The 144,179-nt window shown below is 44.8% G+C and overlaps 1 protein-coding gene and 1 pseudogene across 1 annotated transcript; one reads left to right on the top strand and one right to left on the bottom strand.

The window, feature by feature from the left end:
• Window positions 1–39,864: 39,864 nt before the first annotated feature.
• LOC115457759 lies at window positions 39,865–47,270 on the top strand (annotated as a pseudogene).
• Window positions 47,271–58,713: 11,443 nt separating this feature from the next.
• On the bottom strand, window positions 58,714–140,052 carry CHD3 (chromodomain helicase DNA binding protein 3). Its single transcript, XM_030187095.1, has 40 exons — window positions 139,785–140,052; window positions 136,426–136,547; window positions 129,035–129,211; window positions 128,625–128,749; window positions 126,631–126,875; window positions 126,398–126,528; window positions 126,049–126,181; window positions 125,449–125,666; window positions 125,067–125,300; window positions 124,357–124,560; window positions 123,687–123,898; window positions 118,962–119,093; window positions 117,956–118,055; window positions 117,648–117,839; window positions 117,141–117,341; window positions 114,721–114,858; window positions 112,978–113,099; window positions 109,078–109,251; window positions 108,804–108,945; window positions 108,313–108,444; window positions 101,682–101,799; window positions 94,918–95,042; window positions 91,180–91,411; window positions 90,883–91,049; window positions 90,537–90,714; window positions 85,803–85,868; window positions 82,657–82,742; window positions 72,639–72,772; window positions 70,854–70,998; window positions 70,568–70,733; window positions 70,074–70,195; window positions 69,213–69,366; window positions 68,677–68,781; window positions 68,443–68,586; window positions 67,194–67,302; window positions 66,704–66,836; window positions 65,795–65,990; window positions 64,183–64,346; window positions 63,867–63,993; window positions 58,714–59,100 (listed from the first exon to the last, which is right to left on the bottom strand). Exons 1-40 carry the CDS (start codon window positions 140,050–140,052, stop codon window positions 58,994–58,996), a joined length of 6,180 nt encoding a protein of 2,059 aa, XP_030042955.1. The 3' UTR covers window positions 58,714–58,993.
• Between the last annotated feature and the right edge of the window lie 4,127 nt (window positions 140,053–144,179).

The following is a 144,179-nucleotide window of genomic DNA, read 5'->3' as shown; positions in this document are numbered from 1 at the left end:
AAACGGCCTTTTTACTAGTGTGTATATATATATATATATATATATACATATATAATATATATATATTATACATATATACACACACACACACTCACACACACACATATATTGTGTTGACATGGTACGTTGTATACTAGTGCCGTGAATATTTGCATGCTGTTTTTCAATCCTGATCTACACATGCCCCTGAAAACACCTCACAGGTAATAGACAGAGATATAGACCTATTTAGGCCCCAATAAGGCAACTACTTAGAGCCTAGTCTTTAACAGAAAGTAGACTCCTACTACAGACCTAGATTACTACAAAAAAATGCACATAAAATTATAGCAGCCTACCTAGACTCTGCCCACGTGTATGCGACCTATGGAAGCCTACATGCATTTTTAGTTCACCTAGGTGAGGGCAAATTGCAGCCAGTCAATTAGCCTGAATAAATTGCTATTTACCTAGGTAAATGGCTTGAAAATTCTCTCCCATAGAAGGAGCAATTTCCAGCGAGTGATCACGTTTGTACTACTTGCAGCTGGGAGATATCCTTAAGCACAGTGACTAATGCAAAGGGCAAGGAAGGAAGATGTCCAGAGCTACAGCAGTAGGGATGGTCAAGACTATGGAGCCATTTTACTAGGAGCGTAGGCGTCTACGCACATCCAACGTGCAACAATTTGGAACTACCGCCCAGCTACAGCGAGCCCCAGGCGGTACTTCCATTTTTCACAAACGGCAGAAAAAATTTTTTATTTTCTGTGTGGCGCTAACCGGCAGTGTATGCATGCTGACAATTACCGCCAGGTTAATGCGTGAGACCGCTAAGGTCAATGGGTGGCGGTAAGGTCTCAGGCCCAAAATGGATGCTCATCAATTTTTATTTTCCGTACATCCATTTTCAGCCCCCCCCCCCCCAAAAGGCCCTTTTTGCAGGCACGTTGAAAAAATGGACCTGCGCGCATCGAATACACGCGCCTACAACAGCACAAGCCATTTTCACTGCACCTTAGTAAAAGGGACCCCTGTATGACTGACAACTGATAGATATCCTTAACTTGATCCAGGTAACTAGAAGCTGGCTAGACTAAGGAGTCCTTTCTCGGTGAGATTTGCTAAGGCTATGCTTTGGTAGTTTACACATTCACTTACGGCGGATCTGATTGGAAATCTCCTCCAGGGGACAGAGGACACACTGAAAGCAGCAGATGGGTTTTCCTTCCAAAGCCACTTTCCTGTAGCCTGGGGACAACTGCGGCTGCACACTGAGAGTGGGATCTGAGCACATAAACGATAATAGTCAGCCTAGGTTCTACCCATGTTATGCCTGGAACTCGTGTCTAAAGGAGGAGAGGGGGGGAGGGAGAGAAGAGGGGTGGGCTTTGATCTCGGAGGAGAGGGAGGGCTCGAACTCAGAGGAGAGGGAGGAGGGCCTGGAATTCACATGAGAGGGGGAGGGAGGAGGCCAAGCTGGAACTCCGAGGAAAACCTTGCTAGCGCCGTTTTGTTTGTGTGAGAAACGGGCCTTTTTTACTAGTAAATGATATTAGTCAGCCTAGGTTCCACCCATGTTATGCCCACCTTCAAGCTATGTGGCAAGCTATGGCTTATCCCCTGGATTCGATAAAGGATGCCTATATTTTAAATTTGCACATGATTGGGTGTTGCATGCTCAACTAAATTTGGGGTCCATTTACTAAGCTGCGGTAAAAAGTGGTCTGCGGTAGTGTAGGCGTGTGTATTGAGCGTATGCTGGGCCCAATGTTCACCGCATCTGTAAAAAAAGGCTTTAAAGGGCATGGGGTAAAACTGAAACCAGTGCGCATCCAAGACACGGCCTGAGCCCTAATGCCACCCATTGATCTAGCGGTAAGGGGCTCACGTGCTACACGCGCTATGACCAGTCGGCAATGCACCAACTGCCAATCACCTCCGGAAAACGACACGCATGGGAGGAAATAAATCATCCAGGCATTATGGGCGTGCGTCAAATCTAAAATGACCACCAGGGGGCACGTTAGCCTATCTGTGTCTTGTTTAGGGCATGTGCTGTACACCGTAGAGCCTAACTTGCCTTTGTAAAAGGGTCCCTTAGCAAGCCATTAGCTACCAATAATTGAGTGCTAACAATCAATTATTGTAATTAATTGGCACTAATTTGAAGTTGTACAATTCTGTAAGAACTATGCCTACATCTTCTCGCTTGCAACCAAAAGGAGGTTGGACATGGTAGGGGCATTGGCAGTCAAGGGCATTGCAACAGTTGGGTATATGTAGATAATAAACACAGTTATGCACCCTGGAGTAGAGTCAAAGGGGCAAAGGCCATAAATCGTGAGGCCCAGGAACTTATGATGTGATATGATATCCTCACCGGGCAAACAGGCCTGGAGAGGAGGAAGCATAAACAAACATGGGAATGTGGTTAGCAGGTGAGAGAAACCAGATGGCTTTGAAAGAAGACTGGATGATCCTGGGTAAATGGGAAGGGGGTCATGGGTGGTTCGGGCAGATTGTGGATGTGGTTGGTATGGTTACACAGTATTTATAGACTAAGAGGGTTCCACATGTAAATATAGGTGGGGAGACATTTGCATCAATTTTCGTTGGACATGGACATGACTACATTTGCGCGCAACCCCCAGGACTTAAGCACTATTTATAATCGCACCTAACTTTAATATGGCTTATAGAATAGCACTTAGCAGGTTTTTCTGGCACCTATTTTTAGGCATAATTTATAAAATTCACTCCTTATCCCCTGGATTCTATATAGTGCGTTAGATTTAGGCGCCACAATTGGCATGGATTCTATAACATTGTCAGAATTTGCTATGGCTATCATAGACAGTTGGCAGTCACAATGTGGCCATGTGGCAATTGATGTGGCCATTTCACGACCTGTTGTGAAAAGTAGAGTTGATCAGGGCTTGTAATCAGACCAACCCTATTTAGTATTTAAATAATACTAAGTGTTTACAGCAACTTTTTAAAGTTCTTTTATATTTTATCATTTTACATTTTTAGCATGAATGTTTATGCCTTGTTATGTATTAAAAATTAAATAAAAGAGATTGGGCAAAAAAAGATGAAGATCATACCATAACTTGGTACCTGCTGAGGACTTCACACAAGGATTCCTTGAGAGGAAATCATACTTCATGGTGTGATATATGACCATCCTGCTTATTTTCGAAGGAGAAGGCCGGCAATCTTCCGACACAAATCAGGAGATGGCCGGCCTTCTCCTAAAGCCGGCCAAATGGTATAATCGAAAGCTGATTTTGGCCGGCTTCAACTGCTTCAGTCGGCAAGGCAGACCAAAGTTAAAGGTGTGTTTGGCAGGGTACGGAAGGGGGGATGGGGGGCGTGTTTACAAGATGGCTGGCTTGGGCCGATAATGGAAAAAAGAAGGCTGGCTCTGACGAGCACTTCGCCGGCTTCACTTGGTCCATTTATTTTTAGGACCAAGTCTCAAAAAAGTGCCCCAAATGACCAGATGACCACCGAGGGAATCGGGTATGACCTCCCCGTTCTCCCCAGTGGTCACCATCCCCTTACCACCCTAAAAAAAAAAAAAATTTGCCAGCCTCTAATGTCATAACCCAGCTCATGACAGCAGTATGCAGGTCCTGAAGGCAGTTTTTAGTGGGTGCAGTGCACTCAGGTAGGCGGACCCAGCCCATCCCCCTGACCTGTTACACTTGTGGTGGTAAATGGGAGCCCTCCAATCCCCCCCCAAAACCCACTGTACCCACATCTAGGTGCCCCCCTTTACCCTTTAAGGGCTATGGTAGTGGTGTACAGTTGTGGGGAGTTTTAGGGGGGTTTGGGGGGCTCAGCACCCACCCAAGGTAAGGGAGCTATGCACCTGGGATCAATTTGTGAAGTCCACTGCAGTGCCCCCTACAGTGCCTGGTTGGTGTCCTGGCATGTCAGGAGGACCACTGCACTATAAATGCTGGATTTGGCCGGGTTTGAGATGGCCGCCATTAGTTTCCATTATCAGCAAAAACCAATGGCGTCAATCTCTAATGCCGGCCATCTCTAAGGCCGGCCCAAATGTTGAGGCCCCGACTGTATTATTAAAACGAAAGATGGCCGACCATCTTGTTTCGATAATACGGTCGGGTATGCCGCTTTCCGGGGCCGGCCTTATAGATGGCCGGCCCTGTTCGATTATGCCCCTCCATATAGCTCAATATGAACATTTTCTACAGTGTGGCTTATTTCTGCTACAAAATTATTGATCTCAGACAATACAACGGTGAATAAATATGTTCATACTGTACCTCTGTGGTCCCTGTCGTCCACAGGATGGCACTGATATTGAGGACGAGGTTCTGTCCTGGAGGAGCATTAGAGTCATAACTGCCCACCTTCACATGCCTGATGGTGCCCTTAGGACTCAGCTGCCAGTTTACAATCTCGTACCTAGCTGGAGGGTTACCTTTGCTATCAAAAAATACCTCCTCTCCAATTTTATTCTGAAAGTGCACATTCTTAACATAATGAAGAACCTAAAGGAAGAAAGAGAGGATACTGATGATTTTTTCTTTGATAATGTGACTTGACCTTCCAAATGGATTGAAACTCTCCAGTTACCGCAGTGGCATAAATTGATAGAACATAAACTGATCACCGCATCTCAAAAAAGATATAGTGGAATTAGAAAGATACAGAGAAGGATGTCGAAAATAATAAAGGGGATGGGATGGTGGGGAAGGAAGGTGCTTAGGTCTCTTCAGCTTAAAGAATAGATGGCTGAGGGGAGATATGATAGATGTCTATAAAATAATGAGTGGAGTGGAATGGGTAGATGTGAGTCGCTTGTTTATTCTTTCCAAAAATACTAGGACTAGGGGGCATGCAATGAAACTACAAAGTCGTAAATTTAAAATGAATCAGAGAAAATTTCTTCACTCAACGTGTAATTAAACTCTGGAATTCATTGCCAGAGAATGTAGTAAAAGCAGTTAGCTTAGCGGGGTTTTAAAAAGGTTTGGCTAGCTTCCTAAAAGAAAAGTCCATAAGCCATTATTAAAATGGACTTGGGGAAAATCCACTGCTTATTTCTAAGATAAGCAGCATAAAATGTATTGTACTTTTTTGGGATCTTGCCAGGTAATTGTACCTGGATTGGCCACTGTTGGAAACAGGATGCTGGGCTTGATGGTCCTCGGTCTGTCCCAGTATGGCAATACTTATTATGTTCTTATGTTAACAGACCATGGAAGTGTTTACAATTGACAAGATCATCTTCCACACAGAAGCTGTTCAGAGGAATTTAAAACACAGAGATTTCATCAACTTTCCCCTCTTTATTCCATCCACCGCCAACACAGGGACTTCTATTCCACGAGTCCCAACGGCATTTTCTGACAGCGCACAACCAATTATAAAAGTGGGATGTACGATGTCTTAGTAAGCTTTCTTAAGTGTGTGGATTATTTATTTATTTGTGGATAAGTATCCCACCATAGACTTTTACTATTTTAAATTCAGATTCTATGGCAGCATTGTTGTCATTTTAAAGTTCTGCAGCTCTTCTCTAATGTATCCAATCTCCTGCAGACTGTAGAACAGAGATTCTCCAGCTATTCCAATTTCCGATTACTATTCCCATTCCATTACTGTAGAAAGTCCAGGTAACATGCAATTTTAGGGACATATCTAAGGATAGGGGGCCAGATATTCAAAAGACTTATGCTTCTAACTTTGAGAGATATGTTGCTAGGTTGGTCTTTGAAAATTTACTTGGATTGATTGCTTAAATTTATACTTCAAATTTCACTAACCAGGTCAATATTGAGCCAGCGATATAGTCAGTGTTTCTGTAAACACTGTCCGCCATCAGATGCATTAGACCTGGACATTTAGGGGTCCTTTTATAAAGCGTTGGTAAGGCCATCACGGACTTACGCATGCTAACTCATAACTACGGATGGACCCAATGCGGTCACCGACGATAATCCCACCTTGAATGTGCACCATTTCAGGTGTGCTGGAGAAAAATTCTTTTTACAATTCTGCGCTAACCCAGCAGTGATCGGCCATCGCCTCGTGTTGCCCAGTTACTGCTGGGTTACCATGGGAGCCCTTACCGCCACATCAATGGGTAGTTGTAAGTGCTTCCCCCATGCATGGCCTTGCGGTAAGAATAATATTACCGCGTGGCCATTTTTTTAGGGGCTTTTTTACCTGCTGGGGTAAAAAGGTCCCTGTCACGTGGGAAAATGGCCACTGCCGCTACTGTGGGGTCCTTTTTCCTACAGCCTAGTAAAATGAACCCTTAGTACAAAGGGGCACAGAATGTTGAGTATTAGAAAGGGATGGAAACAAACACGCGGATGTTATAATGCCGTTGTATCACTCCGTGGTGAGACCGCACCTCGAGTATTGTGTTCAGTTCTGGTCACCGCACCTCAAAAACGATATAAAGGAATTGGAGAAGGTGCAGAGACTATCGGGCCTAGGGTTCGCATAAAGCAGCCCATTTCTTTTTCTAGAAGAGCAGACAAATATAGCATAATGCTAGTGTTGCAAAATACCTTCTGCCAAAGTTGAATAGATTGAGTGTTCGATAGAGTAAGACTGTAATTTCAATTTAGACGTTTTGATCTAGACCTGTTTGTGATTGTGAACCTAGGGGGGAATGACTTGGCTCTGATGAACGGCATCCTTCTGTTGAAAACTATGCAACAGGACCTGTTACAGGTGGCATGCTTATGGCCACAGTTGAGGGTGGCCTGGTCTGCTATCATACCGCGCAGAGTGTGGCGAGGGGAGAGGTCCCATGCGGCCGTCGAACAGACTAGGAAGAAGCTTAACAAGTGGATGGCCAAGTTTATAATCAATCTGAAGGGTCATGTCATTGCCCACCCCAGCATCACAGAATCCTGCGAGGGGCTGTATAGGCCAGATGGAGTTCATTTATCGGACATCGGGCTGGATATCTTTAACTCTGACTTCCAGGACTATATTGAAGCCACAAATGTGCGGGACAGGCGCTAGAGCCCCAAGGCCAAGTATGTCCAGCAATAATTTTGACTTCCAGCAATCCTGACACTGTTCAGTCACAAAAAGGTGCCCTAAATGACCACTGGAGGGATTAGGTCACTGACCTCCCCCCCACCCCCCCAAAGATGCTAATGAAATAGTATATACCAGCCTCTATGGCAGCTTCAGATGTTATGGCCAGTCCTATTAGAGCAGCAAGTAGGTCCCTGGAGTAGCCTAGTGGTCAGTGTAGTGCACTGTAGAGATGGGGACCCAGGTCCATATCCCATTCTAAATGTTACACTTGTGGTGGAAAGTGTGAGCCCTCCAAAAGCCTACTGTACCCACATATAGGTGACACCTGCACACATAAGGGCTATTATAATGGTGTACAGTTGGGTATAGAAGGTTTGGTGGTTTTGGAGGGCCTCCCATACAATATAAGGGGGTAACAGTGAGATGTGTACCTGGGAGCTTTTATGTGAAGTCCACTGCAGTGCCCCCATAGGGTGTCCCACCGCTGTTCTGGGATGTCTGTGTGGCCAGTTTACTAAGATGCTGCCCCCACCCCCCCAGATGTTCCAATAGATGAAAATGGTCACAAAAGTAAGCTGCACTGAGCACAGAATGTCTAGGAAATGGTCATTTTTGAAACAAAAAGATAGACTTTTTTTCTGGTTCGAATATTGCCATGTGTGCCACTCGATTTGTGGACGTTTTCAGCAAAACATTCAGAGTCAAATTTAGACAGTGTATCGAAAATGCCCCGTCACGCCAACTAAAACCCATAGTTAGTCCATTAAACCTTGCGAAAAATCCATTCCATTGTGTGCAGTGGATTGTGGATGCATATCCAATCTCTGGGTATTCATTGTACAATTCTAATCAAAATCAACGCTAGTTTCTTACTTGCCAGGATGGAAACTCATGAATACTGGCACAAGAGCCATGTGGAAAGGGACCTCTCCCTTGTTGACAGGAGCTCAGAACCCTGCAGAGCATGTGCAATAGCATAAATCGCATTGTAAATGATGTAAGTTGTCCTGAAGTCTACTTCAGCAGTATAGATATCCTGGAGGTTGCCTGTCTTCTCACTTCCTGTGCACAACTTAGTTCTGTTATCCCAGGACTTTAAGAGGATTTCCGGCACTGGGCCACTTGCAGCCATAAGCCTCTTGCCAGAACATTTGCATAAAAATATCCTCTGGGAAGCTGGCAGGGTGAAGCTCATTGAGGACTCTTTAAAACCCAGCAACTCTTTGCTTTGTACTGCAGCCCAATTGGTGCCTGAGATCACTGTTATTTCTTCTGGGGAAAGAAGAGGCGATGTAGACCAAGCCTCGCTGGCTATCCAAACCTTCCCAATCACATGTGCCTCACCACCTCAGTCCATCAGAAAAGATCAAGTCGAGATAGTACAGAAAACAACTACAGCAACTGCAGTTGAGTTTTGATTGCCTGGACAATATTCAATAATTCTTGTTGGGAAGGTTGTTGGAATCATCTCAGAGAAGGCAATGCAAGCTCCAGTTTTGACTATCTCCTGTTTTATAATCTGTATCCCCTGCTGTCCATAGTCTGTATCTGTGCCACAAGTCCTACCCAGGTCCAAGCAAAGTAAGTGACTAGCTGTGGCCAGACCCTGGGACTGAAGTTGTCACGGGGGATGGCCGAAGAAAGATGGAAACTGGATCCGGTCGCTAGGAAGGAATTTCGTGGCAAAATAGCTGATCTGTTAAGAAATGATCGTTGGGTTTCATAAGTCTTCACAGAATAGGAACTTGTTTTCACAGTAGTAAACAAATTAAATTATTGAGGTTCAATTAACGCTGCAACTTCCCCAAAAATGCTTATCCATGTCAATGATAGCAGTGGTTCAGCAGTTCAATGTCTGACTTTGAGAAAATCATTTCTATAATGCGGTATTACACCACTGGCTGTGGGGCAATGATCCCCATGGTTCAATATTATACTGATTAGCTGGGGGGTGAAGGATCCCATGGTTCGAGTATTTCACTGGCTATGGGGTGATTGATTTTCACAAGGCTTCATGATGATAGACATTGTAATAAAGTATATACTCATAGTCACTGTTATACATTCCATAAATGGTTAATCTTCATTTGTTTAAAACTCAAAGTTTTACACTTTTCTAAAAACAAACATCACTCATAAGGAACTCATTTTCCTCCCATCGGCAATCAAGTTAACGCTTACCTGAGGGTAGCGATATAGACCCAGTAACCGTGCCATGAGGATGGAGCGTGTTGAACTGGATTCGCCAATGAGAGCAGCGAGTGGCTGGTTGTCTCGGCAGCAGTAGTTCAGAATGGGCTCTCCTCTCCCTGACAGTATCCACAGGGTCCCCTCCAGTGTCCGCTGTAGTGCAACACAGGAGTCATAAATCCAAAACCCCAGGGTGACATTGGGCAAGAGATCTGGGTCCCTGTTAATCTCCTCAATAGCAAAAACCATACTCTGCATCCACTGGTAGAACTGAAAATGTAATCTGAACAGACAAAAGACATCATCACCCGTTTAATTCCTACAGAGTGGAAAGCTTTCAGGATGTAAATTCTCTGCTGAAGCTCATTTAGTTTAAAAAAAAATCTTAATTTAGGTTTACCTGCACCACAAAAACAGGATACAGTGGTCAGGCAACATTCTTTCATTTTAGTTGGTATCAAGAGTTAGTTGAATTTATTAGATAGAGGTCTACAAAATATTGAGTGGTGTAGAATGGGTAAATGTAAATCCATGTTTTACTCTTTTAAAAAGTACAAATACTAGAGAACACTCAAGGATGTTATATGGTACTATTTTTGAAACAAATAGGAGGAAATATTTTTTACTCAACGAATAGTTAAGCTCTGGAACTCATTGCCAGAGGATGTGGTATCAGTGGTTAGTGTACTTGGATTAGAAAAGGCTTTGACAAGTTCCTGGAGGAAAAGTCCATAGTCTGCTATTGAGACTAATTTCCATCAGGAGCTGGGGTTAATCTAAGCTCAGACAGTTATAAGTAGCTCCTGGCATTGTAGAAAATTTAGACTCTGTTCAAAAAACTGATGGAACTTGCAGAGACACGGAGTCAAAATTTTCTGACCAGTTGACCCTGATGCAGCTTAATGAAATGTTGGCCACCGTTGATCATGGTCTGATTTATGATTAAGCTGGAAGAGAGAGGCTTGATAGCTAAGTATTCAGAGCTGTTTTTTGAGAAGTTTTTGTCTGTTTGAATTTCACAGTTTCACAGTTTGCAGTTAGATTTATCAGGGAGGTTTTTTTTTTTGCCAATGAAGAAACCCTGCTCTTTCAGCTATTAGCTGGAAGCTTCTTGAGGCTTTTTCCTCCCTGCCTATAATTAATCTCATTGCCTACAAATAAGTATTTAAAGAATCTTCTTTATTTATATGGTTAGACATTTTTTGGATTCTTTTTCCCTATTTATTTTAAAGTTTCTAATGCCAGGAGCTACTTACAACTGTCTGAGCTTAGATTAACCCCAGCTCCTGGTGGAAATTTTTTTTTTAAAACAGGAGAAGCTCATTCAATAGACAACAACATACAGAAATCCATTTATATTTTACAAAAAATCTTACTTGTGACAGATAATCGTTGCAGGTTTTCCCTGAAGGAGGTCTCAGGGTAGACCTTTTCAAGATGGGCTTGGAAGATGCCCCCAATCAAAATATCACCAGTTCTCGAGAATCCGGTGGCTTGGGATCTGGGGAGGTGGCACGGTGGTGCCATCCTCTGAGACACCGACGTTGGCAGCAGGCAGCACGTGAAGAGACAGAGCAGCCCTTTCTGGCACAGGAGAACACACATCGCTCTTTTTAGCAGAAGAGTCCCAACGACCTGGAGGAACCTTCCATCCACTGATGAACATGAAGTCTTTCTGACAACTTCTCAGACACTGCCATAGATTAAGCAATATTTAACTGCAGCAGTCGCAAAGAAGGAATAAAACAGTAGTGCCAGATCTCACTGTTTATTAAGTATACTGAAAATCAAGTTCTGTGGCCATTAATACAAAACCTTACGGTACAAATGGACCATCCTGTGAGGTACAGTGAGATATTATCTGAGAACTAAAAAGTCATATGAGGAAAGATTTTCTTATTTTCATCTTAAACCTTACATCCTTCTCTGTCCTCTCCAAGCCTAGAATTTGCTCTGACTTGATACGCTCTGATTGCTGAATTTAAATGATGCTTTTGGTATTTCTCTCTCCAAAAGGATTTATCCTCTGTGGATCAGCCAGTTATGATAATGGCTCATTCCATAATTAAAAAAGTCTAGTTGTAGGGAGAGCTATTCTCCCCAGATACTTAACTAAATAATATGCTGATGGGAGAAGAAGAGAGGATCTGAGACTTCAACTGAACTGTTAACACATGCACACAAAAAAAATGAGTTGCGCATTAGTCTGTAGACTTTTAGCATTCTGATGAAAGTGTTTCGCCAAACCATTATGGATTTCCCTCTCATCTAGAATAGGTAGCCAGAGGGGGACCAAAGAAGGGGAGATTTGATCAAATGAAAATATGAACTGATTATAAAGTACAATCAGTGAATTATTCACGTGGTTGCAATTTCTTTATCCCAATGGGGTGCCAAACTGCAGGAGATAAAAACTTAGATCTTCCTAAATGAAAATTTCCCTACTGAATTCTTAAAATTCAAGGTCCTAATTTCACAGGGCTCCTAAATATAGGATCTTAAAACATAGATGGACAGAGGAGTTAGGTGGGGGGGGGGGGGGGAAAAACTGGGGAGAAGGCCAAAACTAAGGATACAGGCAGTTTTCCTAGGTTCCATCCTTGTGCGTAGACCAGTGATCCCTCATAACCTATCATCACCTCTTTCTAGAGACTAAGGGGCAAACCTATAACTTGGCAGTTCAATTTAGGTGCAACAATGGGGCATACTTGGCACCAAGTTTTTACAGGCACTTAGCATGCCTAAACTGTTATAGCATACTAGCATAAAGCCACTGTGGTGTGCCGAAATCTAGGTTTACCCACTTACGGGTCAATGGGTGGTGTAAGTTGGTGTACCTAAGTGCACCATGCAACAAGTGGAACTGATAGTATTCTATAAGCTTGGTGACATGCCATGGTCTACCTATGATTCACCCATGTGTACATCCCCTATGAGTTGCACACTAAACAACTTGCACACATCAGTATAGAATATCACCCGGACATTATGCGTGTAAATGCTAATTAGTGGTGCTTATCACACATGTAAGGATTAGTATTCTATAACATGCGCGCTATTGGCAACGAACTTTAGGCAACCATTTTGAGCCATTGCATGGAGGATATTACATAGAAAAGTGTAGGCTGATAAAGACCATATGGCCTATCCAGTCTGACCACCATGTTATCTACTCTCCCTATCATTCCCTTAGAGATCCTATGTACTTCTCCAAGCTCTCTTGAATTCATCTCCACCACTTCCACCGGGAAGCTATTCCACAAATTCACCACCCTTTCCTTGAAGAAGTATTATGCCAGGTTACTTCAGAGTCTATCCCTTTCACCTCCATCCTATTCCCCTCATTCCAGAGCTTCCTTTCAATTGAAAGAGACTCACCTCCTGTGTACTTGCACCACATAGATTTTAAAGGTCACTATCATATCTTCCCTTCCGCCTTTCTTCCAAGTATACATATTGAGATCTTTAAATCTGTCCCCATATGTTTGATGACAATGACCACTCAATGAAATTGCATGGAAATACTTTTAAAACAAATAGGAGTAAATAGTCTTTCATTGAAAGAATAGTTAAGCTCTGGAACTCATTGTCAAAGGATGTGGTAATGGTGGTTAGCGTATCTGGGTTTTAAAAAAAGGTTTGGACAAGTTCCTGAAGGAAAAGTCCATAGTCTGGTATTGAAATGGAATGGGGAAGCTACTGCTTGCCCTGGGATTGGTAGTATGGAATGGTATCTGCCAGGTACTTTTGACCAAGATACTGGGCTAGACGGACTATTGGTCTGACCCACTATGGCTGTTATGTTCTTATGACCATTGTAGTAGTCACCCTCTGGACTGACTCCATTGTTTATATCTTTTTGAAGGTGCGGTCTCCAGAATTCTACACAATATTCTAAATGAGATCTCACCAGAGTCTTAAATAGGGGCATCATCACCTCCTTTTCCTTACTGGCAATTCCTCTCCCTATGCACCCAAGCATCCTTCTAGCTTTCACGTTGCCTTTTCTACCTGTTTGGCCACCATAAGATCATCACATATGATCACACCCAAGTCCTGCTCAATTTTTGTGCACAAAGGTTCTTCACTTCCTAAACTGTGCCATTCCCCTGGGTTTTTGCAGCCCAAATATATGACCCTGAATTTTTTAGCATTAAATCTTAGCTGCCAAATTCCAAACCATTCCTCTTCACTAAATCCTTCCTTATGTTATCTACACCATCAGGGGTGTCTACCCTATTGCAGATTGTAGCATCATCCGCAAAAAGGCAAACCCTACCAGACAGTCCCTCAGCAATATCACTTAGAAAAATGTGAAAAAGAACCGTCCCAAGAGCCAAACCTTGTGGCACTCCACTGGTAACATCCATTTATCACTACCCTCTTTCGCCTTCCACTCAACCAGTTCCTAATCCAGTCAGTCACTTTAGAGCCCATACCGAGGGCACTCAGTTTTATTTATAGTCATTATGCAGAACTGGGTCAAAGGCTTTGCTAAAATCTAAGTATACCACATCTAATGCCCTACCTTGATTAAACTATCTGGTCACCCAGTCAAAGAAATTAATTTGTCTGACAAGACCTGCCTCTGGAGAAACCATGTTGCCTCAGGTCCTGTAATCCACTGGATTCCAAAAGCTTTACTATTCTCTGATTTAAAAGCATTTCCATTCATTTTCTGACCGCAGAAGTCAGACTTACCGGCCTGTAGTTCTCAAACTCTTCCTTACCTCTGCTTTGGTGGAGAGAGACCACATCTGCTCTTTTCCAGTCCTCTGGGACCACCTGACTGTAACGAAGCTTTGAAAAGGTCAGCCAGCAAATTCTGTGCAGTTTAGAGTATATGGAAACATTAGTTGACTACTGGTCAGTTGGTTCATATAACATATTGAGGATGTTGTTTTTTCAAATTCAATTTTTTAAATTTCTTTTTATTGCACTAGCACAGTTAGGTGCAGTAAGAGCCTGTTGACGGTGTGCTGGTATTAATGACTGTTCTAATAATACACTCATCTGAGTGAAGCATTGAAGCCATTGCATACAATTGGTCTTAAGGTTACGTTGATTAATCTCATGCATATTCATTGTGATAACCCTGAAAACCTGACTGGTTAAGTGTGCCTTCAGAGAGGGTTCAGGTTCAGATTTATATATACTGCCAATCAAACAAATGATCTAAGCGGTTAGAATAAAATAAGTGAAAGGGAGAGACATAGTCAAGGACAGGGATAACACAACAGACCACAATAGGAGAGCTATGTTGTCAATATATGTACATGAGACCAAGGAGGAGGAAAAGCACAGTGGAATTGAGGTAAAAATACAAAGTTGCAGCCAGTGATGGTGAGACAGGCTAAGAGAGGGACAGACCATAAGCAAGCCAGTGGGAAGGCCTGGGAATAGAGCAGCAACTTGAATTTATCAAAGGAGGACTCTGTTCTAAATATATAAGAAGAGGTTATTACAAAGGGTCAGAGCAAGTAGTGATATAGATTCTCTGAGACAGATCTAGGACGTCACCCACATTACCCTCAATCACCTATAGTTTTGTCATTCAGCACCATCATGCGAATCCAGAGAATTATGACACTTTTTTTCCTCCTCTAAGTTATCTGGATAATTATCCAAATAGCAGCGAATATCACTAATCTCCAGATAAATCCAGGCTCTGGCCTCAAACCTTCCCAGTGATATCCGGATAACACGGAAGGATTTCCAAAGGTGTTAATCCACAAACAAACCTTTTCCATAGACGGAAGGTGGTAGAATTAGAGGACATGAATTGAGCTTGAAGGAGGGCAGACTCATGAATAATGTAGGAAGTATTTTCTTCATGGAGAGGGTGGTAGATACTTATAATGTCCTCCCTATGGGAGGTGGTGGAAATGAAAATGGTAATGGAATCCAAAACTGTGTGAGATAAACACAAAAGGACTCTGTTTAGAAGGAATGGATCCACAGTAGCTTAGAAGAGATTGGGTGGCAACACCAGTAACGGGAAGTAAAGCCAGTGTTTGGCAGACTTCTATGGTCTGTGCCCTGAAAATGGCAAGGACAAATCAAGGTCTGGTATACAGTATAATATAAAGTATCACATACAATGAGTTTCTTTTGTTGGGCAGACTGGATGGACAGTATTTGCCATCATCTACTATGTACTATGTAATTATTATCCAGATAATACCATTGAAAAACCATGGATGCCCCTTCTCAACACTACTTATCCAGATAGCAAGTGTGCTTCCTTAATTGACTTTAAATATTAGGCCCATATTTCCTATATTAAAAGACTGAAGTGAACTTTCCAGTGTTCTGAGCTCCTGAGTCAATAAGAAGGAAAGAAGCTCTCCAGGGTCCTGAAGGACATAAGTAAATGACTGTCCGTGGGACCTTATACACCTGTGAATCATAAGAGGGAAAGGGAATGGGGACAGTGAGCTCTCCAGGGTCCTGAAAGGCATAAGTAAATGACAGTAAGTCAATGATAGAATAGCAAGGGGAGATAGTGAGCTCTCCAGGGTCCTGAAGGACATAGTAACTCACTGTCCAAGGGACTTTGTACACCAATGACACAATAAGACGGAAAGGGAATGGGGAACAGTGAGCTCTCCAGGGTGCTGAGGGACATAAGAAATTGACAGTAAGTCAATGATAGTCTTTCTCAGTGAGTTACAGCTAAAGGAGTGTTGTGAAATCCACTAGATGCTTGAAGTGCTGCTATGGCTCAGTTACTAGTTACTGTGAGCCATCCATAGTAAGCATAGTATCTCTGTAGTAAGATGAGTTGCCTTCCTGTAATATAATGGTGTTTAGGATAGCGAGCTGATATGCAATGAAGGCCAAAGATTTGGGTCTTATTAGCCAGGTTTAACCTGGTTCTCTCTGTATAGATCTTTGGACTCAATTTTTGTTGCTGGGTGCATGGGTGCCAGGGGGAAGGAGAGAGACCTGGATGTCTGTGCTGTGAGGGTAGGATAAGGAGAGAGCCTTCTAGAGTTTTCTCTCCCCATCCCTCAACTTTCACTGCCTTCCCTATGCTCTCCCCTAACCCAGCAAAGCCCACAAACACACACCATCTATCTTTCTTCCAACACCCCCATCCATAACAACACAAAACACCATCACCTTTCTCCAGCCCCCCTGCCACCAATCACACACACACACACACTACACACAGTCACAGCCACAGACAGGATCCAAAGGTACTGCAGGTAAGGAAGTGGTTCTGTTTGCATCCCTTTAATGCCAGCCCTGGCCTTCAACAATCTCATTTGCTGATTAGTGATCTGTCCTATCTTTTCTATGAACTACCTTTTCCTTAGATTCAGCTTCAGGTCCTACCGTTGGGTCTTGGCGATGATCTTTGCCATCAAGCAGATTAACAAAGCCCCATCCTTCTGCCAAACATCACCCTGGGATTCCACATCCTTGACACCTGCAATGCCTTTGAAAGGGCTCTCTTAGGGGCACCCTGAGGCTGATATCCAGACCCAGAGACCCCATACTGAACTACAAGTGCCAGAATTCTATCAGCAGGCTGGGAGCGGTCATCGGAGACTCAGGATCAACCCAGTCTGTGCCCATGGCCTGGCTTCTGGGACTCTACCACACCCCACAGGTAATGAGCTTGCAAAAAAGATCATTCGGCAATAGAACGAAGTGGGAGAGGAGGTATGACATGGGCTATGTTCCTTCCCTCAACTCAAGATATTCTGTCACTGCTCCTTGAAGTGCTGCATCCAATGTCACCAACCCCCTCCCACCCTCAAAAAAACAACTTTTAAAACTTTTATGCCAGCCTCAAATGTCATACTCAGGTAGGTCCATTGCAGCAGTATATAGGTCCCTGGAGCAGTTTTAGTGGGTGCAGTGGACTTCAGGTAGGCGGACCCAGGCCCATCCCCCCCCCCACCTGTTACACTTGTGGTGGAAAATGGGAGCCCTTCAAAACCCACTGTACCCACATGTAGGTGCCCCCCTTCACCCATTAGGGCTATGGTAGTGGTGTATAGTTGTGGGGAGTGGGTTTTGGGGGCTCAGCACCCAAGGTAAGGGAGCTATGCACCTGGGAACTATTTTAATTTTTTTTTTTACTTTTTAGAAGTGCCCCATGGGGTGCCCGGTTGGTGTCCTGGCATGGTAGGGGGACCAGTGCACTATGAATTCTGGCCCCTCCCACGATCAAATGCCTTGGATTTGGGGGTTTGAGATGGCCAACTTTGGTTTCCATTATGGGCAAAAACCGAGGCCGGCCATCTCTGACATTTGGGCGGCCCCAACTGTATTATCGAAAAAAAAAAAGATGGCCAGCCATCTTTTTTGAAAATACGGTTGGCTCCGCCCCTTCGCGGTGCCGGCCCCGGAGATGGCCAGCCATGGAGATGGGTGTCCCGTTCGAAAATACCCCTCTATAAATACTATAAATCATTGCTCTAGGACTGTACAGTTCTGTGTACACTGATGGATCTTATATAAACCATAATTGCTGCTCTGAAACTTTACCGCTGCCAGTGGTTTATAGATAATAACCACTGCAATTAAATGAAATGCTCTGTGTACTGTGATAGATATTTATAAATAACTAGTAAAAAAAAGGCCCGTTTCTGACACAAATGAAACGGGCGCTAGCAAAGTTTCCTCGGAGTGTGTATGTTTGAGAGAGTGTGAGTGAGAGAGAGAGTGAATGTGCAAGTGTGTGTGTGTGACAGAAAGAGAGTGTGACTGGGTGCAAGTGTGTCTGTGAAGAAAGACTGTGTCTGAGAATGAGTGTGTGTGCCGGGGCCCCCTCCCTCCCTCCCTTCCCCCTCCCGTTCAGGGTCATCCGTCCGTCCCTCGGTTCAGGGTCACCCCCTCCTGAGTTTCAGGGTCCCCCCTCCGAGTTTCAGGCTAGTTGGGCTCAGGAACCTTGGCCACTCACCCGTGTTGGGCTTTGGAGTTGCTGTCAGCTGCACTATTCATCCGTTGCCTCTGTCTCCATGGAGTGTGTGTGGTGCTCTTTTTTTTTCTCTGCGATGCAGCGGTGCCAGGCTTCTCTGTGCCCCCGTGGCTAGGGCCAGCTTGTGTAGTGTGGCAGTGGCTTGTGCGGGGGGCCTGGGCTCTGCCCTCTGCCTACGTCCGGGATCCTCCCGCCTCCTCCGCCGCCGGCTCCTGCCCGTTGTCCGCACCCCTCGCCTCGGCTGCTGCAGAGCCAAGTACAGAGCAGGGCCGACTCTGGCTCTAAATCCGGGTGGATGCACCGCGGCCTCCGCCATCTGGGCACTTGTCTTCTGTCGCGCTCCCGCTGTCCCAGTACCGGCCTCGCTCGGTTTCCGTCTCACTCGCACTTTCTCTCGTCCCTCCTCCCTCAATTCCAGGATCATCGTCCCTCCCTTCCTCTTTCCCTCTCTTCCAGTTACAGGCCCCTTTCTGTTTCTCATTGAAGCTCCGCCTCCGCCCCTGTGCCCTGCCCCTTTCGCCCCTCATCCTCCAGCTCTGACGTCAGCCTGATCTACGGAGCCTAGCAGACCAAGGAGCCACGGTCTGAGGCAGCAAGATTAGAACTTTGGAGGTGAGAATTATTATATAGGATAATTACTGCACCCTGGTTGTACAGCGCTGTGTACTTTATAATAATAATCAGTGTACCATGCCCATACATTGTTGTATACACTGAGGCACCATTGTAATCATTTTTGTCTTGTGACTTTTTATATGAAGGTGGCATTTTTAAATAATAGTACAGAATACTAAAGTCAATCATTTAAGGGGTCTTTTAACTAAGCTGCAGTAATGTTTTAACGTGCGCTAAACGCTACAGAAGCCATAGGAATAAATGAGCGTCTCTAGCGTTTAGTGCATGCTTATTTTTAGCACGTGCCAAAAACTCTACCGCAGATTAGTAGATTAGTATTGTCCTCACAATACAACACAAACAAAACCAATACCATAAACACCCCAGACTATACACTTTCGGTCTCAGACAGCCTGAAAATACTGGGAGTCACAATTGACCGAAATCTCACACTCGAAGACCATGCGAAAAATACAGCAAAGAAAATGTTCTACTCAATGTGGAAACTAAAAAGAATTAAACCTTTCTTCCCAAGGGAAGTATTCCGCAGCCTAGTACAATCAATGGTGCTAAGTCATCTTGACTATTGCAATGCCATTTATGCCGGATGCAAAGAGCAAATCATGAAGAAGCTTCAAACTGCGCAAAACACAGCAGCCAGACTTATATTTGTGAAAGTGAAATACAAAAGCGCCAAACCCCTAAGAGAAAAACTACTCTGGCTCCCACTAAAAGAGCGAATTGCATTCAAAGTCTGCACCCTGGTCCACAAAATCATCTACGGGGAAGCCCCGTCCTACATGTCAGATCTTATAGACTTGCCTACTAGGAATGCAAAAAGATCATCACACACATTCCTCAATCTCCACTATCCTAACTGTAAAGGGCTAAAATAAATCCACATAAGCGACCAGTTTCTCATACATCTGCACCCAGCTATGGAACGCACTACCGAAGACCATAAAAACAACGCAAGACCTAACTACTTTCCGAAGGCTACTGAAAACAGATCTGTTCAAGAAGGCATACCATAAACATCCATCTTAAACAACTAACTAATAACATTACACACGATGTATACAAAACCAAACTCCTATCACATGACTGATTAACTTATTGGCTATGAATAATCAAGTACCACCACTGTTAAACCTTATACGAATAGGATCTCAATATAATCGATGACCTAATGTATGTACAATCCAATTTGTACTCAGGAATCTTCATGCAATACCATAATGTATTTTCTCTATCATGTATGTATGCACACGGTATATATATACCAAGATCTGTCCCATATATGTTATATTCCATGTGCGTTACCATGTATGATGCACCTTATCGCAATTTTACCATTTGTAATTCTGTTACCCGGAAATGGCAACCGCCATTACGGTAAATGTAAGCCACATTGAGCCTACAAATTGGTGGGAAAATGTGGGATACAAATGCTACAAATAAATCCTATATAATAAAAAGCACCCTCAACGTTCTGAAGCTTACTCCGTGGCTTCAGTGAAGGGTTTGAAGCTTCTGAAGCTCAGGCTCCATCTCTGTCTGCTCTGCCCTCACGTCAAAATGTCATGACGTCGAGGGCGGGTAACAAACACACACCAAGCCACTCTCGTGCCCACAACAAATGACCATCTGTCTGCTCCGCCTCGCGTCAAAACGTCACGACGTCGAGGGCGGGTAATGAGCTATACGTCATTAAAGAATCGCGCTCCCCAACTCGCGTGAACACAGGCGCTCGTGCCTTTAACTCCACTCGCATAACAACACAAAACGCGCCTGTGTCTCGCTACAAAAAAAACGCCAATCGAGTGGAGCCCAGAACAAGCGCGCCTGCGCACCGGCTATGATCACCAGACAATTCGCTAATGCACAGCAGCAGCTGTCATTTTACCACAGTGGAGCAGAAAAACGGATGGGATTATTTCAGTGCACCAAAAGTTGATCATGGTGAGTGTCCACACTCTCCCACATAGACGCTGCTACACTGTCTCCCCCCCCCCCCCCCCCCCCCCCCCCCCCCCCCCCCCCCCCCCCCCCCCCCCCCCCCCCCCCCCCCCCCCCCCCCCCCACACACACAATCAACACAAACTCTGACAACCTCCCCACATAAACACACACACCCCCACCGACATCATAAAAGAAGTATCCAAAGGAAAAACAGCATCTGGCTGCAAACACAGACATTCATTCCTTCAACCACCAAACAAACCCCTTCCTACAAGCATCATACAAACACTGTGCCATGGAGAAACACACTCACTCAGACACACAACTACCCCCAACCACCCCACAACAGCAGACACAAACTCTGCCACGCTGTCTCTCACTTACACCCACACACTCCCCCACCCCACCCCAAAAAAACACAAGCTCTACCATGGAAAACCAACTTCTCTCACTCACACCCACAAACACAACCAAACTACACCACCCCAACCCACACTACAACATACACACACGCTGCCATGGAGAGACAGCATCTCTCACACTCACACACACACACCACACACACTCTCGGTCTCACACACACTCTTTGTCTCATACACTGTCGCACTCACAGACACTCTATCGCAACATACTCTCTCACACTCACTTGACTCACGCACTCGCACACACACTCATTCAAACAAACACAATCTCATTCTCACACACACACTCACACCCAGACTCACTCTCTCTCTTTCATACAGACACTCTCACACACACTCGGCAAGAAATAATCATGAAGCACGCGTGCACACAACATCCTATTTGTAGGATGTAGTATTTCGTAACTTCCTTATACTACATCCTACAAATACAAAAAAAAAAAAAACCACTACAAAAACACAAAACTTAAAAATGAAATTGCACTTAAAGCACAAATTACAATTATTAATTACCAACACAACACAATTATAATAAAAAACTATTACAACACATTCATGGCAGAAAACAAATACCATGCTAGCGCCCGTTTCATTTGTTTCAGAAACGGGCCTTTTGTACTAGTAAATAAATAATAGAAGGCCTCAGGTACCGTGTTTCCCCGAAAATAAGACACTGTCTTATATTAAGATTTGCCCCCAAAAATGCACTAGGCCTTATTTTCAGGGGCTGTCTTATTTTTCAGGGAAACATCGGGGTTGGATCGCCTGCCCTCCGTCGCTCCCGGAACTAACCTTAAACGCCTCCTTTCACCTTCGCAGCAAGCAGCAGCAGGGCAGGCCACTCCTTCCTTCCATGTCCCGCCCGCGCCTGACGTAACGTCCGCGAGGGCGGGGCACGGAAGGAAGGAGAGGTCTGCCCTGCTGCTGCTTGCTGCGAAGGTGAAAGGAGGGTTTAAGGTTAGTTCTGGGAGCGACGGAGGGGGGTGGGGGGGGGGGGCCAGCGACCTCGGGTGGGGGGCGGCCTTGTCCAGCTCTCGGTGGCCCTGCTTTCAAACAAAAATTTGCTAGGTCTTACTTTCAGGGAAGGCCTTTTATCTACCAATTCAGGAAAACCTCTACTAGGTCTTATTTTCGGGGGATGTCTTACTTTCAGGGAAACAGGGTAGCATGTCTGCTCTAAATATCTGCTTCACTGCTGTTTATTGCCACTAGAGGTCAGCGTAAGATGAGGAATAAGACTAAAACAGTCCTGCATTCTGCTGGGGGTGACGAACCCTGTCACCAGTTTGTTTAAAAACATTTATATAAACTTTTCTTGGCAAAGCCATTCAGGATGGTGTGTACAGGTCATCTAAAAATTAAAAACATTAACAAATAAATAATAACTCTCCTCTCTACGATTTCCTAATGTGTCTGTACACACGAACCTTATTCTGCCACAACATTACTGTGTATTTGTTCATACCGGAATTGGCGAACGCCTTTACGGTACTATGTAAGCCACATTGAGCCTACAAGTAGGTGGGAAAATGTGGGACACAAATCTAACAAATACAATAAATAAATACAGACTAATTCTGAACACTCTAAACAGTTCCAATTTAAAGCTTTTTTTCTAGGAAACAAATAATATTTCAAAGCCATTCCAGTGGTCTGTATCTACCGGTCCTAAAGCCTTTTTTTCCTCCATATCTTTTTCTGTAATACAGATTTATCAGGAAACTTCCACAGGTTCTTCTGAGAGAAGCATAATACAGACCTGGGAGTGTACACCTTTATCCAGGGACATAACTGTGGTCCCTTAAATTTTAAAATTTCAAGGGGTCCTTTTACTAAGGCGCATTGAAAAATGACTTGTGGTAGTGTAGGCGCAGGTTTTGGGCACGTCCCGATCCATTTTTCAGCACACTTGTAAAAAAAAAAAAAAAAAAGGCCTTTTTTTTTTCATTTCTGCCGAAAAATCAAAATTGCCGCACGTCCATTTTGGGTCTGAGACCTTACCACCAGCAATTGACCTAGCGGTAAAGACTCATGCAGTAACCAGGCGGTGATGACCTACGTGCGTCAAGTGCCACTTGGCGCGCATCCGATATGCGCATCCAAAATAAAAATTATGTATCGGATGCGCAACAAAAATTAAATTACCGCAAGAGCTGTGCGGTAGCTCCATTTTGGCGTGCGTTTGGGTGCATGTAGATGCTTATGCGGCTTTGTAAAAGGGCATCTTAGGGTTCTGTTTACTAAAAATTAGCATGCGCTACGTAGACACCCATAGGAAACACTAACACGCCTCTAAAGCGGCTTAGTAAACGGGCCCTAAATATATAAAAGCAAAATCTTTAAAATCCCCTGCTCCCTCATTAGCACGCAGCTATGGAATGCATTACCAATCGCCGTGAAATGAATGCGTGACCTAACTCACTTTCGGAGATCATTGAAAACTTACCTGTTCAACAAAGCATATCATAACGATCCATCCTAATTACCAGACAACGAAACTCAAGCCTGAACTGAATAAAGCCTAACTCTCTCCACTTGACTACCAAACCCTACTCTACCACAAATGAACTTTAATGCAATACCACTCTTCTCTTATTCCGATTATGAACTCTTTATACTGACTGCTTAATCTACTATGTCAATCATGATCTTTAATGTAATACCACCTGTTTCTCTCACTCTGAAATGGCGATCGCCATGACGGAACAATGTAAGGCACATTTAGCCTGCAAATAGGGATACAAATGCAACAAATATAAATAAATAAATAAGCAACCGATGTAGTTGAGACAAAAACTGAGTTGCACTAGATCTCTTACTTTTGGTTAAAAATTAAGCTATTGTATTCTGTGCTATTTGGAACTTTAACATTAAATTTTTCAGAAAGACATAAGTACATCAGTAATGCTGCACTGGGAAAAGACCAAGGGGCCTTCGAGCCCAGCATCCTGTCCCCGACAGCGGCCAATCCAGGCCAAGGTCACCTGGCGAGTTTCCCAAACGTACAACATTCTATACATGTTATTCCTGGAATTGTGGATTTTTCTCAAGTCCATTTAGTAGTGGTTTATGGACTTGGCCTTTAGGAAACAGTCTAACCCTTTTTTAAACTCTGCTAAGCTAACCGCCTTCACCATGTTCTCCGGCAATGAATTCCAGAGTTTAATTACGCGTTGGGTGAAGGAAACATTTCTCCGATTTTTTTTAAATTTACTACACTGTAGTTTCATCGCATGCCCCCTAGTCCTAGTATTTTTGGAAAGCGTGAACAGACGCTTCACATCCACCTGTTCCACTCCACTCATTATTTTATATACATACCTCTATCATGTCTCCCCTCAGCCGTCTCTTCTCCAAGCTGAAATGCCCTAGCCTCCTTAGTCTTACAGGGAAGTCGTCCCATCCCCACTATCATTTTAGTCACCCTTCGCAGCACTTGTTCCATTTGAGCACCTAAAGTTAGATGCCTATTATAGAATTAGGTGGATAATGCATTACAGTAATCCAAAGAACAATAATAACTGCCTGAACCACTGCTCTAAACAGCTCTGCATCAAAATATGGCCTTAGTTAACTCACAAGATTATCTATGGGGAGGCCCCTGCCTCCATGGAAGATTTGAAAGATCTACCATCCAGAAATGCTTCCTTGACAGCTCGATCATACCTCAACTTACACTACCCAAGCTATAAATCTGTTCGATATAAATTGCTTTTCCTCATCCTTCTCCTATGTCAGCCCAAAGTCTTGGAACAGTCTACCAAGGTCCTTAAAAGAGATTGCCGACCATCAAATTTTCAAGAAATCCTTAAAAACATTTTTGTTTGAGAAGGCTTATCCCAACTACATCACTCAGTCCACGCCTTCTTCCTCTTGACTGAACCTGTTTCAAACAGTTATTCAGTCAATACCCTCATTGATATGTAACTTTATGTAATTTTGTAAGCCGCATTGTGCCCGCTTTTGTGGGAAAATATGGGGTATAAATGTACTATTAATTAATTAATTGCCTGATAAAAATATTTGTCTGATACTTGTGCTACCTGTCTCTGTCTTATCTCGGAGTGTCCAACCTCAGCCCTCACTAGGTCGGTTTTCCAGGATTTCCCCAGTGAACATGCATACGCAAATAGATTTCATGCATGTTCATTAGAGAAATCCTGAAAACCCTACTGGATTGTGGCTCTTGAAGACCAAAGTTGGACAACCCTGGTCCAATACCATCTTGAGAACATAATAATAGCCCTACCAGGTCAGACCAATGGTCCCATCTAGCCCACTATTGTATAATTGTTTGGCAGCCCAGGCCTGAGACTTTGGTTCAGGTTCTAAAATGATATAAAAACTTACAGGCCTTTAGCCATAATTTGAACTCTGAAGTTCCAGCAAGATCCTGCGCTATTGGGACACACGATGCAGCAAAATGAGAGAGGAGCTAGGGTGCAAAAACCTCAAAAACAGGACACAGATGGCTTCACAGGAAACAAAGGCCAGGTGTAAGGGAATTGCAAGTTTGTGGTTAAAGCTAAGATTTGAAGCTATTCATTAGCATAGCCAATCAGTGTAAACCATGACATAACATAGATCCTATCAGATGTGCTTACTGTCATATTACCAGTATCCTGTATGAACATATATAAAAGTAAGGGTACTTCCTGCTTCAAGACAGAGAGAGGGGTGGTCACTCTCTCTCTGGGAAACCAATACATTGCGTCAGAATTGGCAAATTACCCAATTGCTTTCCCATGAATACCTTTGAGTGATAAAATATATCACATAAGACTAAAACCCAGATAACACCTGTTTGCAACTGGGGAATTATATTCCTATAACCAATTGAATGGTACTTCTCATGACAAATAGTGTTCTGTAAATTGTGTCCGCAGACTAATGGCTAATTGTAATTATACTGATGCCTAAGAAATAAAAGATACTTTCTATACTCTTAATTATATTTAGTATGTGTTCTTGGCTACTTATGAGCTAGTACACAGCTCTGGTAAGTAAGGAGTTCAGATATACGAGGTGAATGTATTAAAAGCAGCCTTAGGGAGTTTCCTGTGCTCGAGATACCTCCATTTGGTCTGGGGGGTGTCTCCGGGACTGGAAATAACCTAGAATTATTCACTATCCTGCTTCCAGCAGTGACCAATCCAGGTCACAAGTACCTGACAGAAACCCAAATAATTCTAAGATTCACGCTACCAATCCTAGGGCAACGGAAAAATTCAAAAAATATCGTAGTCTCTGGTAACATCTACAAGCAAAAATATAAACCAGGACCTTAGCCACCAAATATAAACTCAAGTCTCAGCTATCACCAATGCATCGTTTCACCTGTAAATGGAGAACAATTCCTTCCTCAGACTCAAGTCTCCTGTCAACTTCTGAGGAAGGAATTGTTCTCCTTTTCTTGCCTTAACCCTTGTCCCTGAAGCAAGCAATTGAAACCTGCAGAGTCCAGCGGTTTTCAGGGGAAGGCGTTGTTGAATGTGTTTAGAAGAATTCTAAGGAGACTGATAAGTACTCGGCTTTTCACCTAGCACATTTGTTTCAAAGATTTAAAGTTTGTAGCACTGTGGTGTTGGGAAGCCGAAAAAACAACAGAAAGAAAAAAAGTCTTCCGCAAACACTTTGGGGAGACCCGATGAAAGAAATGCTATACCACTTCATAGCAGCATTATTGACTGCATGAGAAGTGGAGAAATATCTGAGGGTTCCCTTTATACTTAATATGATGTGTACATTACATTATGTGTACCATACAGGTGAAACGATGCATTGGTGATAGCTGAGACTTGAGTTTTATATTTGGTGGCTAAGGTACCAATCCTAGGGCAAGCAGCGGCTTCTCCATGTCTATCTCAATAACAGACTATGAGTCTTTCCTCTAGGAACTTGTCCAAATGTTTTTTTTAAACCCAGATACGCTAACTGCTGTTACCACATCCTCCGGCAATGCGTTCCACAGCTTAACTATTCTTTGAGTTAAAAAAAAATATTTGCTCCTATTTATTTTAAAAGTATTTCCATGTCCTTTTTGAAAGAGTGAAAAATCAATTCACTTTTACCTATTCTACACCTCTCATATCGCTCCTAAGACCCTAAGAAAGGGTACATGATGTAAACATCCTTCCCTACTAAAAGCTGAAGAAGAAGGTTTACCCACTCATTTCCCCCTCATCTGTCTCTTTTCCAAGCTGAAGAGCCCTAACCTCTTTAGCTTTTCCTCATAGAGAGGAGTTCCATCCCCTTTTATCATTTTGGTCGCTCTTCTTTGAGCCTTTTCTAATTCCGCTATATCTTTTTTTGAGATACGGCGACCAGAACTGAACGCAAAACTCAAGGTGAGGCCGCGCCATGGAGCGATACGGAGGCATTATTGTATTTTTGGTCAAATTCACCATCCCTTTCTTATTTACGCCCTGCGTCTTTGTAGCTGGTATTCTATAAAGATGCACTCATAAATTTTATGTGTGGATCTGAAAAGGGGGCGTGACCATGGGAGGGGCATGGGCGGGATCAGAGGCATTCCTAGAATTTGTGAACAGTGTTATAGAATAAGGCACATCTAATTTAGGCATGAGGGAATTATACCAGGGTTTCAGTTGGTGAAAATCCTCACATCTAACACTGGCCGCGGATCCTGGCGTTAAGGGCTATTCTATAACTGGCACCAAGATCCGAGTGCCGTTATATAATAATGTGGAGTGCTCACTTTTTTGGTGCCCAAATTTGGATGCTATCTATAGAATTTAGTCCTTAGCATTGTAAAGGGGTCTGCTTCCTCCGCTCTGGGGGGGCCGGCAGCCCGGTTAGGCTCACAGGTTTCCAGCAAAGAACCAGACTGCCATATGGACTTAAGACTAAAGTGCTTTATTCTCAATTCAGTTCCACTCTCAAAATTGAAATGCAGTTCACAAACAGGGTTCAGGCCGGGTTCACAATTCCAGCCAACATTCAGTTCCTTAACAGTTCAGGCCCACTTCCTTTGCACTACCTTCCCCTCTCCCTCAGAAGGGCTCAGTCAAAGTTCAGCCTGCTGTTCTATACATCACAATAATTCAACCCTTTCACAAACAGTTTCTTCAAAGGAAACCACTATTTAATGCCCCTGTCCTCTTCACAGCACCCAGGAGGACCCTGTACCAAACGGCTGGCAGCTTTCCTCCTACCTCACAGCACCACACCCCTGTCGCCTCTCACACTGCCTTCATGTGCTGGACAGGGCTACATTTACATTCTCACACTCCATGGCAGCTTACTTCCCCCCCCCCCCCCCCCCAGGGAAGCTCCAGTGGCAGGCCCTTTCTGTCCTTCACCTACTCCATGACAGCTTCTCTCTCAATCAGTTTCCTCTCCCTGGTGGCTGGGAGCCACCCAGAAATCTCCCCCTCTCACAGCTGGCGAGAATTATATCCGGCGATGCAGCTAAGGGACTGAGCTTCACCTCCCCTTCTCCCTCTAGAGGGGAAGGGAATAACTGGCTCCCCTAGTACTGAGCCACTGCCCCTCTGCTGGGGTTGGAAATCCGTTCCACCCTTTTGGGGCTACCCTCCTCTCTCCTGCTTGCAAGGGCTTCTGGGAACCGTAGTTCAGGGATTAGCTGCTTCTCTGTGGGGCCCCGAGTGCTAGCTTTGTCATAGCATATGGAAAATAGACTATCACAAAATGCGTTAAAGCATTTGCAGTATTTTGCCAGTTAACCAGTTTTTTTTTTAGAGGGGGCTTGTCATAGGTGGAGAATGAAGTATTAATCAGCTAGTGCGTTCACATTAGTGCACGCTGTCTAACACTGAGTTAATGCGGGTGCGCTTACAACCTCCTAAATGGGAAAAATCAGTGAAGGATCTGAAAATTAAAAAAAAAAAAAATGAAAAATACCTAAATACTGCTACATTTGAATCTGGGTTTAGGGTACAGGAAAGTCCTGCATTAAGACATGCTAAGCCCAGCTTTTAACAACCTGTCGTAAAAGGGCCCCTTGGATTTTAGAATGTTAGATGTAATTGCATTTCCAAATCCAAGCTCGAGGTGAGCTATTCATTTGAGATAAATTCTCAGCTCTCCTGCCCTCTACCCTCCCCCCCAACCCTCCATCCAAAGCCAGTAATCTCCAGTACTGGGGAAAGGAAACTAAAGCCAGAGAATGATACTCAACCTTCAGCTTTTGGATCTTTGTGTCCGTTTCTCCAGAAATGAAACTTGAAAGTCAGCTTATCTGTTTCTCTCTCATTTGCTAAAGAACAAATGCCAAATGCATGCAACACAGAGGTTCATCCTGCCAGTCACCTGTCAAAAAAAGAACTGTAGAAATTCAGCCTGAGCATTTTGCCAGAAGTGCTTGGCAAGGAAATGGGACTCTTGGTTAACATTTTGCTAAGAGCTAATATTTATTATTATTTATTGCATTTGTATCCCGCACTTTCCCACTAAAAGTAGGTTCAATGCGGCTTACACAGTAATAGGTAATACAGAATTTATTTTAGATAAGGTAGAAATGAAGTATAACATAGTAATAGTATGGATGGGTAGGTAGAGATAGGCGATAGAGAAGGGGGTAAGGTGGGAGATAAAGTCTGGGTCAATGTCGTCGCGTCTCTTCGCGGTGTATGTTAGGTAGATGGGTTCATAAGATTAATCTGGGTCTTTTGGGTAGGCTTGCTTGAATAAATGGGGTTTTTAGTGCTTTCCTGAAAGGTAGATGGTCTTAGATTGCTCGGATAGGTCTAGGGAGTGCGTTCCAGAGTTGGCTGCCCAGGAAGGAGAAATTGGATCCATAATAAGTGTCATGACTCTTGGGGCTTGGTACTAAGAAGCCCCAATATCATGGAGCATAACCCTGGCGCAGCAATCACCTGAAGTCTCTATTATTTTATTAAGTCTCTTTTATTGAATAAATCACAGATAATTTACTCACAGATAGATGTTCATGATACAGAGACGTCTTAATCTGGAGGCTGTGGGAGGTGGAGATCTGAAGAGAGTAGTTGTATTGCAGGGGAGGGGAAAGTAGTTGAACAGGTAGAAATAGTCCAAAGCTGGGTGACTGCAATGTGCAATATCTCATTTGGAAGAAGATATTTACAGGGTAAAAAATCCAGGTTCGTTACAGGGAGTGCGAGGGCTTAGACGTTACAGGGATTTTCAGCAGGACAGAGCTGTCTGGAGCGAGATGGTGTTGGCTCCATGCCCTGGCTATAATGGAGGAAGAAGCCCCTCGTGGCTGAAAGGACAAAGAAGTGTTGGGGCTTCACACAGGGAGGAGCAGATAGAGACCAATGGGGACAGAGCCTGCTATCGGATAGCAAGGGGTAGTCCTAGAGATAGGAGGGAAAGGTCATACCTGGCTGACCTCTGTGGACAGAATAGTAAGACTGAGCAGGAAGACAAAAGAGCCAAGCTTGGCAGAGAGAGAGGGAGAGAGAGAAGGTCTGAGCAGCCTTACAACCAGTGATAGCAGTTCTTACACAGCCAAACAAGTGTGATTGCATGCCTGTGAACTACATTACCCACAGTGCATTGCTCATGTATTTTTCCAGTGGGGAAACTGCAGCAATGATAGTCCTTGGGACTGAGAATAACAGTAAAGGCATTACACACATTTTAGGATCACGTTATAAACTAGTGCGAGGCTGTCGGAGGACAGAACAATAAGTTTTGTACTTGAGACCTTTACAGTTGGGGTAGTGCAGGTTGAGGTAATTTCGCAAAGATACAGACATGTTTCTTGCTGGGAGGTCAGCCAGATTTATCATATATATATATATACACATCCCATCCCTATAGCAGGCCTTCCCAAAACTGTCCTAGGAGTGCCACAATCTATTAGGTTTTCAGGATATCCACTGTGAACATGAATCACATTCATTAGAATTTGTCTTATGCATTTTCCCAGCACATGACATGAAAACTCAGCTAGCTTTGGAGCCATCAGGGCAGGTTTGGAAATCCAGTCCTGTATCATTATCTCCATTGCAAAAAGCAGCAGCTCTGAACGGTCTGTGGCAGTGTCATGCACACTGAAGCGCCATGTGGGAGGGGAAAAACAAGTTCAGTTCTCAAACCTGGTTTCTGATCCTCAAGCTGGCCAGGGTTGGGACTGCTCGCAGGGGGAGAAGCATACACTGCTCCTTGTAGGGAGGAGGAAGTCTCTGTTATTGCTCAACAGTGCCACCTAGTGATTGGACTTGACCCACATCAGCCTAGTTCGGTGATTCTCAGCCCAGCGCTTAGGACATATCTAGCCAATCAGGCTTTCAGGATACCCACAATAAATATGCATGAGATAAATTTGCATACATAGAGGTAGTGCATGAACCCCTGACCCAGTTCCAAAGGGAGCCACAGTTTGCAGCACCTGACCCTAGGCCAGTGATTCCCAAACCTGGTTCTGGAGGCATCCCAGCCGGTCAGATTTTCAGGATATCCACAATGAATATTAATGAGAGAGACTTGCATGTAGTGAAGGCAGCGCATGCAACTATCTCTCATGAATATTCATTGTGGATATCCTGAAAACCTGACCGGCTGGGGTGCTCCAGGACCAGGTTTGGGAATCACTGACCTAGGATCATCACTGCAATGATTGGTCTAGAACAATGTTTCCCCAAGTCGGTCCTGGAGTACCTCTTGCCAGTCGGATTTTCAGGATATCCACAATGAATATGCCTGAGATTGATTTGCATGCACTGCCTCTATTGTATGCAAATCTCTTTCATGCATATTCATTCTGGATATTCTGAAAAGCTGACCCGACTATGGGTGTCCCAAAGACTGGGTTGATAAGTGATGGGGGGAGGGGGGGAGGGAGGGAAGAAATAAATAGCAAGAAGAACCCAAGAAGTTCTGGATGAAGGCTTATGGCACTGTAGTCCAATATACAAAACTAGTTCTGACTGAGCTGAGAGGCCAAAAGGTTCAAGAGGAACTGCTAGGCTAAAAAAAAAAAAAAAAACCTTTACCAACCTCAAGAGCTTTGAGGGGGAGACAGAAAAGGGAAGAAACATTTAAGAGGGTGGTGCCACTAAAGAGGAGGGGAAGGGAGAATTTATTATTTCCCAGTGACCATGACAGCAGGCAAAATGTTTTGTGTCTCCTGGTGCTGTTTACCTTGGGGGTGTGGAGAATGGTGAGCAGGGTGACTCAGCGTTAGAAAGATTCGCAAGAAGGAAAGCAATTTGTCTATGCAGTGCAAAATGTCTCATTACCACAGCACAATAAGTTTGGGGTTATTTGTTCATCTCGGGCAAAACAAAAAAAGTCACAGAAAGAAACCTATGTGGGTCACACACACGAGTGTGTGTGTTTGTGCGATCTACAGAACCACAGTGCAAAATGGTGGAGATGGAAGGGACCTCTTTTTAGATTAAGCGTGGTGTATTAAATTAAATAACTGTAAATGTGACTCTATCCCCTGCTTCCTACACAACCTGCAGTAAAATAGACCTTAGCATGTCTTTCCTGCATGCTGAAGGCAATTTTATCACAGACGTAAAAGCCCTAATTTTCTTTTTTTTTAAATTAATGGCCATGTGCAAATATTGGTTAACACGTTTTGTTCTTTTGACAGCGCAGTTGCCGTGAACTACTACCAGTTTTGCACTGGACACACACGGTTGTAACTCTGAAAAGATCGATTTTTATCTATTGACCCACTGGAGCATAGCAGATGACAACTCATTAATACCAAAGCCCCTGACACAGGCAGGCTACCAAAACACAGACCGTGTTGGGTCTTTTCATTAACAAAACAACAAAAGTAGAGGCTGACAAATGTACAATAGGGAGATAATATCAAAGAGCAGTTTATTCAGAATATGATATTATCTCCCTATTGGTTTGTACATTTGGAGGAAAGAAGAAACGGGTGATACGATACAGACGTTCAAATATTTGAAAGGTATTAATCTGCAAACGAACCTTTTCCGGAGATGGGAAGGCGCAGAACTAGAGGACATGAAATGAGGTTGAAGGGGGGCAGACTGAAGAAAAATGTCAGGAAGTATTTTTTCACGGAGAGAGTGGTGGATGCTTGGAATGCCCTGCCGTGGGAGGTGGTGGAGATGAAAACGGTAACGGAATTCAAGCATGCGTGGGATAAACATAAAGGAATCCTGCTCAGAAGGAATGGATCCTCAGAAGATTAGCCGAGATTGGGAGGCAGAGCCGGTGGGGGGAGGCGGGGCTAGTGGGCAGCTTATATGGTCTGTGCCCTGACAATGGCAGATAAATCAAGGTAAGGTATACACAAAAAGTAGCACACGTGAAATTATTGTTGGGCAGACTGGATGGATGGACTGTGCAGGTCTTTTTCTGCCGTCATCTACTATGTTACTATGTATCAAAGGACCCGACACGGTCCATGTTTTGGCGCCAGAGCACCTGCCTCAGGGGTCACAAACAACTTTCTCTGAAAAGAAGCCGATTGGCTTGGATAAATGCTTTTTGTACGCACGTCGTTATATAACAGTTTAATCCATAGAGAACAAAAAAAAAAAAAAAAACAGCAACCCGATCAGCAAACAAGACCTCGATGCTAACCCATTCTTGAAGGCCCTTTATTTCCTGCTGGTTTATTTTAACAAATTACCACAGGGTCATTACTGCCTTTTAAGAGCTCCTGTATTATCCGTGCATTAACCCGTTAGCTTGTGGTAATGCAGATGCACTTAACTGGTTAGCAGAATAATGCCCACCCTCTGCCCAACACGCCCCCCTGAAAATAATTAAGAAAAAGTTTTTCAGTGCACACACGTTCCCAGAAGCGTAGCCAGGTTGTGACGCCAAGGGCAGCAGAGAGCAGACTGCGTAGATGCGCACTACATAGGCGTGATGGACTGCTGAAAACTAGGCGCCGGCGGAAATCCGTTTGGGGGAGGATTGCTCCCCTGGCGGACCCACCTAGCTACGCCTCTGCGCATTCCATAACTACCGCGTGGTACAGTAGCCCATTTTTTTGTTGGGTTTGTTTGAGTGGAGGAGTGGCCTAGTGGTTAGAGCAGCGGTCTTGCAATCCAGAGGTGGCCTCCATTGCCCTCCTGGGATAGAGAAATATCCAGAGTACCTGAATGTAACTCACCTTGAGCTACTACTGAAAAAGGTGTGAGCGAAATCTTCTAAATAAATAAGATTCTGGAATCTTAAAGAGTGACAAGATTCCATGCAGAATCTCAAAGAGTAGCGACATTCCATATAGAACCCCAAAGAATAGCAAGATTCCGGATGGAGGAGTGGCCTAGTGGTTAGAGTACTGGTCTTGCAATCCAGAGGTGGCCTCCATTGCCTCAGGTACAAACATAGATTGTGAGCCTGTAATGGAAGTGAATTTTAAAGATTGTTTTCCAACCCTGTCTTGAACGACTAGTGCACTCGGGGTCTGTATTAGAAGTAATTCTGTTTAAACATGATTAAGTCTTACCATAAAGGATTGCTTTTCAATCCTGCTTTTGTCCGATAATGAACTCTGAAGTCTTGCCTTTGACAAAAAGTAACTTTTCTTTTAAATACAAAAACAACAGGCTGGAATGTTCTTGAAGCCAGCTTGTGCAGGGGGGGGGGGAGGGTGGAATGCAGGATGTGCTTGAGGTTCAGGAGGAAAACCACCTGGCCAGTGTTTTTTGTTGTCTGAAACCGAGAGCATGTGACTGCATCTTCCTGTTCATTCTGGTAATTTTCCTCTGCTCTGAACTCTCTATAAAGGAGGTCATGCTGCAGCGAGAGTTTTGAGGTCATCTGCAAGCAGATGTGCTGTGCAGAAGTAGAGATCAATTGATCCGTTCCTGTGTTCAGGCTTCAAGCTCTCGCTGGATCTGGCTTCCCCAGCTGATGATAAGAGCCAGAAATTCTTGACCAGTGATGTATATATATATATATATATATATATATATACTTGTTTTATAGCTTTCTTTTAGTTACATGGTTTAATTAGTGTGTATAGCTCCTAATTTGACTCAATCAGCGTGTATATTTCTTAATCATTGAATAAAGACTGAAGCAATAATGATTTATACACTCTCCATTTGAAGTACTAATAAAGAGTTTCATTTACCCAATATGAATTCAAAAGAATCTGTAGTGTTTCATACTTCGAGCAGTCTGTGGTAATTAAGCGAGCAGGCTGCAATACAGAGGCAAAACAGAGCCCTCCTGGGACAGAGAAATATCCAGAGTACCTGAATGTAACTCACCTTGAGCTACTACTGAAAAAGGTGTGAGCAAAATCTAAATAAATAAATAAGATTCTGGAATCCTAAAGAGTGACAAGATTCCATGCAGAATCTCAAAGAGTAGCAAGATTCTGGAGTGGAGGAGTGGCCTAGTGGTTAGAGCACAATCCAGAGGTGGCCAGTTCAAATCCCACTGCTGCTCCTTGTGAGCTTGGGCAAGTCAGTTAACCTTCCATTGCCTCAGGTACAAGCTTAGATTGTAAGCCCTCTTGGATAGAGAAATATCCAGAGTACCTGAATGTAACTCACCTTGAGCTACTACTGAAAAAGGTGTGAATAAAATCTAAATAAAAATAATAAAAAAAAATAACACAGCTTAGTAAAAGGGGCCCCAAGGCACATTTCATTCATTTTCGTTTCATTCATGAATTGGATTTCTATAACTACCTTGATGAAGAGATCACCCAAAGCCCGGTGTACCAGTAGGTACAGTTAACAATAAATGCAATAAATGAGGTAACTTGAGAACAGCAAATTGAAACCTAATAATAGGACCTAACATGAAAACAGGAAGAAAAATATACACATCTGATACCACAGAGATTTCAGAATGCCCTGGCTGCTACAAACCACATGACAGCAATTAAAGGGCCCCTTTTACCCAACCCTGCAGTAAACAGCATCCTTGCACTGGTCATTCCCGTTGTCCTGAGCCCATTTTTACTGCAGGGGTAAAATGGCCAATTTTCCCACTTTTCTGTATAATGGTCATTTGCTAATTTTCCCATTAGCAGCTGGTCATTATCACCATGACACCCTACAGACACCCGTTATGTAGGTAGTAAGGGCTCACCATGCTAAGCACACGCCAGGTCCCTTGGTCTTTTCCCAGTGTGGCATTACTTATGTACTATGGAAAGAACACAAAGAGGCATATTTTCAAAGCACTTAGCCTTCCAACGTTTCCATAGAAACCTATGGAACTTTGGAAGGCTAAGTGCTTTGAAACTATGCCTCAAAAGGTCCCACTGGCGTAGACAAAGTAAAAAAAAAAGAAAACGAGTGGGAACTGGATCAAGACATTCAAAACTGACTCAATACTCCAAATGAAAGTATAGGCATTCAGTTTAAATAACACCTATAATTTCAATTTCGAGTCTATTTTTTTTTAAGAACTTGATCCAGTTTCCACTTCTCATTTTTTTGACTGGGTGTAAGTGTGTACATACATATATTTGTTTCGTTATTAATCACCGTTTATGAAGACATCCACTCAAAGGCAATGTATAGTTTGACATAACATTTACAATTCTGTCAACAGCTTAACAACAGTAAATGACCAAATACAGTGCAATCCACTTAAGTGCAAGGGTCTGGGGATCAAAGAAATACATGCAGTTAACTGGAGCGTGCATTTAACTGTTGTGACCCAAAGAAGCTTGAATAAACATATGTACAGTATACAGTCTCCGTTAACTAACGTTAGGCTTACTTGAAGTAATCAGTCATAGTCCTCTGTACACTCTTGTGTCTGTGAGTTCCATAGACTACGTCTGCCAGACGGTAAAAACTGTCATAGCACTGACATTCAGTGGCCTCCAGATAGGCCCGCACGGTGTTGAGACTCTCCAGCGCTCTTGCAAAAGTGACAGGAGGTGTTGAATTTCGTCAGCATGTGCCTCGCTGCTCAATTTCATCATCTGTTTCATCATCAGCCGTTGCCTGCATGTAGGCGCATATCTCGACAGCAGTGCTGTCGTCAGCTGTTTGTAGATCGTAATTAACAGCTAGGTAGATGATGAAACTCCTCTTCAGTAACACAGGCTGGGATGTCAATAGCCTGTTCATCTGATGCGTTTGCAACAGCTGCATCTGTTTCGTCCCTCTCCACATCCCTAACAAAGCTTGCCCGCTTGTAGCAGTTCACAATGGTTGCCTGTGTAACGATTCCAGGCTTCTTTCTGCATATGTAGGGAATCCAACAGTGATAGATTATGAGCCAGTTCAACAACACGTTTATCCTTGCCAGTCTGGTCATCCATAATGCTCATCAGACGACATAGCACAAGAGCCCAATAATGATGTTTGAAATTGGCTATTATGCCCTGATCCATAGGTTGGATCAGAGAGGTAGTGTTTGGTGGCAGGAAGACCACCTTGAAGTTAGACAGCCTGACATCACTGTGTACAGCACAATTATCACAAAGCAACAAAATCTGATGTTTTTGTGCCCACATTCTAGTGTCCAACTTCTTTAGCCACTGCTTCCAAATTTCCCCAGTCATCCATGAATTTTGCGTTAGCCTCATATGACACAGGAAGTGCTTAACATTCTTGATGCAACGGGGCTGTTGCTCTTTCCAATGACGAGTGGTTCCAACTTCTCACTCCCATCCATATTGCAGCAAAGGAGGATTGTCAGTCGGTCCTTCCTTCGACGTTTTATCTCCTGTAGTTTCGGCTTGTTTGAATGCAAGTGTTCCATCAGGAATCGCTCGCCAGTAGAGACCGTTTTCGTCAGCATTGAAAATGTCACAAAGTGCAAACTCGTTCAAGATGGTAGGAAGAACTGAAACAACCCAATTTTCAGCACCAAAGTCATCAGCGTCTTGTTTCTTACCATGCTGTTTCTTGAATTTGATGTTCCTCTCCTTCCATCCTTCCAACCATCCAACAGTGGCTTTGAATTCAGTTAGTCCAAGACTTTCAGCTAGCTGATTAGCTTTCTCCATAAGCAGTGGACCACTGTCTGCTCCTGACTTGAGAAAACCACCGAAGAAGAGCATCTTCTACCTCCTCAGCTTTTTCCCGCCCATTTTCATTTCCGTTGTGGATTTGTATTGTTTTGCCAGTCTTCCAGAAGCTGGTCTTTCTGCTTCAAGATATGTGAAATTTGACTGGGATTGACACCATATTCCTTAGCAATAGATGCTTGACTATGATTGTTTTCTAATTTTTTAAGAACTTCTATTCGTTCAGCCAGTGTTAAAGTCTTACAGTTGCGCGACGACGACGACCCCAGTGTACACTCTTAACAACATTCTTTCACTTATTCTGCCTGTGGCAGTTAAAAGGGCGGTAAATTTGAAATCTCTTTGGTTTTCATGTGCCAATCGGCTTCCATATTCCATGCGCGCGCTTATGCGGAGTCTTTCCTGCAGAGGAGCGGTCTTAAACCAGGCATATAAGCGAAACCTTGCACATATCAGTGGTGCGCTAAACCGAAGTTTGTCCCCATAGAAATTGATGGCGCCAACAAAACGGGACCGAAGTACGGCATGCAGTTAAACAGAGCATGCGCTTATCCGACGTGCACTTAAATGGAGTGCACTGTATAAACATAAATACAATCAATGAAGTAAACCTGGAGATAGCAAATTGAATCCTAGTAATAGGAGTAACATGATACAATATCAGAACTATGTATTTATTTATTGGGATTTATTAATGGCCTTTATGAAAAGATTCACACAAGGCGGTGTACAGCAGGTACAGTTTAACTTAAAACTTACAATTTTGTTAACAGAATAATAATTGTAAAATAACCAAGAATAAACATAAATAGAATAATGAGGTAAACTTGAAAACACTAAATTGAAACCTAATAGAACTACAGTGAAACCGTATCGAAAATATACATATTCAACCGCATTAAACATTTAACACTGCAAAAGAATCATATTTTAAGGATTTTCTAAAACTACAGTGAAACAGTATAAAAAATATACACATTTAACTGCAATACTTTAAATACAAAACAACTTACGCATCCAGTTTCTCCTACATAAGCACACAACTGTAGAACGCATTACCAAAAGCCTTGAAAACGACGTACGACCAACTAAACTTCCGGAAATCACTAAAACCAACCAGTTTAAAAAGGCATACCCTACCGATCCGACTTAAATGTCTAATCTCTGCAACACAACCAAACTAAAGCACGTACTGGACATAACACAACTCTTCCGTTCTCCGATTCCTAATGTGGCTGTGCCACATGAACTTGATCTTACACATCACCCCGTAATTGTTCACACCGGAGCCTGCAAAGGCCTCTCCAGTACTATGTAAGCCACATTAAGCCTACAAACAGGTGGGGAAAATGTGGGATACAAATGTAACAAATAAATAAACAAACATTAACACTGTAAAAGAATCCCATTTTTATGGATTTTCTAGAACTACAGTGAAACTACCAAAAATATACACATTTAACTCTGCAATAAACATTTTAACACTGTAAAGAATCATATTTTTAAGGGATTTTTTTTTTTCAGTGCCTCATCTTTTACATGTCTCATCTCTTTTAGAGCTTAGGGTGGCAAACACAGCCAGCAGGGTTTAGGCATTTGTGTGTACATGAGTCACACGGGCAAGAAAATCAATGGCCATGAACTCAAGACAGAGGACAGGAGAAGAAAGGCATCAGTCACAAACAGAGGAGAAAGAGAGCCCGGCCCGGGCTTCTACCAGTGCAGAAAGGAAACCGAAACCTGCATTGCAGGGCTTTTGGTGTGAATCAGGGTTTGGGCGGGGATCAGCAGAGGCCCTGAAAAGGGAAAGAGAGGCTGGAGACGAGGATGGGTTGGAGGGTGATTCAGAGAAAGTAGGAAAGGCATGGCCCAGAAAAAAAACTGAAAAGGGCGTCTGATACCCTCCCTCTGAAGCTTAGGGGGGTGAGGGGGGAGACAGAGGAAATTAAAGCAAGAGATCAGGCCTAGCACAGACACCCTGGATACATCATTTTCAGCCAAGTAACAGAGAAAATAATCAGCCATTCTGCTAACTCTCAGGCGAACATTTCCTAAAGAGGGAGAAACAGGAAGCTTCTCATTGCCTTGGTGGCTGACGTCGGTGCTGTTTGCTGTCACGAGTCGGCAGGAGTTCGAGGGCTGCACTGGGGTAAGTGTTTCAAATCAAGCCCAGAAGACTGATTTTAAAAAGAGGCCGGATAGGAAGGGGCTTCTTGCTAAACTTATTTAGAGGGGAGAGCAGGAAGGGTCCCAGCACTTTGTTTAAAAGCTGTGTGGAGGGAACAGAGACGTCTTTCTTTCTCCACTCCTGGGACTTTAGCAAAGGACTTTGCCATGAACGTGGAAAAAGTCCTCCCAGCTAGTTTGTGGGAGCCTTGCATGCCTGTTTCGTTAAGGAAGGCAAATTAATTCAGTCAAGGGAGCAGGGGAATGTGGCAAACTATTTTTATAATCGTTGCATTAAACAGGGTGTTGATTGCTCTCCAGTGACAGGGTTTGTTGGGGGAAAGGTCTAAACTTTAAGACGTGCAAATATATATTTTATTCTGATGTGGTGGGATATGTTTGAGAAAAGAAATTCAGCTTGAGGCCTAAAGGTGATGAGTTTGCAAAAAGCAATGGCACAATATTGGTAATATTTAAACTTTTACAGTGCAGTTGCTTTAATTTAATTAATTTGATTTTAAACACATTTATAGTAACATAGTAGATAACGGCAGATAAATATCTGTACAGGTCATGGGAAGGGGGGATTTGCACGCTTGTGCTTACAGAGATTTGTGTTAAAGGTTAATATTTGGTTTCAGATGAGGTTCCTTTGGTAAATGAAGATATCACATTTTGTGAGTTAGGTTGCTTTTCAGGGTGCTGTTGTTGTGGAAATGAAGGCTGTATGACATCCCAAAGCAACTCTGTCACTTGAAACTGTTTTCCAAGAGATGAATTGAACCCAGCCCTCCTGCCCCAGGGCTAGAGAATTAGCTTCTGATTTTCCCTGAATTGATACATTTGGCTACTGCAAAGGGAAAAGAGAATGCAAAGTTTGGGCTGCATTCTGTCTTTGTAACATCCAGTGTTCTTATTAAGTGCAATTCACGAAGTGCTTTCAGTCAGGGCCCCTAACGGGCAAGGAGGAATGAAACACATCCTGACCTAAACTTCCATTTTCACTTTGCAGTAAAAGAAAAATATGTGTGGGGTAGGGGGGGGGGGGGGAGAATGATTAAATCAGAATCATGAGCCTCACTGACATTGCTTTCCCGGAACGTCAGGACTGCACAGGTCCCTCTAGGGTTCAATTTCTTTCCAAGCTGATGTGATCGTATCTGACTGTTTACCTCAACTTCTCTTTTCAGGAGCCCTTGCCTCGTTTTGGAGTCAAGAACCTTGCCTTCTATGGCCCGCAGCAATGGCACCGCAGCACCGATCTCATGCGCAAACCACTGCCAGAGTCACTGTTTGCAAACATCTACGAAGTGTGGCTCCTCTCCGGCGCTGCCACCAGACACGGTGCTGCCGGCACCGACCACGGACTGGGCCCCCGATTCCCCTCGGTGCAAGAGGAACCCACGATGTCAAAGAGCTGCTGAAGCAGTCCATGGACCTGGCCACAGTGGTGCCCTGTAAGGTGGCCACGCAGAGGAGGGACACCGTAGAGACAGTGGACAGAGCCCTGCAGGAGGTGGAAATGGTGGCGCAGACAGATGGAGAAGCCACTCTACCAGAACAGACAGATGAGAGTCCACTATCAGCCACATACTGGAACTTGTGGCCCAGCTGGAGTATCACACTCACCCTGCGGAAGGTGTCGACATCTGCCCAGACTTCCTGCGTGGCCGCTGCTTCCCAGGGACATCAGGCCACGGGCATCACACTTCCTGCCCTATCACTGGCAGCTGTGGCACCAAGGCAGCCACTGCTGGAGAATGTGGAGGCTGATGTTCAGGAGATTCTGGAAAGAGTTTACAGTGATCCAGCCAGGACCCAAGTCCAGGCTGAGCACCGGTAAGTGCTGGCTTTTCCTCAAAGGTGGCGAAAAGTAACTCTGAAGCAAAAAAGTTTAATAGGGACTCGGCCCCTGGTATCCTGAATGCATCATTTGTATTTGGCCAATAAATATTCAGTACAGCTCTAGTGGGGACAAACATATGGCCTTTCCAGCAAATTCAGAGGCAAAAGCTTAGTCAAGTTGTCTTTGTCTCTGCTGCTCGTTTGGACCCTTTAAAAAAACTAGTCCAGAGTATCTTATTGGTCTGCTCTCATTTCCGGCTAACAATCGAATTTCCAAAGCCAAAGATCCCAATCTTGTTTTATCCATCCTTTCTGGAGCGAGGTTTAAGAACATTTGGAAGACTTTGTTTTGTTATCAGGCAGTTCATATTTGGTTATCCCTACCTTTACACGTACGAGGCCTCTCCTTTGGATTAATCTGATTCTTCCATTACGTTCATTCCCACTATTCCAGGACAAGTGGGTAGTTAGGTGTGCGTTCAGATATCACAAATGTCAATGAGTTCTAATTAACATCAATAATTGATTGTTGGCACCAGGGGCATAGCCAGACTTCGGCAGGAGGGGGGTCCAGGGCCCGAGGTGAGGGGGCACATTTTAGCCCCAGCGCCACCACTGCTGCCACCAACTTTGACCCCCCCCCTCCCACCGTCGCCTACCTTTGCTGGCGGGGGACCCCAACCCCCGCCAGCCAAGGTCCTCTTCTTCCCACGCAGGGCTTCATTCAGCAAGGCTTCGTTCTGCGAGTCTGATGTCCTGCACGTACAACATGCGGGACGTCAGAACAGAAGGAAGCCTTTTGCGGGAAGAAGAGGATCTCGGCTGGCGGGGTGTTGGGGTCCCCCGCCAGCAAAGGCAGGCGACGGGGGGAGGTTGAGAGGATCGTCGGCAGGGGGGTCCTGGCCAAATCTACGGGGGCCCAGGCCCCCGTGGCCCCACATAGCTACGCCACTGGTCTACAATGAAAGCACTGCTTGGATATCTGGAAAGTATTGTCTATGGAGTCCCTGAAACTCTAGTATAGTTATGCATTTCCTTAGGCCTATAAAACTAAGGCACTGTTTTAGTGTTTACTCTCGGTTTCTAGTGATATTCACTTTGCCTAGGAGCCAAAACCGGGTGAACTGTTCTCTGTGGCATAAAAGCCATCAGCAAACAAGGCAGGGTCAACTGATGTCAGACCTATGTTTGATTAAACTGGACACATGCTGAGCTTTGTTTGCCATGTCATCTCTGCAGGAGTAGTTAAACATTTTGAATCATCATTAAATAAAAGTGGATATGAGCTAGAAACATCACAGGGCATCATCGCTGAGGTCTTGATTGCCTGAGGTTGCAGTTTGTTATAATGAGTTTCCCTCTCCTGTCTGTCTCTTAGGGGCCTGCGTTTCGTCATTGACTTGCAGTCCATGTCAGTCTGGGGCAGCGAAGTCTTCAAACATGTGCGGCGGCTGAGCACATCAGTCTCCTCCAATGTCTGTTTCTATACTACATACAAGTACTACTACCTCCTGGAGAGCGGCTGGCAGGAATATTCCTCGGTATGGAAGCCTTTTCTCCCGGTAGAAAGAATTCTTGATGGGATGACCATTGTAGGAGGGGGGAGCATTCAGCGAGGTGCCTGGGTGACTCCTTCACTGGAGGAGCCACTTCATCTTCCTGTGCCTCGGTTCCGATGCCTGGTACCTGCAGGAATCGGAGTACAAACATCCCTGCTGCAGGTAAAGGCCAGGGCGAACTTGTTCACGGAGCCGCTGCAGCAGGAGATAAAGCACAGAAGTTAATGAAAAAAAAAGTCCAGAGAATTCACGACAATGAAGTAGACTCCTGCAGACAAAGAGGAGATAAGATGCAATGTATACAAAGTGGCAGTGCATTAATGAACTCCGAAAGGAAGCTCGCTTTGGTACACTGCAGGTATATAAGGGTGAGCTGCAGCAGTAAATTTGAGGGACTGAGATCGTGCTTCACATGCCCATGCTTTGGAGTGAGGTTCAGTACCGTCATGGTTTGAGCAAAATAAACAGAAATCTGCTTTTCAGGAGGGTGTCGCTGTAAAATAATATTTTAATAGAAAATGTAGGGGGGGGGGGAAAGCTTAGTTCAGCTACTACTACTACGTAACATTTCTAGAGCGCTACTAGGGTTACGCAGCGCTGTACAATTTAACAAAGAAGGACGGTCCCTGCTCAGATGAGCTTACAATCTAAAGGACAAAATGTCAAGTTGGTGTAGTCTAGATTTCTGAGTATAGGTGTGGTGGTTAGGTGCCAAAGGCGACATTGAAGAGGTGGGCTTTGAGCAGTGATTTGAAGATGGGCAGGGAGGGGGGCTTGGGGTATGTGCTCAGGGAGTTTGTTCCACGCTAGCTGCCATAATTCTTATCATCGGCCTAAAAAAAAAAAAAACCTTAAGCACAGAAATTGATCAAAAGGAGAATAAACAGTGAAAATCCACCCCATGCAGTCACTTAAATCGTGCACCAGGAAAAAACAAAACAAAACACTTACCTGTTCTGATTCTTCCACCCCAACTTGAAATCCACTAATAGCGAAACTCCAGGAACAGTCCCAGGTCAGCTCCACCAACTGAACAATACAATTTATCCCATTTGGAAATGTTGCCTCCCCCCCCCCCCCCCCCCCCAGAAACACATACATTGAGCACCTACAGTGAAGTTGTGGAGTAGACACATGAGACCAGCAGTGGCAGAGCAGAGACCAGGTGGCTATCGCTCACAGGAAGTGACCACACACACTCATGTGACCATATGATTCCGTCTCTGATCTATGCACCTTTCTTCCTCCCGTAGGTCCTTCTCCGAGCGTATCACAGAGGCCCTGCAGGCGGAGCCACCAGGTGCGATGTAGCACGCTGCAGTACCAGTACCTGCTGGACCTGAGAGCGGTGGTAACCAGCAGAATCTGAGCACCAGTACCAAGAGAGCTATTCGCTGCCGGCCCACGTTCCAGTCCCCTGTTCTGATGCTGCCCCAACTCATGGTAACAAGACAGGCATCTTTCTGGTCCATTCAGAAGTGTCCCCCCCCCCCCCTCTTGCCCCTAGCAGCAGATCAGCTTACCAGCCAGCTGAGACATGTTCACACAGTGCAAACAAGACAGTTGTGCTGTGGTGATAAGGACCTTCCAACTCAAGGGTGCGTGTTCGCCAGAGGTGGAAAAACAAAACAATGGGGCACACATAATGGAACAAACCTACCACAACATGATCCGTTATAGTGGACTGTAAGCAGGGAGTATTTGTAATATCACACAAAAGCTTGCAAAAATATTAAAACATGAAGGGGGGCAGAAATCTCAGCATCCAAAAGCTCTCATAGAGTTCATGTGTTTTCCATGGATTAGTGCAAGCCTAAGTCTCCTGTTCTCATTTCTATATCAAAATACTTGCCGGGGGAAGGGGGGGAAGCCGGACCTGTTGAGGCTAGTCCTTGCCCCAAAATCTCCACCTCATACCTCTTGCAGTAGTCCAACTTAATTATAATAGCTTATTTGGCAATAGCTAAAACAATTTTCCTCGTAAAGTTCAATCCTTATTGGAATCAAAATTAATTGAAAATGAGCTTTCCCAGCATTCAACTCCTTCCACTCTTGATGTCTCCTAGCAAGGACCCTTGTTTTGCTTGTAGTCTCCCCATTTTGGGCATTTTTCAGGCTATACAGACATCGGGTTAATGCCAAGTAGGCCTTGCACCTTACAAGTGGCTGCTACATGCTTGTTGTGATTACTAGCTGCAAGGCGTCTTGTAGCTGGTAGATGAGGTGGAGTAGATAGATCAGGGCTCTAATGCCTTTTTCCTTCTTTCCTGCCTTGGCTTAGGACCCTGTCTGGATCGCAGTTCTGCACTTTCTCCCCAAGTCCAGCTACTGGCCGCTCTGGCCTTGGCCCACAGTATCCGGAGACCTGGAAGCCAATAGACCCTGCCCTAGACTTCTCCCAGGAATCCATGGGCCCACAGGAGCGAGCGTACCGTCTGATCTACAGTCTCTTCCACAAAACCATGCCTGAGAGCAAGTACATTATTGACGGCATCAGCCGGGTGCAGAACCTCTTTATGTGGGACAAGTACAAACGGTAAGGAATTGTATACCCCCCCGCTCCCCCAATCTGTACGTGCTAACCTGTAAAACTGGCAGGGCCTGGAAACGGTGGAGGAGAAAGCATAGGGGATGAACGCAAGAGACCGGACGGATTCTGTGCCTTTCGTTTGAAACACCCTTTTAACCTTTTCTACCGTCTCTTTGCCTGCAGAAAGAGAGAGCACATGTCCCGGAGAATGACGGATCAAGAAAAGAACCAGAACGAGCGGCACCTTTTCCATGAACCTCACCCCAGGCCATTGATGCTATCTGCAAGCACAACTTTGATCCCCGTTTGTCAGGCAAGCATTGCCGCCCTGTACGGCCAGGGTAGCTACTTGCCAGAAAGGCTAGCTTACTCCCATCGCTATGCTCCCTGCTCCACTGGGCTTCACCACTACGTCTTCCTCTCGAAGGTGCTGGGTGGGGAAGTCAACCCTGGGCAACCGTGCCTTCCGACGCCCGCCAGCCTTGGTTTCACAAGATGCTGCCAGTGACCTCTATGACTCGTGTGTGGACAGCCCAGAGGACCCACAGATCTATGTAATTTTTGATAGTGACCAGTGCTTACCCCTTACTTCATTATCAAGTACAAGGAGATTACTGGTACTGTGAAATTGGACTAACTGATAAGTCAAGGCCCTTGGTCTTTCATTGGAGTGTGATACCGAATCTGGAATACAAAGTTCAGCCTGCGTTCTTGAGCGTGAGAGAATTTTTTTTTTATTATTATTTATAATCTGATCAAAGGAGCCTCATCCCATAAGGAAGCCTATGTATATGAAAGGTCGTATTTGGCATGGGAGTTTGATCTCTTGGTCATTGTGGAGGAAGTTTTTAAAAGGTCGATCTGGTATGAAGATGAATTCCATTCATATTACTAATGCAGGTTGTTGTATCTTGCATGTAAGGTCCAATCATTTGAATCTTGGTGTCTTGGACAGGGAACTCTTCCCCCATGTTAGCCAAGTCCTGTAAGATCTTCAGCAGGGATTGAGTTCCCTGGGCTGCCCATGAAATTATCTGCAGTCAGAAGTAGAGAAAGACACGGGGACAGGGGAACCCGCAGTAACCGCGGGATGGGGACCGGGGCAGAGCTTGCAGGGAAGGGGACAGATCCCACGGAGATGGGGCGGGGATGGGTCCTGGGCCCATGGGGATGGGGGCAGACTTTGTCCCTTGTCATTTTCTGCTTTGTCTGCACCACACAAACATACAGTCCAGTTCATTAACAGGCTTCAATGATATTTTGATTTTTTGGAAAAAACAAGCAAACATGCTAGCGACAACTAGCAAAATTTGCACGGGATGCTGTATATCCTGCTCCCAGCACATCTTCTAAGGAGGCACCTTCTATTGCAGGAAGGACTGTGGAAGACAGGAGAGCTAGGCTGAATCCTGAGATTGTGGATGACTTCTTATTCATCCACACACTTAATAAAAAGATTAAATATAAAATCATAATTGTTCGAGGCTCAGGGGAGATATGATCGAGGCCTACAAAATCCTGAGTGGAGTAGAATGGGCAAAAGTGAATCAATTTTTCCATACTTTCAAAAAGTACAAAGACAAGGGAGCACTCATTGAAATTACATGGAAATACTTTTAAAACAAATAGGAAGAAATATTTTTTCACTCAAGGAATAGTTAAGCTTTGGAACTCGCTGCCAGAGGATGTGGTAACAGCGGTTAGCGTGTCTGGGTGTAAAAAAAAAGGTTTGGATAAGTTCCTGGAGGAAAAGTCCATAGTCTGTTGTTGAGGACATGGAAGACACCATTGCCCTGGCATTGGTAGCATGGAATGTTGCTACTCTTTGGGGTTCCGGAATCTTGATATTCTTTGGGGTTCTGGAATCTTGTTAATATTTGGGATTCCGGAATCTTGGTACTCTTTGGGGTTCTGGAATGTTGCTACTATTTAGGATTCTGTCAGGTACTTGTGACCTGGATTGGCCACTGTTAGAAGCAGGATACTGGACAAACCCAGTATGACACGTTTTTATGTTCAGTGTTGTAGCGCAAATCCTAATTAGTGCCTATGTCAATAATTAACAGCTCATTAACTAATTCGTTTGCGCCAGTTTAGGCCTTCCATTCAGGCTTAAACTAACCGTAGAAGTTGTTTAGTGGCTAATACTGCTGGTAAACAGAGGGGGTTTTTACATAGGCACGCTGGTGTTTTAGCGCGCGTTAAAAATAGGCACACGCTAAAGACGCCAATGTATTCCTAAGGGCATCTTTAGCATTTAGCACATGCCTGTTTTTAACGTGCGCTAAAAACGCCAGCGTGTCTACTTAAAAGACCCCCAGAATTCTTAAGCCAGCCTTCCCGTTTATGGCTAGTAGCAGGCCACTCAGACAGATTGCCAGCTGGATACTGTTAGTATAACTCTGCTGTGTTATTTTAAAAATTATACAAACTTGATTTGAATATCATCAGCCTGTGTATTTCTTTTTCTGTACATTATATAATTGCAGGGTCAATATTCAGGCATGTTTTAAGCGGGCAAGAGCTGCTTAGACTACACACGGCCTCCCAGCCACCAGTATTTAACAGCAGTGAACGGGGTAGTACTGCTGAATGGTGGCTCCGAGTGCCGTGGCACTGCCTCAAATTTAACCACGTCTCTCCCTTCCCCGTTTCAAGAACTTCACTGGCATCCAGTGGAAAAAAAATCTCCTTTTCAAGTTACGTACATTTAAAGCTCACAGGACTGGTTTGCCCCGAGTACTTATCAAATTTCACTATTCCACATTCCCCTGCCCACCTGCTTCGCTCTATAAATGAACATTGTTTAGTTCTTGCAAGCCCAGTTAGAATTTACTCGCTAACACGCTTTCTATTTCCAGGCATCTTTTCACTGGAATTCTCTTCCACTTTCCATCTGCTCTGAATCATCTTTAAAAAAAAAAAAAAAATTTAAGAAAGCTTTAAAAACTTGGCTATTTGAGCAGATATTAAATTCAGATAAGAGGTGGGGGGTATATTGTATTGGCTGCCCACTAGTTCCCTTTCCCCTTGCAGTGAGCCGGAGTGAAGAGGAAACTCCCTTTTTTTATATACTAACCTTGAAAGGCACTGAAATAAGTCCCTAAATAACATTTATTTATTTAGATTTTGCTCACACCTTTTTCAGTAGTAGCTCAAAGGGAGTTACATTCAGGTACACTGGATATTTCTCTGTCCCAGGAGAGCTCACAATCTAAGTTTGTACCTGAGGCAATGGAGGGTTAAGTGACCTGCCCAAAACCACAAGCAGCAGCAGTGGGATTTGAACTAGCCACTTCTGGATTGCAAGACCGGTGCTCAAACCACTAGGCCACTCCTCCACTCCATTGGATTGTTTTGGGGTGGCAGTGCGTAGGGCTGGCCACAGTGTACTATTTTTTTTCTCCTGTGGTAGATGTGTGTGGCTGTGTCCGTGGAACACTGCAAGAGAGGTGGCTGCCCCAGCTCTGGTGGCAAAGATAAGAAGAGCCCAGAGCTGGATAGTCTTCTGTTGCTAATTTTTGTTTTTTGTAAAGAGCAGAAAGGTAGTGTGGGAACTTTACAGTGCTAAGGCATGTTTGGGCTAGATGCTGTTGGACTGTATAAATGCTTAAGAAGAAGCCATGTGGGAGACCTTTTAAGACTTGAGTACTGCCGGGTGAATCTGCTCCAGAAAGCAATGCCTTTTTGTTGGAACATTAATGCACTGCCAGGGGCAGTGAGAAGCTACAGGACTGTGTTGGTGGAAGGTAGAGCTGGGAAAGGGGCCTACGGAGGCGAATTGTTGGAAGCCTCAGGATAGGACACTGCAGAGCTAACTTAACTGTTTCATGAGAACACTCTGTTTTATTATGGGACACTGCAATAAAATTTATGTTGAGCACTGAGAAAAGTGACTTCTTCATACTTGTGTCAGGGGGAGATTAGGTGGAGGAGCCAAGGGGCGCACCACAATATTTACCTTCAAGTGCGGTGGTTTCCTTTATTTTGGCTGTCCCAGCCCACGGGCCCTGTCTTAAAAGCGTTACATAAATGCCGTGTGCCTTTTAGCATTCAGCTGAAACCCTTCCCTATTTGGGCTATGGCCCAGGTCAGTCTGACATGCATGTATAGAAATTACTCCTTCCCTCTGCACTGGCTGCCAGGGTCAGGACATACCTTGGCACTTCTCTTCTGCATTCCTCACAAACAGCCATGCCAACAATTAGAGGAGCAGAGAGACTGGGAGGAGGAACAGCAATGTACCAGCCTTCATTGTTGGAGTTTATAAATAAACTGGTTCAATCAGGGAAAACCGTAATAAAAAAATATTGAACTTTATATATATATATACATATTCTTTTATTGCCAAATGTTGAGATAGTACCATTTTCTCTCTCTCCTCTTGTACTTTCATTAACACTGGGGGGTTCATTTCTGTATACAAAGGAGAGAAGCCTAACGTTAGGCAAATAAGTTCACGATTTGGTAACATAACAGTGAGGCATTTAAAATAAGAAGGTGTCTGTTAAGCAATAGAGAATGAGGAGGCAGTTCTTTCAGAAACTACTTCCGGACAAACAGTTTCTAGAGAGGAGACTTGTCACAGAAGGAAGTAGACTAAGGTATTTTACAGCATGAAACAAAAGGTTTACGACTATACCCCGGGTACAAAAGAAAGTACCTGCATGTAATGTGCTGCAGTGGGAATCAAACCCAACACCCAAGTTCTCAGTCCACTTGTACTGACCATTAGGCTATGCCTCCACTCAAGCTGTTCTGCAGATGATCTTTTCAGTCCCTGCATTTTGCTGAAGCGTATGGTTGCAAATAAAGACTGCAAAAAGAGCATGAAATATACAGTTTGCTAACAAGATGGCAAACACAGACTGTGGGGACCTATGAAAAATCTTACAATTTAAACAAATGAGGCCTCAGAACTCAAAGAGCAATGGTCTGATGAAACATGTCAGTCTATCCCGAAGGGAGTCCCAGATATTGGCCCCACTAAATTATCTCCAGAAAAAAAGAGCAACAACAACAAAAAACTCTCCAAACATAGAAAAAAAGATGCTAAATAAAAAGCCAGAGAAAAATAGTCAACCCCCCCCCAGAGTTTGTGTTAGTCATCAAAAACAAAAAATATCCACATCAAATCCTCAAAAGTTCCAACAAACACTACTGGTAGTTGAACCTTTTCCGGAGATGCGAAGGCGGTAGAACGAGAGGACATGAAATGAGATTGAAGGGGGGCAGACTTAAGAAACATGTCAGGAAGTATTTTTTCACAGAGAGAGTAGTGGATGCTTGGAATGCCCTCCCGCGGGAGGTGGTGGACATGAAAACGGTAACGGAATTCAAACATGCGTGGGATAAACATAAAGGAATCCTGTTCAGAAGGAATGGATCCTCAGGAGCTTAGCCGAGATTGGGTGGCAGAGCCGGAGGCGGGGATGATGCTGGGCAGACTTATACGGTCTGTGCCAGAGCCGGTGGTGGGAGGCAGGACTGGTGGTTGGGAGGTGGGGATAGTGTTGGGCAGACATACGGTCTGTGCCCTGAAAATGGCAGATACAAATCAAGGTCAGGTCAGGTATACACAAAAAGTAGCACATATGAGTTTATCTTGTTGGGCAGACTGGATGGACCATGCAGGTCTTTTTCTGCCGTCATCTACTATGTTACTATATCAAAATAAAGTCCCACAAGTACTTAGCTTGACTGAAGAGGTATCCTTTCCCAATACCAGATCCTCAAATTGCTACTATTCCAGTGCATAAAGGAACTTTCTTCAAGTGCTGCAAAACACAAATTCCAGCTATCCAAAACCCCGAAAGCCACTTGTTTCGTGAACCTGATACTTGAGGAGGTGCAACCAGAGCTTAAAAGATTGTCCAAAATGGCCGCCGGCTTTTATACCAAACACTCACAGGAAGAGCCAATCACAGACATGCCAATTCTTAAGGTAGTATATATACTGTTCAATAGAAAGCTTTCCACTCCACAGCCGTATTCAAAACCCATAGGTTCAACAGTATTAAGAGAAAAGATCCAGCACTGTTCTTGCTGTCCGATACGCGTCTAAAAACATATTTTTTTATTTTTGGGCGCACATAACAGACGCGCGACAAGTAGCATTTGGTCATTACCGCCCAGATTCTTTACTGCTAGGTCAATGGCTGGCGGTAAGGTCTCCGACCCAAAATGGACGTGCAGCAATTTAGATTTTGCCACACATCCATTTTCAGCAAAAAAAAAAAAAAAAAAGGGGGCTTTTTTTACAGGCGCGCTAAAAAAATGGATCAGCGCGCCTAAAATCCGCAAGCCATTTGTCAGCACGCCTTTATAAAACGACCCCTCAAAGAGCTGTATTCAAGACCTCAACGGTTAATGTAATCATTGGAATACACACAATGCTACGATCCCCAAAAAATTAAGTTATATAGAGACTTGTGCCTGGAGGAAAACCATAAAATTGGTTTGTGATGAAGGAAAAACGGCCTCAAAGAGCTCCAGGATACAAGATCTCTGTAGAGCTAACCGGATCTGTATTTTTTAAGCCAGTTCGTCGAGTCTGTGTACAGCTGATTCACTGCTCACTATATCAGTAGTGTTTTGTCTTCCTGCCCCAAGCCAGAGTGGTTTGTGTACAGAGGTATTGCAGAGATTAATAGCAAAGTGTAGTTTACAGGCAACACTCAAAGACTAATAGTAAAGTGTATTTTGTGGGCAATACTCAATTCAGGAAGGTTTTTTTTTTTACGGCCAATGATGAGAGGATCATACAGATCTGGTTAGCTCTATAGAGATCTTGTATCCTGGAGCTCTTTGAGGCCGTTTTTCCTTCATCAGAAACCAATTTTATGGTTTTCCGCCAGGCACAAGTCTCTATATAACTTAATTTTGGGGGGATCCTAGCATTGTGTGTATTCTAGCGATTTGTGGATCCCAATCCCCTTCTTAGATCAGTATAATGAAATCACTGACCAGAAAAAAAAAACCCCTTCCGTCCAAAGTGCGCAAAACATATTACTAAATTGTTTATGTGAACTGTGCTGAGTGACTGGCAATATACTAATAAATGAATAAAGCTGTCTGGTACTTACCCTTGGCTCCAAAATTCCCGACGGACATCTGTTTCGCCGTTGTTTTCTCAAGGGATTAAAGCTTGGAAGAGTAACTGCTCATGCCTGTCCGTCGGGATTTTTGAAGCCAAGGGTTTATTCATTTATTAGTATATTGCCAGTCACTCAGCATAGTTCACATAAACAATTTAGTAATATTTTTTGTGCACTTTGGACGGAAGGGGTTTTTTCTGGTCAATGATTACATTGACCACTGAGGTCTTGAATACAGCTCTTTAAACCTGAATGACTGGAGCGTTGAGACCTTTTCCCCCCATTCTTGTCCTGCACATTAATTCATGCATTTATATGGTGACCAACTGGTCCTTCTACTGTTGATTCTGTTGCTTCTATATTGGATTGATATTTAAGCCTTGAAGTTTGATACAATATAACAAAACGTATAGCATCTAATAACCCTGCATACAGCTTCATTAAACTCCTTAATAAAACACCTCCTTTAATGAAATGCCTCCTCAAACAAAAAAGTGAAGACACTTACCTGTAGCAGGTATTCTCCAAGGATAGCAGGCCATTCATTCTCACATGTGGTGACGTCATCCACATCACCCGGTGCAGAGCATTAAAAGATAAATATAGCTTTAAGAGCATGTGCAGCATCCCCACTGCGCATACGTAAGTACCTTCCTGGGGAAACTCTCTCAGAAGCAAAAAAAAAAAAACAAAAACAAACAATCTGCGAGACCCAGGTTGCTGCAAGGTACCAACCCAGCACAGAAGTTTGTTTGTTTTTTAAATCTTGGGCAGTCCCCACAGGCTATCAAGCCTGACTGCCACGGTACAGCAGAAGCACCACTAAGTAGGGAGGTGAGAGAAAGGGTTGGAGGGACCCGACCACCCAGGTTTGGCACCCCTGAGGCACAGGAGACTCCTGTGAGCCTCCGCCTCCATCCAGCAAAAGGGTCAGCACTGAGATAAAGGGCACAAAGATCCCTTTTTTTTGTTTTGTTTTTAACTTCAGTCTAAAACCTAAAAACCAGACTGGGACTGCACAGATGTACCACCTCTATTTGCTGGAAACTGAGAACAGACTGACTCTAGAGGGGACTGCACAGGTTACTTAAAAGTCAGTGGTTCTCTGTCTCCACCTGCTGGTAGAGGTGCATAACCTATTTGTCTGTGCAGGCCTGAAAGGATGCTTTAGAACTGTAATTTATGTTTTAGTGTAGTGAGCAGAAGGGGCCTAGAAGAGTGTCTCCGAGCTCAGAAATTAAGTAGCCCGGATCTGTGAGGCCATATCCACACATTCCCTCAGTTGTTGCTGCCAAAATAATCATGGTTGGATCTGAAGGCTGGAAGTGGATGTGGAATCTTATAGTTCTGGTAAAGCAACACCTCTAGGTAGGTCTTACACTGGCGTTCCAAAAGGTATCACAGCCTGTGTAACGTGTATACATCAAACACACACACAAAAACTCACACAAAACACGGAGGGGCTTCTTGGGTAGCTGTATATATTTTCTTGTTTTCTTTTTTTAATTACAATCACAGCACAGTCCCCTTCATTTTGTATTTTCATGTTTGGTGGCCAAGACAAAAAAAAAAAGTTAAAAAAACAAACAAACAAATTTTCAATCAATGGCGAAATAGGAAATTTGCAACCCCCCCCCCCCCCCCAGAAGCCCCAAACCCATTCACAAAACAGAAGTGATAAGGACAACTAGTTCCAAAACAAAGCATAATTTATATGTACAACATAAAAAATGAAAACAAGAGGGAAAACAAAATATGCTTTGGATTAAAGTTAACTTTTTTTCCTGACAATTTGTAAAGATGGGAAAGGAGTGCAGCAGTGTGTCCTTAAGGTGGTGTCATGGGGCGCCTGGCCCCCTCTCCCCATGTTCTTACCACAACTGCTAGTGCTACATAAATCCAGTAGGACTTACTCACTGCAACAGGCCCTGCCACATCTAGAAACAAACACAACTGAAGAGCACCACGGAAATGAAAAATCATGGACCGTGATTACAGTGGCCAGAAAGTCAGGTATGTCAGCTCCTTCCTCTTTGTCCCTTTACTGACAGCAGGTCAGTTACCTTACACATGGAGGAGGACAGATTCCACTCCTCATCTCAGTTACCTAAGTCGTTGTGAAGTGTTGTTCTGTGACTCATAGGCCAATCTTTTGATAGAAATGTTTGCAAATTTCCCTGTACTGGCAGGCTTTAAAAGTCAGGTGTGCACAGATTGAGAAATTTGGCTCACCTTCGTCAGTTTTTGTTCTGTTTGTTCTCACCACCAGTCCAGAATCCGTGAGGTATTTTCCATCTCACCATAGGTGACAGACCAATAAAATCTCATGAGACTTCCCACAGCAGTACCTTAGGGCTTGATGTTCTCTCTCCCATGTTCCCCCAGACCAGTGACGTAGCTACAAGGGGCCTGGCCCCCCCAATTGGCTCTGGGGCCCCCGGTTTGGCTGGTAGGGGTTCCCCAACCCCCCGCCAGCTACAGTGTTTCTCGCGCTGGTCTCACACTGCCTGGCACCCCGTTCTGTTTTCAGTCGCTGAGCACGCTCGTTTTAATGAAGCTGAGCATCCACAGCGACTGAAAACAGAACGGGGCGCCAGGCAATGTGAGACCGGTGCAGGCCAAATGCTTTAGCTGGCGGGGTCCAGGTCCCCCGCCAGCCAAGGTACCTTCGTAGTGGCAGTGGGGTGGGAGTGGCACCGAGAGGGGGGGGGGGTAGAAGCAGCGGCAGGAGGGCGGCAGCAGGCAGCGGTTGGAAGTGGCGGCAGGAGGGTGGTGGCCCCAAATGTGCCCCCCCCTCCCGTCGAGGACTGGCTATGCCCCTGCCCCAGACAGAATACTTCCACAGCATCACAGTATGAAAAATGAGCAGAAAATCATTCAGGCCAATAGGCAGAACCAATTATGCATTCAGCAGCAGCCAATGAACATATAATTGGCCTATCTATATATATTTTTAAAGTTATATAGACTGTATTGGGCCATTTAATTCACTAAATATAGTAGTCTGATGCTATCCATATAACTGCGAGCTGAATTTGAGGCAAAGAGAGGGGGCAGGCCAAAACATTATCTAGGATAGAAGCAATGTTCAGTCACTAAACAGATGATTTATACATTTAGTTAGCCCTGTTCGATAGCAAGCCTAAATGGATGATACTGGCTTGATCACTGCGTTATCCGTATATTTAGTGCCACAACCTATACCCAAGATTGGATCTGCCATACCCTGGTTTGGGGATGCTACAGAAGCAACATTCATAACCCTCGGCCATGGCAAGACCCCTGGTCATCATCCACAATACAGGGCTCCGAATGGAGCTCTGACACATGGCTCCCATCCTCTTGACTGTCACTGCAAAGACCACACACTATATATAAATAAGAAAATCTTATTACAAAATAAAGGAATGTTTCCTGGTAATTGTGAATAAACGATCATGGATGATGTTGGAAGAAACAGGAGAAAGAAGCAACTACAGAGCCCCCCCCCCCCCCCCCCCCCAAAAAAAAAAAAAAAAAAAAATCTGCAAACACAATTTTAACCCAGCTGGAAGAGAAACACTTTGCGGCTGAAAAACTTTACATCTGCAGCAAAAAAAAAAAAAAAAAAAAAATCAATAAAAAGAGCATGGTTGGATTTTCAAAAAACTATGATTCTGTGCCCATGTAAGATTTAAGTATCCTCTTAACACGTTCAGAGTGCTAATATTTTAATATTTTTCCTTAACGTTCTTAGAATCAGAGCATACAGCTGGCAGTACAATCTCTTGGTTAAGACGAAAACTCAAAATTAACTTTGGGAATAAAAATTAAGAACAGTCCTTATTTCCACTTTTGATGGGGGGGGGGGGGGGGGGGGGGGGGAGAATCCTGAAGGACCAGCAGAGAATAAAACAGAAGTTTAATCTCACACTTCTTCCTGAACACGAGGGCAATTTTCAAAACTGCTCTTCTAGATGCAAAGTCTACTGGTACTTTGTACCCATGGACCCCATTACCCATGTGTGGGGGGTGGGGGGGGTGGACAGGAGCAATTCTTAAACTGCATTTTTACATGGATAAAGCTTTTGAATATTGTCCCCATAAACAGTAAGGCCTATTATTGTAACAATTATTTATTTCAATTATTAAGGAAAGGGGAGGTGTGGTCAATAGAAAGAAATTGCGTGTCAAAGCTTCCATAAGCCATTTCTCCCAAGAATGGGACGGTTTCTGTGGTGTTCTTAGGACTGGCACAGATACATAGCTTTCAACCCCCCAGAGATGCTGTATTGGGCCATAATGGCTGAATAAGCTCAATCACAAGATGCAGCTACAGGAAGTCTCAAGTGATCTCAAGCTTCATTGACCTGCCACCTGCAGAGGGTTCCAGACTGACAGCAAAACTAGTAGCCATTTCCCAAATCTGGCTGGATCCTCCATGCTAAAATCCCGGACCCACACATCCCCTTTTAGAAACATAAACCCCTTAAAAACTTGGTTTGCAACCACAAAATTTTTTTTTTAAACACATACGGTATTTAACATTAAAATCTTTTCTCTGCAACCTTGAAGAAAAAATAAAAAAAAAAAGTGTTTAAAACACTGAAAAGACCTCTCGTGAGGTGCATATTCTTTTCTTATGGCTGGGTAACAGTGTACCCTCTCCCATCTCAGGTATCTGTGTACATGCCTGAGAACTTTTTGGGCAGGGAACACTGCTTCTGTTCTGTATGGCGGAACAGCAGGCCCTTAAGTCACCTGCCATGGCCTCTAGGAGGAGGAAATGTGGGCAGAGAGCACTTAAGACAAACATGTTTAGGCTCAATTCCACTGTGTTCCTGGCAGAGATCCCAGAGGGACTACCTTGCCCAGTCTGCAGAGATGCAAAATGTTGCATACTGATAGCTCTCAAAAGCCCTGATGTTCAATGGAATCTCACCAGGGGAATCTACATGGATAACCACTCATCTTATTTTCAGTTTAACAAAGTATGAACATTACCCAAGAACCAATAAAGCCTGTCACATGTACTCGCCCCAAAGCCGTCAGGGTTACAGGGCAGCTTCTGCTTTCCAGGTGTAAAAATTATTTTTCCAGAGCAAGGATTTTCAAAAGCATACCAGATCAGTGAGATGCCCCACCCTCTACGTCCTGTTCTGCGTAATGGGCTGAGAGCTATGAGCTGTGCTCCTCCTGTCTGCCATGTCACACTGGACAACACTCTGAAGGAATGAATGTAGCCCAAACTTCTGCAGCGCCCCCCCCCCCCCCCCCCGAGCTTCACAGTGATGTTGGGGACGTGTGAATAAAAGTAATAGTCACCCTGCATACTTGGAGCAGGTGAAAGCTGGGAGTGACAGAGCAGCAGCATATACAGACAGCACCCCAAGGGGTCTTTATAACACAGGAATATCAGCACAGGGTGGAAATGCTTCACTGTTCTCCACAGGCCTCCAGGTATTAAAAAAAAAGAACTGTAAAGCATCTTCATGTCTTGAAGTGGGGATGCAGCGGCCACCAGCGGACTCCTTAACCAAGGACACAGACGCTTCTTCCGAGGACTCAAAAAAAACAAAAAAGGGTGACCATGTCTTCAAAAACACTGTAAAGCAGCTGAACAGCAAGTGTGTGGGGGTGGGGGATATACCTCCTTTAACCCCCAGAAACCCCTGTGAAGGCCCTTTAGAAATTCAGGGCTGTGATAAGAGGTGGGAATGGAAGGGGAGTGAGAGCAGCAAGAGGCCTGTTAATCGTCTATACAGATGACTTCCCCACTTTTCCCTTCTTTCTTCTCTAGGCTGTCGGCAGTAGCTTCCTTCTCTTTCTTCACCATTACAGGGGGCCCGTTGGCAGCTGGAGAGAAAGAGAAAAGTGAGTGAAGTGAGGAAGGAGAGGAGGCCAGGGCAAATGAATGCTTGCTTTATTTCAAAAGATCTCACTGCAGCTGGAAGATGGGAGACTTCAGAGGCATATTTTCAAAGCATTTAGACTTAACAAAGTTACACAGAAGGGCACAATCGAAAGGGACGCCCAAGTTTTGTTGAGGACGCCCTCACAAAACGTCCCGATGGAGGGGTGGGGAAACCAGTATTATCGAAACAAGATGGACGTCCATTTTTCGTTTCGATAATACGGTCGGGGACGCCCAAATCTTGAAATTTAGGTCATCCTTAGAGATGGTCGTCCCTAGACTTGGTCATGTCTGATTTTCTGTGATAATGGAAACTAAGGACGCCCATCTTAGAAACAACCAAATGCAAGCCCTTTGGTCGTGGGAGGAGCCAGCATTTGTAGTGCACTGGTCCCCCTGACATGCCAGGACACCAAGCGGGCATCCTTGGGGGCACTGTAGTGGACTTCATAAATTGCTCCCAGGAACATAGCTCCCTTACCTTGTGTGCTGAGTCCCCCAAAACCCACTAACCCCAACTGTACACCACTACCATAGCCCTTACGGGTGAAGGGGGGCACCTAGATGTGGGTACAGTGGGTTTGTGGTGGGTTTTGGAGGGCTCGCTGTTTCCTCCACAAACGTAACAGGTAGGGGGAGGATGGACCTCACTAGTTAGTCCCATCTTTAGATCATTTATAAATATGTTAAAAAGCAGTGTTCCCAACACAGACCCCTGTGGAACCCCACTCTCTACCCTTCTCCATTGGGAATACTGACCATTTAACCCTACTCTCTGTTTTCTATCCTTTAACCAGATTTTAATGCACAATAGAACACTACCTCCTATCCCATGACTTTCCAGTTTCCTCTGGAGTCTTTCATGAGGTACTTTGTCAAATGCCTTTTGAAAATCTAGATACACAATATTGACTGGCTCACCTTTATCCACGTTTGCTCACCCCTTCAAAGAAATGTAGTAGATTGGTGAGTCAAGATTTTCCTTCACTAAATCCATGTTGACTCCGTCTCATTAATCCATGCTTTTGAATATGCTCTGTAATTTTGTTATTTATAATAGTCTCTATCATTTTGCTCGGCACCAACGTGAGGCTCACCAGTCTGTAATTTCCCAGATCACCTCTGAAACCCTTTTTAAAAATCGGCATTACATTGGCCACCCTCCAATCTTCCAGTACCATGCTTGATTTTAAAGATAAATTACGTATTACTAACAATAGTTCTGCAAGTTCATTTTTCAATTCTATCAATACTCTGGGATGTATACCATCCGGTCCTGGCAATTTGCTACTCTTCAATTTATCAAATTGCCCCATTACATCTTCCAGGTTTACAGAGATTTGATTCAGTTTCTCTGACTCGTCAGCACTGAATACCATTTCTGGCATCGGTATCTCTCCCACATATTCCTTGGTGAAGACCGAAGCAAAGAATTCATTTAATCTCTCCGCTATGGCTTTGTATTCCTTGAGTTCCCCTTTTACCCCTCGGTCATCTAGCCAGAGAAAACAAAGATCCTGATGCAGCTGGATGGTCTGTTGGGCCCTGAGGCTGTTAAATGGCAGTTGTACTCCATGCTTGATTAGCCAGAGACTGCTCCTCACTGTCAGTCGGCTCTGACAAAATGTGGCCCATTCACGCGTTCTCCTGCATCAAACTGCACACTGGCCATGCTGGAAAGCCCGAAAACTCCAGCACATTCAGATGCTACACCGAATCCGAAGATTTGCTATCACCAACCGTTTCCTCTGTGTCCAGTGGGATTCCCAGTTGCTGGCGGGTGCCACAGCGAGAACACTGCTTAACTGCCACTGCGGGAGTCGCCATTCACCCTATCACCAGCACAGCACAACATGTCCCAAGTGGTGAGTCAGGATACCTCCCCTGAACCAAGTAGAACTTGCAGCCCTCCAAGCGGTTCCCAGTCAAATTTTAGGGGCAGGGATCTGAAGACCCCCAGATATGACTCTGCAGACTCAAGCCACTCTCACAAAGCTCAACTGGGGACTAGCTGACCAACTGGACCAGGATCAAAGCACTCAGAACCAGAGGCTGAAAAAAGTGTGTCCATCCACCTACTGGAGATAGAGATAGCACCCAGCCCCTCAGAACTTTCTATCTCCGCCTGCTGGTTGATGGACAAAACTATCCCACAGGTTCTGGAATAGTGGGAAGCAACGTAATGTCAGGAAGAATTAGATCTTACCTGCTAATTTCCTTTCCTGGAGTCCATCTAGACCAGTCCAGACACATGGTAGTTGTCATTCTCCAGCAGATGGTAAGTAAGGTAAGCCTGTGCAGTCTGAAACTGGTTTGTTGGCTACAGGAGCTTAGGTGGAGCTTCCCTCCTGTTAATTTAAGGGGGGGGGGGGGGGGGGGGGGGGGGAAACAAAGGCAAAGGAGACAGTGGCAAAAGGACTAGAATTGACTGGGGCTGCTGCCACCTCCCAGAACCAACTTTGGGCCGAGAATAGAGAGAAAGGCAGGGGGAGGGACCTGGCAACACCAAGTTTAACGCCCCAGAGCTGTTAGATTAGCCCCAGTCAATTCTAATCCTCTTGCCACTCTTCCTTTGTCTATGATTTTTCTTTTTTGTACTTTTTCTTAAGTTAACAGAAGGAAGCTGCACAGGCCTATCTCACTTACCATCTGCTGGAGACTGAGAACTACCCTGCATCTGGACTGGTCTGGAGAAACAAAGAAAAACATAATTCAGACATTAGGTACAGTGGGGGAAATAAGTATTTGATCCCTTGCTGATTTTGTAAGTTTGCCCACTGACAAAGACATGAGCAGCCCATAATTGAAGGGTAGGTTATTGGTAACAGTGAGAGATAGCACATCACAAATTAAATCCGGAAAATCACATTGTGGAAAGTATATGAATTTATTTGCATTCTGCAGAGGGAAATAAGTATTTGATCCCTCTGGCAAACAAGACCTAATACTTGGTGGCAAAACCCTTGTTGGCAAGCACAGCGGTCAGACGTCTTCTGTAGTTGATGATGAGGTTTGCACACATGTCAGGAGGAATTTTGGTCCACTCCTCTTTGCAGATCATCTCTAAATCATTAAGAGTTCTGGGCTGTCGCTTGGCAACTCGCAGCTTCAGCTCCCTCCATAAGTTTTCAATGGGATTAAGGTCTGGTGACTGGCTAGGCCACTCCATGACCCTAATGTGCTTCTTCCTGAGCCACTCCTTTGTTGCCTTGGCTGTATGTTTTGGGTCATTGTCGTGCTGGAAGACCCAGCCACGACTCATTTTTAAGGCCCTGGCGGAGGGAAGGAGGTTGTCACTCAGAATTGTACGGTACATGGCCCCATCCATTCTCCCATTGATGCGGTGAAGTAGTCCTGTGCCCTTAGCAGAGAAACACCCCCAAAACATAACATTTCCGCCTCCATGCTTGATAGTGGGGACGGTGTTCTTTGGGTCATAGGCAGCATTTCTCTTCCTCCAAACACGGCGAGTTGAGTTCATGCCAAAGAGCTCAATTTTTGTCTCATCTGACCACAGCACCTTCTCCCAATCACTCTCGGCATCATCCAGGTGTTCACTGGCAAACTTCAGACGGGCCGTCACATGTGCCTTCCGGAGCAGGGGGACCTTGCGGGCACTGCAGGATTGCAATCCGTTATGTCGTAATGTGTTACCAATGGTTTTCGTGGTGACAGTGGTCCCAGCTGCCTTGAGATCATTGACAAGTTCCCCCCTTGTAGTTGTAGGCTGATTTCTAACCTTCCTCATGATCAAGGATACCCCACGAGGTGAGATTTTGCGTGGAGCCCCAGATCTTTGTCGATTGACAGTCATTTTGTACTTCTTCCATTTTCTTACTATGGCACCAACAGTTGTCTCCTTCTCGCCCAGCGTCTTACTGATGGTTTTGTAGCCCATTCCAGCCTTGTGTAGGTGTATGATCTTGTCCCTGACATCCTTAGACAGCTCCTTGCTCTTGGCCATTTTGTAGAGGTTAGAGTCTGACTGATTCACTGAGTCTGTGGACAGGTGTCTTTCATACAGGTGACCATTGCCGACAGCTGTCTGTCATGCAGGTAACGAGTTGATTTGGAGCATCTACCTGGTCTGTAGGGGCCAGATCTCTTACTGGTTGGTGGGGGATCAAATACTTATTTCCCTCTGCAGAATGCAAATAAATTCATATACTTTCCACAATGTGATTTTCCGGATTTAATTTGTGATGTGCTATCTCTCACTGTTACCAATAACCTACCCTTCAATTATGGGCTGCTCATGTCTTTGTCAGTGGGCAAACTTACAAAATCAGCAAGGGATCAAATACTTATTTCCCCCACTGTATAGGAAATGAAATGTCAGTTCAAAAGGAGGCTCCGCTGAGTCATAATTGATATAATATCCCAACACCTGTAAAACTTCAGAGGATGACGAGAAAGAATTAGTGCCTGTCATGTATCACCTGCAACATCATCTCCCTCTACTGACCACTGTTAAGATTTGCTCCTAGTGGATCTGACTCAGGAAGAACTTCTTAAGATTTTAGGATCTCACCCAGTTGCAACTGCAAATTACACGTACTATGGTTCATGCTTGCCGGGGATAAACCCCATTCTAAGTCTAATTTCACATATGGAAACTCTTATAACGCCCTTTAAAAGAAAGAAATTCTATGCTACAGGTAAATAAAACAACTGGAAGTTCTTTACTCCCAACGTTGGATGTGCTGACCTGTGATAAAGGACCCAACAGGCATCTGGCTATAGTTGTGTCCGACAGATGGATTTGTCCCCAGCTGTGCGGAACTGAAAGAGCCTGTGAAGGTCGGAGGTGTGGTGTACGGGCCAGGAGGAAAAGCCTGTGAGAGAAAAGCATCGTATCAGTGTTGACACTAGAGGTGAACATCATGACCTAAGAGATATCAACATAGACAACAGGCACAGACTAATTATTTTAACGCTAGCTCCAAAGAGGCATTTCATGCCCTGGTTATTTGTTGCTCTCTGTAAAATAGCAGCAACCCCCCTTCTGGAGCTTAAGGCATTACCGGAGTAGGCTGGGCTTCACTTCCTTTGTTGGCCAGGCGGCTGAGGATGCTACGTTCAGACATCTGCAGGCGAGCAGCAATGGGAGGGATGCGGGACAGCGTTGCAGGTAGACGGGTCACATCTGCCTTCATGTCACTTAACAACTCCTCCAACTGGTTCAGCACTGGAGAAAGAGGGATGCCAAGAAGAAAAGAGACAGATTGGTCAACTGTGACATTCGGTAGATGATAAGGCCTGGCTGGCTCATTTTCGAAAGAGATGGACGTCCAAAAAGCGACATAAATCGGCACTTGGACATCCACCTCCAAGAGACGTCCAAATCGGTATGATCAAAACCCGATTTTGGATGTCTTTATCGGAAGTCCGTCGCAAGGACGTCCAAATCTCAAGTGGGTGTACCGGAGGCGTGGTCAAGGCAGGACTTGGGCGTTCCTAAGACTTGGACGTCTTTGAGTCATAATGGAAAAAAGCAAAGACGTCCAGCACTAAAACCCGGACCTGTTTTTATTACAAATAAGGCACAAAAAGGTGCCCGAAATGACCAGATGACCACTGGAGGGAATCGAGGATGACCTCCTGTTACTCCGCCAGTGGTCACTAACCCCCCTCCCACCCTCAAAAAAACACGATTAAAAATATTACTTGCCAGCCTCAGATGTCATACTCAGGTCCATGACAGAGCATGCAGGTCCCTGGAGCAGTTTTAGTGGGTGCAGTGCACTTCAGACAGGCGGACCCAGGCCCATACCCCCTCTACCTGTTACACTTCTGGAGGAAACAGCGAGCCCTCCAAAACCTACCAGAAACCCTCTGTACCAATATATAGGTGCCCCCCCTTCACCTGTGAGGGCTATGGTAGTGGTGTACAGTTGGGGATAGTGGGTTTGGGGGGGGGGATTTGGGGGGGCTCAACACACAAGGTAAGGGTGCTGTGTACCTGGGAGCATTTTATGAAGTCCACTGCAGCGCCCTCCAGGGTGCCCAACTGCTGTCCTGGCATGTCGGGGGGGACCAGTCTACTAAAAATGCTGGCTTCTCCCACATCCAAATGGCTTGAATTTGGACATTTTAGACTTGGACGTCTTTGCACTCGAAAAATCGCCGAAAATCAAAGACGTCCAAATCCAAGGACGTCCTTGGTATTTTTCAAAACCAAAGATGGACGTCCACCTTTTTTCGAAAATGACCTTTTTCCCCGCCTTCGAATTTGGATGTTTTACAAAATTCCAACTTAGACGTTTCTTTTGAAAATGCCCCTCTTAGTACACTGCCACAAAGTCACTCTCACTAAAGGAGAGCTATGTAAGCACTCTTGGGATGCAGAGGTCCCCTTGTCCCTCACTGCACTCTCACCACACTGAAAATAGCCGATTAAATCCTGCAAAACAACATGATTGTAAGGCACCACATTGGGATTGTCTCCCCTGCCCCCTGAGCTCAACTTTTGCTGCACCTTGTTAGCAGGACACTTTCCCCCTGCTCTCTCCTCCCTCAGCTCCCTTTTGCAGCATTGTGCTAGTTTGATTTTCTCTTCCCTGTGCAGTAGTACTGCATTGGTGGGCATCACTGGATTAGAGGGGACTCCCCCCCCCCCAAATCCCCTTTTCTTACCCTTGTGCAGTACTGCATTGGCAGGCTTGTTGCCAGCAAGGGATTCCTTAGACAGGTGCTGGTGGCTCTCTGCAAGGCACTCTACCTCAGCAAAGCGAGTGTTAAGTGCCATGGCTGGGTGGGTGGGGTCCTGGGTCATATTGAGGTATGCCGCCCTTCTCAGTTGCTCTTCGATCACCAGTGCCTGTTCTAGGAGCTGTGGGGAAGGGTGGACAAAGAAAAAAAGGGAAGCAGGGAACATAACCTCCAATTTCCTGATTGTTCTGTTCATAAAACACAGCAATCGGCATGATGTGCAACACGGCGTTGTATGAAGTCCAAAAGTAACTAGAATGCGTTCTCTACCACCGGACGCCTCCACTTCTCTTTTCCTTTCACTCACTCATGTCCCTACTTTCACCGGTGTCTTGTCCACTGCTTCTTTAACATTCTCTGCCTCCCTTCACTCTCCTTTGCTCTCTGCCTTTCTTGCACATTTTCTGTCTCTCTCAAAGTATGTTAAGTGCATGCTATGCTCCTTTTATGCGCTGTTTTTATGTGCAAAGGCTTATAAAATGTTCACTTTCGAGGATGAACCAATTGTCAGGCAACCAACTTACCTAGGTTAAGTGGCTTTGGAAATGTGTCTTATTACTTGAAATCAACTAAATGTAATCAGGCAAAAGATGCTTTAATGCACCCAACAAATATTTAGACATTTTAATTTAGTTTAATTATAACATTTGCAGCCCACTTAGCCCCAAAGATTCAAGATAGGTTACATCGGCATTCTTACCTACATTCACATATAAAATGCAAATGCGTGACTAAGGGAATACAGAGGACTTATCCTCATGCAAAGTATTCCAGAAAGCTTTCATCTCGGAATACCTTCTGCATAGCTCCTCTGACATTTTTCTATCTGCTTACCTTGAATCTCCTGGCCAGAAACTTGTTCTTCATCTCCAGGAAGTTGCCCTTGTTGGCTTCAGTTTTGAAGGGCTCATTTATGATGGCAAACTGGTTATCGTTCTGGATGTCTTGCCAGCGAGCGTAGCCGTGACTAAACCATGCATTAAGGATGATGTACCATGGTGACTCCACATGCCCAAGCAGGCCATAAAATGATAACAGAATGGAGGGGGGGGGGGGGGGGGGGGGGGGGAGAGAGATTGGCACATCCATGCCCTGCAGGTAGCTTAACAGTTAGTGCAGTGGGCTGAGAACCTGGGGAACTGGGTTCAGTTCCCACTGTGGTTATTGTGATCCTGGGCAAGTCACTTAACTGTCCATAGCCACAGGTACCAAAATCTTAGATTACGAGTCCATTACCTGCACATAATAAACGAAAACCACTTTGGTTGTACCACAGAAAGGCGGTATATCAAATCCATGACCCTTTACCCCCTTTAAAGGATACTGCACAATGCCGGCCAGCAGCCAGTAGTCGTGCCGGCGATGCCAGATGTCATTCAGCTTGCCAGAGGTAGTAGCGGCACGCTCTTCATTCTGCCACAGTGTGTGCAGTTCTGTGGGAAGGAAGAAGGCTGAAGCATCAGTACCCACTCTCCCTGCTCACATGGGACTGTCAACACTGGATCATTCATCTTAATATCGAGATGAATGATCCAGTGTGAAAAGATGTAAAAAAAAAAAAAAAACAGAAGATGGGCTGCAGAATGCCTAACTGATAACAATAAAGCTGGAACTACCTTTTACCTCACTGCTATATATCTTAGTTTGATCCATGGGATCCCTGGTTTCCACAGCGTAAGGTAAGATGTTTACTTCCCCTTGGTGGTAGAGGCACTGCTCCTGGCCCTTATCCATCTATCAGCCCCTCCAGGGCCGCTGAGAGGGGGGACAAAATACCCCGGGGCCTCCAAGGGATCTCACCCGCCCTCGGCCCCTCCTCTAAGGTTGCTGAGCCGCAGTCCCCCCCCGCACCCCCCTCCATCCGCCACCGGGCCGGGCCCCCTGCATTGAAATCATGGCAGTGGAGTGGCCTAGTGGTTAGGGTGGTGGACTTTGGTCCTGGGGAACTGAGTTCGATCCCCGCCACAGGCAGCGCCTTGTGACTCTGGGCAAGTCACTTAACCCTCCATTGCCCGCCGCATTGAGCCTGCCATGAATGGGAAAGCGCGGGGTACAAATGTAACAAAAATAAATAAATAAATCATCACAGCTCCTCAACTGCCACCTCCGTGACTGAAAGCGCGGCAGCGGCAGATCGGATTCGCCTCCCTTCGGGCCTTCCCTCCCTGTGTCCCGCCCTTATCTGATGTAACTTCCGCCAGGGCGGGACACAGGGAGGGAAGGCCCGAAGGGAGGCGAATCCGATCTGCCGCTGCCGCGCTTTCAGTCACGGAGCGAGGTGAGGTGCTGTGATGATTTCAATGCAGGGGGCCCGGTCTGGTGGCGGACGGAAGGAGGCGGGTGGGGACTGCAGCACGGCGGGGCGATGACAACGACCTTGGGGATGGGGGTGGGGCCCCGGGCCCGGCCCAGTCTCTCGGCGTCCCTGAGCCCCTCTCAATGCTTCCCGTGTGGCAGAGTTTGTGGCTCTTTCCCGTCAGTTCCCTTCCTGCCTCTCCTCGCTCTCACCTGTGCATCTCATCCCTGTATGACACAGGAACCCTACTCTCTACGGTACCACTCCTGGCTCTTACCTGTGAAGCCTCCATCTGCGATGTTGAACATGAAGCGTGATTTCTCCACTTTACTCTCCTCTTTCTTTCCATTGCCTCTTCCCTCCTCTTTTACACTGCCTGGTTTGGACTCCTTCCCAGACTCTTTCTCCATTTTCAGGTCATCTGATCCATAAACAGACACAAAGAGAATAAGAATCTCCGGCTAGCAACTGAAAATAAGACCACAGAAAGAACAGCAATCACAGGTCTCACCTTTCTTTATCTCGGGCACTTCTCCCTCCTGCTTCTCCTTCAGTTCTTCACTCTCTGTTAACGTCTTTTCAGGCTTCTCTAAAGTAGATTTCTCCGGTTCTGACACACAGAAGGATGAACGTACTTGGCATGAGTCAGGAATTATACATGTCTCAGATCTGAATAGGGATGCATAAAGTTCTGCTACCACTTTAACAATGGCATTCCAAGGGTTGTTCCTCAGGAAAGTGGAGGTACGCGGACATCACTTGTCTTAGGTCACAGTCATTCAAGAAGTCTTAACCACTTACCTCATGCTCAAAAGCTTAGGTTAAAAGGTTGTCTATGAGAAAGAACGTCTTTGACTAACTCCACCTCTGTTCCACAGGGCACTAAACAATTACCTCCTTCCCTCCCCCATTGCCCCTTCAGGCTTGGGCTAACTCTAACCACCCAAGGTACTAAGAATGTTGTTTTTTTTCTCCTTCCCTTCACCTTTTCCAAGCACTGAACTGACCCTCCACCGCTTTCCACATGAAGCCCTGTCACACTAGTACCTTGCTTTTCTTCTTGGACAGATGGCTCCGCCTCTGGCTCCTTCTGCTGTGATTCCTGGTCTTCTGAAAGAGGCTTTTCCACTGTCTCTCCCTCTCCATCCCCCTTCTCACAGGGGGATGGGGTGATGGTGGCCAGCTCTTCAGAAATGGAAGTCTAGAGGAAACCAAGGAGTGAAGAAAGAACAGAGAGGGGTATCACATTTATAAAACGAGTAAATGGGGAAAAGAAAAGGAATTCATCATCCCCCTAGGCCAGACGTATGGGTTTATGCTCTTCTACCGGCAGATGGAGACAGAGAGCCACTGGTTTGATATCACCACCCTATAAGGGTCCTGTGCAGCCCACAGTTAACTAGTATTTTTCAGTCTCCAGCATGGTTAAGAATAGGGTGATTTCATCAAACCAGTAGTTCTCAGTCTCAATAAACCCATGGATCTAGACTGGACTATAGGGACATAAAGGAAGAAAATTAGGCAGTGCGAGCTACTGAAGGTCCAACCCTAAAGAAATCAGGCAAGAGAAAAAGGGAGGGGCTGTGCATTAACCAAAAGAAAGAAGTACGCAAGGCAAACACCTCTTTCCAAAAGTACTAGGACTAGGGAGCACGCAATGAAGCTACTAAGTAGTAAATGTAAAACAAATCGGAGAAAATATTTCTTCAATCAACATGTAATTAAACTTTGGAATTTGTTGCCAGAGAATGTGGTAAAAGCTGTTAGCTTAGCAAGGTTTTAAAAAAGGTTTGGATAATTTCCTAAAATAAAAGTCCATAAGCCATGTCACCACTAGGACGGTTGGAAGAAACGAATGGAGTTACATAGAGAGTATGAAGCAGAGTCCCACACCATGCACATACATACCTCTGTCCCAGCTGTGTCGCCGTTCTTGCCATCTTGGTCCTGTATCTCTTCCTTGACTTCTGCCTCCTCCCTGTCAGCAACAGCTCCCATGCTGTCTCCTCTATCACTGGGTGCAGGCGTGGCTAAACCAAAAGACAAAAATACATGGATTCATCAGAAGGGTTTTTCCAAAGTAAACGGGTTCCCAAGTACAGAAGAGAAAAATAGGAATGGTCCACTGGGGCAAGAGACTTGATTCCATGTCTGGTTAAACTTTTCTACCTTCAACATTACTGATGAGGGATGGGTGGAAAAGAAGTAAGGTAAGAGGACTTGCATGAAATATTAAAAAGGCAAAACACAGATATAATCTATATAATAGATGATTTCACCAAGGCCCTCTTGACAGGGATAGAAGTGTTGTGCCTTGGCAACGTAAGATATCTGCTTTTACCAGATTTGGAAATGCAAAGGGAGTTGCTGAGAAGGATGGAAGAAGACATGCTTGTCCTGACCTGGTTTGGAAGTGCATGGGGTACTGGTGCAGCTTGGTTCGGGAGTGGTTGTTGATGTTTTAATAGTAGGCGAAGATGCTCTGGAAGACCTCTTTGAATCAGCGCTGGGGTCAGGCATGAGCTCTGGCATACTCCAGCGTCCATTAATGTGTTCAAATTCTTGCACCTGCCAGAGAAGCATAAGAGGCCTCACAGCACATCCCAAAGCCTGTGTCCTTTAACTGCTCCTGTGATCTAGTAGCCCAATGTCCTACACAAAATGCAACTGCAGCCACTGCTTCATTACCTTTTTCTTCACAAGAGACATGACTCCAATGCGTGTCAGGACCTGCTGGCGGGACAGCCCTTCTCGGGGCACCCCATCCGCAAAGGTGTCTGAGCCATCTGCCCCAGGCTCACATAAGTGTCGCATGAAGAGAGAAACATAAGCCCTGCACAGAGAGGAGAATGATCTGAGACTGCACCATTAGAAAAGGGATTCACAATCTCAAAATGATGTAAGAATGCCAGGAATTATTAGGAAAGGAATGGAGAATAAAACAAAGAATGTCACAATGCCTCTGTATCACTCCATAGTAAGACCACAACTCTGGTCACTGCATCTCAAAAAAGATATAGTGGAACTGGAAAAGGAACAGAGGAGGACAAACAAAATGATGAATGAGATGGAAGAACTCTCATATCAGGAATGGCTAAAGAGGTTAGGGCTCTTCTGCTTGGAGAAGAGACAGCTGAAGGCAGATATGAAAGAGGTCTACAAAATCCTGAAGAGAGTGGAATGGGTAAATGTGAACTGATTATTTCCTCTTTCAAAAAGTACAAAGACTAGGGGACACACCATGAAGTTACATTGTGGCACATTTAAAACAAATAAGAGAAAAGTTTTTTTTTCACTTAACTTATATTTAAGCTCTAGAACTCATTGCCACAGCAAGCAGTAAAAGCAGTTTAATGAGACCCTGTGAGCAGTTATATGATATAACCTGTGAGCAGCTATATTTCCTGAATTCCCCAGATACTACCCACGTAGTAAACAAATGTTTAGATTATTTTATAATTGATCCATATTCAGTTATCTGTTATTGCTTCCTGATTTCACCTTTTTTCTGTTCAATGTTCAAGTTCTGTGACAATAAACACTATTATTGACTCTGCTGTCCTGAACTAAAAATCCTGGTTTGTGCTTTTGGGTCTATGGGGGCTTTCTAGGAACTGTGGGACCCCTGGAGTGTGGCCCCAGTGTCCTAGAGATCACCGTGGAATAACCTGAGAGTGGGAGACTAGCCCAGAGGCAAGCGGGACCCAGTTGGTGGGAGGAGGGTGGTAGTATAGAGCATGTGCCCAGGTACAGGCGGGCCTGAGCAGTGCTGGGGACAGACCCTCCAGGTGGCCGCAGGGTTAACCCCTTGCGGGTGCCGGGTATTTCATGACAAAAATGAAAAAAAAAAAAAAAAAAAGTAATACCACCTTTTTATTGGACAAACCACATTTTTGAATAGCTTTCAGACGTTAAACCCTCTTTCTCATGTCAGTTCAGTCTGATGAAGGGGGTTTTAATTTCCAAAAGCTAATCAAAATGTATTAAGTTGGTCCAATAAGTCACATTTTTCTTTTTATATATATTTTTTTACTTACTAACCTTTAAAGTGGACTAACATAGCAACCAGGCTACTTACTACAAGAAAGAACATAGTTTCTCTGGGAAACAAGCATCCTACTGGCATAACACACAGGACTGCTGCAATAAGGGTACCATCAGACCTGTTTTCTCATCTTAACCTGCCAAATTTGTACATCTGTGTCCCCTCAGAAACTGTGCTGTGCACTGTGACAGGACAGCCACGGCTCAAGCAGCCTGTCATTGCCATCCACAGCTCCACACAGTGGGTTAGTGTCTGTCTGAATGAGGGAAAGCAGTTTGGTCTTCTTTGTGCCCTCCAGGAAAGCAGACGGCAGCAGGTATCTCAGGTGAGTAAGAAATTCATCACTTGGCATCAGCAGCAGACCTGGCAATGGGGCGGGAATCTAGTTTCAGGAAGTTCTTAACACACAGGGGGGTAGGACCACTCACTTGAACTCTTTTTCTGTCTTGCCACGCAAGTCTCGCACCAGCCACTGGGAAGTAAAGGCATCCTGGGGAGGCATTCCCCACCTCATTACAGCATTCAGGAAAGCCTTCCGCTGACGGGTGTTGAAGCCCAAAACCTGACAGCCAAAAACAGAAAAGGAATCAACTCGCCTTCCTTCTGTATCCTTAATACAATATAACCTGCCCCTCTTCCTCCTGATAATGTGGGGTACAGTTTCAATCGCCCCTGTAAATAGAGGGCCACATTACAACAGCCTGCAAGGTATAGGGGGTCAGTCACTGTGAATCCTTAGGCTTATTTCTGAGTTCTGACAGAAAATGCAGGCCCAAGCCTTTGCTCATCAGAAGAAACCAATGCCCATTAACAGGTCAACCTTGAACATAAAAAGAAACGAGCATTTTGCTTTCATATAAGATAAAGACATCTGAGTTAAAAGACACAAACTCCATCAATATGAGTCATAAGAAGAAACGAGGGAGGAAAATGAGAAAAGCCAGATGTGCAAAAACAATTAAAGCAATTCTGCTGTGCTGTGCCATCTACAGAGTAATTGTCTGCCCAAGTTTATTTCAACTAATCAGCTATATGAGCTTATATCCAATAGGTCAGAGGTCTCCAAATCCAATCGTCAAAGGATGCAGACTAGTTTGGTTTTCAGGATTTCCACACAAAGTAGGCTGAGGTGTATTTGCATACAGTGGAAGCAGTACATGCAAATAATGAATATGCATGATATTTGTTACATTTGATAGATGTGACAAAACAGTGAGATTTCAAGCCTGTGAACCGTAAATGTCTTATGAAGTGTATTTCTCTTACTTGGCCAGCAGATGGTGTTTGTTTTGTGTTTTAAAGTTGTTGCAGAAAAGACTATTTTCTTTTTCAGTTTAAGCTTGTGAAAAGAAAATTTGCAGTACCACTGGCCAGATACTTTCAAAAGTTGGTGCCTTGGGCTCTGATTGACCCGAGAGTTCAAATCTAGTCAGGAGGTACTGGATTTTCCCCAGTCTCAGCTAGGGAGAGCAGAGGGTGAAATCTCTGCCCTGAGACACTGTTCAAGACTTGCGAGCAGTTAATTTCCTAAAACTCCCCAGGTGCTACCCAGGTAGCAACAAAGTGTTTAGACAGTTTAATGTTGATCATTGTTTCAGTTACCTGTTATTGCTTGTTGATTTTCATTTTTTTTCCTCAGTTCACTGTTCTACTTTTACTTTTTTTATGATAATAAACCAATCACTTATTAGCTCTGTTTGTTCTGGACTGATTAAGAATCCTGGTGGTTTATGTCTTGGGTCTAAGGGTGCTTTCTAGGAACTGTGGGACCCCTGGGAGTGGGACATTGTGAGCTGTGACATTATCAGCCTGGGCATAAGCAAAGAAGATGCAATCTGCTAACCAACTGGATAAAGTGTATTTATCAATGGCTGCCCCCTTCCTGCTTGAGTCAAAAGAAACAAACAGCTGGGTGGATTGCCTATGGGTTTTGGTCCACTCCAGATGGAAGGCCAAGGTATGCAGTGATCTTTCACCAGGATGGGTATGAGGTTTTGGGGAAAAAATGTTGGTAAAACACTTGACTGATTAATGTAGAAATCCAACACCACCTTTGGAAGGAACTTAGGACGCATGCAGACAGCCACTCTATTATGATAGAACTACCAAGACCTGAAGCTCACTGACTCTGCACACTGAAGTGACCACCACCAGAAAAAGAACCTTCCAGGTCAAAAACTTCAGGTGGCAAGTGTCAAGCAGCTCAAAAGGAGCTTTCATCAGTTGGGGGAGGATGACATTATAAGTACATAAGTATTGCCATACTGGGACAGACCAAAAGGTCCATCAAGCCCAGCATCCTGTTTCCAACAGTGGCCAATCAGGTTACAAGTATCTGGCAAGATCCCAAAACAGTACAATACATATTATTCTGCTTATCATAGAAATAAGCAATGGATTCTTCCCAAGTCCATTTTAATAATGGCTTATGGACTTTTCTTTCATGACACTGGGGGAGGTTTGACAGAGGCTTAGTCAAGAACCAACCTCTCATGAATCGGACAACTAGAGGCTGTATAAAGATGGGCTTGCCTTCTACATGGTAAGTGCGAACTGCATGCACTAAGATGAAACCTTACATACTTGGTCTTGAGACCAGACTCAGAAAGGCGGAGAAGGTATTCAAACAGTTTTTGTAAAGGGGGAAAAAAAGGATCTAAGGCCTTGCCCTCACACCAGATGGTAAGGCTCTTTCGTTTAAAATGATATGACCTCTTTGTGGAATCTTTTCTGGAAGTAAGCAGGACCCTGGAGACCCCCTCATGTAGTTCAAGAAATGCCAACTCTATGCTCTCAGAATGCATGAAGGCCAGGGATTGGAGACTGGGATGCAAGAGAGATCCCTCTTTCTGAGTGATGAGGGTCAGAAAGTAGTCCAGTCTCCATGGTTCTTTGGAGACCAACTCCAGAAGTAGAAGGAACCATATCTGCCTCGGCCAAAAGGGTACAATGAAGATCATAGTTCAGTTCCCCAGTCCTGTTTGATTTCAGCAAAGTCTTTCCCACAAAAGGTATTGAAGGATACACATACAGAAGACCCCTTCCCCAATCATGGATGAAGACGTCCTATGCTAGTCTGCTGTATGTCCTGAGCCTGGAGCAAAACTCAAGAACTTTGCTATTGAGGTGAGTGTCAACAAGCAGGGAGGCATGGGTTTGTACCTTTTGTGTGAGAAGACGGTCAGCATGTGGTGTTGGGCCTCTGCTCTACTCAGAGCCACATACCTGGCTGAAAAAGACAACAGCCTGGCAGACGGACTGAGCAGGATAATGCAACCACAGAAATGGTCTCTAAACATCAGTATTGCCTGGCAGATCCTCCAAGCCTGCCAGGCAGTACTGATGTTTAGAAACCATTTCTGTGTGGTTGCATTATCCTGCTCAGTCCGTCTGCCAGGTTGTTGTCTTTTTCCGCCAGGTATGTGGCTCAGAGTAAAGCAGAGGCCCAACACCACATGCTGACCGTCTTCTCACACAAAAGGTACAAACCCATGCCTCCATGCTTGTTGACATAATACATTGAAACCTAATTGTCTGTTTCAACAAGAATTGTTTGGTTCAACAATCTCTGAAAGCCTTTAAAGCATTCCAAATGGCTCGTAACTCAAGGAGATGTATGTGAAGGAACGTCAACTGAATGGACCAGTGACCCAGAGTGTGAAGCCCATTAAAATGGGCTCCCCAGCCATGGTTGGATGCATCCGTTATAAACATCTTGTGTGGAGAAGGAATTTGGAATGGAAGTCCTAAGGTCAGATTGGACCGAACAGTCCATCGCAAGAACAAGTGACAGATTCAAGATCCACTAGGTTTCTCAAAGCCTGACACCACTGGGAAGCTAGGGTCCACTGAACCTATCTTAAATGGAGACGTGCCATGAGTATCACATGCACTGTGGAGGCCATGTGGTCTAACAACCTCAACATCTGCCGAGCTGAAGCCTGCTGGTTCTGCCAGACCTGTACGGCAACGCACTAATGCCTCAGTTCTGGGTTCAGGGAGGAAGGGCCAAGGCTTGAACCATGTCTAGCAGAGCTCCTATGAACTCCAACTGTTGAGTGGGAAGGAGATGGGACTTTTGGGTAGTTTATGACAAACCCTGGGAGCTCCAACACCCGAATGGTTTTCTGATTGGAATCCTGAGCTCCTCTTTGGATGTGCTCTTGACCAGCCAACTGTCTACATAGGAAAACACATGCATGCACCCCCCCCCCCCCAGTTTGTGTAAACATGCTGCAACTACAGCAAGACATTTGGTAAAGACTTGGTGAGCGGACGCAAGGCCATAAGGCAGGGCGTGATACTAACGGTGTTTTCCTATTCAAAATCTGTGATACTTCCTGTGACTGGGAAGTACCTATATGTGGGTGTAAGCATCTTTTAAGTCCAAAGAGACCTGGTAAACCTTTCTCCCAAAAGACTCTAAGGTTCTAGCATCTCATCCCGGGGGCACTGAAGCATGGGTTTTAGAGCTCTTAGCCTTTTATGAGTGGATTTGACCACCACAGAGAGTAGTGGGTTAACTGCTGCTTTTCAAAACCAGGAGCCTTCTGGACTTTGTACACAGAGTCCACCATTTGCGGGACTGGCTTCAGAGTGAGAGTAGTCTCCCAATATTTTGTCTGTGCTTGCTATAAGATGCCATGCATGGACACTGTCATGGCCTCCTTAGCAGGATCCTCATAGTTAAGGACATCCAAAATTTCAGCCCTGGGATTGTCCTTAACTTCCAAATCAAATGGAATGTCCTTAACCATTTCCCTCAAAACAATGACAAAGGAGAGCTCCTCTGGGGGGAAACTTTCTTCTTTCCTGAGGTGGGGAGGGGGTCTGATGGTAAACCAAGGGAGCCCTCCTCCGAGACATCCTATGGTTCCACTTCAGACACCCAGGAACGGTCTCAGTCAGACTTAGCAAAGTACTCCTCCTGAGGAGGCCGAGTCTGTGTCTGCTTCAGGCGACTACATCGACATCTGGACTCTGTGGTATCTGAATGACAGAGCTGCCAAGGGGGCCCAATTTTTGGGAGGGAGCTTTTAGGACATGCCTCCAGTCCTGCCCACTCCACTTTTTTTGACTTCACAGAAGTGCAATTGAATACGCTGAGCTGTTTTTCCTGCATCGCCAGTGGATTACAATTGTAGCAGAAGCCTTGCTTTCATTCTCTTTGAGCTTAATATTCGTATATTTATATATCACAAGACTCCTGAAGAAGGCATCTGTAGCGCCGAAACATGGCTGTGTTGAGTCGAGTGTATATTTAAATAAAGAGATTGTTCCTAACCTACGGCGCCTACTAGTGTTGTTCAAGAGCCTACTCCTCCTACTCCCCCTTTCCTCAGATTCTACTTTTCGTAGGAATTTGTGTACCTCCACCCTTGTGGTGGTTTGGCTTGCTTGTCCCTGAGCTTTTTTTCCTGCATCGGCAGTGACTCCTGAAGAAGACGTCTGTAGCGCCGAAACACGGCTGTGTTGAGTCGAGTGTATATTTAAATAAAGAGATTGTTCCTAATCTACGTCGCCTACTAGTGTTGTTCAAAAGCCTACTCCTCCTACTCCCCCTTTCCTCAGATTCTACTTTTCGTAGGAATTTGTGTACCCTCACCCTTGTGGTGGTTTGGCTTGCTTGTCCCTGAGCTTTTTTTCCTGCATCGGCAGTGACTCCTGAAGAAGGCGTCTGTAGCGCCGAAACACGGCTGTGTTGAGTCGAGTGTATATCCCTAGAACGCATGACGTTAAAAATATACATATTAACGTCATGGGGGCCTTTTAAGGCCCCCATGCACATAATGTAGAAAAACACACTTAAATAACTTTCACAAGTTTATTTCAAAATTGCTCAATAAAATATGAATAGTGGACAACATTTTAATTATAATTTTTCACAGAAAATACCAAAAAATCTTTTTTTTCCCAAATTTCACGCAAAGACATGAAAACACACAAAAATGCATAGAAATTTATAGCAAACTAGCTGCAGCTACATTTTTATTCTAACTTTCTTTTCTATTATATTAGTCTTCCAAACAATTCTGACATATTATTTTTTCAGAAGAGTGTTCTTTGCAAACAGTTTCCTTACAAGTGGAACAATATCGCTCAGTTTTCCTCTCTATGTTTCTTGGACACATAAAACAACGCTTTCGTTTTCTTTCTCCTGGCTCTGGAGTAATCTGAAACTGTACGCCACACCGTTTCATTGCTTCTTTAGTTTTCTTTGGCAAGCATTTCAAGTCGCTTCGCTCTATCATGTGAGGTATTACAAGTTCATGACAAAGGTCCTTCAAGAATAAGCGTCTCCTGTCCTTCCTCTGTGCATGAAATTCAGGATGAGTTTCTGTATAAATAATGAATGAATTTAGGGCTGCTACATCAAGCATATTTGAAAATAGTACTACAGGCCATCGTTTTGTTTGCCTCTTACACGAATATTCTCCCACCATCTCATCCATTTTATCTACACCTCCTTTTGTTGCATTGTAATGCAGGATGATTTCTGGTTTCAATTTTTGGTTATTGCTGTCAACACTGCAATCGTGATGCATGGTACTGAGTAAAATTACAGATTTCTCCTTCTTTGCCTTGTAAGATACCAAAGTCGCTTTGTTATTGAATCCAAAGACACTCTCATAAAGTGCTCGCTGACGATTGTGTTTGAGTGCTGCTGGAATTTCTCGTCTGTTTTGCTTTATAGTACCAACAAGTGTAATAGCTTTTGCAAGCAGAAAATTGCCTAGTTCAACATTGGTGAAATAATTGTCCATGGTGATGTTTCTACCTGAATTGAATATTGGAACAGCAAGAGTTTTGACTATTTCAGACCACAGATCCTTCTGTACTGGTGCACCAACCTCTTTGCCACAGTAGATTACGCCATTTATGCCATAATAATTTGCAGAATCACACATCCAGAAGATTTTTATACTGTACTTGGCTGGCTTGCTGGGCATGTATTGTATGAATTTGCAGCGTCCTCTGAACGGTACAAGTTGCTCATCTACAGTAACATTAGTACTAGGATTGTAAAGTTTTGTGCAATTTTTGATAAATATGTTCCAGATATAACTGATAGGGGCTAATTTGTCTGTTTCAAACCTCGCTGCACGAGTTCGCTTATCATCAAAGCGAATGATCCTTCTAATTTCCTCATATCTGCCCACTGACATTGTCGCCTTATAGTGTGGATCAGAAAGTGGGTCCAGAAATAATTCTCGTATTGGGACATCATACGATTTTTGACTCCCTGCCAGCAGGAAAAGTCCAATATATGCATAAAGTTCCTCTTTTGAGATATTTTTCCAGGACTTATTTTTTGCTGAAGCGATACGTCTTCCTTCTAGGTTTGAACATAATAGGACCTCTTCTGCAATATTGTCAGAAAAATAAGTACAGAATACATCTTTAGGGGTAAAGTAACTGGGACTTCCCACAGCTCCTTGAGCCTGTCTCACAATATTGTGTATTGGAGTACGTCCGACTAATGTAGGATTACTGTTCCAAAAAACATTCGTTTTGGATGTTCTACTTATCACTTCTTGAGGATCCACTAGATTCACTTCTTCATCATCAGAAGAATCACTGGATGAGGATGTTTGATTAGCTGGTGGCAGATATTCTTCATCATCGCTTTGAAACATAATCGCTTCAATCTCTTGGTCAGTCAGACACTTGGAGGAAGACTGTGCCATTGCTGACTAGATGTTAGAAAATGAAACAGATTTCCTCTCAACAGCTTATCTTATCACAGGTCCTTCAGCAATTAGCTCACAGTGTATACTGTCCTCAGTGTTCAGAGGACCTGAGGTGATGTCATGGCCTTATCACTCCCTCCAAAAATCACATGATATCCTCACATGTTATTATCCACACCCTGGCCCCTCCACAAGCATTACTGAGTACAAATAAAGTAACTTGAGACACAAACACTTCTGAGAACATGATAAAAACAGCGGGGGCCTAAAAGGCCCCCAATTCGTACAGATGTAGTTTTCACCAAACAAGCATTGTTACACCATAATGCCTATGAAAAAAAATTATATGAACAACTGGATATTATCAACAATGACATACTTGAGTAATACCTTGAGTTTCAAAATTCTAACTAAAGTAATTTTGCAGATAATAGCAAAAATGTAAGCATGGGGGCCTAAAAGGCCCCCAATATGCGTTCTAGGGATATTTAAATAAAGAGATTGTTCCTAATCTACGTCGCCTACTAGTGTTGTTCAAGAGCCTACTCCTCCTACTCCCCCTTTCCTCAGATTCTACTTTTCGTAGGAATTTGTGTACCTCCACCCTCGTGGTGGTTTGGCTTGCCTGTCCATTCCCTGGAACACCTCAGTTCCTCAGCCTTTCTTCAATTTTTTGTGGCACCAATAAGCCATATTCACCTCCATCAGCAGCAAGAGATGCCTTAATAAAATGTCATCTCTGGACCAGTCTCGTGATAAGAGCTATGAGATTTTGCAGCTCTTACTGTGAGACTTGTCCTGTGGTAGCAGGAGACGCTGTCAAAAGTGGGGGAGCAGAGATACCAAGGGTGGCCCATCCCAAAGCTGGAGATTTGCCACCACTATGTTGGAGATTTCAGGCCAATAAGTGAGTTTTTTTTCTTTTCATGGGCCCCGGTCACGTCTTACATCAGATCTGGACGTTATACATTCCAAAAACTGACATTCTAATCAATAAACAGAAATTAAAATAATTATTTCTACCTTTGCTGTCTGTCATTTTATTTTTCTAATTGTGTTGTCCCAGTCTCTGGTTTCTGCTTTTTTCTTAACTCTCTTGCCATGGTCTTCTTGTCCATTTTGACTTTTTTTTTTCTCTCCATGACGACCACCCATCTTTCCTCTACGTTCCTATCCACCCTGTCCAGCATCTCCCTTGTATCCCTGCCCCTATCCTCCACCATGTTCAGCATCTCCAGTCTCTCTGTCCCTATTCCTGTCCTATCCAGCACTGCCAATCTGTATCCCTGTCCCCCCCATCACCCTCTGTGCCTATGCACCCTCCCCCATCAAGCATCATTCCTCTGTGCACCCTTATCCTTCCCCATTTCGAGCATCGCCCATGTCCCTTCTCTATACCCCTCATTTTTCCCAAATTCTCCCGCACCACCCCCTTCCAGGACCGGCATGTCTGTATCTCTCTCCCCCCCACCCCCACCCCCACCCCCAAAGCAGCATATCTCCATCTTTCTTCTTTCCCTCCCACTGGGGCCAGCATGTTTATTTATTTATTTATTTATTTATTTGCAGCATTTGTATCCCCCATTTTCCCACACATTAGCAGGCTCAATGTGGCTTACAAGTTGCCATATTTGGGAGCTCCAATATGGCCAATGTTAAACAAATACAATCAGGGTAAAGGGATGGCAGGGGCAAATGGGAACAATAAATGGCAAAGATATAAGAAATAACAGTGCAGAGGTAAATTTCCCTCTCTCTTCCCTCCTGTCCCTTCCCACTCTCCAAAACCCTGGAACCAGCATGCCTCCCTCCCTTTCTTCCCTCCTGCCCCTCCCCCCCCCAACCCCAGAGCCAGCTTGTCTCTCACTCTCTTCCTTCCCTTCTGTCTTCCCAATCCCAACCCAGGGAACAGCATGTATTCTCTCTTCCCTCCCTCCCACCCAACTCTCTGGGAGTTCAGCAACTATTGATCTTTCCTCCCTTCCTCTTGGAATCCAATAAATATCCATATCTCTTCTCTCTCTCCTGTTCCCCTCCTTCTGTGGGTCCAGTATGTCCCCTGCAGATCCCAGCATCATTGCCCCCCCCCCCAGTCCAATAATCTCTCACTTTCTCTGCTCTGCACTGGTCCAGTCATCTCACTCCCTCCCCCCTCAAAGTTTGCTTTAGATCAATGGCGGTGCCAGCACTCCACCTGGGCTATTTCCAATCCTGCCCCCCAAAAAACAGGAAGTCGTGTCAGAGGGGCAGTACCTGGCAGAGGAAGGCACCGTGGGCCAGCTGGGCACTGCCACTGCGGGCAATCTAAGGTAAGCTTGGAGGGTGCAAGATTAGAGGAAGTGAGAGATGGCCGGATCGGGGGGGGAGACAGAACAGAGGGAGTGAAGAATGCCAGATTGCAGAAGGAGGGATGGGAGATAGAGGAAAACAAGAGGTTTCCTGCCCTCACAGTCTGCCAATTCCTGAAGGGCACTTGAGGCTGCTAAACGGCAGTTCTTTGGCTCCACAGCAGGAGTGCAGGAGCTGATTTCACAAAAGCGGGAGTCTCCCACTAAATGCAGGACACTTGGGCAGTCTGCAGGGAAAAGAACGGATCTTGCAGACAGATTCAGGGATTTACAATTGACAGCCCCTTACTTCCCTGCCAGCTCCTGCTCCCCTAAGGCACAGAACACAAATTTAGAAGCTGGGTGGGGAAGGGGGGAAAAAAGAAAGAGAAAGTGGGGTGCCAGCCAGGCAGAGGGCCGTACCCTACCTCAATGTTACCCCCAACTCGTGCCAAGAGAGGTGGGAGGGGCTTGTCCTTCTCATTCCGCAACTGGCGTCTGGACTGCCTGCGACCTGTCAATACACACAAACAAGAAAAGGTGAGTGGTACTGCCTGGATGATAAGGAGGCGCAGTAGATGTCCAGGAGATAAGTTATTGTTGTGTACTGCAAAGGGGTGCAATTCTCTCTTCTAGTGATTCAGACCCTGTTTCTGGGATCTGGGTTGGAGAGTACTGTGATATAGGGCTAAAGATATTTTGACGGATGTAAACACTGACCCTATACGGGGATCACAGTGCTAACTGGGCAGGAAAACTGTTATCTTAAGAGAGACATCTTGGTGAATTTCTACTTTCATTGTGAATAATGTGAGCTCAAATACTTCTTTGGCAGTGTTTTATGATAAGTCATTTGGTTTCTATCTTTTTTTAATGCTTCATTTTCAATGGAGAAATTAGGTCTTAGCTGATCATTTTCTTTCCATTTGTCCTTCCCACTATTCCAGAATCTGTGGGGATAGTTGTGTTCATCAACCAGCAGGTGGAGATAAAGAACTGAAAACTGAGCAGACATATCTCTCTTGGCATCCAGTCCAGCTCCTCAGTATTTATGTAGATAAAAACACAACATCCTTAAACAACTCACTAAGCCTAACACTAACCATACAAGCAAACATGTGTGGACCTCTCTCATCTCTGGACAATTTGTAGAAAACAAGAGATATGCAGGAAGCACCATGCAAGGTGACAGTAGTTATCTGACCCATTACTTCGCACTGACTAAACATCTCAGAAACCTTGGGGGTGGGCCTCTGGAATAGTGGGAAAGACTAATAGCAAGAAAATTATCAGGTAAGACCTAAATTTTCCTTCCATTACGTAGCTCCCCACTGTTCCAGAACCTGTAGGATGTTCAAAAGCAATCCCTAGAGTGAGAGGGATCCTGGCACCGCCACACCGAGGACCGAAGCCCCAGTACTGGCTTCCGAGTGTGCTGCAACATCCACCCTCTTGGCAAAGGTATACAGCGTCGACCACGTCGTCGCCTTGCAAATATCCGCCAGAGACAGTAATCTCATAGAATTAGCCTACAAGGCCTGAGGAGCCTGCTTCCCGCAAACAATTAAGTTGATGCGATACTCTCCTTCAGCCATCTAGCAACTGTGGACTTGGAAGCCATAAGGCTAAGCCTCTATTTACTAAAAATCACAAACAGTCTGTCATTCTGCAAAACCCATTCATGACTTCCAGATAACAAATGAGGACTCTACGCACATCAAGAAGTTTCCAGAAAGAATATTGAGCCCCTTAGCCCTCTCTGCAAAAAGAAGAAAGCTCCACAGATTGGTTGAGATGAAATGCTAATACCACTTTCAGAAGGAAGGAACTGCGTCCAAGGAAGATGAAGGTCGTACTTCTGGGACACCGGAGACCAGCTACTGAGAACAGATTCCTGTAATGGCTGGATATGAGCCCTTGCCCGTGAGACCATTTCCATCGCCACCATCATTAACCCCAGAACCTGGGCCTGCTTTGACTTAGAAGATGAAGCTGTTGAACCAGCTTCGACCTCTTGTGCTCCGTGAGGAACAACCTCTCCCATGCTGTGTCGAACAGAACACCCAGATACTCCAGCATCTGCGATGGAGTTAGTCCGCTCTTCTCAAAACTGATCGCCCAACCCAGTGACTGCAGAAGATGGACAACTTTGTCCGTCACCACCACATTGTACAAACAGGATGATGCACAAATGAGCCACTGATTGAGATACAGGTGAACTCCGATTCACTGGTGCAGAGGGAATGTAGAAATCTCTGATGTAGCGGCCATATGCAAGTATGCCTCCTTGAGAGTGAGGGTGGTGAGAAATTCTCCCACTTAAACTGAGGCTATGACTACTCTTAGTGTCTTCCATGCAAAAGCAGGACACTCAGAGGAGGCGGTTTAGACCTTTGAGATCTAAGACCAGATGAAAAGGGCCTTCCTTCTTTGGGACAATGAAGCAGACGGAATATCTGCCTTGTCCCTGTTCAGCCTGGGAAACTGGAACAATGGCCCAGAGTACCGACAAGGAATATATGGTAGCCTGAACCTCAACAGCCTTAGTTCCCCCCTTCGACAAGAGTTCACTTCTTGGAACGAATGGGCGGGAGAACTCTAACTTGTAACCTTCTGTAACAATATCCAGAACCCACTGGTTTGATGTGATTTTGGCCCACTTTTCCCAAATCTCCGGAAGACATCCTCCCACAGGACTGATACTATGTACCATGTCCTCCAGCAAATCTGTCTCCTTTTTTTTTTTTTAAGTTTGTTGTGCTGGAAAAGGAGAGCTGCACAGGAAACAAGGGAGAGGAGAAGGGAGGAAAAAAGTAAATTTGTGGAGTACCAGAGACAGAGATCTGAAGACCTCCAGATATGACTCTGCAGACTCAAGCCACCCGCAAAGCTCAACTGGAGACCAGTTGACCAACTGGACCAGGAGCAATGCACTCAAAACCAGAATTTGAAAAGTGTGTTCATCTACCTGTTGGATATAGAAAATACTGAGGAGCTGGACTGGATGCCAAGAGAGTCTTCAGTTCTCTATCGCCACCTGCTGCTTGATGGACTCGACTATCCCCATAGGTTCTGGAATAGTGGGAAGCTACGTAATGGAAAATGCTGTTTTTACTTTCACTATCATGCTTGTTTTTAGCTTCAATCTACTTTTTAATTGTTATCAAGTTACATTTGGGTCCCTCCCATATCATTGTTATAATATTTGAGACTGGCACTAGGTCTGCAAAAGTTGTATATTTGTAGAGTTGATTGGCTGACATAGGTCAGTCTGAAGGTAAACCAATGGCCTGCTCATTCTCCTGAAGTTGCTCAGTATGCCTGACAAAACTAGGGGATGGGAAAGAATGGCAGACAGGTGGCTGTAGTGCTTTGTACCTGTGGGAAGAACAAAACAGAAAAGAAGAAAACCTCAGACATGCACAATAGCTCACGGATAAGAGCCTGATTAGCATGTGGTAAGGTGAATGGGTTAGTCCGAATGCAATCGCTCTTCTTGATGTACTTGATCTGCAAGCTGTAAGCGTGAACCTGAAGCGAAGCCAAAACACTGGAAAGGGTGTGGATGGTGTACCTTCCGGCCTCTCATCGAAGTCTTCATCTTCCTCTTCTGAGCCCACCGAATACTCCGATTGATTGTCTGGAAACATCATGCCAGTATGTAATTACAGCAATACTGTCATGTGGTACAACAATGTGCCCCCCCCTCCACCCTCCTTATCCTCGCCTCCCACCCCTTCATACACAAGGACAAAATCAAGCTTGGGTGTCTCTACTGTCTGATGAACTTTAGCCTTTACATGCAAGTCAAGAGGCTTTTACCAAGAATGATGAAAAAATGTAAGATAAGTGTGCTAAATATGCCTACTTGTTCATTTATTTATTTTTTTGTTACATTTGTACCCCGCGCTTTCCCACTCATGGCAGGCTCAATGCGGCAGGCAATGGAGGGTTAAGTGACTTGCCCAGAGTCACAAGGAGCTGCCTGTGCTGGGAATCGAACTCAGTTCCTCAGTTCCCCAGGACCAAAGTCCACCACCCTAACCACTAGGCTACTCCTCCACTTGTTTCGTCAAATGACGGACTATGGTTCTCATATTCCATAAACTCCTCACCCCTCAACCAAGGGCAAAAAAAATTCTATTTACCAGGGTCCACCAGGCTGTCTAGATTCAAAAGACAATTTTGACACTGCAAGCTCATTTTCAAAGGGAAACTCCCCATATACTTTTATTGGCATGAGACGATCTTTAAAAAGTATTTTTATACGATGAATATGTGTTCACTAGCTCAAAAACCTTTCATTATTACCCCCACAGATGTCAAATATTACACCAGTGGTTCCCAAACCTGGTCCTGGAGGCACCCCAGCCAGTCAGGTTTTTGGGATATCCACAATGAATATTCATGAGAGAGATTTGCATGCACTGCCTCCTCTGCATACAAAGCTCTCTCATGAATATTCATTGTGGGTTTTCCGGAAACCTGACTGGCTGGGGTGCCTCCAGGACCAGTTTGGGGAACCACTGTGTTACACCGTAGTAGATGAGACTAAAAACAGGAATCCTACATTAAAACAGTGATTCTGGTGTCATTCAATCCTCCTCAGCAATGTTCTGCCCATATGAAAGTAAGGGAGCCAACAGGCTCTCTCATTCTCTGAGTTTAACACACAACAGCGGTCATCGTGCTGAAATGTGTCTGAAACACAACTATGGCTCTTGATTTTATGATGCTTAGGAGGAAAAGGGATCACTTTTATTCCACTAACACAGGGTTTGACTACAAAGGGAAGGTATGAGACTAAGAACTCAAGACAATGGAGGGCAAGCTGTTTGCTAAAACTCAAGGATAATCCTTTGAAAAACTGAAAGCAGTTACTCACCTGTAGCAGGTGTTCTCTGAGGACAACAGGATAAATATTCTTACATGTGGATGATCATATCCAACACTCTGGAACACTACCTAGCATATACATCACACAAGCGTGCATCTTCCTGCCTGTCGCTGGCGAGCGAGACCCGCTCAGTCTAGTATGTATAGTTGAGGGAATTCAATGCCAAGGGGAGGTGGGAAGATTCAACCTGCTGCACCACCTACGACAGGTGAGTAGCTTTGATTTCTCTGAATACAAGCAGAATGTAAATATTCTTATATGTGGGAAATCCCTAGCTATCAGGCTGCCCTAATAAAAAATAGGGAATAAGAACAGGGCCTACAATAAGCAGGGCTTAGAGTATGGAACAAGAACTGCTAACAATAATCCAACAATCATATACTTAGTTGTCTCTCTTTTTTTGGGGGTGGGGGGGGGGGGGGGGGGGGGGGGGGAAGCAGCTTGGAACAGAAAGTAAAAAGAGCCCCAGGGCAGGAGTTGGATTCTAGACCCCCAAAAGAGATTCTGAAGGACTGACTTACCAAACTGACTGTCACATTGGGAGTCCTGTTGCAAACAACTGCGAGATGTGAATGTGTGTACTGAGGACTTACGTCACAGCCCTGCAAATTCCCTCTCTGAAGGCTACTCTCAAGTGGGCTACCGACGCAGCTATTGCTGTGACATTATGAGATCAGACTTGGTTCATGAGTCAGCCCAGCCTGGATATACGTAAAGCAAATTTAACCAATCTGAAAGAGTGCATTTGCCGATGGTAGCCCCAATCCAATTTGGGTCAAAAGAAGCAAAAAGCTGGATGGACTATTCAGTTTGCTCCAGACAGAAGGCCAAGGATCTCTTGCAGTCCAAAGTGTGCAGTGCGCTTTCAGTTTTACGATCATGAGGTCTGGAAAAAAAGTGTTGGTAGAATGACTGACTCCAACACTACCTCAGGATATATGTGCAAGACCACTCTGTTGTTGAAAAATGTAGTAAAAAGTAGATCAGCTACTAAGGCCTGCAGTTCGACAACCCTGTGGGTTGAAGCAACTGCCACCAAGAATAGGACCTTCCAAGTCCGGTACTTCAATGACAGGTATCCAGCAGTTCATAAGGAGCATTCAACAGCCGGGTTAAGACAACATTGAGGTCTGACACTGTACAGGCCTTAATGGGAGGCTTCAGTAGAAACCCCCCACATGAGGCAAACATGGTGATAAGCGCCAACTGCATGGACGTTAATCCTAATGGAGTTTGTCTTCAGACCCAACTCTTATTACATTTTTCTTTGAAGGGGTGAACAAACATATGGATAAATGTGAGCCAGTCGATATTGTGAATCTGGATTTTCAAAAGGCATTTGACAAAGATTCCGGAGGAAACTGGAGAATCATGGGATAGGAGGTAGTGTTCTATTGTGGATTAAAAACTGATTGAAAGATAGAAAACAGAGAGTTGGGTTAAATGGTCAGTATTCTCAATGGAGAAGGGTAGATAGTGGGGTTCCCCAGGGGTCTGTATTGGGACCATTGAATTTTATCATATTTATAAATGATCTAGCGATGGGAGTAACTAGTGAGGTAATTAAATTTGATGATGACACAAAGTTATTCAAAGTTGTTAAATCGCAAGAGGATTGTGAAAAATTACAAGAGGACCTTATGAGACTGGGAGACTGGGCATCCAAATGGCAGATGATGTTTAATGTGAGCAAGTGGAAAAAAGGACCCCAAACTATAGCTAGGTTCCACATTAGGAGTCAGGGGATGGGACAACTTCCCTATGAGGAAAGGCTAAATCGGCTACAGCTCTTCATCTTGGAAAAGAAGGGAGATATGATAGAGGTCTATAAAATAATGAGTAGACTGGAACAAGTAGACATGAATCAATTGTTTACTCTTTTCAAAAATATTAGGACTAGGGGGCATCCAATGCAGCTACAAAGTAGTAAATTTAAAACGAATCAGAGAAAATATTTCTTCACTCAATATGTAATTAAACTGTGGAATTCATTGCCAAAGAATGTAGTAAAATCAGTTAGCTTAGGGGGGGTTTAAAAAAGGGTTGGATATCTTCCTAAAAGTAAAGTCCATAAGCCATTATTAAAATGTTCTTGGGGAAAATCCACTGCTTGTTTCTAGGATAAGCAGCATAAAATGTATTTTACTGTTTTGAGATCTTGCCAGGTATTTGTGACCTGGATTGGCCACGTTTGGAAACAGGATACTGGGCTTGATGGTCCTTCGGTCTGTCCCAGTATGGCAATACTTACTCAAGCAGTTTTTGTGTAGGACAGGAGGAGATCTAAGGCCTTGCCTTCACACCATGTCACCCACATGTATGAATATTTACATCCTGCTTGTCCTTGAAGAACCAGCAAGTCTCTCGGCCAAGTCACCAAATAACTCCCAAACTCTATCCAAAACCATCTGCCTGCCCTCTCACTTCAACATGGAAGAAATGCATATTAGCCATCTCTCAGAAAGTCCTCACCAAAGCAAAGAAAATTATCAGTGTAAAAAACACTTAGCAACGGTGTTATTAATCCATCTATGACCATCAGGACACTTTCCTCACAGTGGATGGGAGGAACAGGAAGATTAAAAAAAAGATGTGTGTGTAATCCATAGTCAGTGGGGCTACGGGGGCATGGGCCCCCACAGAGTTAGCCCTGGCCCCCTATACTTTCGCCCCCCCCCCCCCCCCGCCGCCAGGTACCTTTGCTGGCGGGGGCCCCAACCACCACCAGCCGAAGTCTTCTTCATCGCCGGTCTCCAGCACGTTCGCTGATCTGTTTGTGTGAGTCCTGACTCCTGACGTCCTGCATGCACGTAACGTGCAGGACGTGCATGCAAGACGTCAAGAATCAGGACTCACAGAAACAGATCAGCAAACGCGCCGGAGACCGGCACTGAAGACTTCGGCTGACGGGGGTTCGGGACCCCCAACCAGCAAAGGTGCCTGGCGGCAGAGGGAGGCGGGGTCAAAAGTGGCGGGGGAGGGTCGGCAGTGGCAGGGTGGTCGACAGCTGGGGGAGGTGGGCTAAAATGTGCCCCTCCCCACACTCGGGCTGTGGACCCCCCTCCCGCCGAGGTCTGGCTATGCGCCTGAGTCAAGGCACCAACACTTCACAACAGAACTTTAAAAGAGAAATTGTCGCCCACCTTAGCCAGAATCAGTGGAAGGTGTGTGCTGCTTCCCTAGGGCTCTTGGGATGGGGTCTTAATGGGGCTTTTTTCTTGCCCAAAGGTAGGCGACAAGCTCTGATTTTTCTCCCCACTTCCCGCAGTCATCAGAGGCCACTGTTTTATGAGTACTGCAAGTGAACCTCATACTTTAACTAGGTTAAATCTTTCTATCTGGGCTTGGAATCTTTTCCACCCCTTGCCCCCAAGTAGCACTGTGCATACAAATGAGCCAATGAGTGCTGACCTTGGTCCTCTTGTGCAGCATCATTGTAGTTGACCTGTTTCCGTACCCGTTTGCCTTTCCCCAGGTTGCGGGCCAAGTCCTCCTGTTGCTGCTCGTAATGATGTCGCAGCAGCTTCTCCCAGTAATCAGGGTCCACATTCTCCTCCTGCTTGATAATCTCCCGCTCCACCTCCTCCAGCTGCAAGATACATTGGTCAACAGTGAACAAGAAATCCCATATCCCAAGAGCTCAAGCTATCACTTGGAGTTGCTTAATTTAAACTTATGCCACTAAGAAACAATGCCAGCAAAGCACACCAGCAATCTTTCCCCAGCAAGGCAGCTGCTTCCCTCATCCCTCGCTCACCTTGTCTTCTTCCCGCACTACATACTGGGCCACCTTAAAGGAGCTGAGGTACTCATTCATGTTCTGCACATCTGTGTCCTCCGTTGCATCCTGGTTGCGGTCCAGCAATCTGGCGATGGCACCATTGTCGTAGTGAATCACGCTGCTGTCCTCTTCCTTGTTCTCCCCTGCAAAAAGAAGTAAAGGGGAATGAACCGCGGGAAGATGCAGCAAGGCCAGCGCATCATGGCAGGATGCAGACCACCATCAACCGATCAACCGCTGGGCGCAGGACACTACACAGTCCCCTCCCCTCACCTTCATTCTCATCCTTGAAAAGCTCCTCCGTCCCAAACTTCAGAATGTCATCCAACTCCTGTTTGGACATGCTGCCAGCCTTGGAGCCGAGACCTGGCCGCACCACCAGGTGTGTCAGCATCATCTTTCTCTTTGCCACCTGAGTGATGCGCTCCTCCACCGAGGCACGGGTCACAAAACGATATATCATCACTTTTTTGGCCTGACCGATGCGGTGTGCCCGGCTAAACGCCTGCAAAAACCAAAATTAAACAAGCTGGAAAAATCATCCTAAAGCTTTGGATTTTCTTAAGTTACTGCAGCAGAGAGGTGGTTGGGAGGTGGGGATAGTGCTGGGCAGACTTATACGGTCTGTGCCAGAGCCGGTGGTGGGAGGTGGGGCTGGTGATTGGGAGGCGGGAATAGTGCTGGGCAGACTTATACGGTCTGTGCCCTGAAAAAGACAGGTACAAATCAAGGTAAGGTATACACAAAAAATGGCACATGTGAGTTTATCTCATTGGGCAGACTGGGTGGACCGTGCAAGTCTTTTTCTGCCATCATCTACTATGTTACTATGTATGTAAAATGAGTTTATCTTGTTGGGCAGACTGGATGGACCGTTCATTTACTATGTTTTTACTATGTAAATTAAAACCAGAACAAAAATTGGGCAGTGTCATATGCCAACAACTAGGTCCAAGACCCTCTTTCTTCTAAATGACCACAGCACAGGCAATGAGGCAGTGAGAATACAAGACCTCCCTCTTAGTTTGTTCTCAGACTTGTGGATAATTCTATTCTTAAAATAAAAAGAATCACAAACCTATTATATCAGTAGGTTAACAGAAAATAAAGCAAAACAGTATATGCATATATTTAAAAGAAGTTGAATTTACCTTATAAAGTTACAGTGGGGGAAATAAGTATTTGATCCCTTGCTGATTTTGTAAGTGTGCCCACTGACAAAGACATGAGCAGCCCATAATTGAAGGGTAGGTTATTGGTAACAGTGAGAGATAGCACATCACAAATTAAATCCGGAAAATCACATTGTGGAAAGTATATGAATTTATTTGCATTCTGCAGAGGGAAATAAGTATTTGATCCCTCTGGCAAACAAGACCTAATACTTGGTGGCAAAACCCTTGTTGGCAAGCACAGCGGTCAGACGTCTTCTGTAGTTGATGATGAGGTTTGCACACATGTCAGGAGGAATTTTGGTCCACTCCTCTTTGCAGATCATCTCTAAATCATTAAGAGTTCTGGGCTGTCGCTTGGCAACTCGCAGCTTCAGCTCCCTCCATAAGTTTTCAATGGGATTAAGGTCTGGTGACTGGCTAGGCCACTCCATGACCCTAATGTGCTTCTTCCTGAGCCACTCCTTTGTTGCCTTGGCTGTATGTTTTGGGTCATTGTCGTGCTGGAAGACCCAGCCACGACCCATTTTTAAGGCCCTGGCGGAGGGAAGGAGGTTGTCACTCAGAATTGTACGGTACATGGCCCCATCCATTCTCCCATTGATGCGGTGAAGTAGTCCTGTGCCCTTAGCAGAGAAACACCCCCAAAACATAACATTTCCACCTCCATGCTTGACAGTGGGGACGGTGTTCTTTGGGTCATAGGCAGCATTTCTCTTCCTCCAAACACGGCGAGTTGAGTTCATGCCAAAGAGCTCAATTTTTGTCTCATCTGACCACAGCACCTTCTCCCAATCACTCTCGGCATCATCCAGGTGTTCACTGGCAAACTTCAGACGGGCCGTCACATGTGCCTTCCGGAGCAGGGGGACCTTGCGGGCACTGCAGGATTGCAATCCGTTATGTCGTAATGTGTTACCAATGGTTTTCGTGGTGACAGTGGTCCCAGCTGCCTTGAGATCATTGACAAGTTCCCCCCTTGTAGTTGTAGGCTGATTTCTAACCTTCCTCATGATCAAGGATACCCCACGAGGTGAGATTTTGCGTGGAGCCCCAGATCTTTGTCGATTGACAGTCATTTTGTACTTCTTCCATTTTCTTACTATGGCACCAACAGTTGTCTCCTTCTCGCCCAGCGTCTTACTGATGGTTTTGTAGCCCATTCCAGCCTTGTGCAGGTGTATGATCTTGTCCCTGACATCCTTAGACAGCTCCTTGCTCTTGGCCATTTTGTAGAGGTTAGAGTCTGACTGATTCACTGAGTCTGTGGACAGGTGTCTTTCATACAGGTGACCATTGCCGACAGCTGTCTGTCATGCAGGTAACGAGTTGATTTGGAGCATCTACCTGGTCTGTAGGGGCCAGATCTCTTACTGGTTGGTGGGGGATCAAATACTTATTTCCCTCTGCAGAATGCAAATAAATTCATATACTTTCCACAATGTGATTTTCCGGATTTAATTTGTGATGTGCTATCTCTCACTGTTACCAATAACCTACCCTTCAATTATGGGCTGCTCATGTCTTTGTCAGTGGGCACACTTACAAAATCAGCAAGGGATCAAATACTTATTTCCCCCACTGTACATGTAAGTATCACTTAATATAGTTGTCTAGCAATGACCATGTTTTACAAAAGGACAAAATATGACCAAATTTTATGGCAGCTATTTCCTCATAACGCCGCAGATTATTTTTCCAATGTAAAACACAAGTGAAGAGTAAGCGAAATCATTAAACAATTTTACATGTTTTAATGGAACTGACAAACCAGGGGTGAATGCTTTTAAGGATTAACACTTTAAAAGACAAAGCATCTGAAATAGCAAATAACTTCTGAAAAATGTCCCAAATCGATTTCCAGTATGGTTGCTTTTTTGTTTCTGGTTTATTGTTTTTATTTTAGTTTTTGAAAATGTTTGATGATTTCTTGGTTATACCATATGGTGCTTGTTCATTTCTTACAAACATGTGTATTATTATTTTTGTATTATTCTAAAAACTTATAAATAAAGATTAAAAAAAAAAAAAAAAAAAAGAATCGCAATAATTAGGGCATAAAGAATTAAAAAAATTTATTGGGCAGGGTAAGAATTATCTAATTCTTTGATTTCATTAAGCAAAATGAGCTGGAAAAATAAACAAGCATTACAGTTCATCAGACAGCATCAATTCTTTTCCACCCCTTCCCCCAAGTAGCACTGTGCATACAAATGAGCCAATGACTGCTGACCTTGGTCCTCTTGTGCAGCATCATTGTAGCTGACCTGTTTCCGTACCCGTTTGCCTTTCCCCAGGTTGCAGGCCAAGCCCTCCTGTTGCTGCTCGTAATGTTGTCGCAGCAGCTTCTCCCAGTAATCAGGGTCCACATTCTCCTCCTGCTTGATAATCTCCCGCTCCACCCTTTCTGCCTCGCCTCTCCCTATGCTTGGAACAAACTTCCTGAGCCCATACGCCAAGCCCCCTCCTTGCCCATCTTCAAATCCTTGCTCAAAGCCCACCTCTTCAATGTCGCGTTCGGCACCTAACATTATATCTCTATTCAGGAAATCTAGACTGCCCCAATTTGTTTAACTGCACATTTTGTCCATTAGATTGTAAGCTCATTTGAGCAGGGACTGTCCTTCTTTGTTAAACTGTACAGCGCTGCCTAACCCTAGTAGCGCTTTAGAAGTGTTAAGTAGTAGTAGTAGTAGTAGCTTTGGCTATTGACATGCTCATGCCTCAAAGAAAGTACAGAGTACATGCTCAAAGGAGGAAAATACAACTTCTTAAGTGAACTATTTTTCATTTTAAAGAGGGAGAGCCAGAGTGTTTCTGTTCTTGCTAAGCTGCTCACCTGGATGTCATTGTGAGGGTTCCAGTCAGAATCAAAAATGACGACGGTATCAGCTGTGGCTAAGTTGATTCCCAGACCACCTGCCCTGGTGGAAAGCAGGAAGCAGAACTGCTGGGCTCCGGGAGCTGAGGGAAAGTAAAAAAGGTAAAAGCTCACTGCACCTGGCTCCAAACCATTTGCTTCTTTTGTTTGTTGAAATTTGCTATAGTCAAAAAAGTGCCAAATTGAAAGGGGTAAAAACTGAAGTCCTACAGGATACAGGTTCATACACACAAACATGCTTAGCTCCGTGAAAGATATAGCAAGAAGAGCAGAAGTGCAAGATTCCTCCATCATGCTGCTCTAAAATCATCTCTAGAAGTGAGATCGTGAGAAAATGTTTCTTCACTCAACGTGTAACTAAACTCTGGAATTCGTTGTCAGAGAATGTGGTAAAGGCGGTTAGCTTAGCGGAGTTTTAAAAAGGTTTGGACGGCTTCCTAAAGGAAAAGTCCACAGACTATTATTAAATGGGGGAAAATCCACTATTTCTGGGATAAGCAGTATAAAATGTTTTGTACTTTTTGGGGATCTTGCCAGGTACTTGTGACCTGGATTGGCCACTGTTGGAAACAGGATGCTGGGCTTGATGGACCTTTGGTCTGTCCCAGTATGGCAATACTTATGAGATGGAAACAGCCTCCATGCCCAATGCATCCTTGGTCTCTGGTAAAATTAGTAATCAGGGAGCCAGTAAGTGCAATGGCCACTACTGGGTCGGAGCATTCCAGCCCTGGCAGAAATGGATCACGATCAAGGTAAAATTATGTATCATACCTGATAATTTTCTTTCCATTAATCATAGCTGATCAATCCATAGACTGGTGGGTTGTGTCCATCTACCAGCAGGTGGAGATAGAGAGCAAACTTTTGCCTCCCTATATGTGGTCATCTGCTGCCGGAAACTCTTCAGTATGTCGATATCAAAGCTCCATCCGCAGGACTCAGCGCTTAGAGAATTACACCCACAAAGGGACACTCTGCCCAGCTCACCACCGCCGAAACGGGGGAGGGGAATTAACCCAGCTCATCCCCACACAAGTGGGGGAGGGGAATCCGTCCAGCTCATCCCCGCGGAGCGGGGGAGGGACACCACACCCGCCGACGCGGGGGGATCTGGCTTATCCTGCAACCGCAACCGCGGGAGGAGCTGACTGACCCTAACACCGCCGAAGCGGGAAGGGTACAAAGCTGCCCTACAGCCGCACGAAGCGGGAGGGAGTGCCGGCAGAATTTAAGTCTCAATCCAGCCCCGTAAAACGGAGGGGAGAGGAATGCAGCAGCTCACTGTAACACAAATTCGTCTCAACTCTTGAAGAATCCATTGAAAAACTTGAACACGAAGTCCTCCTGAACATGAACTGAAGACTAAACTTGAACCTGAAATGCAACCAGAATATAAACAATACAGATATCTGGGAGGGACTATGGATTGATCAGCTATGATTAATGGAAAGAAAATTATCAGGTATGATACATAATTTTACCTTCCATATCATCATGCTGATCAATCCATAGACTGGTGGGATGTACCGAAGCAGTACTCACCCAGGGCGGGACATTGAAATCCCTGACCTCAACACTGAAGCTCCAAACCGGGCCTCCGCCCGTGCCGCCACAGTCAAGCGGTAATGCTTGGAGAATGTATGGGCCGATGCCCAAGTTGCCGCCTTGCATATCTCTTCCAAGGAGACGGAGCCAGCCTCTGCCATCGAGGCCGCCTGAGCTCTAGTGGAGTGAGCCTTCAGCTGGATAGGCGGCACCTTCCCCGCGGCCACATAAGCCGCTGCAATGGCTTCCTTGACCCATCTTGCCACTGTAGGCTTAGCAGCCTGCAGACCCTTACGAGGACCTGCAAACAGGACAAACAGATGATCCGACTTCCGGAAATCATTGGTCACTTCCAAATATCTGACGATGACTCGTCTCACATCCAGATATTTAAGAGCAGAGTATTCCTCTGGGTAGTCCTCCCTACGAAAGGAAGGGAGACAGAGCTGCTGATTCACATGGAAGCGAGAAACAATCTTGGGCAGGAAGGAAGGCACTGTGCGAATAGTCACTCCTGCCTCAGTGAACTGCAGAAAAGGCTCTCGACATGAGAGTGCCTGGAGCTCGGAAACTCTTCTGGCTGAAGTGATAGCCACCAAAAAGACTGCTTTCAACGTCAGGTCTTTCAGAGATGCCCTCGACAAGGGTTCAAAAGGCGGCTTCTGTAATGCTCTTAGCACCAGGTTGAGATTCCACGCAGGCACCACCGAGTGCAGAGGAGGGCGCAGGTGATTAACTCTCTTGAGAAAACGCACCACATCTGGCTGCGAAGCCAGGGAAGCACCCTTCAGGCGGCCCCTGAAGCAAGCCAGGGCCGCTACCTGGACTTTAAGGGAACTGAGCGACAGGCCTTTCTCCAGACCTTCTTGCAGGAATGCCAACACTGAAGAAATTGGAGCAGTGAATGGAGAACATGAGCCTGCTTCACACCACGCTGCAAAGGTACGCCAAACCCTGGCGTAAGCAGTAGAAGTAGAGCGCTTCCTCGCTCTCAGCATAGTGGCGATGACCTTGTCTGAGAAGCCCTCAGACGCTGCCGCTCAATAGCCAGGCCGTAAGACCAAAGGGGGAGGGATCCTCCATCACCACGGGACCCTGATGTAACAGACCCCGCTCCACTGGCAGCCGCAGAGGATCGTCGACTGAGAGCCTGATCAAGTCCGCATACCAGGGACGTCTGGGCCAATCCGGACCCACCAGGATTACCCGGCCCGGATGCTTTGCCACCCGGTCTAGCACCCTGCCCAACATGGGCCAGGGCGGGAACACATAGAGGAGCTCTTGTGTCGGCCACTGTTGGAGAAGAGCATCTACTCCCAGGGATCGAGGGTCCCGTCCTCTGCTGAAAAAGCGCGGCACTTGGCAATTGGCCGATGACGCCATCAGATCTAGGCTCGGCTGGCCCCAGCGCTTCGTGATGCCCAAGAACGCCTGAGCAGATAGCTGCCACTCTCCGGGCTCCAAGGTATGGCGACTGAGAAAGTCCGCCTTGACATTCATGACTCCGGCAATGTGGGCCGCTGACAGCTGTTCCAGGTTCGCTTCCGCCCACTGGCATAGATTCATGGCCTCCTTGGCTAGAGGGGCGCTCTTGGTACCTCCCTGGCGGTTGACATAGGCCACAGCCGTGGCATTGTCCGACAGGACCCGTACTGGCTTCAACGCCAGTACCGGGATGAACTCCAAAAGCGCCAACCGAATGGCTCTGAGTTCCAGGAGGTTGATAGACCACTTTGCCTCTGCAGGAGACCAGAGCCCCTGCGCTGTCCTTCCCAAGCAGTGGGCTCCCCAGCCCGACAAAGAGGCGTCCGTCGTGACGACAATCCACTCCGGGGTCACCAGAGGCATTCCTGCAGACAACTTGTCTGCGTCCACCAGCTCAGCGCCTTGCGCACTGCTGGGTCCAAGGGAAGGCGCACAGCATAATCCTCCGACATCGGAGTCCAGCGCTGCAGCAGAGAGTGTTGTAGTGGTCTCATATGAGCCCTGGCCCAGGGCACTACTTCCATCGTGGCCGTCATAGAGCCCAACAGCTGCACATAGTCCCAAGCCCTAAGAGGAGAGGCTACTAGGAACTGGTCCACCTGAGCCTGAAGCTTGACAATCCGATTGTCTGGCAGGAACACTCTGCCCACTTGGGTGTCGAATCAAACTCCCAGATACTCCAGGGACTGAGTTGGGCGCAGCTGGCTTTTCTCCCAGTTGATGATCCACCCCAGGGAGCTCAAAAGAGCAACCACCCGGTTCACAGCTTTGCCGCACTCTGCATAAGAGGGGGCTCGGATCAACCAGTCGTCCAGATAAGGATGGACTTGTACTCCTTCCTTCCTCAGGAAGGCCGCGATGACCACCATTACTTTGGAGAAGGTCCGCGGAGCAGTAGCCAACCCGAACGGGAGGGCTCTGAACTGGAAGTGTCGGCCCAGTACTGCAAAACGCAGAAAGCGTTGATGAGGAGGCCAGATGGGAATATGCAAGTACGCTTCCTTGATGTCCAAGGATGCCAGGTACTCCCCTGCCTTCAGTGCCGCTATAACAGAGCGGAGAGTCTCCATGCGAAAGTGCCGAACTTTCAAGGCCCGATTGACCCCTTTGAGGTCGAGGATAGGCCGTACAGAACCTCCTTTCTTTGGTACCACAAAGTAAATGGAGTAACGTCCCTTGCCAAGCTGATTTTCTGGCACCGGAACGACTGCACCCAGGTGGATCAGATTGTCCAAGGTCTGCTGCACTGCCACAGCTTTGACCGGAGACTTGCATGGATAGAGTACAAACCCGTCTCTTAAGGGTCGGCAGAACTCTAGCTTGTAGCCGTCTCTGATGACTTCCAGCACCCAAGCGTCTGAAGTTATTGTGGTCCACTCGCCCAGAAACGTGGACAGCCGTCCTCCAATCTGCACTGGGGGGTGGACCAAGGCCCCGTCATTGGGTACGAGACCCTGGGGGAGGACCGGAGGGAGCACCTCCGGGACGGCGGTCTCTGCGAAAGGAATGCTGCTTGGGGGAGAAGTTCCTCTTGAAGGAAGAGGAGGCAGAAGAGCCCGACCTGCCCGGGCGGTACCGACGGGCTTCCTGAAACCGTCCTCTGGAGGTACCGGGGCGAGTACTAGCCCGAGCCCTGACCTCTGGTAACTTCTTGCCCTTAGACGTGCCGAGATCGGTCACGATTTTGTCCAGCTCGACCCCAAAGAGCAGCTTGCCTTTAAAAGGCAATTTAGCCAGGCGGGATTTAGAGGCGTGGTCAGCAGACCAATGCTTCAGCCAAAGCCACCGCCGCGCAGAGATTGTCTGAGCCATGCCTTTAGCTGAGGCCCTCAAGACATCATACAGCAAGTCTGCCAAATAGGCCAAGCCCGATTCCAGGGCCGGCCAATCAGCCCTCAAGGAATGATCCGAGGAGGAAGCCCGCTGCACCATAGTCAGGCACGCCCTGGCCACATAGGAGCCGCAAACTGAGGCCTGCAAACTTAAAGCAGCCGCCTCAAAGGACGACCTTAAGGCCGCCTCCAATCTTCTGTCTTGGGCGTCCTTTAGGGCCGTGCCACCTTCCACCGGCAACGCCGTTTTCTTAGTCACCGCAGTGATTAAAGAATCCACGGTAGGCCACAGATAGGCCTCACGTTCACTTTCAGGCAAAGGATAGAGGCGGGACATAGCCCTAGCCACTTTAAGGCTCGCTTCCGGGACATCCCACTGAGCCGAAATTAAGGTGTGCATAGCATCATGCACGTGGAAGGTTCTAGGCGGGCGCTTCGTCCCCAGCATAATGGCAGAACCAACAGGGGCTGAGGGAGAGACGTCCTCCGGAGAGGAAATCTTCAAAATGCCCATGGCCTGCACTAACAGGTTGGGCAAATCCTCTGAGCTAAAGAGCCGCGCTGCAGAGGGGTCATCCGCTCCATCCGAGCGGGGATCCGTCTCCTCCAAGGAATCCGCAAAGGACCGTTGGGAGAACTCAGAAACGCTGCCCTCATCTACATCGGAGGAGACAAAGTCCTCCAAGGCCTGGGAATCAACCCGAGGGCGTTTACCTCCGGGGGCCTCAACCTCTTTACCAGACGAGGGAGCAGGGGCAGCGTTTTACATAAGGAAGGCCTGATGCAGCAGCAAAACAAACTCGGGGGAGAAACCCCCCAGACTGTGCACTTCCGCAGCCTGGGCTACAGCCCTAGACGCACTCTCAACCGGCGCTCGCAAAAGCGGGGGAGAGACATGCTGCGCATCCAAAATGGCGTCCGGCGCGACACTCCGCGAAGGAGCCGCGCGGGAAGAACGGCGCTTAAGTTTAGCCGCTTTTGTGCCGTCGCCCAAATTAAGGGCGTTCATGACATTAACGTCTCCCACCTCAAGGGCGGCCCAAGAAGAAGCCGTCCGAGCCGCGTGGCCGGCCAAGATGGCGGAGGCGAGCAGCGGGGGATGGGCGTTTATGGCGGGAAAAACCGCCACACCGGAGAAAGGACCGGGACACTCATCGGTCACGAAACTGTCACCCAACAAGGGCGAATCAGACTTTAAGACCCCCGCATCCCCTCTAGAAGCGCACAAGCGATCCGGGGAGCGACTCTTTGCGCCCTCGCCCTCCGACGCCATAGGCCACGTGGAGATCAATCGGGGAACCCCCTGCCCGCTATAAAAAGGTAAAAATTACCTGCTTTCCGCTCCGAGCTGTAACGACCTGGTGTCCCAGTGAGTAGCTGCAATAAACGTTTAAATAAACGTCGAAATAAACGCCTTTAAGGACGTTCAAAAATTTTTTTTTTTTTTTTTAATGGAGCCAGCGGGAGGGGGGAGAAAAGGAGGGACCTGGCGCCACCAGGTTTGCACTTGCTCAAGAAGAGCCCTCAACCCCAGGCACTCAACAAAACCTAAAAATTAGGCTTGGAGGCCTAGCCAGAGCTGCTGCTGTGTGTGACCACCACCTGCTGAGATAGAGAACATACTGGGGAGTTTCCGGCAGCACATGACCACATATAGGGAGGCAAAAGTTTGCTCTCTATCTCCACCTGCTGGTAGATGGACACAACCCACCAGTCTATGGATTGATCAGCATGATGATATGGAATGGTTCTTTTCATTTCAGTCAGAAAGCACTCTTCACAGAGTTTGTTTTCTACACGCATGAACTAGAAACGCCATAGTGTCTGGGGCATGCTCTGCCACCTCTCAGCACTTACCATTAAACCTATCAATGGCCTCCTGCCTCAGATTCCCCGTGATACCTCCATCTATCCGTTCGTACTTATACCCTTCATAATCGAGGAAGTCCTCCAACAGGTCCAGCATCTTTGTCATCTGGATACACAGCAGAAAAGATTCAGCAGCCTGAGTTGGGTACCTTGTGCCGAAAATCATTGTCAGACTACCTAACTTAAACCTAACAATTTAAGTGCCAGGCTCTAGCCTGGGAGTCAACGCTGAATGGGGTGCCTTCAAAGTTGCAGTACCAGGGATAACATTTTTCTCACCTAATGGACTCATAGAATTCATTTTCCATCTCACAGATAGGCTGCAGAGAATACCTTCTCCTGCTTTAGACTTAGCCTGGCCTCAGAATGACATCCTATAGTATATCTCCTATCAAACTGAGCTCTCTTTTTCATCAAGCACTGCCATTTCCTCCCCTCACCCTCCCCACTGACAGTTTGAACTTCGTGGGTGTGGCTTGGATCTCTTTCAGGGAGAGAAAACTAACAACTTATAGCAGCAGCTTCAGAGAGCATTTTCCATCTCACAGATAGGCTGCAGAGAATACCTTCTCCTGCTTCCACCCACCCTACCCCTCTACCCACCCACCCCTAGAGTGACATGTCTTATATAACCTCCCTATCAACCCACTCATTACTTTACCTCACCCATTTCTATTCTTCTATCACCTTCTCCCACTACTCCAACCAGAGTTACACCTAATCACACTGACCACCCTTCAACATCTTCTGTCCTTCTGTGACTGTTCTCTTGTGCTTGACTGCTTAAATATTTTAAATTTAAATGCTTTACTTTTTGTCTATTAGATTGTAAGCTCTTTGAGCAGGGACTGTCTTTCTTCTGTGTTTGTACAGCGCTGCGTACACTTTGTAGCGCTCTAGAAATGTTAAATAGTAGTAGTAGTAGTAATTCCAGTTACAAATCCTTTCTGGAAAAGGTAAAATAATATTCTTACCTGTTAATTTCCTTTCCTTGAATCCAGCTAGACCAATTCACACCAATAGGTTCTATCCCGACTAGCAGATGAAGGTAGAAAAACACAGTTTCCAGTGACATCACCAGTATAACAGCAGATGCAGTCTGGAGATAGTCAGTTATAGTCTTACAAAACCAAAAAGAAGAAAGGCAACCTCAAGGGCTTAACATTTGGTCTTTGACGGGGTTTTGAGACTTTTTCTCTCTTATATTACGTTGTTTTCATCTAGTGATATATTATAACTCTCTTTAAAAAATTTTCTTTCCTATTTTTGTGGCTCTATTGAGTGTTATATTTGGATTTTGATCCACCACTTCATTTTTTGGTGTGTATCTCATCTAACCCCCCCCCCCCCCCCCCCCCCCCCACTAGTTGCTCGCATCTACTTGCTGAGAGGCAGGGGCAGAGGAAGGAGTGGAGTAACGGAGAGGAGAGAACCAGATGTCCAGGAGGTAACACTTGCAGTACCCTTGCCTTCTCCCCTGGAACCATACCCAGGAGGTCCCGCCTCTGTCAAGCCCCTCTGAGATGGCTGCAGTCAACATGGGGCCAAAGTCCAACTGGGCCTCCAAGGGCCGATCCAGGCATGAGGGGTCCAATAAGCTGTCCTCTATGCTGCCCCTGCTTCTTCCAAAAATTGTGGGTCCCATGCAGTCAGGCCCAAGACCCTCCCAGAGCCATTTTCTCTAGCACCAATGGCCCCGCCCCACAGTAAGGGCATGTGGAGCCAGCAACTACACAGGTGCATGCTGACATCCCCCACTACAACTCACTGCCCCAACCAATGGACGGACGGGATCCTCTGCCAAATTGTCTCAAGGCCGTAGCCCCAACATCATCCTCTCTCCAGAGCTCAGCAGAATCAGCTGGCTTTTTTTTTTTTAAACTTTATTAGTCCAAAACTATTTGTTTGTTTTCTTCTTGATTGAGGCTCCTGAGGCGGGAGGGAAGTGGGGGGGGGGGGGGGGGGGGGGGAGGGGCAGCACCTCAACCCCAGCTTGGGGGGATAAAACACTATCTCAACTCAACCAGGAGGCAGCCTGTAGACTGAACCTGGAAGAAAAGATGGGCCCTGCAACTAAAGCAGAAAGACAACAGCTGTGGCTCAAGTCTGTGGGAGTCAGACCACACCAAAAAAAAACATCTGCACCAGTCCAACCTGCACCATCTGCTGGAGGTATTGAAATAATAAGTAGCTCCAGGCTACACCAACTGTCTGCATTTCTCTACTTCCATCTTCTGGTCGAGGGATATCGCCCACTGGTGCGGACTGATCTAGCTGGACAAGGAAAATATAAACTCTGTAGACCATGATTTATTTTATTCATTACAAAATTTTCTAGATCATCAATAAAACTATAAGCCTACCCAGGCTGTTTGTAACCTAAAATATAAACTAATGTAAGATTTAAAAATGAAAAAAAAAATAAAAGTGATACTTTACAGGAAGGAGCTCCTGCTAATCTACTTACCACTTGGGGGAAGGGGGGGTTGAGCTTTTTGTGACCTGCCAGTTTCCTCCTATTTACACTTAGCCTTTGTTGAGGTATGGCACCAATAATTTTCATTTGCAACTATCCAAGTAATTTTCCCCCTATGTCATACCCCTTGCCAGCTCATTTACGGAAAGTGCAAAGTACCTGTAATAGAAATTGTAAACCGCATAATCGCCTCGGGGATCACTTGCGGTATATCAAGTGCTGAAAATAAATAAATTTTTAACCCAGCTACTGTGGCAACAAGGCCTTGATCAGAGACATTCATGAACTTTTCCAGGAACTCTCAAAATCCTGGGTCTCAATTCTGGCCACTAGATGTCATCAGTCAAGGCTGACCGGCATCCCTCCAGCTCATGGGCTACAAATAGCCTCCATAGTATCACCAGTTCTATAGTTGGCCTGGGAACCAGAAGACCTAACTCAAGAATCACATGTATATAGTACAACCATTAAGCCACCAAGTCAGTCCAAGACCCTTACAGTAGAAATTTCTGTTCTGAACAACCTCACGAGGTATTTATTCTTATTCTGTTTGACCATCATTTTAAGACTGGTCCATAAAAACTCATTACAGCATCAACAGAAAATTCTTATGTTTGCCCAACAGAAGATATATATCATACTAGCCGTTGAGGCCGTAAAAACGGGCTGATATTGGGGTTTTCCTTCCCCCTCCCTCCCCGTGAGGTCGCCACCGCTACCGTCCCCCCCCCCCCCCCCTCCCCGGAGTTGCCACCATCCCTCCACCTGGCCTGGGCCTTCTCTCCGCTACTAAACTTACACATTCATTCGCCGGAACGCAGCACGCACATCAGCTGAGCTGCCGTCGGCCCTTCCTTCTCTGCCTGTGTCCCGCCCTCCTGTGACGTAACGTCAGCGAGGGTGGGACACAGGCAGGGTAGGAAGGCCGACGGCAGCTCAGCTGATGTGCGTGCTGCGTTCCGGCGAATGGATGTGTTAGTAGCGGAGAGAGGGCCCGGGCCGGGTGGGGGGGGAGGAACGGTAGCAGTGATCTGAGGCGGGCGGGCGGGGGGAGCGGTATCAACCTCGGCGGCGCAGTAGAGACTTCCCTCTCTGTCCCGCCCTCGTCATCACGTATTGACGCCGGGGCGGGACAGAGAGGGAAGTCTCTACTGCGCATTTGCGAGTGAGTCGGTCACTCGCCGTTTATATGTTTGATAAGCTTAATTTAGTTTAGTATATTTTTAGACTTGACTTTTCACTTGTGATCTCAAGTATACAGTATTAAAACATCAATGAAACACAAGAATTAAAATAAACCACATAATAAAAAATTCCAAATAAGCAGATAAATATGGATACTCTTATCAATGTGTATCCACCCAGTAAAAGTAATCACAGATTACCATATCTACTCGAATAAAAACAGAGATTTTTGCACCAAACAAAATGCCCATGGGGATCTCGATTTATATTTGAGTCTCCCCACTCCCCTACTCCCCATTGTAACTGGTATTTTTCTTCCGCCACTCCCGGAACCCCGCAGTTACTGGCTTTAACTTGTAGCTCCTTCTTCCTTCGGCTGATGTTGACATAAGCTATGCGCTGGGTTGGTGCAAGGCCTTAAGCATCTGCACGTGCTCAAGGCACTGCACTGGCTCAGCATCTAGCTTTTGTTAGTGTAACCTGGGTTGCAGAGGTGCTGCTGTTGCCAGGCTCAAGAACAACCTGAAGCCTCCCTTCTTTTAGCAGCCCAGATCCCCAGCGCTCTGGAGTGTTCCTGCTGCGAGCACTTCCAGTTTCGAGGCAGGACCTGCGGCTCTGCCTCTGGCTGCCCCCGTCTTTCCCTGGCAGTCCTCAGCTACCTGCAGCCAGCAGCAGACAAGCAGCAAACAGCCAGCCAGACCTTCTACAGACCCAGGGCCCTGAAGGGAGATCCCAGCTGCCGTGGAATAAACACCAAGCACTTTTTACCCAGCATCAGTTGAAGGAGCTGAAATTTAAAGCCAGTAACTGGGAGAGCGGAAGGGAGGAGGAAGAAAAATGCTGGTAATCGCGGGGAGAAGGAAGAAATGCCCATCATCGGATTGGGGGGGGGGGGGGGGGGGGGGAGGAGTTACCATATACTTGAATGTAAACTCCCGGTTTATATTTGAGTTAACAGTTCCCCCCCCCCTCACCACTTCCACCATAAAGGAGGGAAAACTGCTCTCGGTTTATACTCGAGTATATACAGTATGCAGAATGTAATGGCCTTGTAGAATCCCATCACTCAATCCCATAAGAAATCTACATAATCTAGTAAAAATGTCCAGACTTGTACTTTTTGGACCAAAAGTAGATTCCTCATCATCCTGCTAGACCTGTTCAGATGCGTGGGTTTATGCCACTCTGCTAGCAGATGGCAACAAAGGACCACCACAGAAAAATTAGATCTTACCTGTTAATTTTCTTTCCTTTAGTCTCTCCAGGCCAGTCCAGAACTCAGCCCTTGGGGTATGCATTGAATAGGCCTGTGTAGGTGTGGTCTAGTTGGCTGTTTCCAATGTGCAGGTATTGCAGACATCTTCTCAATAGTTTAAAAAAAATAGAGAAGGACCAGGTTCCTCATTGTGTTTGCATCTCTGGGCCAATTTGGACTCAAATTCCTGTTGTTCAGTTGTTCTTTTGTTTCTTGAGGGGGACATGTTGGTAGTGTGCTTTTGTTACAGAAATTTTCCATGGACAAGCAGGATAAAAGAAGCCAAACATGAGTGACATCAACCTTGATAATGACAGGTCAGATTTGCTGTCCTTCGAAAAAATGTGAACCGTTGTAGCATCCGAACCCAACAAAACTTCTCCTTCCTCAAGGGGCCCCTCTGGGAGACCCAACAGGTCTCTCACTGACTCTTCCAGTGGTGCTAAGGAATCCACTGAATTCAAGGATCCCATGTTGATCAAATTCTCCTCAGAATCCACTCTCGGTCTCCTGGTGGCCAAAGGCCCACCCTTGGACTGCCCATCACAAAAATGATCCTTCATTGGAACCGTGATAACTAAGTCCCTCTTAAGATAGAAAGCCTGGTAAATTAACATAATAAACTCTAGGGTGAAGCCCATCCCCAGGATAAGGTCCTGACCATCCACTTCCAGCTTCAAAGACTCCTTCTGGCCCACCACCCAACTTACCACTAGGGGAACTTCCATGGGGTCTGCTTAACCACTGTCCCAGACAAAAAGATAGCCATTCCTGCCAAAATCACAGCTTCACCGGACACAGGTGCACCTTTCACCAAAGCAAGCCCTTCTGTTCCACTGGCACAAATGGACTCTACCGCACCTACTGCCACCAGTGCTGCAGCCCACAAAGCCACATTCCTGTCTGCATGACACTCTTCCTCACAAACATGACACCAACTGCTAGTGCTTTTACTGGAGCAGTGGTTGCCACAGGCTGCACAGCAGCTGTTGTGCTTGGACTGTGCTACTATCATCAATGGCTTCCCAATGCCTCCACAGCCTCTAGCATGTTCCTTCCCACTTCCAGCAGTCCAAATGGTGGCAGTCTCTGATGGAAGATACCTCTCCTTTCAGCTGCCTCTTTTTAACTTTTATTTTTTGTAATAACTTTACTGCCTGCTCCCAAAAGCTCCTATCCCTGTCTCCATCCCAAAAGTAGGGGAGGAGGACAGGAAGCACTATAGCAACTGCCTCCAACATGTGCCGGGCAGGGGAAGGTACTTGAGCCCACCAGCTTCTACTCCTCAGGCTCTGTGGACCAGCTCTGCCAATCTCAACCCTCTTGTTTGAACTCCTTTAATATAGATACAAACACATAAATATATGAATGCATGTACATATGTATCTTTTTTCCATCCTTTATCCAAAAGGACACAACCAGAACATCTTAGCAACTCAGACCAGATAGGGACTGCACAGACCTACGGTACTTCACTTACCACCAGCTGGAGACTGAGAAATATTGGCTGGCTATGGATTGCACAAGTTCTTATAGAAGGTGATGTCATCGAGCCAGTGGTTCTCGGTCTCCATCTGCTGGTAGGGAAGTGTAAACTCATGTGTCTGGACTGGTCTGGAGGGACAAAAAAGAAAAAAAAACCCAAAACAATTATGCTGACTGCATAAGTGTTTTTGAATATCAACCCCTAAGATTCTAGTTACCTGAGAAAAGATAAGCACTCTGTGACCCTGCTCCTTTAATTTCCGCAGCATTTTCTGAAGCAACATCAGTTTCCCAGATGATTTGATGAGAGCACCCCCTTCATAGGCACCGCTTGGCAGTTTGGGAGATTCCTGGAGGCAAAGAAAGATGATGGATAAGCTGTGTTCATCTAATCATAGGCAGTAACTCGCAGCACCCTGTACAGAGGGCTATGCAAGGACCTGTAGCTCCTGGACGCACTTACCAGATCAGATCCTGCAATCAGACCTCACCAGGACCTGATCTGGGGACTAGCTGGTAATTTTATGGAACTTTATCCTAGAAGTGTGCCACAGAAGAGATATGTAGGGGAGAGGGACTGGAGCCCGATATTCCAGAACAAGAATAAGGACGACGTGCAAAGGGTTGGAACAGTAGGAAGATGGTGCTGAGAGAGAAGAAAAATAAAAAAGGACAGGGGAAAGAGAAGGCGTAAGAGCAAGTGACCTACCAGAGCTGCCACAGGGAAAAGATAAGGGTGGTTACAACACTTTTTCAGGTCCATCATGATGTTCAAGAGAGACACCTGATTTCCACCTCCCCGCGAATTCAGGGCTTCAAAATTCCGGGTGAGGATGAACTTGTAATATTTCCTGATGGGAAGACAAAAGATGGAGGGAAAGAAAAAGAGACACAAAATGAGAAGATGACAGACATAAGATCATAAATATAGTTTTTCTAAGGCAGAAAGGAGCAAACTAAGAAGCGGCTCGCTGCTCTCTTACTTCTGCATGGGGCTGAGCTCCACGCGCACAATCAGCTCTGTCTTGGCAGGCATGTTCTTGAAGACATCGGCTTTCAGTCTACGCAACATGTGGGGTCCCAGCAGGTCGTGCAGCTTTTTGATCTGGTCCTCCTTCGAGATATCAGCAAACTCCTCCAGGAAGCCCTCCAGGTTACTGTGTGGAGTGGAAGAGAGGAGGGGGAACAGGTTAGCACAGGGGCATGAAACGAAACACAACATCACGAAAGCAAAACATTTTCACTGCAACCTTAGTGGCAGGACACCCTTACTTTCATAGTATGAAAGGTCATCACAGGTTCTGCCTTGGCCTACCTCTTACACAGGATGCAGAGCACTGTTTTTTCTGCACCCTGCCTTGTAAATAAATCGTGCATTATTGGTTTGGGTTATTATTTTAAAGGCAGCGTTGGCTAATCAAATGATTAAATTTGCTATCGGCTTCTTTTTAAAAGAAAGCTGTCCTTACTGTGAGCAGGCATAGTATTTGTATATGTTTTACACAACTCTCTTTCAAAATAAAAACAGCTCTCAACAATCACAGTCTAGAATCCAGACCTGCACAGGACCCTACCACGTGTGATGAGACAGACCTAATCAAATGCAAGCTCTACCCTACATAAGGCACTGTACAGGCACAGTTTTTCAGTATTATTGTGTCAAAAAGAAAAATGATTAATTCTCCTAAGGAGTTCAGGGTGCAAAATATAAAGCCAGAACATCAGGGCCCAACTAAAAAACAGAGAAATATGAGAATAACAACACTCGCAGCATTACAGAACAGGGAAGGAACCTGATCTGGTCTGATAAGATTCAAGGAAAGGATAAGAGCATAATAGCCATACTGGGTCAGATCAATGATCCATCTAGTCCAGTATCCTGCTTCCAACAGTGGCCAAACCAGGTCACAATTACCTGGCAGAAACCCAATTAACAGCAACATTCCATTCTACCAATCCCGGGGCAAGCAGTGGCTTCCCCCATGTCCATCTCAATAACAGACTTTGGACTTTTCCCTCCAGGAACGTGTCCAAACCTTTTTTAAACCCAGATACGTTAACTGCTGTTACCACATCCTCCGGCAGCGAGTTCCAGAGCTTAATTATTCGCTTAGTGAAAAAATATTTCCTCCTATTTGTTTTAAAAGTATTTCCATGTAATTTCATTGAGTGTCCCCTGGTCTTTGTAATTTTTGAAAGAGTGAAAAATCGATTCACTTCTACCCATTCTACAACACTCAGGATTTTGTAGACCTCAATCATATCCCCCCTCAGCCGTCTCTTTTCCAAGCTGACCAAATTTAACCAACCTCAATGTCTCTACCAGACCAGTCCTGAATCATGGGATGTATCAAAGTCCCTATTACTTAGGGCGGGATCCTGCAACCCTCCCTTGAGCACTACCGCACCAAAAGTTGCCTCTTTTTTAGTACTCAATTCCTGGGCAGGCTTTTTTGTAATCCACCCAAGACTGTGGATGGAGCGGGATATAAACTTGTAAAATAAATGAAAAAACAGTAGTGCTTACTAAAGTATGGAAAGCAGACCAGATTCCGGGTGGATTGACTGGTCAGGAGGGATACAAGAAAACAAAATCAGTAGGTAAGACCTAAGGATAAATTAGATCTTAGCTGATAATTTTCTTTCCATTCGTCCTTCCCACTTTTCCAGAACCTGTGAGATAGTTGTGTCTATCAACCAGCAGGTGGAGACAGAGAAATGAAAACTGAGCTGAGACATCTCTCTCTTGGCATCCAGTCTAGCTCCTCAGTATTTACGTAGACAAGCAGTAAGAAGAAACTCGGAATAAACAACCTTAAACAACTCGCTAAATTAATACTAACTAGACGAGCAAATGTGTGGACCTCTCTGGACAATTTGTAGAGAACAAGAGATATGCAGGAAGCACCATTCAAGGTGACAGTCGTTATCTGACCCATTATTTCACACCAACTAAACATCTCAGAAACCTTGGGTGGGACTTTGGAATAGTGGTAAGGACTAATGGAAAGAAAATGATCAGGTAAGACCTAATTTCTCCTTCCATTACGTAGCTTCCCATTATTCTAGAAACTGTGGGATGTTTAAAAGCAATCCCTAGCTGCTTCACATCTGGATCAATTTACAGAACTGCCATAGCACGAACCGCATTGTCTGGATGTGCCCTGGTAGCTCCCACACCACAAGCCATTTCCATAGCAGAAGCGCAAACACCATGGTGTGCCAGAACCTTTTGTGCCTGACAGACTCAATCGCCAAGGCCCTTGTATTTCCCTGGTGCTACTGACAAAGTCATGCCTCACTAAGCCACAGTGTTTCTGGTTTCCCAGCAGTCCCAGCAGAAATGGGAAAAAAATACTACTTACCATTCCCAATACATAAACTGTTCTCAGCCTTGAATCCCTCTGAGTTGCAGCACTAAAGGAAGGAAAATGCTCTCCAAGTGTCCTCCTTCTCAAATTGTTTTAAAATATATGAATGACTAAATATTAGAGGCTACAAAAGAGGGAAGGGAAGGAAAAAGGCAGAGACCAACATTTGAATCCTAGGGCTCAAAAGGAGGGAAGAAACCCTAAGCTTCTCTGGGTGTCCCTCTGCCTTGGGTCTTAAAAGGACAACAAACTCCTTCCCAAGTCCCCCTCTCTACTGGAACCAGTTCTCCAACTGGTCCAAAAGCAGAACAGTGCAGAAGCACGGCATGGTACGTCCGTCAATCACATGCCGGAGATAGAGAAATACTGAGAATTGTGCCTGCACAATGACCTATGTAGGGCAGAGTTTGCATGTGACAGGCTCTGTCTCCCATCTGCTGGTTGGCAGGTGTAACCTATTGGTAATGGATTGGTCTGGTAGAGACGATAAGGCAATTGCCAGTAGTAGTCTTTGGAAATATGGCACAGTCCCCAGCGACTACATCTTCTGTTTGAAGTTTTATTAAAATACAGCACTGACCTTGGAAAAATCTGGAAAGGTCAGCTCCTTTACAACTTGCTCACTGTATCTGAATTCAAGAAAGCATGGGACAAGCCCATAGGATCTCTAAGAGAGAGGAAGGGATAGTAGGTGGTATGGATGGGCAGACTGGACAGGTTATAAAAGTCTTTCTATTTCTCTTCTATTTGTGTTTTGTATACCGCCCGTTATTCCAGTAAGGGTTCACAGACTAAGACGTTCTCTACAACTGAGAGATATACAATTAATCAATTAAGTAGTCAATATCTTAACTTCCCCACTACTTTACAAATAAATGAGCTTTCAGAGCCCTTTCGTAAAGCAAATATGATGGCAAACGTTTCATTTTCATAGGTAACATGTTCCAAAGCTTCATCCCTTGAAACAGAAAGGAATCTTCATAAACAGACTTTAAGTCTATATTTTTTTTAAAAATAGGATAACCTAATTGTAGGGTTTGATAAAAGCAAAGGTTTCGCCCAGAAGAAGGTATCGCAAGTAATTCTCCAAGACTACGTGAATTCAGACCCTAAATTGATGTAAAAATCAAGCAGACTATTTTAAATCTAATACACTGTTGGACTGACAGTCAATGAAGATCCTTCGTAAGTAGTGAAATACTATAAAATTGACCCCTTCCAATAATCAATCTTGCAGCAGTACTCTGCAGCAGTTGTAACCGACTCTGCAGTTTAGATGAAACATTGAAGTATAAAGAATTACGGTAGTCTAATTGTTTCTATGGATAGGTTATATGGTCGTTTTCTTTGTTTCTACATTTCTACTGGGAGGCAGGTCAGAACTGGAAAAAGAATGCCACAATGGAGCCACAATGTGCTAAGACAAAGAATCGGTCTCTATAAAATATTGCCACCATCTGCCTAATTAACCAGGGAAAGGCCAACTTAAAAGTGCCCACAAGAAAGACTCACTTGAAGCGTTCCGGGGTGAGGAAGTTAAGGAGGTGAAAGAGCTCTTCCAGGTTGTTCTGCAGTGGAGTCCCAGTCAGAAGCAATTTGTGGTCTATCTTGTATCCGTTCAGCACCCTGAAGAACTGTAAGACCCTGATTTAATAAGAAACCCTAGGGAAATTAAATCAAAAACATTCCCCTAATAATTACACACAAAAAATTAGAACTATACCATAGTTTTTTCAATACTCTGTATTCACATTTACTGTGTGTTTGAACACTGACCAGTAACTGATACCTGTGAAGAGAACGATAACTACAAAAGAATCCTCATTTATCATCTTTGAATTTATTTTGCACATATTTTGGATTGACTTTTGGGTTTGAGAGACAGTGCATGGGTGCTATTTGGTTTCTCAGTATGAACTTTGTGGACCTTTATATGGTTATAACTTTATGTGGACATATGAACACCTAAAGAGATTGATGATAAAATACATCAACAAGATTCAGATCAACAGAATAAGCATTTATCATTTTTAGTTTGAATGTTCACACAGTTCTATAAGTGATATATCTGTACGCTCTCTCATTCTCTTGCATATATTTTTAATAGTTATTTTTGTTACATTTGTACCCCACGCTTTCCCACTCATGGCAGGCTCAATGCGGCAATATATATCTGATATTTATGTATTTGGATTTCTTAGTAATATTATGATAATGTGAATACAGAGTATTGAAAAACTTTATGGTATAGTTCTCATTTTTTTTGTGTGAGGCCCCGATTTAATGCCATGCCCAAATTCCTGATATATGCACATTTTCAGAAAGTCCAGTGCATGCTTCTAAGATCTATTGCTTTTTATTCTAGAGCAGCTAATATATTAACTTTCATTACATGCACCTACACTTCGATTCTGAGCATGTGCTCTGGGAGGCTGTGATTAATCAGAATAATTAAAAAAAAAAAAAAACAAGTAGCTTAAATCAGACACTCTCGCCTAATTTGTAAAGTGAAGTAAACATTTTTATCTTACCTGCTAATTTTCTTGAGTCCAACCAGACCAGTGCAGAGCGTATGGGTTATGCTCATCAGCCATACATTCTGGACTGGTCTGGTTAGGACGAAAAGAGACAAAAAATGATCTTACTTGCTAATTTTCTTTCCTTAAGTCTAACCAGACCAGTCTATAATGCATGTCTGAAGGGCATAACCCATATATTCTAGACTGGTCTGGTTAGGATGAAAAAGAATAGATCTTCTCCATTTTAACATTTGGAAAACTTTCAGCCCATGGGAGGCTGAGAGCAAAACCCAAAGAATATGCACTCCAGTACAGCACTTTTTTTTTACTTTTTCATTTTTACAATGCCACATTTGGAACAGCTCAGTTTTAACTGAGATGGAATCACAAACATCAAGATTTACAGTGAGGGTCGGGAAACTCACCTTTTCCAGAAAGCTAATAAATCCAAGGCTTGCTCTAGCATGGGTTCCCTGTCCTCCCCCCCCCCCCCCTTCCCATCACACAAACGTACACACATTTATGCCCTGTGGAGAAGGTTTTCTTAAGTTCTAGATATACGTGAACTGGCAGCATGGCCCAGCACCAACCTGGGCTCCAATCCCACCAGTACCTCTTGCTTAGATTTGCTTATTCTCTGACCCCAGGAATATTGGAAGCCTGAAAATCCAAGCTGCATGAAAGCTGCTTTCTCTCTCTCTCTCTCTCTGTCTCTCCCCCGTCCCCATCATCTTACCTTTGACTGATTGTTCTTCAGCCTGTGAGCCTCATCCACCACCAGGCATGCCCACTGGATAGAGCCTAGAACAGCCTGGTCAATGGTGATCAGTTCATAGGAGGTCAGGAGGACATGGAACTTCACCTGAGCTTCTCGCTAAAGTTGGAAAAGCATAAACCACAGCATCACCTTATGACACACTCTGTTCATCTAAAGTCAGCTGTATCTTACTTTCTCCTGCTACTATGACGCTAGTTTTCTAGGCTGAGCCTGAGACCTTTTCAGACTGGCAGCATCAGTGACTTGCTGGCTAAGCCTGATGTGCTGCAGGCTAGATGCGTCAGACCTAGCCTGAAGCTCTGCAGGTTCAGAGTGTCACTAATTTCTGGCCTGACTATGTAGTAAGTACTGCAAAAAAAACAGAAGAAACCAGTCTTCACAAAAAAGAACAATGGACAAAACAGCAAAGATAATTACTACTACTGATGATATTGTACATGTAGAAAATATGTTCGTGCCATCAAATATTGGTTCAGATATTCACATTGTCTACTTACTGTCGAATATCACCATTCAATATATATGTTTTGATTTGTTTTACATAGACTCCTGACGCAGGCCTGACCAGCCGAAACACAGCTGTGTCGAGTCCTGACCACCCTATTTTTGTATCATATTTTTTATGGTTAATAAATATTTTTAAGTTTTCACATTTCAAATGAAACTTTTTAAATATGGAATTCTAGGTACTTACATTTATGTCTGAAATTTAGTTGCCTAAATTTAGGCACATAAATTAGATGCTTACTGCTGAAAATCAGTACTGCCCAACCTTCTTCCCCATTCTCACACTGTCACTGTAACCACCAAAGGCCTGATCTTCAAAAGCTAGTAGTGCTAACCAGGCCCAGCCAGTGATTTTCATCAGGATTATCCAAATAATGCCGCCGAAAATCATGTCTGATCACCTTGGGGTGGTTCTGATGGCATACCTTAATTTGTCTGGATGTTATCCAGGTACCAGCACTACTGATGGTGCCTGGGTAACTTACAGCAGCCACCTTATACCCAGATAGTTTGTGTCAGTATCGGGTCTGGCGCTGAATATCAGGGTATAAATTTAAACGCTGCAGTCAATGTTTGGAGTCAAAGCTAACCATAATGTTTAAATTCCAGGGGCCAATTTTTAGGAACTCAGCTCTAGTCAGTTTTCAAAGGGGTTAATTTAGGACCCTAATTCTCTAAGTCACAATATACATCCCGTACAAACACGATATAACAGAAATCACCAACGAAATCAAACTCAGCCTGCGAAATCATGAACTCATGGGCGGATGCATTTCAACTAAAACTCAACGCAGAAAAAACACCACGAACAAACCCACCAATATATACACCCCAGATTACACCCTTCCTGTTTCAGAGAACCTGAAAATTTTCAGAGTTACAATCGACCAAAACCTAACACCAGAAAGCCAAGCGAAAACTACAACAAAGAAAATGTTCCACTCAATGTGGAAACTCAAACGAGTAAAACCCTTCTTCCCGAGGGAAATATTCCGTAACCTGGTACGATCAATGGTACTAAGTGACCTAGACTATTGCAATGGAATTCTATGCGGGATGCAAAGAACAAATCATTAAGAAACTCCAAACGGCCCAAAACACAGCAGCCAGACTTATATTTGGAAAAACGAGATTCGAAAGCACCAAACCCTTACGAGAAAAACTACACTGGCTCCCAATCAAAGAACGAATTGCATTCAAAATCTGCACCCTGGTTCATAAAATTATTCACGGCGAGGCCCCGGTATACATGGCAGACCTCATAGACTTACCAACTAGAAACATGAAAAGATCAGCATGCACATACCTAAATCTCCATATTCCGAGCTGCAAAGGTCTAAAATATAAATGAACCTACGCATCTAGCTTCTCCTACATAAGCGCGCAACTATGGAACGCACTACCAAATGTCTTGAAAACACTGCATGACCTAAAAAACTTCCGGAAATCATTAAAAACCAACCTGTTCAAGAAGGCATACCCTAATGATCCAACTTAAACGCCTGAACCCTGAAACTAAAACTAGAACTGGACAAAACCTAACTCTTCCTCCTTGATTACCTAATGTGTTCTCACTCATGAACTTTTAACACACTACCACTCTGTATCTGTCATACCGGAATTGGCGATTGCCATCACGGTACTATGTAAGCCACATTGAGCCTGTAAATAGGTGAGAAAATGTGGGATACAAATGCAGCAAATAAACAAATAAGTCAAGAATCTAAACTTTTTGAAAACTGATCCCTAAGTCTTTGAAGTCAGTCAGGACGTGACAAGTTTTTTGTGTTGGTATATTTCTGATGGCCCTCAGACCTCTCCTCCTGTCCTGTTGGAATGGCCCATCCCTTTCTTTTTCTGCAGCCCCTCACCTTCATTTTAAAAGCCTTCTTGCCTCCTTTGATGGCATTGTCCTCAAAAGAGAACTCATTCTCCCGGATGACGGCGCGGCTGTCCTTGTCACCTGTGTAAGTCACCACGTAGAAAAACGGAGCCCACATCTGGAACTCACGCTCCCAGTTGATGATGGTGGAGAGAGGAGCGCTGACCAGGAAAGGTCCCTTAGTGTGTCCCTGTACATGGGAAGGAAAGAAATAAAGATGTAGAAAGAAATAGAGAACAGAACAGGAAGTAGAGGGAGAATGCAGGAAGGAAAACAGAAAAAGAGAAAAGACAGACAAGGAAAGAGAGATGTCCAGAAACAGAAAGAAACACAAATATTGTTCCATTTACTAGATAAAAATCACTATCAGACAGTACATTTAAAACAAAGAAAAGGATGTACTTCCTCACAAAAAGCTAAATTTAGTCATGGATGAGAGTCACTTGTGTTGTGATCAGCCATGTTGGGTAACTACTATGTGTCTGCCTCTCCTTACCTCTTTATAGAGAGAGTATAGAAAGACAATGGTTTGTATGGTCTTTCCTAGCCCCATCTCATCGGCCAGTATGGTGTCAGTGCCTTGTGCCCAGGAGAAACGAAGCCAGTTCAGGCCCTCCAGCTGGTACATGTGCAGGGTACCTCCCGTGGAGGTGACAAACTGAGGCTGGCTTTCGTATTTAACGGTTGGCTGCGAGTGCAACATGAAAAGAAAGCAAATCAGCAAAACAAGGCTCTCCTTTCAGCGGGCGACACACATATATACACGAGGATTCACAGTGGAGGAGGAACTCATTCAGGACTCACGTCATTAAGGGGAGAACTCGCTGGCTCACACGCCTCTAGCTCCTTCTTCTTTTTCTTATACTTGCGAGGGCAAGACAGGTCTTCTCCTATGATGAGCTCTCTGCGAAGAGACGCCAATAAAGAAAGGCACATGTTACCCTCATCCTCATCTGCCCGCAACCTCGGAGTCATCTTTGACTCCTCTCTCTCCTTCTCTGCGCATATCCAGCAGATAGCCAAGACTTGTCGCTTCTTCCTCTTTAACATCAGCAAAATTTGCCCTTTCCTCTCTGAACACACCACCCGAACTCTCGTCCACGCTCTCATTACCTCTCGCCTTGACTACTGCAACTTACTCCTCACCGGCCTCCCACTTAGCTATATATCCCCCCTTCAATCTGTTCAGAACTCTGCTGCACGTCTCATATTCCGCCAGAACCGATATACTCATATCACCCCTCTCCTCAGGTCACTTCACTGGCTTCCGATCAGATACCGCATTCAATTCAAGCTTCTCCTTCTTACCTACAAATGCACTCAGTCTGCTGCCCCTCACTATCTTTCTACCCTCATCTCCCCTTACGTTCCCGCCCGTAACCTCTGTTCACAGGATAAATCCCTCCTCTCAGTACCCTTCTCCACCACCGCCAACTCCAGGCTCCGCTCATTCTGCCTCGCCTCACCCTATGCTTGGAACAACCTTCCTGAACCCTTACGCCAAGCCCCCTCCCTGCCCGTCTTCAAGTCTTTGCTTAAAGCCCACCTCTTCAATGCTGCGTTTGGCACCTAACCCTTACCGTTCGGTGAATCCAGACTGCCCCAATTTGACTGCCCCTATCGGACCGACCGTTCACTTGTCTATTAGATTGTAAGCTCTTTGAGCAAGGACTGTCTCTCTTTGTTAAATTGTACAGCGCTGCGTAACCCTAGTAGCGCTCTAGAAATGTTAAGTAGTAGTAGTAGTAGTTACCAACTGATGAAACGTGCCTGCAGCTGCCTCTAAGGCGCCAGGCCCACCTCTGTGTACCTGTGTCTCCAGTATGCCTCTTTGTGGAATTCATATTCTGGGACGGGCATTTCCTGATCCTCCCATGTGGACTGGTCATACGGAAGATCACGCCACTTCACCAGGTAGTGATAATTTCCCTTTCGGTCCACACTGCAAATCAGTATAATGAAACGTATGAATTTTACATGTCTCTTGTCGTTTAATACAAGTCATATGCAAACACACCTAGAGGTGGTTTGGTTTTAAGGGACCTGAAATGCTGCTGAATCAGCACTTTGAATGTTAGCCTCTAACAATATGTCCAGGTAACTTTAAATTACTCTGATAAGGAGAACCTAGGTCTTACCTGATAGGTTCTGGAATAGTGGGAAGGACTGATGGAAAGAAAATTGTGGGGATAGTTGTGTCCAGCAGGTGGGAATAGAGAACTGAAAACTGAGTTGAGACATATTTTATTTATTGCATTTGTATCCCACATTTTCCCACCTTTTTGCGGGTTCAGTGTGGCTTACAATATGATATAAATGATGGAAATACAATTTGTTACAACTTGGTTATGGATTACATTGTGTAGAGTTAAGCGAGACAGTCGAAGTAACGTTAAGGAATATAACGATGGAACATAGACATTGAAACATTGGAAGGGGACAATGGGAGGCTTAAAGGGCAATATTAAGGCATGAAGACATATGGTATACATATTTCTCTGAGTGGAGGTATGAGTGTACTTGGTAGTGTCCCCAATGAGCTCATATGTAAGAATATTATGCCTGCTTGTTCTCAGAGAAGGGAGAACACCAGCCCTTGAATGTCCTCCACACCCTCGCATATGCCAAAGATGTAGAGCATTTCTGAGTCTGATGCAAGATAGCAATGACTGAATTAGGATAACCTTTTCATCTCAACCGAGCCCTTTCAATGGCCAAGCTGTAAGACCAAAGAGGAACAGATCCTCTATGAGCACTGGACCTTGATTCATGTATGTAACATAGTAAATGAAAATGAAATGAAATGACGGCAGATAAAGACCTGTACGGTCCATCCAGTCTGCTCAACAAGATAAACTCATTTTACATGGTATGTGATACTTTATATGTATACCTGAGTTTGATTTGTCCTTGCCATTCTCAGGGCACAGACCGCAGAAGTCTGCCCAGCACTCTTCTTGTACTAAAAGTTCTGAAGCTAATATTGAAGCCCCTAAAATTTACAATCAAGCCCATCCATATCTATTCAGTCACGATCAGAGCGTAGATCGTAGAAGTGGGCCAGCACCGGTTTTGCTTCCCAATTATTGGTGTCGGAAGACGGAGAAGATCCCTGTCCAGCAGTCGACTCAGATCCATGTACTATGGCCTCTGCAGCCAATCGGGGAATAAAAGAATTATTCAACCTCCACGTAATGTGATTCTTTTCATCATGCGACATACCAAGGAGGGAAGACATACAGTAGATGTGTCCTGCCAGGGCTGCAGAAAGGCATCAAACCCAGTTCTTTCCAATGGCTGAAGAACTTGGGCACTTTGGCATTCTGTTTCGTTGCCATCCAGTCCAGAAGCAGAGAACCACATCGGTCCATTATCAGCAGAAAACTATAGCTGGATAGTTCCCATTCTCCCAGGTCCAAGTAGTGCCTGCTGAGAAAGTCCACTTCCATATTCAAGGACCCAGCGACTTGACCTGTCGACAAGCAGAAATTTTTCTCTGTCCAACTCATGAAGGAGGCCACCTCCACCGCCATCGGACATCTGTGGGTCCCACCTTGTTCGCTGATATAAGCTACCACCTTGGCAATGTCAGAGAAAACTCATACCAGGGCCCCCTCCAAAAAGGAAGCGAAGTCAAGCAAAGTATTCCACACTGCCCTGAGCTCTAAGTGATTTATTGACCACTGAAACTCCTGCTCCGTCCAGGTGTCCTGTGCCAGATAGAATTGGTAATGAGCTCCCCAACCCAAGTTGCTAGCGTTCGTCATCACCACCTCTCATTGTGTTATCGGAAAGGGAGCTTAGACAGTCAAATTCCTGGATGACAACCACCACTTCATACTCCATCTGGCAACCAGCATCCAAGGAAGATGAAGGTCATACTTCTGTGACACTGGAGACCAGCGGCTGAGAAAAGACTCCTGTAAAGGCTGATATGAGCCCTTGCCCATAGCACTACTTCCATCGCCGCCATCAATGACCCCAAAACCTGCATGTAGTCCCAGATCCTGGGCCTGTCTTGACTGAGAAGACAAATCTGTTGATCTAGAATCGACCTATTGCATTCCATGAGAAAGGTCTTCTACCTTGATGTCAAATACAACACCCGGATACTCCAACATCTGCAATCGAGTTATTTATTTATTTAGATTTTGCTCACACCTTTTTCAGTAGTAGCTCAAGGTAAGTTACATTCATTTACACTGGATATTTCTCTGTCCCAGAAGGGCTCACAATCTAAGTTAGTGTGTGGTTCTCAAAATCGATCAACCCACACAACAACTGCAGAAGAGGAATAGGACAACGTACAAATGAGCCAGTCGTCGAGAAACGGGTGAACTCTGATTCCCTGGAGCCGAAGGAAAGCCGCCACCACCACCATAACCTTGGTAATCATTCTTGGTGCAGTGGCGAGACCAAAGGGCAAAGCCATATCTTGAAATGACGGCCCAGCACTGCAAAAAGTAGAAACCTCCGATACGGAAGCCATATGGGTATATGCAAGTACGCCTCCTTGAGATCAAGGACAGTGAGAAATTCTGCCACTTGAACCAAGGCTATAACTGCTCTTAGTGTCTCCATGTGAAAGCAGGGCACTCGGAGGCAGCAGTTTAGACCTTTTAAGATCTAACATCGAACGAAAAGTGCCTTCCTTCTTTGGGACAATGAAGAAGATGGAGTATCTGTCTTGTCCCTGTTCACCAACAAGGAATCTACAGTGACCTGAGCCTCAACCGCAAGAAGAAAGGAGCTACCATGTGGGAAAACTCCAACTTATAACCTTCTGTAAGAATATCCAGAACACACTGGTCTGTCATGATTTTGGCCCACTCCTCCCAAAACTCCTGAAGAGGTCCTCCCACTACAGGAAGAGAAGAGTGGACCAGCCTTGCATCACTGCAAAGCTCTGGAGGTATTGGGTGCTCTAGCTGACTGAGAGAAGGACTTCCTGTCCGCATGAAAGGAAGATTGATGTGCCTGAAAGTAGGACTTCTGACCATATTGCAGATGACCAAGCCGGTATCATCTGCTGCCTTAACATCGAGATCCTCCTGAAAACGAATGACCAGAGGCTTTCGGCTTATCTTCTGGCAACCACTTTGGCTTAGTTTCCCCCAGTTCTTTCACCAAGTTACTGAGATCTTCTTCAAACAGCCACTTGCCCCAAAAGGGCAGTTTAGCTATACGTGACTTTGACACTGCCCAGTGCCACAACTAGAGCTGCCGACGTACCGTGACAAAGACATACTCCATGGGATTCCTGGCTTGCATGCACTGCGATACCCAGATGCCGACTGGCGGGTCCAACAGCAGGAATACCACTTAACTGCCTCCACAAGAGTCACCATTCATCCCAAATATCACAAGGGCTGCACCACGCGGCCCCAAGCAGTGAGCCAGGATCCCTCCACTGCACCAAATAGAACTTGCAGCCCTCCAAATGGTTATGAGTCAAACTTTAGTCAGACTTACCACTTCCAGCTGCTCCCCCCAAGGCTTACCCCAGATGAGACAGAATCAGGACTGACACTCTGTCCCATACTCTCCAGTAAACAATACATTACATTTTGATCTTCTACTCCACAATAACCTTACAGTTCTATGCGGATCACAGTAATATTAACTGGAATAATTATCAGGGAAGTACAGAGCATATTAAACCTCTTTCTTTCTCCTCTTTTTTTTTTTAAGTTGTGCTGGAAAGGAGAACTACAGAGGAAATACAGGGGAGAGGTGAAGGAATGGAAGAAGTAAATTTGTTGGGCACCACAGACAGGGATCTGAAGACCTCCACATATGACTCTGCAGACTCAAGCTCAACTGGGGACGAGTTGCCCAACTCGACCAGGAGCAAATCACTCAGAACCAGAGGCTGAAAAGTGTGTCCATCCACCTGCTGGAGATAGCAAATACCGACGAGATGGACTGGATGCCAAGACTGATATATCTCAGCTCAGTTTTCTGTTCTCTATTTCCACCTGGTGGTTGATGGACACAACTATCCCACAGGGTCTGGAATAGTGGGAAGCTACATAATGGAAATCTCTGTTTTTGAAAATGTATCTGGATAAGAAAAAAGCTTTGGGTGTAGTTTTTTGTTTAGTCAACCATATTCATACTCATATTCAGTACTGTCACAATCATAAGGCCTAAATTTATCCTGATAAGGTTATTGTGGTAAGTTTCACCAGTTATATTCAGTGGCAGGACTTAAGTATTTCAGTGGACTTAATCAGCTATTTGGAAAAAACTTATCTAGATAACACTAAACCTGTCCAGCCCACTGAATACTGGCCCTTTACTTGCTAGAACAAGAGGCTGTCAGGCCAACCGACATCTGAGGCCTCCATTTTATACATGGACTATTTTGTAGCATTACTGAACCTTATCAGGATTCACACAGTACAGGGACCCCCAGAACACCAGGAAATGGCCATCAGGGATCCAGGGATTTCACTGTCCAGGATTAGATCAGAGTGTGCAGCACTAGTCTGGCCATGGCCATTGAGGGCTACAGTGACAGAGAGTACCCAACCTGTGGTTGAGGATGTGGTGGATGTTCATCCATTCTGGCTTGATCCCATAGCGGAAGTATTTTTCCTCCATCTCCGCATACTGTGGGTCTTTGCTCTTACGCTTCTCACTCTTGGTGTCATCATCCCCAGAACCATATTCCAAAGGCAGGGGCTCATCCATATCTGTCTTACGCTGGTAGTTCCTGTACATCACCGTGTGGAAGATCTCCAACTAAAGGAAGAAGACAGCAAGCTTTATATCAGCAGACTCACTTCTTGCCCTGCCCCTCTATAAGCAGAATCCTTGAAGATTAGAAGAAATCATCGTGCTGAAATGCCACCTGCTATGTTACTTCCAACTCATCTTCGAATGCTCATTTACTGCAGAAAGGAATTAAATTAAGAAGCTCGGGATGTGTTCTTCCCCTACCTAACAAATAGCCGGCCACCTGATGCAATACAGTCCTGAGAATGGCAGCAGCTTTCATAGCACCACCACACTTAGCCAAACTTAAACAGTCATTCTAACCAAATCCTACTAAGCCACATGAGCTGCATTTTCCAGTTCCTGGGGTTTACCCCCCCCCCCCCCCCACAACTTCCACCCCACACGTGTGCTTGTCAGCATACTACTCTCGAATACAAGCGGTCGACTGCCTCCACCAACTTTGACAACATTGCTCATGATACCTGGAGCTCCTTCACCCAGGAGCAGTGCCAATAGGACAGGTTGACCCATTTAACAAAGAACTCGCGTTCTGAACGCCCCTGCAGCAGCTTGGCGGGTCGAGCCCCAGTACCCTCTTCAGTGGTGGCAGGTAGTTGTACTGCAGGAGGCGGCTCCCCCCACGTCCAGTAAAGGATTTTCTGCACGCGGCCTTTCAATCCAGGACACTATGGTAGAAGCAAAGCAAAGTTAGGCTGAGTATAGCCATGTTTATCTAAATTACATATAGGAAAGAATTTTCAAAACCATTTACATGGGTAACCACTAATTTCTATGCAAAGCCTATTTGAAAACTGTTCTCCTATAATTTTGCTAAAAGTGCTTGTTTCTAATATGCATATATTTTACCACATTTAGAGAAAGCATTTCCAGGGCCTGCTTAGGTCAACAAAAGGAAATTAAGAGTATAAACTATTAATTTTCCATGAAAAAGCATCCAAACTATAAGCAATTGAACATATCTATGGGTACTTTTTACCCAGTGCAAATTTCAAAGCAGATGCATGCTTTGAAAATTGGGGCATTTTTCATTGGTCAAAAAGGAAACAGGCTTTGTCTTAATGTGCAATTTCTGAAGCAGCCACAGTGATAGATATCAAGTGCTCAAATTTCTCTCAAAATTAAGGCAAATAACACAGGAGGATACATACGGTGTCCCTACAGGGACACTCACCGTGCAGCGAGGACATAGCCACTCCCCATTGGGGATCTCTGGCAATGGGGGGTTCAGACAGTGGATGTGATAGGAGGATATGCAGGCGTCGCAACATAGCAGCTCCCCACCGTCCTTGCATACTCGGCAATACTCCATGTGGTCGTCTTCCTCCTCCTTCTCACACTCCTCCTCAAGCTCTTCCTCATACTCCTCTTCTTCCTCTTTCGCCTCCCATTGAATGCCTTCCTTTTCCTGAGTCAAATACAAGATAAGGAAATCATTACTGCAGCCAAGAGAAAACTTGTCAGGTAACATGCTAGCCCTGCTGAGACTCCTTCGCCTAGTCCAGCCATCTCTCTACCAGAAATGGCAGAGGATAGAAAGCACGCCTGCTACTCACACAGTGAGGGCAGCTCCATTTGCCTTCTGGGGCCTTGTCCAGCTCGGGATCCAGGCATACAAGGTGGTAAGCCCGGGGACAGGTGTCACACAAAATGATCTCGCCACCCTGCTGGCACACTTCACAGTAATCCTGGTGGTCCGTTTCATAGCCATCAGTGCCTCCTGCAGTTACTACTACTGCTGCTGCTGTTGATACAGGCTCTTCATCACCAGCAACTAGAGAAAACCGAAAACAAATGTAGTCTGTGTAAAGCCCATAAGCTGTAGCTAGACCTAATGATTTTACCAGGGTAAAAGTAGGCTGAATTGTGCCACCTTTGTGACAGAATGTGAAAAGGTAAAATCTTTTAATTTCCTTTCTTTTAGTGAAGACCAGACCAGAGAAATGGGTTATAAGTGGACAGTAAGGAAGTGATCAGTTTTGAGTCTTAGATCCATTAACAGATGGAAAGATGCATGCAAAATAAGTTTGTACGGAGGAGAAGTAAGATGGTCCTGATCAAGCTGTGAGATATCATGGAGATAGAGTGTAAATAACTGGACAGGCAAGTTACAGTTTCTTTCATAGTGGGAAGGATTCACTGATCCTCCCTCTTACCTTTTTTCTTCTTCCTCCCTGGCCTGCCTCTTTTCAGCTTCTTGAACCGGCCGGAGCTGTCAGAGCGCACGGAGGAACTGTGGACGCTGGAATTGTCCAAGTCAGATTCCTCATCGAAGTCCCCTTCGTCACTCTGAAAGACAGACAAGGGATACCACCACCCCCACCCACCCAAAAACACACTGGTTAGAAGTGGGTGTGAACAATCAGATTTCACATGGATATACAGAATATCCACTGCAAACCTTTCTCTGTTCTGTGCATAGCACATAGTAATGCTTCCCTGCAGTCTGAATTATATATTTGCCTTTGATGCTGTAACCGTGCTTCTCACCCTCCTGGTACCCACCGAGCTGCTCTTCTTGCGCTTGGTCCCAATCACGCCCAACTTAATTTTCAAGGGAGCCATCTTTTTACCCTTGGTCTTTTTCTTTGCCTCTGGTACTCGCGGGCTCTTACTCCTTTTCTTATGTCCAGGCCCTGTTAAGATCAGAAGGGTTCGTTCGCATCACCACGGTAGCCAGAAAATCTCAAGGAGTCGGGCGAGAAGGCAAGAAAGTTACAGGGGTTTCTGGGACTTACCTTTCCCCTCTTTGGTTTTCGCTTTGCGAACTGGAGCTGGCTGGGGCTCAGGGGCGCTGGTGACAGACGACACCGCTATGGATACTTGCTCGGCCACAGCAACAGCAGCAGCTGCAGCTGCGGCAGCCACAGCAGCAGCTGAACCTTTGAACGGGTTATTAGCACTGAACTCCCGCCACTTGGCTCCTAAGATTGTCATCATTTTGGACATGGGTATCTTCGGGTTCTTTTTGGCAATCATGGGCCTAGGACGAAAAAAGGACAAAGACACGCTAATAGATATCATGGAATCGCTGAAATCCCTGAAAGGAGACAGGTTTTAACCCTTATCCACTTGTTCAGAACCCTTATTTTATCATCCTCACTTTAATATTCCCTTATCTCTTGTTTGTCCTGTTTGTCTGTCCTGATTAGATTGTAAGCTCTGTCGCGCAGGGACTGTCTCTTCATGTTCAAGTGTACAGCACTGCGTACGACTAGTGGCGCTATAGAAATGTTAAGTAGTAGTAGTAGTCTTTGAAATTCCGCACATACTCTTTGGGATTCTGCATGGAATCTTGCTACTCTTTGTCCTTATCCCTTACTTGTCCTGTTTGTCTGTCCTAATTAGATTGTAAGCTCTGTCAAGCAGGGACTGTCTCTTCACGTTCAAGTGTACAGCGCTGCGTACGTCTAGTAGCGCTTTAGAAATGAAAAGTAGTAGTAGTAGGTTTAAAAAAAAAAACAAAAAAAACAAGCAGAATGATTTCCTCATGCCTGTAATTTTTTTTTTCCTCATTCTTGTTACTACTTAATTGGTGAATCAAGCAACACCTCTTATGAAGCAGCCGCTAAAAAGGAGCAAAGCAGATCCTGGTGAACAGGAGCATAAAAGGTAAAAAGCCTGCTAAGTCGCTTTCCTTGTGCAATTCTGGAACAGTGTAGTTTGGGGCTGAAAAATGTCAATTTCTTGTAACTTTACAAAACGAAATTCATTCATATAATTAAAAAAAATAGATAAATAAAACATGCAAGCAAACGTTTGACCAAATAGTGTTGCTGGGGAATTTTGTCCAACAGACAAAAAGTTCTGCAGAGCTTGTTGCCGTCGTTTTTGTCTAACTCTTGAATCCAGCCCACAGACTACTAGATGTGCAGACATAAAAGCAACGAAGAGGGTTCGTATATGTAAAAGGCAGATTCTCTCAACAAATATAGATAATACAGAGGAGCAGGGGTGTAGTCAGACTTCGGCGGGAGGGGGGTCCAGAGCCCGAGGTGAGGGGGCACATTTTAGCCCCCCTCCCCCCGCCACCACCAACTTTGACCCCCACCCCCGCCGACAACCCTCTCGACCCCCCCCCCCCGGCAACAACCCTCCCCCGCCGTTGCCTACCTTTGCTGGCGGGGGACCCCAACCCCCGCCAGCCGAGGTCCTCGTCTTCCTTCGTTCTGTTTCTGAGTCTGACGTCCTGCATGTTGTACTTTGTACGTGCAGGACGTCAGACTCAGAAACAGAACGAAGGAAGAAGAGGACCTCGGCTCGGGGGTTGGGGTCCCCCGCCAGCAAAGGTAGGCACGGCAACAGCGGGTTGGCGGCGGGTCGAGAGGGTCATTGGCAGGGGGGTCCAGGGACAAATCTACGGGGGCCCAGGCCCCCACGTAACTACACCCCTGCAGAGGAGTAGTAGATGAGTGATAAGCACAGAAAGAACAAAGTGAGACAAACACTCAAACCTGCATTCCATGTGTTAAGAGGTAACTTAGATCAGTTCTGCGGTTTACCTAAATGGCACAAACAGGGATGTAGAACTGGTTGGTAGCCATCCTGGCACAGCTTTGTGGTTCAAGCGTCTGAGAACCACAGACATGCACGAGGCAAATCCCAGACCTCAAACATCTGCTAATGCTCAACCAGGTTGACAACCACGTCTGCTAACCAAGATTGGGGTGGAAACAGGAGGAAAAAATGATTAAGATACAGACTAGCTGAGGTTGTGTGAAATTGCTCTCACCTCATGAACTGACTGAAGGCCTTGTAGTTGGTAAGCATGTGATAATCCTCCTCGGTAAACACATGGTCCACGTCTTCCAGCCCCCAGCCTGAAAGCAGACTGGCAGAGGTCTTGGGTTCCACTTGCTGAAAGAGACACATGTTGGTTTATTCTCTCCGCTTGGCAAAAAAGGCTTTAAAGGTGGGAGTAGTAGATATTTTAGCTAAAGCATCTAAAAAAGGGAAGCAACATCTACTATCAAACAGCAACTCTGTAGCACCTTGCAGGAAATTGGTAATTCTACTTTTAAACAGCCCATTAGACAGTGGTTTCCAGTCATCCATGACCAAAACCATATTCACTATACCACGACAGTCTGCTATCTAGGCAGCAACACCACCATTTGCAACCTGTATGTGAGTATGACTTACTTTTGTCTTCTGTGTATCCCCGCTACTGCCTTTCTTCCGCTTGGTCTTCTTCTTCTCCTTCTTCTCCTTATGTTTCCTCCTCCTCTTTTTCCCACTGACCCCAAAATCGCTGCTACCACCACTTTCTGACTTCTCCCGGAAGTCATCACGATCTGATTCCAGCTCATCCTCGCTCTCCTGTAGAAAGAGAGTCCCAGGATTGGGATTTTATTAGGAGCTGGTAGAGAAAGAAGAAATTTGAATGCCAAGAGAGTGGGTAAGCCAAAGCAAGCTGATAAGGGGAAGCTTTGTAAAGTGACACCACCGGAGGTACAATCAAAATATCACTGTGGCTAGATACTGCAAGACTAGGGAATTTACTTACCGACAACAGATGTCTCTATGGACAACAGGATAAGTCAGCCACATATCTGATGACATTATCTGATGGTGTCAAAGGTTTTTTTCTGAGCATGCGTGACAAATTCCACCTGCATACTTCTGTTCCAATTCCCTCAGTTAGTTCAGAGCTTGCAACAGTTCAGCTAACAAGGGGATGGTGCATGGGTTTGTGTGACTGACCTATCCTACTGTCCACAAAGAACCTTATTACAGCTAACTAACCTCACTTTCTCCATGGATAAGCAGGATGTGTCAGCCATGTATGGGCGACACATCCAAGCTTAGGATTTCAACAAAACCACAAAGGTTATTAAAAAAAAAAAAAAGTAGTAACTATGTTACAGGCAACCTCGTACCTACATAGACCATTATTAAGTTGGACTTGGGGAAAATCCACTATTTCTGGGATAAGCAGTATAAAATGTTTTGTACTTTTTTGGGATCTTGCCAGGTATTTGTGATCTGGATTGGCCACTGTTGGAAACAGGATGCTGGGCTTGATGGAGCTTTGGTCTGTCCCAGTATGGCAATACTTATGTACTTGGGATTCTGAATGGAATGTTACTACTCTTTGGGGTTCTACATGGAATTTTGTTACTCTTTAGGATTCCAGAATCTTGCTATTGTTTGCAGTTCTACATGGAATGTTGCTCCTCTTTGGGATCTTGCCAGGTATTTGTGACCTGGATTGGCCACGTTTGGAAACAGGATGCTGGGCTTGATGGACCTTTGGTCTGTCCCAGTATGGCAACACTTATCTACTTATATTTAATCTCCTTATCCCCACTAGCCATGATCATATGGGTGTTTGTGCCTACATGTTAACGATATTCAAAACATCTGTTATACAGATCAAACCAGCCCTAATCTTATTTACTTGAACACGTGTCTTGACACTATTAGCTCTTGGCTTTCACACCATCCAAATCAAAGGCAATGTAGATTTCGTAGTGTCCTCCTTTTCCCTCAGCTCAATCTTATTTCAATAAGACCCCAGTCTCTCTTTTCGAATGCCTCGCGATTCTTGGTTGCAAATTTTACCCCTTTCTGACTTTTGACTCTCAAACTGCAGCAGCTAAAGTCGCCCATTCAGCCCTCCAACAAATATGCTCAATAAAGCCATTTTATTTCCTAACAACTTGAAAGCATTGGTCTTTAACCTAATTTTGAACCAAACTGATTATTGTTAATTTGCTCAATTTTGTTTTGACCCAAGCCTCTATTCAAAAACTGCAGCTGTTTCATAACACTGACTTAAGCAGATCTGAACATAATACTCCAGCCTTTAGACAACTTTCTCCATGGACAAACAGGATCACGACTGCCACAGATTGTGTGGTCCTTTGCCCGCAGCTCAGAAACTTTTGACAGGTATTTCTGAACATGCTCCAACTCTCCCACCGTCTAGTCTCCGTTCCAGACAGTGACAGTTATTTTCCTATCACCAGAGCAGCTGGTTGCGTTTGTCCCTTGCTCTGGGTGCTTGGAAACTAGCTGTCACAATTCAGTTTGATTCTGCCTCAATCGTTTTCCCAATGGAGAACAATAAACCGGGATTCAATAGATGTTCCAAATGTCACAACAAAATGCCTGTTACGGACACATATGATGAATGTGTATTCTGTCTGGGAGAAGCTCATGATGTGCCAAATTGGTCAAAGTGCACATGAATGTCACCACAGACGAGAAAGTACAGCCTCTACAAATTAAAGGACTTTCTAGAGGTGACAACTTCACATAGAAACCCGACATCATATCAATCATGGTAAGAAGATTTCCTCTTATAAATCACAGACAAGATCCTAATCAAAAGGGATCCGAGTCTAATCAAAATAAGACCAGACATCATATCATCACAGTATGAAGATTTCCTCTTAAAAATCACAGACAAGATCCTAATCAAAAGCGCTCCGAGTCTAATCAAAATAAGAATTCAGTGAAATGAGTGTAGCAACAAGGTAAGGCGTTCTAAATTGCCACCATCTGATCTTCAGCAATATCCATATCATCTACATATGAGGAATCAAGATTTTTAGATGAATCCTCTTATTTTTTGGACTATTCCTATCATACTCCTTCACCAAGACATAGACCTTCGCCCAATTTCATCTCATTCCGTCTCCTCCTCTCGCTGAAAATACTGAACAGCCGGAGGACGCATCCTATCCAAAATGTTTGCAAATGCTGGCAAACCAGTTGTCAATCACTATGCAGGAACAAGCTAACCGTACATCCAATCACCTCAGGGCACTTAAATACTTAGAAATGCCTGTGTTACTGGTTTCACTAGCTGTCCATGAAGATCTGCTAAAACAAACACAAATCTGGAAAGAACTGCTTTCTACACTGCCAACAGCTAAGTCTGTAGAAACTAAATACAGAGTATAGTGGTCAAGTCCACACTCAAGAACAATAAAAGTTTTAAATCACATTCCAATTTTCTGCCTGGAAAGGACACAAAATCATTGGATGTGGTTGGAAGAACGTACACAATGTTCATAACTTTATACAATCTTCTAGTTCGTGTGCCACCATTGATGTTGATTCTTGCATAGAATGTAGTTTTTGTACTTTCTCCACGGTTCCTTCCTTTCCTCCAAACGTGGTATCAGCATTTCATCTCAAACAATCTGTGGAGCTTCCGTCCTTTCAACGAGAGAGGATGAAGAGGCTCAAGTATTCTTACCTGAAGCTTCTCAATGTGCGTAGAGTCCTCATTAGATATCTGTAAGTCACAAATAAGTTTTGCAAATCAGACTTGTTTGTGCTTTTTGGTAAACAGAGGCTTGGCCTCATGGCTTCCAAACCCACAATTGCTAGATGGATGAAGAAGACTAATCGCGTCAGCTTATTTGCTTGTGAGGAAGCAGGTCCTTAGGCTTTGCAGGCTCATTCTTCGAGGCGTATAGCAACATCCTAGATGGAGACTACCTTACTATATCTGGCGGATATTTGCAAGGCGGCGACATGGTCAATGCTGCATATCTTTGGCAAGCAGACCAGTGTGGAAGTTGCAGCACACTCGGAAACCAATATTGGGGCTTCAATCCTAGGGTGGTGGCACCAGGATCCCACCTACTCTACGGATTGCTTTTGGACATCCCACAGTTCTGGAATAGTGGGACACTAAGTAATGGAAGGGGAAATTATATCTTACCTGATAATATTTTTTCCATTAGTCTTTCTCACCATTGCATAGGCCTGATGAGGTTTCTGAGATGTTTAGTTGGTGCAAAGTAATGGGTCAAATAATGGCTGTCACCTTGCATGGTACTTCCTACTTATCTCCTGCTCTTTGCAAGTTGTCCAGAGATGAGAGAGGTCCACACATGTTTGCTCTTCTGGTTATTGTTAGGTTAGCGAGTTGTTTATGATTGTTGTGTTTATTATGAGTTTCTCCTTACTGCTCGTCTCTGTAAATATAGATGAGCTAGACTGTATGCCAAGAGATATGTCTCAGTTCAGTTTTCAGTTCTCTATCTCTACCTGCTGGTTGATGGACACAATTATCCTACAGGGTCTGGAAAAGTGGGAAGCTACGTAACGGAAACAAATTTTTACTCAAAGAAGTTCAGAATGAACACACTGCTAGATAGAATACTGAAGTTAAGGTGACTGCACATAACCACATATAGTAAATCTCTGAAGTTCTCTCTATCTCCACCTGCTGGTAGAGGGACATAACCCACAAGTCTCTGGATTGATCTGTTGGGACTAATGGAAAGAAAATGATCAGGTAAGAACTACATCTTACCATATGCTTTTCCGTCCATTCCTCTGATACAGAGAACAATACAAAAAATAATCCAGGATTTGGCTCACATACTCTTGATAACGACATATTGGCCTCACCAAATCTGATTCCCTTGGCTTCTACATGTCAGCCAAGACCCTCCTATACATCTTCCGTTCACACAAAGGCACTCTAATTCATCCCAACCTTCGGTCCTTAGCTCTAACGGCCTGGATGTTCAAACCAGGTTGTACAACTACCTCAATATCCTGCCAACCATTCAGTCGGTGTTCCTGGCTTCAAGAAGAAACTCCAACAGAAGATCATATAGTTTAAAGTGGAACCGTTTTCCAAATTGGTGCACTGCAAACCATCATGACCCATTCACCTACTCAGTGTACATTTTATTATACTACCTATCATACCTTTCGGACTCAAGTCTTAGTTTCTCCTCCGTACGAGTTCATCTAAGTGCAATAGCAGCTTATCACAACCATATCAGTGATAATCCCGTTTCAAAACATCCTCTGATATTGGGAGTTGTGAGAACGAACTGGATCTTAGTGCGGCTTTGTCTTGATAATTTACTGCTTTGTGAATGGATTGAAAATTACATTATGATAGTGCTGATTGAATATTTATTTATTGCGTTCTTTGTCACATTATTACTGCACAATATATCACACATGTAGGATCCCTGTGATGGTGTGAAGGTAATGATGATGGGGTGGATACTCTTTCATTCGTCATAAGCATTGGAGTGTTGGGGGTATACTTATTGTGAGACAACTGGTTCCTTTGATGATAGAATTTATATTGACTCTATAGGTGTACCAAGGGGGGTGCCAGATGAATTCAAGGCCTGCAACCAAATTGCTGCAGGATTTGAATCCTCTTTGTTTTGGCGGTCCACTATTAACAAGAATGCCCAATACCTGTAAAAAAAAACATTTTTTTAAAGGTTTTGACATTGTGACTCACATCTACAATCTCCCCAACCTTAATATACACCTGAGAAAGGACTTATGGTTCCCTTCCGGAGCGGATGGGATGATAGCTGAAGTTCTAAATAAGTGAAGCCCTTGCTTTCAAGGCCTTCAAGGGGGGAGATGTAGAATTATGAGCACAGTCATGCACTATGGAACGGGTCAAAAGGCCAGAGATTGATAAGTCTGTGTGACTCTGGAATTTATGATCTATTATGACACCCTTACGGGTAAGCAGGCTTGGGAAAGAAACCACTGTAAACAAAAGGAAGAATGTGGTTTAACAGGTTTAGTAAAGCAGATGGTGAGAACCAGATAATAATCTATGAGAAGGATAATTTGCAGAAAAAGTCATGTAAATCATTGTCTGAAACAAACGATATAAGCCGCCGTCTCAGAACAGTATTTCAGAGACGCAGTCACAATGAACATCTTTTTATGTAACTGTACTGATCTCTCATGAGAAACTATAATTGTAGCTGTATTTGGTAAGTAAATAAACAATTGACTTTCTCATATGCACGTAGCCCTGGTTTCTTTTATCCCCCCCCCCCCCCAAGTTGTTGATGGCTGGTATATGCTAATTTGGGAGGGGTACAAGGGGCCTAAAAACAATTTCCACACTGAGGATTCCTACTGATTATTTGTGAGTTGGGTCAGTTAGCACTTTTATCATTAATGCTTAGAGAATCTTTTACTTTTTAGTTTAGCTGTGGGTTGTTTCTTGTTTTTGGGTTTGATATTTTTGGAATTTTCTAACCAGGCTTTACCAGACGAGTATTAATCAGGTTAACCTTAGGGCACCACATAAAGTTTATGGATAGTGTTGAATATTGGTGCTATCCAGTGAACTTTTAAATAAACCATTCGTCCCTCCTCTCATAACCACATTTTCTGACCACAATTGCCCCAAATTTTCAACTTGAATAACTTATATGGTTAACTCCAAATTAACTGCATAAAATGCTTTTCATTATCAACCCCAAAGCATTTATCTACTACAAACAAAGAGTGAATATATGAAAACCAAAACAGTAACAGAATTGAAAACCTGGGGTAGGCAACCAGGAACCTTGGATATGAGTAGACAGGCTTTCTGGTCCCCATCATATTTTATGATTTTGTAAAAGAGGCATGCAGAGAGAAAGTAGAAGACAAGGGCATAAAGTGGTCCTATCAGGTCTGATGAGCGCTTTGACCCATGGTTAAAATACAAATGATACTGTTGGGCTCATTTTCAAAACAGAAAAACATGTAAAAAGCAGCATTTGGACGTTTTTCTCACAAAAACTTCCAAATCGGTATTTTCGAAACCTATTTTTAGACGTTTTTCTATGAAGTCCGTCAGAAATGCGTACAAATCTCAAGGGGGCGTGTCAGGATCGTGTTCAGGCCAGGACTTGGGCATTCCTAAGACTTGGATGTTTTTCAGCCATAATGGAACAAAACAAAATCGTCAAGGCCTGAAACAGATGTTTTGAGCTATACCTGTTTTTATAACGAATAAGGCACAAAATGTCACCCTAAATACCCAGATGACCACTGGAGGGAATTAGGGATGACCTCCCCTTATTCCCCCAGTGGCCACTAACCCCTCCCATCCCCAAAAAATGTGATGAAAAACATTACTTGCCAGCCTCAGATGTTATACTCGGGTCCATTAGAACAGCATGCAGGTCCCTGGAGTAGTCTAGTGGTGGGTGCAGTGCACTGCAGACAGATGGACCCAGGCTCCTACCTCCCCCTACCTGTTATACTTGTGAACGAAACTGTAAGCCCTCCAAAGCTCACCAGAAACCCACTGTACCCACATATAGGTGCCCCCTTCACCCGTAAGGGCTATGGTAGTGGTGTACAGTTGGGGGTAGTGGGTTTTGGGGGGCTCAGCAGACAAGGTAAGGGAGCAATGGTGAGATGTGTACCTGGGAGCATTTTAAGAAGTCCACTGCAGTGCCCCTTAGGGTGCCCTATTGCTTTCCTGGGATGTCAAGGGGACCAGTCTACTAAAAATGCTGGCTCCTCCTACATCCCAATGGCTTGATTTTGTGCGTTTTACACTTAGAGGTTTTTTGTTTTTTTTTCCCGAAAGTGGACCAAAAAAACAAAACGTCCAAATCACAAAACCTTGTTCAAAACAATATTTGCGAAAAAAAAAAAAAAAGATGTTCTTTTTTGAAAATGGCCTTCTTTCTTATTCAGATTTTGGATGTTTAAAGTCGGACTTAGATGTCATATCAAAAATGCCCCTCTGTGATCATTTGAAGTGTGCCAAGCCACAGCACAACACTTACAATCTTCTTTCGTTTCCGTGGTTTGACCGGCTTATTTTCTTTCTGTTTCTTGGGTCCCCGTTTTTTCTTCCGGACAACTTCAACCTCTGAAATATTTCCTAGGTCATTATCATCATCATCCTCTGTGAACAAAATAAACCAGAAGCTTAGTTGGGCTCATTCAGAAGGGAATCAACAAATCTAATGAGAATACCTTCACCCATCTCCCTCAACATCAAGGAAAAATAATTTGGATGACCCAGTAGTTCTATGACAATCCCCAGGTCAATTTCCAAATTGATCTTCCATTAGCTGAGGAGATAAAGTTGTCCATAACTGAGGAGCTCTGGAAGAAGCCCTGGTGTTGCCCCGAGCCTGGAGGGCAGAGGATGAGGGGCTTATTAAAATTATTTATCATAAGGCAATATCCAAACCTTAAAAAGGGAAGTACAAAATCAGTACACCCCCAAATCCACTCTAAATAGAGGAGTAGCCTAGTGGTTAGTGCAGCTGACTTTGATCCTGGGGAACTGGGTTCGATTCCCACTGCAGCTCCTTGTGACTCTGGGCAAATCAATTAACCTTCCATTGCCCCAGGTACAAAAACTTAGATTGTGAGTCCTCTAGGGACAGAGAAAGTACCTGCATATAATGCGTACAGCGCTGTGTACATCTAGTAGCGCTATAGAAATTAGTAGTAGTAGTAAATATTATTACTGATATACACTCCTAAGTCTTAGGGTCCCTCATATTCTCCCACTGTTGTTACTACATCAACAAACACAAATTTTAAAAGTCTCATTCAAAATAAATACATAAACAAAACCCCCAGATGGTTCCTACATATTTTTCCCTTTGATGAAGCAACTTGACTGAAAAGGAAGGAGGAATAAAGGATCACGGATTCAATATACCATCTTTGTGTGATACAACCAAAGCGATTTACATATATTACATATACAGATACTTTCTCTGTCCCTAGTGGGCTTACAGTCTAAGGGTCCCTAGTGTTTCCTAATGCGGCAAATGCAAAGCAGTCCATTTAATTTGAATGGGTTTTGTCGCATTTGCCGTGCAGAAATCGCTAGCGCAGTTTAGTAAAAGGGGCCCTGAGTTTTGTACCTAGGGCAAGGAGGGTTGAGTGCCCTAGATCACAAGGAGCTGCAGTGGGAATCAAGCCTAGTTCCTCAGGCTCTCAGCCCAATGCACTAATCATTAGGCTACTCATCCACTCCTAGAAGTTTTTTTCAAGAGGGTCAGAGATGTCCCTTCATCCCATCAATGAAGTTCTTTTAATTAAAAAAATGTTAAAGTTTGGGCTTAACGCAAGTTATTTAACATGCAGCAAGCCCAAAAGTAATGCTACATCAAGAAGGGGCATTCCCAGTATATTTTATTGCAATTCGTGTGTTAATGCTTCCCTTAGCACACAGTGCCCGCTGAGAATTAATGCAGGACCACTTACAGTGTCCCATTTAGGAGGCACAAGCGCTCATGCATTAACGCTACATTATCCAGGTAGCACACACTAATCCTATGGCACTGGATAACGCAGGAACACCCTCTCTGCCCATGACACACCTCTCCACAAAATATTCCAAACAAATCAGTAGTGCCTGGGTTACTACACACAAACAGGCAAAATACGGGCCCTGACCCTGAGGTAGTATCAGCACGTGGATTTTCTGTGTGCCAAGGCCCCTTTTACTACAGCGGGTAAGAATCCCAAAAAAGGAAATGGTTTTGTGCGGAAAGTAAACACTTGCCGCAAGGCCATTTCTGGAGGTGCCCTTGCCCATTGAGGAGGTGGTAAGGACTCCAAGGGCAGCAATTACCGCTGGGTAACCACCGGTGGTAAAACTAAGAAAAATTTCCAGGCCTGCCAGAAATGGCGTGCGCTGGGGCTAGAACTACTGCTGGTGTCCACTTTAGGTTGACAGTGGTTACGATTTGCCGTGCGGCAATCAGTAAAAGAACTCCAGGGAGTTTTTTTTACTAAAGTTTTGCTCCAGTAATCTGCAGCAGGGCCCATAGGAATAAAATGGGCCCTGCTGCAGATAACTTCAGCTAAGCTTTAGTAAAAGACCCCCCCCCCAATGTCTTAAATGGTTGACAGATAAAATGAGAGAGGAAGAGGTAGACTTGAATCGCTTGTTTACTCTTTCCAAAAATGCTAGGACTAGGGGGCAAGCAATGAAGCTACAATGTTGTAAATTTAAAACGAATCAGAGAAAAAAATTTCTTCACGCAACGGGTAATTAAACTCTGGAATTCGCTGCCAGAGAATGTAGTAAAAGCGGTTAGCTTAGCGGGGTTTAAGAAAGGTTTGGATGGCTTCCTAAAGGAAAAGTCCATAGACCATTATTAAAATGGGGAAAATCCATTGCATATTTCTAGGATAAGCAGCATAAAATGTAATTGTACTGTTTTTTGGGGGGGATTGGCCACTGTTGGACACAGAATGCCGGGCTTGATAGCCCTTCAGTCAATTCCAGTATGGCAATACTAATGAACTTCCGTAAACTACTGAAGACCCATCTCTTTAACAAGGCTTACCACAAAGATCAACCAGTGTGAATATACATAACTCCTCCACACACAGACAGAACTGTCGTACAATATCTGCTTGTCATACTACTATCGTATTTTTATCATTTCCATGTTGCCCAAGATCCTTCTGTAACACTAAATGTATATTTTCTAATATATTTCCACTACTCATGATGTATTTGTAAGCCACATTGAGCCTGCAAAGAGGTGGGAAAATGTGGGATACAAATGCAATAAATAAATAAACAAAAATAAATAAATAGAATAACAAAACAAACGAGCTCAGCTCTAGGGTCTGCGCGCGCTGACTGTCGCGCGCCGAGACAGGGCTGGACCTTGTTGGGAAGGAATGAAGCGCGCGCGCGTGTGTAATCCAGGGAGGGGAGGGGGGGGGGGAATAATAAAGACCTACGGCAATGGCTGCTGTAGCAGAACGGTGCGCGCACGCGCGTGTTAGATAATCGCTGGCTCCTCCTCCCTCACACCCCCACCCGCCTGTCTCGCGCGCGGACGTCCTCCTCCTCCTCCTCCTCCCCCCCCCCCCCGACAAAGGCAAAACTGCCGTTTGCGCTGCCAAGCGAAACCCTCCCCTTCTCTCTCTCCCAGCACCCCCCCCCCCCCACCGCAACTTTGCAAAAATAAATAAATAAGTAAATTAAAAGATACAAAAATTCCGTTGCTGGCTGTATTTGTATATTTAAAAAAAAAAAAAAGCCGTTGGAAAGATTTTGCATTATTTTGGCGCGCTTTTAGAAGGACGGGTTCTTCGTCTCTCTGCATTAGGAATTTATTAATATTCATTTTCCGGACATGGCCGCCGCCGTTGTTACCTGCAGTCTTTGCCGGCGCTGCTGCCGTCACTAATTCCTCGTCGTCGTCGTCCTCTTGCTCCTCCTCGGGCGGTGGCAGCTGCAGCTGCGGCGGTGGCGCGAGGAACAGTCCCTGACGAAGGCTGTTGCCGCCAGTTACCGCCGCCGTTTCTTCTTCCTCCTCCTCCTCCTCCTCTTCTTCTTCCTCCTCTATGTCGTCCTCTTCTTCCTCCTCTTCGGATGCCGCCGCCATCTCCTCGTCGTCGTAGTCCCTCAGCGGGGAAGACATGTCCCCGGCGGCGGCCAAAAAAAAAAAAAAAACAACCCCCCTCCCGGATAAAAAAAGAATACAACTTAAACCGCCCCCCCCCCCGCTTCAATGTAGGAAATATAAAACCCGGAAGACCAAAAAAAAAAAGTCCGCGCCCCCCCCTTGCAAAAAAAAAAAAAACAACTTATGCTTTCTTTCTCTTCAGCTCAGCTTTTTGCATTATCTGTAGAAATATCTACATATATTTTAAGATAAGAGCTATATTTAAATCCAAGGAGGGGGCCCCGCTTGGTTCTGAATATTTTTTTTTTTTACAGAAACAAAGATGGCCGACCTTAAATTATTATTTTAAACGACCCCCCCCCAAACAAAAATTGAACAAAAAAAAAATCCCCTTTTAGAACAAAATGGTTGGCTTAATTTTTTTTTTCAAGCCGCACCCCTCCCCCCCCCCAGCACATTAGGAAAAAGGCGACTTTTAATCAGACGAGAATCCTATTAAGTTTTGCTCACATATTACAAAAATATATATTTAAATGTCAAACCCAAGGTAACCTTCAAGAAACATGCGGTCAATTCTCTGTATCTGCTTATTACACAGATTACTATTGAAGTATATACTAATGCACCCCCCCCCCCCCCCCTCAACAGCTTGGTGGGGGCACTAAAAGCATTTCTGCATAAAACAAAGATGGCTACTCTAATTTATTTTCTTTTTTTTTTTCCCTTACTCGCCCCCACCTCAGAACAAAAAACTATCAAAATATTTTAGTCAGGGTGGGGGCCAGGAATTAATCAGTACTCATGCTCAATGTGACATCAGCATAAATTGTTGAAGGTTAACTAGTTCCATACTAGTAGCATTTCTTCTTTCTTTTTTTTTTTTTCTACTAGTATAGTGAGAGAGAAAAATAAAAGCTTTTTTTTCTGTGCACTTAAATACTTGAGGAGGGAGTGGTTGCTTGCATTTTTCTTCAGGCTCTGAGAATGATTGTGAAAGGCTAGGATTCCTTTAATGTACATATACATATATTCTTTTCACAGAAACGTGTTTTGTTTATCCTTTCCTCTTGTTAAAAGCAAAACACTTTGTTCTTTCATTTTATTTACATTTTTAAAGAGATATTTACAAATTATCTTGTGATTTCCCTCCCAGTGTCAAAATGACTCTAATTTTTCTGCACGGATTGCTTTAAAAAAAAAAAACTTTGCATATCTGAATTTAATAGATGCAGAATTTTATACATTGCTTTCTGTACACAGGCAGGCAAATGTATTAAAATTTAGCAGGAAAAATTACCTTCATTCTTTAAGTGCATTTAGCTAGACATAGCATTCCAGTTACTTAAAATATATATATATATATATGATTGTTTCAAGTAATTGAATAACTGTGCTTACTTTAACATTGTATGAGCTTTTTCCTAGATTATGCCACCTCACAAAATGTATACATACACCTTTCAAGGGTTATACATGTCTAGGTTTAACTAAATACTCTAATGGCATAACCGTTGTACATGGATGCTATTCCACCTGTAGATATTATCCTATGCTCCCAATCAGTAGTAACACCCCACTTCATAGGAAATTATCATTGGGGTATATTAATACCCTCCCACCCTCTGCCCCTTAAAGTTGCCTACGAGTCTGCACTGCAGCTCTAGAGCTTTGTGGAAATGTAGTAGTAGGGTTAAAAATGGTCCTTAACTTTATAAAACTATCTCAAAACATGAGTTTTCTCGACTGCTGTAACTGAAAATCAAGGAACAAATTCTGAATTTATTGCAATTGAAATGTTGGGAAACCATTCTTGCCACTGCAGGAGAACAGGTCCATGGTAGTACTCCTCATCTTTGTCTCAGAAAGGTATCATGTATAAGACGCCCATAGGACTATAACAGGTGCTTTATAATTTAGCGTACACCTTTGTTAGTTCTCTGTTAATTATTATTTTACACACTTCATCTGAACCTTGCACCCTTCAGCGCAAAACTTGCTTCCATTGACTGAAAGGCCTTAACAATTCAGGCTGAGCCAAGATCAGTGTGGTGAGAGCTGTCATCCCTAGAGCAAACTACGGCATTTTCTCTGTGTCCTCTGGCTTTGATGTGCGCTGGTAATCCCAGCAACTGTCAGATCCCCTGCTGAAGTAACAGACGGCCCTTGTCACTAATAGAGGTCCTTATCTGCAAGCTTCACCCCCCATCTTGTCTTGACAAAGGTCAAAAGCTGCTGTCTTCAGAAAGACAGGATTGTATTTCCCTGAAGCAATTCTTTTTTTGTCCCAGCTCCGGGTGAATTTCCAGCTACAATGTCTATGCCAGGAAGGAAACGGAGAACCCAACATCAACAAGAAAGAATTAATCAGAAACTTGCACAGGCATTTGGTCCCAGCGGTTCCCTTGTTCTACAGACCACGACCACAGGGTGAAACAACAGTGGAAGATTTTTAGTTCTATTTTGAATGTAGACACACCACACCACCAAGGTTTTGGGAGGGGGAGAGAGGTTACAGGGAAAATAAGTAAAAAATGCGATACATTTTGTAGAAAGAATTTTTTCAGTCAAGTGTTTTACCTAGCAGGTATTTTGTTTCAAAGATGGTTCCCAAAAGGCTAGTTCCACGGAGGGCTCGTTATTTCTTAACCTTCAGTGTAGGCTTAATTTCTCTCAAATCAGGTAACAGCTGTAGATATCCCAAGGAGCTTCACAAGAGATTAAACTGAGATTTTAAAACCTCTTTTGAAAAAAAAATATTGCTGATGATTCAACAACATCCTTAGGGAGGGGAATGCTCTTTTCTAACAGGTTTTTCACATTTCAGCTATCAGAATGAGAAATGATACATATTGACCAAGTGTTATTATTTCTCAATGGCCTGGCCAAGGCACAGTTTTAAAACTAAAGTAACAATTTATTAATCAGAAGGACAGCTACACAGTTTGGGTAACAGATGCTCTCAATCAGGGTCAGCTCTAGGCTAACTGGCACCCTCTGCAAAGACTGAAATAGGTGAGCCAACCTCCCTTCAGTAGTGGCAGCTCCTGCCAATGGTTTCAGCACAGAATTACCCTTTAACTCTTGGATCTAGGACCTGTTCACCTGGGCAACTCTAACACCAAACCACCCACCCCTCTCCAGTCCCCCCTCCTTTTTTTTATATATTATGAGCATCTTAGGCTCTTTGTCCCATGCCCATATTTCCCTTTCAAGACAATCCACATATGCCAATAAAACTCTCTTACAAACCAACTTGGAATAACAGTAGGCCGATTTATAACTATCTTTAAAACAGCAAAATTTTAAAACAATATCACCCCGAGCTACACTTCTACGGTCTGTGCCCTGAAAATATAACATCTTTTGTACTTGTCCCCTACCGGACTTGGCGAATGCCTTTACGGTATTATGTAAGCCACACTGAGCCTGCAAATATGTGGGAAAATGTGGGTTACAAATGTAACAAATACATAAATAAAATGGCAGATACAAATCAAGGTAAGGTATACACAAAAAGTAGCACATATGTATGTTACATCAGTTTCTGCCTAAAGTGGTATTGAAGTTTCTTCACCTCAATCAGTTTGTCATGCTTCCATCCTTGTTCCTGGGCCCATATGTATCATCAGCCAAGGAGGCCTTACACAACTGGAGTGTTGGCATGTTTTACTCTACTATTTGACACACTGCAGACCTCTATCGGTCATCTCAACGTTTTGTCATCTTCAACCCCAATCATCTAGGCTCGTCAGCCACAAAACACAGTATATCCGCCTGGATCGCAAACTGTATTGCCTTCTGATAGCAGAATTCTAACCAACCACTTCCAGCTCACATTGGTGCACACAGCCTCAAGGCACACTTCCAAACTACCCCTCTAACTGATAGTTGCAAGGCTGTCACCTGGTCTGTGGAACACATGTTCACCAAGCATTACTGTTTGTTTGGACTCTTCAACTATCCAGGACATGGCCTTTGGTCAGGCTGTCTTACATAACCTCTTTGATCACTGATCATCACTTCAGACCACATTCCACTTCCTCAAATATATTTCAACGGCAAACTACAGCTTGGGACTCACTTAAGGTTTCCTATATCTCTCCTGCTTATCTATAGATAATACAAAGTTGCTTAACTGTAAT

This window comes from Microcaecilia unicolor, chromosome 14 (genome assembly GCF_901765095.1).
Source record: "Microcaecilia unicolor chromosome 14, aMicUni1.1, whole genome shotgun sequence".
In the NCBI taxonomy this organism is placed as follows: Eukaryota; Metazoa; Chordata; class Amphibia; order Gymnophiona; family Siphonopidae; genus Microcaecilia; species Microcaecilia unicolor.
This window is presented reverse-complemented; position numbering and strand designations above follow the sequence as displayed.

Coding starts and splice junctions, on each gene's coding strand:
- CHD3 (XM_030187095.1), bottom strand. CDS start 140,052: ATGTCTTCCCCGCTGAGGGACTACGACGACGAGGAGATGGCGGCGGCA. Junction 70,196..70,567: donor CCCATGCACTTCCAAACCAG/GTCAGGACAAGC, acceptor CTTTTGGTTTAG/CCACGCCTGCACCCAGTGAT. Junction 64,347..65,794: donor CAATGCAGTACTGCACAAGG/GTAAGAAAAGGG, acceptor CTCTTTCTCCAG/TGCTGAACCAGTTGGAGGAG.